The sequence below is a fragment of the Coffea arabica genome, chromosome 9e, assembly GCF_036785885.1.
Source record: "Coffea arabica cultivar ET-39 chromosome 9e, Coffea Arabica ET-39 HiFi, whole genome shotgun sequence".
In the NCBI taxonomy this organism is placed as follows: Eukaryota; Viridiplantae; Streptophyta; class Magnoliopsida; order Gentianales; family Rubiaceae; genus Coffea; species Coffea arabica.
This window is the reverse complement of record NC_092327.1, coordinates 41,076,623-41,216,501: the sequence shown is the minus strand read 5'-3', so window position 1 is coordinate 41,216,501 and position 139,879 is coordinate 41,076,623. Positions and strand designations below refer to the sequence as shown.

The following is a 139,879-nucleotide window of genomic DNA, read 5'->3' as shown; positions in this document are numbered from 1 at the left end:
ATACTGTTTATTGTTTTATATATCGAAGATGTTTGTAATGTATGTAATTCCTTTTGTTTTATTGGAGTTAAGAATTTAAAGATAACAATTTTTCCCATTATATTTACTGAAATTCCTTCATTACTTACTAAAAATGGATATATTTGAATTAAAAAGGGTGTTCCTAATATTACATCATGATGTATATTCTTTACAATTATGAAATTATGTCTAATACAATATTCATTGTTACATATTGATCCTTTTGTAAATTTATAAGTTACTTTTAAATTTTCGCCATTTGCTGCCATTAATTTTTCATTTGTTCTTTCACAATATTTAGTAGAAATTATTCCTTCTTTAATACAACTAGTATCAGCTCCACTATCTATTAGAGCTACAAATGTTTCTTTGAAATCTTCTACTGTAATTGTTACTAAAGCGAACCATTTTTGAAATGTTATTCTTTCAATAGTATTTAAATATTGAGATTCTTCTACTAATTTTTCTGATATTAATATTTCTTCTGTTTTAGAATTAGAAGTTGAGGGCTGATTATTTATTAATTCTAATTTTGATTCTATTTCTAAATCTTTTAATTTTAATTCTATAATTTCTTGTTGTAATTGTTTTACTTGTATTTTGAGACTATTAATTTCTGATTGAAGATCTTTAGTAGTTTCTTTTTTCATTATATTAATATTTGGATATTTATCTATTAATTTTGATATACTAAAAGGTTCTATTATTTTTGGCATTTTATCTTCTTGAATAATTAAACTTTTTAGTCTTTCTAAATATTCTTTTTTGGCTATTGGATCATCAATTTTTTCTATTATATCTAATAAAAATTCTTTATCTTCTTTTTTAGTTATTACATTTATATATTTTGGAGTGCAATTGCAATTTTCTTCACTTTCTGAACTAGAAATATCATTGTAATAATCATCTTCTGTACTTTGTTCTTTTTCATTTATTAATAAGTTTAATAGTTTATTTTTAATTTCTTCTTCATTAGAGCAAATTTCTGTAATTTTTTCTTTTAATCTACATTTGTTTGCTTTATGTCCTATTTTTCCACATTTATAACAAACTATTTTCTTTTTAATAAATCTTCTCTTTTTAGTTGGTTCATTTTCCTTAGGTTTTATATACCTTGGTTTCTTAGAATATTTTTTAATTTTTTTTTTGTATGCTGATGGTGATTTGATTCTTTTAATTCCAAATGCATCACAGAATGGTCCTACTTCTTTTGTTTTAGATCCATATTTTATTTGTAATCTTAATTCTGAACATAATATTAATCCTTCTTTTTTCACAAAAGCAAATAATTGTCCAAAAGTAATATTTTCAAATGAAATTACATCTGTTCCCATTTCTTTTTGTAAATTATCCATTATTCTTTGTGAAAATAAACTTGGTAATCCAGTTATGAATCTTTCTTTCCAAAATGAAGTATTACAGTCTGGTCTTCTTAATACATTTGTTAAAAACATATCTTTGTACCATCTAAAATCTGATAATGTTGGACATCTTAAATTTGTTAAAAATGTTTTATTAGAATTTAATTCTTCTTTTGGATTTCCTATGAAATACATAACTATTGTTACAATTAGAAATTCTGCAGCATCTGATTGTATTTGAATATTTCCTTGATCATCTTCTAATTCTTGTGTATGATCTAATATTGATAATTTATCTTGTAATGTTAAAGCATTATCCCACCAATTCTTTAATTGTCCAGTAAATCCTGAAACTAATAATGTTGCAATATTTCTTTCTTGAATATTTTTTATTTTATAAGCTAATCTTGCCATTCCCATTTCTTGCAAATTATTTAATACTTCATATTCGGCTTTGCCATCTATATTCCATTCATATATTGAATCTCCATCATATTTAGTTGTTCTAAATTTTGATCTTTCTTCATATTGAATGTCAGGAGGACTTGGTCTTGGATAATAATTTTTTGAACTTATCATTTTCCAATTATTTTTATTATTATAGTTTTTTCTTTTTATTCTTTTTATTCTATTTATTTGATTATTTTCTTCTTCAAATTGATTTTCTATTGGTAATAGTATATTTTCTTCTATATCTGAATTTATTGATTCGTTACTTGAATTTTCTAATTCTTCAATTGAATTTTCTTCTATAATCTGATCTAGAGTATTTATTTTAGGTGTTGATGGTTTTGAATCTGTAGTTAGATTTTGTAATGCATTAGATATTTTATTTAATAAATTATCTGTATTACTTATCTTTTGATTACTAACACTTTGTACTAAATCTTGTTCTTTTTCTCTTGTCAAACTTCTAGGTTGAAAATGAGGTGCTGATATATCATTGGGAAATTTTAAATCTGATTTCTTTAATGTATCAATTTTTGTATTTAATACTTCCATATGTTGAGATATTGTATGAAGAATCTGATTTGTATAATTATTTTGTTGATAAACTTTTTTGAGATCTTCTAGATTTATTGAATTATTTGTACTTGATTCAGCTTCCCTACCCTTCTTAAAAGGTGAGGCAATTACTTCTCCATGTCCTATATTGATTTTAACTTCTTGTAATGGAGGGTGTATTGATGTTAAGATTTGATCGTCTTTTAATTTCCATTTTTTATATAAATTAGTTTGAACATTTATTTGTGGAAAATATGGATCTAAAACAAAAGAAGTAGGATCATTCTGTGATGCATTTGGAATTAAAAGAATCAAATCACCATCAGCATACAAAAAGAAAATTAAAAAATATTCTAAGAAACCAAGGTATATAAAACCTAAGGAAAATGAACCAACTAAAAAGAGAAGATTTATTAAAAAGAAAATAGTTTGTTATAAATGTGGAAAAATAGGACATAAAGCAAACAAATGTAGATTAAAAGAAAAAATTACAGAAATTTGCTCTAATGAAGAAGAAATTAAAAATAAACTATTAAACTTATTAATAAATGAAAAAGAACAAAGTACAGAAGATGATTATTACAATGATATTTCTAGTTCAGAAAGTGAAGAAAATTGCAATTGCACTCCAAAATATATACGTTAACCATTCCTGGTTTGTTAACATTCAAAGACAGTTGCAGTAAAGAATTCCCAATTTGGTTTAATCACTGGTGGAAATGGTTTGGACCCCAACCAGAAATTCTACCTCCAAATGTTCTCATGGGATTTCAAACATATCTAAAAAGAGCAAAGGGGGAAGAGTATACAAGACCAATTTTATTCCACATGGAATTCAAAGTGCCATGGATATTTTGTTGGAGTTTCAAAATTCATCAAGAACTAGAAAAACCTCTGCCAATGTCATTGGTAAGAGAATTCAAAATAAAATGGTGGACTGGATTCAATCAAGAATTTGGCGATCAAACTAATGTGATCAGATTCCTGACCACTGGAGACAAATTAAAGTGGACAGCTACTACCACTTCTCAAAAGGAGACAAGACAGTCAACAATCATTCCAACCACTACACCAACTCCACTCACTCCAAAAAGAGGCAAAGAAAAAGTGACGGAAATGGCATCCGAAGAAACAGCCAGTAACTTTTTAATAAAGCAAATCATGCAGAATCCCGAGATGCTGAAAGAATATCTGAATTATTTACAAAAGCCAAAAGAAGAAGACAAAATAGAGGAGCCAGCAGGATCATCTGAATCTACTTTTGATCCTTTTGATGATCCCATCGGTGGACAAAATCCAAACGACTTTTGAAAAAGAATGTCGGCCACAACAAATGAAAGCAAAATTGAAATTCAAATGAAGATGAAATGCAGAACCGAGCCTCTATAAATAGATTCAAGATTCAGAAGACAGGCATCGGCGAAAAAACCATCAGAGCAAAGTTAGAAAAACTCATTGTAATAACCACTCCCACATATTTCCATACATAGTCAAAGCCTTGTATTAAATATTCAAACCTCTTGTATCATTTTGTCAAACAAGTTTGGCAAGTTTCCATTGTTGAATTCAAGCTTCCGATTGTGCACTCTCAAAAGTCAAGTAAGTTTCATTAATTACATTCTAAGTCCCTACAATATTTGCTTTTAGTTAACGTACATGATTAATTGCAAAGTCCTGGGTAGAAGTGGTATCAGAGCCACACCGTTGTTTATATTTCATACGCATATTTAAACTTTGCATTTACATTTACTTTATTTGAATTACGTTTCTATTTTGACTTGGCTATTTCATGCATTTATGTTACATATTTTATTAAACTTTACTGAAAACGTTGGTAAGACTTGATGCTTTGTTAGACCGTTGGTAAGTCCAGGATAGGATGTTCCAGGCATAGGCTCGGTTGTTCCCGTCTAAGTAAGATTTAATTAAATATTAAACATGGCTGCATTTCTTAGACAATTAAAAATAGGATCTAATTCAAAACAAGATAATGTAGTACAAAGTCATGAATATCATATGCCTATAAACAATTCAGATTGGACAATCCCAGAAGAAAAAATTGAACACATTTACAGAATTGGCCCTTTAGATTTCAAAACAGCTTTATCAGTTAAAACTCATGAAGAAACAATATCTATTCAAGAAGAATATCAAACCATACAACTATTAAATCATAGTACAATTCAAAAATATTTAAGTAAAGGATATCGTTATATTCATATTGGATTAATACAAATTGCTGTGAAGCCCTTATTCCATCTAGGAGTAGATGCTCCAATATACTTAGCATTAAGAGATACTAGACTCAAAAGATATAAAACTTCTTTACTTTCTATGATTCAAACAAATGTATGTAATGGACCAATATATTTTAACTGTGCTCCAAATTTTTCAATAGATTTAACAGACCCACATATACTAAATTCAGTTATTTTAGATATTCATCTACAAGGAAATGAATTTGAAAAACATACAAAAAATTTTGCAATAATATACAGAATATATTACAGACCTTTGTCTTCACATTTAAATCCAAAATTTATAATGACTCCAACTCTTAAAGATGAAACAACTTTATTACAAGTAGATGCAGATAGACCTACCACATATATTCCAAAAAGATTAAAATGGAACGAAATAACAATACCAAGTGAATTTGAAATTAAAAATCCACAAGTAGCAAGAAACATAGAACAGACGACTGCAAAAGATATTATAGAAAAAGAAGCTGGAAGTACTTTAATAAGATTTACATCATTAAGAGAAAGACCAGAATCATCTTATTCATGGTTACCAGCTAGACGTTCAAATTACGAGTCAACTGAAATTAATTTCCCTATAGAAAATACATCAAATTTCAAATATAAAACTCCTATTCCAGAAGTTGTAAATCAAAATTCCCCAACACATTCTCAAATGCAAGGTGAAATAAATGTTATAAATAGACCATATAAAATAAATCATAAATAGTTACAAGAAGATTTTGATGATGAGGAAAATATAGAAAAAAGAATTTGGTTTTTTCAACTAGAATCAATATATAAAGAAAAACTAATTTTAGAATGGAAAAATGAATTAGAGAAACAAAAGTTTGATTTTCCTTTCTTTACGTGGTTATCATTTTATATTTCAAAAATAGGAATAAATGATGTTTATAATACTCCACATTGATTAGGTTATAAAAAACACTTTACTAAAGTTGTATATTTAAAAGTTTCCATTATGGATGTATTTTTGGGATATTTAATGTTGTATTGCAAACATCATCCTCATTGTACTTTTCCAGTCACTCACCACCACCTATCGTCAGCCCCCATTCCTACACCTCATTTTTTCCTACTACTTCATCTTTCTTCTACCTTTTGCTATCTCTTTTCTCCCTTTCTCTTCTCTCTTCTTCCTTGCTACCATCCTCTTCTTTTCTCTCTCTCTCTCTCACACCACTTTTTTTCTCTCTCATTTCTTCTCTTCTCTTCTCTATTTTCTCTCTCCCTCCCTATATCTCCGTCCCTCAAATGCTATTGAGCTACTCGTAAGCTATTTGTGAATAGCTTAATCAATTACTAGATTTGGCCGATCATTGATCGAGTTCGAATTGAGGTCGAGCATACTCAATTACTTAAATGAGAAGACAAGTTTGAATATTAGAATGCTATGCTCGAATACTCGATGAGCTTATTCTACCATATAAATTTTGTGTCTCTTTTGTATTTATTTTTTACTTTGTTATTTGTCTATTGGGGTTATCAAGAACCCCTTCATCAATTTCCTGAAATCAAACCTAACAAACTAATATTAGAGATTCAGACTCTAGCATCTGTGGCAACAATTATGATAACAAACTATCAATATCTAGTCTAAGATGTCGATTTAGCACTATAGAAAATGGAGAAAGAGCCCATTGGAGGTCAGTTCGAGTTTTGGGAAGAAGGGCAATTTATCCCATTAGAACTCGTTAAGGGTTTTTATGCAAAAGATGGTATAAGATTATTATATTCGTGTTGTTTAACCCGTTGGAATCTGTTGAATCGTTTATGAGTTTTGACCTATTGAAACCCGTTGAACTTTTTGCATCTTTGTTCATTGGTGGTTCATTGGGCTCCATTTAGACTTTTGTGATTTGTTGAAATTTGTTGGGACTTTTATGGAGAAAGTGAAACATATTTGTCATTTATCGATGTTGGATACACGTCAAGATGGAGATTTGTTGGATTTGCCTTAGTATCATGAGTTTTTTTGCCAAAATAACACTTTTGCTAAAAAATATTTTCAATATGATTCACTTTCAAAATTTATTCCCATAATGGTATTATTGTTGCCATCTAGTTATCCTGATTATCATGTAGGATAACAAGAAAGGAAAATTCTAATCTAGTTTATAGTTTTTAACATGAACTAAAAATTTAATTTTTTTTATTATAGAGGCACAAGAAGATTGCATAACTTTTATAATTTTCTTATAAGTATTTAAAATAAATTCTACCACAAGAAGCTCGGTCAATGACTTGGCTTGTACTCGATTTGACCGAATTCGAACCAAGTCTCGAGTAAATCGATTATACATTCAAGTCGAGTTTGAGTCAGGATTACGCAACTTGTGACTCGACGAGCTACTCGTCGAGTAGTATAATTAAATAATATATATGTATTATAATTATAAAATGACCATTATGGGTATAATTTATACTGAATTTACAAGATACTCTTCTTTACAATAAAATTTCATAATAGCAGAAAAGTAATAACATAATTGTAAAAGTACTAAAAAGAAAAAATGTCGGGAAAAAACGAAGAAAAGATGGAAAATTCATCAAAAATTTGTGAAATGCTTTAGTCTCTTCTTCTTTGTTCGAACCACCGAAACTAAACTTCTAAACCCCATCTCCGTCACTCTCAATCTCTCACTCGCCGCCGTTGCTCGCCACATCTGTAAGCCTCTATTGCCATTGTTGCAGAGCTAGTTGACCGCTAGGGCTGTTCAGCTAAAATCTAAAGAGCAAAGCAAGAAGAGTAAGGTGCCATCAGAGCTACTTTTGGGCCGATCGCAGACTAGCCACCAGAGCTGATTTGAGTTAAAGGTAAGCTTTTATTTGCCAACATAACTTCTGAAATTAATTGTTACTTAGAAAATATTTGTCAATTAAAGGAAAATTGGGAATTTGAAACAATATTATTGAAGGGTCAAAACCCTAATGCGCGAATTTCTGTGAAATTTGCTAAATGCTACTGTAAATGGTTGATTGATCATTGGTTTTGTGGAAGTTTTCTTGAGTTAATTTTACTTTTGTCAATGGCCGAAACCCCAATGAGATTGGTCACTAGTGCATATGAATTTATCTTGATTAATGAGTTAATTTTATCCACAGGAATTTTTTTTTTTTTTTTTGTCTTTCATGGATCATTTTAGTTTTTAATGTTAGGGAATTTAGGTAAATTGGCAATTGGCAAGAGGTAGATATACTGCAAATTCACAAGCTAATGGATCTTAAATTGTCCAAGTGATGAAATGTTTCTACTTAGTACTTTCGGATGGCTTATGTTGTGGGTGTATGTATACATTCCACAGATTATATATTGCTTGTTAGGGAATAGTTTTAAAGTTGTATGAGTAATTGATAAAAAAATATTGTATTCTTGTATGGCTGACCATTATCAACTTGGGATGTTTTGTTAAAGTTGTAATGGTAATTGCAGCATAAAAATTGCAATCTGGTTGACACTTAAAATTTGTCCAATTGGACACTTAAAGAACCTTTGACAATTCTTTAGAAGAACCTTTGACTCACTCCCTAGAAAACTTTCAAGAAAATGCAAAGCAACACTAGACATTCAATGAGTTGCTCAAGACTAGAAGCAATGCCAAAGGAGTTGTTAAGCTAAATGTACTTGATTTTAGGCAGTTTTTGGTGGTGATATGCTAGTACTAATGAATGTTTATAATGGTTGTATGGCTGACACAAGTATATATATATAAATATTTACTTTTTTGGATAAATTGTAGGTATGGTAATTAGTCCTCCCGAGGTATCTTCTATCCCACGATTATCCGCTATAGATTCATCTATTCCATTCATGCTGGATACCACTATTTTTATAAGTAATGATACAACACTAACAGTTGGAGATCAAGCAATTGCTCCTATCTCAACAACAGGGTCTGTACCACCCGAAGAAGAAAAAGAACCAGCTATCCAAATAGGAGGAGACACACGGGAGGTGATTGAAGTTGAAGATGAATTCTGCATCCCTAAAAGAAGTAAAACATTTGAGGCTTGGGATGATTTTGATGAAATTGAGTAAAATGGATTGTACTATGTCATTTGCAAGCATTGCAAGAAAAAAATGTCAAGAGGCAAGACAAAACAAACAAGTAGCCTGTAGAGGCATCGGAATAGATGTTCAGCTCGAAAAACAAGCATTCGAAAGGGGAGTAGCAAACGAAACTAAATTTTCAACCAGCTGATGAATCTTTTTCAATTTTGCCATCCCTGAATGGAAAGTTTGACATAGAAAATGTTGGAGAGGCAACTGCATAGTGGATGCTAATGCACGAGTATCCGTTCACCATATTAGAAGAAGAGGATTTCAATCTTATGATGAAACTAGCGGTGCCAGAGTGGAAGAGAATCTCTCAAGCAATAGCAAAAAATGATTGTATACAAGTATATGAGGTTGAAAAAATTAAGCTGAGGAGCAAGTTGAAAAATGTGAAAATAGTGAGCATTACAACCAATTTTTGGAAGTCAAAAAACCAAAAGATCTAACACATGGTCATCACCGGACATTGGATTGACTTTGATTGGAAACTACAAAAACCAGTCTTGAGTTTTGTGCGCATACCACCACCTCATCTCGGAGTTTAGATAGCATATTCAATTTTCAAAAGTACAAAAGAATGGGGCATTGAGCACAAGATTTACTCCATATCAGTTAATAATGCCTCGAACAATGATGTTGCTATTAGAATATTACAGGATGACATCTCTAGGTCCAAAAAGCTTTCTTGTAATGAAAAATTGTTCCATGTTCGATGTTGTGCACATATTTTGAACCTTGTGGTTCAAGATAACATTTCTGAGATTATGGACATCAACAAAGCCATTAGGGATTCTGGAATTTGTGAATCAATCAGAGGGTCAAGCCTTAATATTTGCTGAGATCGCTTAACAACTCTAGATACCAAGAAAAAGTTGCTTTACGATTGTAAGACAGGATGGAATGACACCTTCGAGATGTTGAATTGTGCCATCAAATTTAAGGATATTTTTCCCCGTTTCTAAGATAGATAGCAAAGTTACGATTTTTGCTGATCTGCTGAGGATTGGGAAAAAGCAGAAAGGGTTTGTTCGGTCTTGGAAAAATTTTGGGAGTGCACGCATATAATTTTTGGCTCAGATTATCCTACCAGCAATCTTTTCCTTCAAGAGTTGGTGAAGATAAAAAAAAGTGCTAGATGCTCAAGTCAATAATGAAGATCCTTTTATTCGGGTCATGGTTCGAAGGATGAAAGCTAAGTTTGACAAGTATTGGAGTGAATGTAATTTGATGTTGGTTGTGGCTGCCATTTTAGATCTAAGATAGAAAATGAGGGTTGTAGACTTCACCTGCCCTCAATTGTATCCACCTTCAGAGGCTTCTCATAACATTTCCACCATTCGCCAAGTGATCTTTGAGTTATACGATGAGTATGTTGCTTTAGCGTTGAATCCAATTGGAGGGTCAATGGCTTCTAGCTCTTCACAAAGGCAAGGAACAAATGTGACCAAAAGGACTGGATGGGATGACTTTGATCAATATTGTGACGAAATCGAGACCAGCGAACCCATAAAGTCAGAATTGGTTGATTATTTAGACAAGTCTCACCAAAAGATTGGAGAAGACCTCGATGAATTTGATTGTTTGGAGTGGTGAAAAATAAATCAAATCTCATACCCAGTATTTTCTGGAATAGCCTGCGATATCTTGGCCATTCCGATAACTATAGTTGCATTGGAGGTCACATTTAGTCTTGGGACTTGAGTAATTGACATGTATTGAGCAGCACTTCACCTATATAAGTGTTGATGTGTGTAGGAGATTGGTGTAGGAATCTTCATGGGGGCAAAAAGAAGATGAAGGTCAGCTTTATTGTTTTACTACCAAACTTCCATATTTGAGTTATTGAGTATAAGTTACTTTATTCTTTTGGGAAGTTATGTAACTTTTTTGTGTTTTGTCCTCTTTTCTTTTGGTAGGAAACTAAGATAATCAAAGAATTTGACTTGCCAAAGTTTTGAAGATTTATGCTACTGTTCATTTCTTCTACTTATATTAGCTCATAATTTGGAACTTGTTAGTTTATGAGACATGTAACTTATTATGTATTGTGGAGTATGTTTATATTTTGGAGCCTTTTTCTTTTATTTGCAATTTGAATGACTATTAACGGGGATGTGTGAACAGGTTGTTATCTTTCTATTTTCCTCCAGTTTGCCGAGTCAAGAAGCTCGATTGATCAGATTACTTGATTTGATAAGGCTTGATCTTCATTCGAGCTTTATTGAGTCGAGTCTCAAGCTTTTTAAGCATTTCTCGAGTCAAGCTCAAGTTCAAATTCTCCGACTCGATCGAGCTCGAGCTCGAGTCGAGTATAGTAATATTATAGTCAGAGCTCGATTTGATTCGAGTACATCTCTATTTAGGACTGTTGATGGAGGTTGGTCCAACCCGAATTTGGCTCGTCTGGCCCAAAAAAAAGGCCGATGAGTTTGCAGTCATTTGTACTTATATGCTGTCCAACCCGATGAGCCTAACCTTTTCAACAGCTAATGTAGTAATGTATAATGTACTTACATGCAGTCATTTGTCTTTGGCTATCTTATCTCAAAAACTCACATTTTAAGTCTTGCGATTGCATTTAACATTGCTTATTCTATTCCTCAATTTCAGATTTTGCCTTCTAAGTTTGCACTGTTGCTTAGTCGACACCAATATAGTACAATTATTCTCAGATACGAAACCTACCGATGGCCTATCACAGTCACTAATCATTCATTTGCAAATGGATGGGATGAATATTGCCATGAAAATATCATGAAAAAACATGACATGTTGTTCCTTTGACACAGTAGCAATCTCATCTTTGATGTAATCTTTTTTTGTGAGCTTCAGAAATAAGTTTACTTACGTTTTACAATTCTATTGCCAGATCTATTGTAGGATGGTATTGAGCAGATGCAAGGCAGGTATGTGCTTCATTTTACTCTATATATCCATTTTTGCTCTTCTTATTCTTAATACAATATCTACTGAATGAGTGCAGCTTGTGTGCGGTCAGTAGTATCCAACAACTCATAGGTTTATCAATGAAACTAGATTTAATCCAAAATCTAACTAATTCGGTTTGCTTTTATCAAATTTTTTCTTCGACTACTCCTAACACATTGGGAAGCTAACTTTACACTATCTTTTTTTGCTGCTATTGTTCCATTTCTTTTGATTGAATCTATGTTTTTCACTTCTACGATCTAACTTTCATTAATCATTATCAAAAAATTCCAAGGTTTGTCGATCACTACGTCAATGGTGATGTGACTCCAACTCTTCTCATCAAGACAGGAAACAAAGCCATCGAAATTGGTGTCAAAGGGAAAAAGTTCAAAAAAATTGGAGAAGTTCGAGCATGGACTACAACATAATGAAATCATTGTATTTATTCCCAAATCAAATACAACCTTTACTATTTTAATCTTCGAAGATAACGGAGTCGAAAAAAATATTTCTGTGGTATTACACCTTTCATGTTTATTTTGATGGTTAGAGTTCTGATCAACACATTCAGCCTGCATTCCTGATGCATCAGTATGGTATTTTATGATGCTAGATCAAGGTCCTATGCACCAAAATATGCTCCATTTGCAAATTACCATAGGAAACTAGGGATATTCAGCTTGCTTCCTATCTTTTCATTTCTTCTATTTTCCTAACAAATGTACTAGCCATGTTTCCCTTTTTTTTGTGTATCTTGCTTTTGATACCTATAAAGATGAAATGCTTTGATTATCTTCATTATCTTTTATCCTGAACCATTTCTTATCTAATTTTTTCCTATTTTATGTTATACTCTTTTAACTATACACCTTTCCTTGCTACTTTGATTATTTTCGTTGCTTGGCAAAATTCTATATACATTACCATGTATACAACTTATTATCTTTCTATAATATAAGCAAAGGTCCAATGTTATCTTGCTGACACGTGACATTTATGGGTGAATTTTGAGCTTTCTCTATAGACTTGACATTGCCTTGTGGATTTAGCATTACTCTATAAGGTTGAGTAGGGGAGTAAGTCCTTTGTCTACGGTTATAAGGCTGAAATATTTTGAATAGATTTTTTAAACTCTAGATTTTGGAGAGATATAATTCAATTGAAGTATCATTTACATGATTATTTCAACTTATATTTGACAAATTAACTTAAGTTTTAATCGAATTGCAACGTTATTATCATTATTATTTGAATTTATATTTATATTTATTTCAATATGAATTATCATTTAAAGTTATATTTGACAAATTAAGTTGTATTTGTTAAAATTCGTCGAATTGCATGGATTTCTTCAATTTTTTTATATTTTTTGACATTTTGTTATTTTGTTAATGCAACAAAAAAGATTATTTAAAACTAATTTCATCTTATTAGAAAAAAAAAAGATTATTACCGCTACTTAATGTAATGTGCATTTTTCTATTTCAAATTTATTTTAATTTGTTCATATTTAAATATTTGGTAGCATTTGACTTTATGTTCATATATTTTTGTTATCAATTTTATTTTAATTCATTTATACCTTAATATGTGTTTTTGTATTACAATTAATTTTTTCCTTTCTTAATCAAACGAATGCATTAACGTCTTAATGACAAAAATATGTGTATCTCTATTATATTTCATTAAAATGCTCTTTGTTGTTGTTTTCATGGTAATCATTAGGTTTGCATTTTTTTCTTATTTTCTATGTTGTTAGATTATTAAATTATTCAATAAAGCTTATTTATTATAAGTTTTAATTTGGAGAGAAAAACATTTTTCCAACCTTATTGCATTATTACATTATTCAATGAGCCAGCTTACAGATTTCTTGGTTCTCTTATTTTTCCTCTGCTTTGCTTGTAATAAGTCAAAAGTCAAATAATGCAATTATTGTTCAACTATTCAATTTTTTCTCAATTACCTAACCAGATTAGGTACTTATATTTTTTTTCAAAGTTAGGTTGTCCTTCACAAGAAAATCAACCTTTTGATGAATTATCAATTGTATTTCATCGTTTATAACCATTATATTGAAGACAAAGTACTAGCTTAATTTAACTTTCATAGACTAGCTTTTTAGATGAAATTATTATCAACAAACTAACCTTGAATAGTATACTACACACCCTTACATACACTACCAACCTTTATTGTGTTTCATTTTTTTCCTTTTTTATTTCCTTCTCGTTCTCACATAGCAGAGAGAAAGCTTCCTTCACTTTCTTGTTTTTTCACGTTTGGTAATACAATTTTTCTTACTTTTTACTTCAACAAATCTATGCATTTATATATTACTGTAGTAAGTAGTAACATATACTTTCTTTTACTAGTTTTGTGTTTTCCTTTTGCCGCATTACTTTTGGTACTCAAGATTTTTGCTTTGCCTGTCACTTTACTTTAGATTAGTCACTTCACTTATTTTATTTAGCACCAGTAAAACTTGTATAAATCAACTGGAATTGCTACCAAACATAATATACACTTTTCCTATCAATTTTATTTTATTTATGCTTTAATACTTACTTTTTATTACAACGAATTTTTTCCCTTTGTTAACCAGTAATATATTAAGATACTCTTTATAAAATATATTTGCGACACTCAATTCATAAACAATCATTCAAATTTTGTTACCCTTAAACACTTTAGGGTGGGCAGTAGCCAGGCCTTACTGGTATTCAACTAGTTAATCCTCTGAGCCAGCCCCGTTGCACTGTAAATTTGCAAGTGTCGACTCTCCTAAAAAATTACAGCTGCGTACATCGTTATTAATCCTTATCCATGTAGCTGACTGCAGAACAGCAGGAAGCCTTTGGCCCTTGCCGGCGACAAAAGCATTAGGGTTCTTCCACTTCAACAAAACAAATGAATAAATAATTCATACTACCATTACAGTCTCAGGAAGTAAAAGGAAATGGCAAGTTTGGCGGGGACAGGGACGCCGTTGTTGAGAGCGAGGGTGATTCCGCTACAAGAGATAGCAGTACTTCCTATTCCTATGCTCCGGTCATCATTCTACTTGCTTTATAATTACAACAAAGATATTTCTTCTGGTAAGAAGAACTGTGGTTATCCTGGAAACGGAAGATTAACAAGAAGGTGTTTGTCAATCTCGGCTGCCCACGCAGGGTCACCACCCGGGGATTCCCAAGTCCGTGTGCGTTTCGCACCGTCGCCCACTGGAAATCTTCACGTTGGAGGGGCCAGAACAGCTCTCTTCAACTATTTGTTCGCTAGGTCTAAAGGCGGCAAGTTTATCATTCGGATTGAGGATACTGACTTGGATCGATCCACAAAAGAATCTGAAGAAGCTGTTCTTCGAGATCTTTCTTGGCTTGGCCTTGGATGGGATGAAGGTTTATTTTCCTTTTCCTCTTCGTCTTCTTAATTGTCATCTGCCCTCTGGTCACCAACTTTAGTCGTTTGCTGTGTATTTTCTTCGTTGGTACTGTAAAATGCATAGGTTAATCTGCTAAAATTCTGATTCCAAGTTTTATTCATGGTTGCAAATACCACTTAACACTGATAGCATATGGGGGTGGGCAATGCAGGCCCTGGTGTTGGAGGGAACTATGGTCCCTATCGCCAGTCTGAAAGAAATTCTCTCTACAAGCACTACGCTGAGAAGCTTTTACAGTCTGGTCATGTTTATCGCTGCTTTTGTTCTAATGAGGTACTTTTTTATCGTCACAAAATTGGTTTTGTACTTTTTTCTTATTTGAACTGTCACGGGCTGGAGTTTTACCCACGTCACCCTAAGCTATTCCATTATCTTCTGACATAAACCCTCCACTATTAACCCATTGAAGATTATCTTGCAAGTTACAATCCTTTGACGAGATGCTCCATATCACGGGTCCTTAATAGGTGTCTAAGGGAAATGTACGCCATATCAGGAATGATTGATGTTGAATTTCATTACCACTAATGCTAGATGCAGTTATAAATCCCATTGAGGTCCTGGTTTGATAAGCCTGAACATGGAGGTTGATATTGCGCTCATAAGTTTTCTACAGTCCCTTTGTTTAGAGACGGGATAAAGCTTTGATGCTAAATGATGCTAAAAGAGCATTTTAGATTTTTATGGTATAGATGCTCGTCATATTTGCTTCAAATGGGTGGGGGTTTTTTTTTTTTTTTGGCAAGGTCTTGTTGACACAGGTTAGCTATATGTGTGAGACTAAACCTGCTATAGACTTCTTCCTGAAAATAGATCTCTGTCATGGTTTATAAACCACAAGCAGCTTTCTTCTCCCATGACCAAACTGATTTAGTGGAGCATCAATTTCAATGTCATTTTGTACAAGTATTTTTTGTATAACAAACTGTAGGTATTTTCTTAGATTCTTTTTTCTTTTCTTTTTGCTACAGACTTTATAATGGTAAAGCATCAGTACATAAGTTTAACAAGATGGCAACTTTGGCTTTGAAAGTTTAGTACATTAATGAAACTTTTAAGAAGGAATTGTAAATTGCTTATGAAGCATGAAACATAATACTGGCATCTAAGGATGCAAGTATTAAAGAAAGTGAACTCATCTATTGAAGGAAAGACGTTAACAGAAGGACTGAGATTTGCTTAGTGAAGTATCAGCTTCATAAAAATTGAGAAACTTTAAATTTAGGCAAGTTTAAGTAGTTAACTAAAATATATTTCTAGTGTTTTAGATTTGAGAGAATTGGATCATTTGTTAGATGAAGTAAATTTTCAAAAGGCTGCTTCATGAAAATAAATTATCGAAGTGAATGCGGAATTAAGGCGGAGTCTGGACATGCGGACATGTCCCTAACCTATTCGACAGTCCTTTCAATGATGATTTGAGCATCAAACACCTAATACCTATTCAGTTATTCCCCAGTTGAATAAGCAAGGCTCTGAAGGGGACAATGGCCTCTCACTTAAAATTTGTCCTTAGTTGTTAAGATTATGAAAAACTTAGCTGAAAACTGACCAGTTGAGTATAAGCAAATAGGATACAAATACTCTATCAATTTCAACTATCAGTTAGTTGAAAGGGATTATAACTCTTTGAGCTTGACTTTTTTCCAAGAAGAAGCAGGAATAGGAATTGTTATTCATGTCTCTCTTTGTTTGACTTATTAGGAACTAGAAAAGATGAAGGAGATTGCGAAGCTAAAGCAATTGCCACCAGTTTACACTGGGAAGTGGGCCAATGCCACTGATGAGGAAGTGCAAGAGGAGTTGTCGAAGGGGACACCCTATACATGTAGGTTTCGAGTGCCGAAAGAAGGAAAGTTGAAAATAAATGACCTTATCCGTGGTGAGGTAAGTGATGAATAAAACTTACTTTTGCATGTCAACGGCTTTATTTTGAGTTCCTTTGGAGTTGTTGCTGAAGCACTTGATAGTGCATTTTATTTTTTCCCCCAATTGGGCCATTTGGGCATGTTGCAGTTTTGGTCCTCTATTTCATGGTCTAGTCCTAGCCGAACACTGATATTTCAACATGTTATCTCTTAAGCTATAAATCAAACTTGTGGTTGACATGTTACAGCGAATAGAAGTGCAAAATTTCATGAACATGAGGACCACATAGATTAAAATAAAAGATGTGGGGAAACTTGCTAAAATTCATTATGTATATATAAACCCATTCATTAGAACTGAAACATGGAGTGAGATGAAACTAGTTCAGTACTAAATGCACACAAATTGTAATTTTTAACCTTTTGATTTAGACTATATTGGTTTTAAGTGTCTAAGGATTCAGCATTAATGATAAATCTATACTTGACCAATGACCATAATCCTTTTCTTCTCCTTCTACATTTTTGTTTTGGTTCTCTTTTCCTATGATGGTCTATTTGTTTTGCATCATCATTCTTCATTTCTAATCTTGTTTGATAGTGTAATGAAGGTTAGTTGGAACTTGGACACATTGGGAGATTTTGTCATTATGAGAAGTAATGGACAACCTGTGTACAATTTTTGTGTCACAGTTGATGATGCATCTATGGCTATCTCTCATGTTATTAGGTGAGACATTGCTTATTCTAGTGGAGATTTTCTACAATCAAAGCTGTTCTTATTTCTCTTCTTCAGTTGCTTGCTTGTTTATTTGCTTATTCTGGGAAGATTTCTTATTAAAACTTTCAATACAGAGCAGAAGAACATTTACCCAATACTTTAAGACAAGCACTAATTTACAAGGTACATTCACCTTCCATTGGTCCGCTTGATGTTTCGAACTCATTTACTCTATCAAAGTAAGTTCTTTTGCAAATGGTGACATCTGATGGGGGATGCTGTGTTTGCCGTTGTAGGCTCTGGGTTTTTCAATGCCTTATTTTGCACATGTTTCTTTAATTCTTGCTCCTGATAGGAGCAAACTCTCCAAGCGTCATGGTGCAACTTCAGTGGGTCAGGTTGGCCATTTTGGCTTCTTTCTCTGGTTTTTGAATGCCTTGTAATTCTTCAACCAGGCCTTGAGTGTTTGTGTAGTATTCCCCTGTCACAATTGTACTTTTATCTGGCAGTTCAGGGAGATGGGATACTTACCTCAGGCAATGGTCAATTACCTTGCGCTGTTGGGCTGGGGTGATGGCTCTGAGAATGAATTTTTCACCCTTGAACAACTTGGTGAGTCATATCTCCTTGACTATAGTTGGTCATTTCCATACATCTGGCAGCTTCATTTTGTGCTGATGTATGGCAGGATTTTGTACTTCTTCTTGTGCTTCCTTGATCAATCTCATTTACTTCCTGAAAGTCATACACTTATATGTTGCAAATTGAATGTTCCTCCAGCTGTCCTTAACTCTATTAGCTAGACATGTCTGATGAGTTGGACCTTCTCATGCTGTTTACAGTTCAAAAATTTACAATTGAGCGTGTTAACAAAAGTGGGGCGATATTTGATGTGACCAAGCTCAGGTAATATTTGCTTTTGGATTACTGATGCAAATAGCAACTTGTGCTATTATAGTTCAGGGGATGTCTTATTTATAATAATCTGGTTAAACACCATTTTATAGCTTTGCAAATTGTTTTGATTATTGTTTTATGGTTTTCCATTCAATATTTGTGGAATCTAAAGGTGGATGAATGGTCTGCATTTGAGATCTCTTCCAACTGGGGAAGTAATCAAACTGATTGGTGAACGTTGGAAGAGTAATGGTATCCTCACTGAATCAGAGGGGCTCATTGTGGAAGTAAGGGCTTCCTATCTTTCTGGTGCATTTTTTGATGATTCAGATCAAGTGTTTGTCATGTGCAATTTCTATGGAGTGGTATGATCAACGTTATATCTTGTGAATCATATTGTGTAACTTTGTTATTTATCCTAAAATTTTGTTCCTGTGTGCAAATTTAAAAGCAACTCTGTGGTCAACCTGGTAGCTTTCTAAGACAGCAATGTGTTGCTACCAATTTTGCATTATGGAGTAGTCAAACAAATGAATTTATTCTGATTATCATTGTAAGCTATGGTTAGTGAAAAGTAAGTGTGCATTACTATCAACTGCATGTTTAGTAGTACAAGTAGCTTCTCTATATCTATTGTGTTTTTCTAGGGATTGCATCATAATGGTTGCAATGTGTATTTGTATAAGCAGGAAGCTTTTCACCTCCTGAAGGATGGAATTGACCTGATAACAGATTCAGACAAGGTTCTTTCAAGCTTGCTGTCATATCCTCTATATGCAACATTAACAAGGTAAGTTGAATTCTTGCATGTATGTAATGAAGCTTTCTAGACATTGTAGTAGTATATGAATTCTGAATTTCTTACCTTTTGCTCTTATTTTCTTCCCAGTCTTTGTGTTTACTATCCTGAGGATTGTTTATACGTTTCCTGTACTAAGTTGGCAAACTCTATTCGTTATTAAAATGTTTTTTAGTTGCAAATTCAATTCGCCAACTCAGTAAAAATAAAATTGAATAGCCAGTTACTGAAGGTTAGGTATTGCTATCATGAAGTGTTGTGTGACTCAGATATTTGATGGATGCTATGACACTCATCCGGGCGATTGTGAGTGGGTCCTAAGCAAATTAGTTTGTAGCATGTGAAAGCAAATATTCTGTTTTGAACATATCAACTTGGATGGTGCTAATATATGGATTCAAAAAAGAATAATCTTTAGGTAAAAGGGAAACAGTATGTGAACTGCAGAGATGTGTTGATGTTAAGGTTATAGTTATATATTGGAGAGCCTTTAATAATTTTACGTTTAGTAGTAACAGGTCAGGAGCAGTGTTATTGATAGTCTTCTTTTCCATTGGAAACAAAAAATTGATTTCCTCTTTGCCATCTGCAGTGCTGAGTGTAAATCTGTTATCGATGATGGGCTCCCCGATGTTGCTGCTAGTTTGTTGGCAGCCTTTGATGGCGGTGAGCTGCTTGGTGCCTTGGAAGAAGGCCAATCAGGGTGGCAGAAGTGGGTAAAGAGCTTTGGTAAATCACTGAAACGCAAGGTTTGTTTTTACTATTGCATTCTTGATAAGAATTTACTGGTTACTGGTATCTTTGGTTGCCCAAAAAGTTTAATTTCAATATTTATGCGCCATGCCAGGGAAAATCTCTTTTTATGCCCCTCCGGGTGTTGCTAACTGGGAAGCTCCATGGACCTGAAATGGGATCTACAGTCCTTTTACTCTACAAGGCGGGGAAGTCTGGTGCTGTAGCATCACAAGTTGAGTTTTTGACATTAGATCAAAGGTTTAATTTGCTGAGAGAGATTGAATGGACGTCCTTTCAAAGGGATCAGCCTGTGTTGCAGTCGGCTACCGGTGTTCCTTAAAGTCTACTGATCGATTAGTTTTGCCATCCATCTCTTGCCTCTGTTGCCTGTTCTGAAAGCCTGTGCTGTCTGCTCGGCTATCGTACTCTCTGCACGTCTGAAGCATTATAGCCTAGTTTCGGTCAAACTGTGCTTCATTTGCTGATAGGAGACATTCATCTCTCTTGAGCGCGTTATGTGGCTTGTTTTCTGGATTCCTCAACTTTTTCTTTCGTTACGTTCTGAAGAGGATGACGGTATTAGCACATGAATGAGATTCTTAAAGGCCTATCCATCTGTATGACGTGCACATCTGTCTGGCAAGTATAATAACAGGATTGTATTCCGTGCGCGCTCTACCTTTCTTCATTACTGCATAACCTTGATGTGCAGTATACGACGACCGCTTATGCCCACCTATAAAATTCTGGCTAAAATTCATTATACCATAATTTGCTTTCAAATAAAGAGCAATTATAATTGCCAAAAAATGAGCCTAAAAAATAAAGTTTGCTTTTACTGTAATGTTCCAAAAGTTTGCTCCAACTTGCTTATTTTGACATAGTAGAGGTATATCTTGTTGTATTGTACGGACAAATAATAGCAAAAAAATGAAAAATCAAGCACGTGAGAAATACAAAATCAATTCAATATTAACATAAATGATGTATGCTTCATAAAGCTCAAATATCATGCTATTATAATTACGAATGCATAGAATTTATCACCATTATTTCTTTTTCAAACAAGACATCATCATGTAAAAACTTTCATCTTACCAATTCACAATAAAACTTGCAAGAAATTTGAAATAGAAGGCTTTTCAATGCATAAAAAAAGCACAAAAATTCAGTACCAATGAATTACTAAATGAAGTGCAAGATTTAGTTATGCATTGAAAGTGAACTAAAACATCAGAATTGCAAAATACAAATTTTGCATTTAAATTTAAGACAAACCTCACAAAAGGAGAATTGACTTGCTGAGCCAAAATAATGGAAGGCTTAATGAATATCAAGGAGATCAAATCAAAATAAATAAATACACCTAGTAACAGAATGAAGAGGCAAAAAAAAAAATGATAAAGGCTAAATTAAATACAATTAATGAAAAAATTTTAAGTCCATAATTGGCAGTGTGAAACAGGGGAAAAATAGGAATGAAAAAATGGAACATACTAGATAGCAAGGTTAGGGAGATAAAAGATCTATTGTTTATATTTCTCTTAAAAAAAGAGATGATCATGAATCATGATTTTTGAACAAAGGAAGAAAAGAAATATCTATTCTTAGGCAAGAAAAACATACATTCAGTTGATACAGAGGAAAAAGGAAAAGATGTATTTGATTGAGTGGAAAGAGGAAAGGCTGAGAAAAATTAGGATGGAGGAAAAGAAGAAGGGAAAAAGCAAAATACTGAATTAAAGAGTTAAAATTGATGGAGCTGGAAGTGGCATTATAAATCAGTTGATTGTTACGATATCTCTCCATGATTAATAATAATCACCTAAAAAATAGTAAGAAAATAATTTTAGGATAATTAATTATAAAGAAAAAATTGGAAGGGAAAAAAGAAAGATGAAAAAAAAGGGAGATGAGGGTTGAAGGTAGAGGTAAAAAGAAAAAGAAGAGGAGAAATTGGGAGGGGAAAAGTTTATGACTTTTTCCTAACCAAAGAAAATAGTGGAGTAAAAATTCAAATTGTCACTTGTCAAAAGAGGAGTCTATATATATGGCAAGAGTCATCTACAACTACTTCTACTCCCTACTCTAACTTATTCCAATTAATTATGGGGGAGGTGACCCAACAGAGTAACGGGTAACTGACGGAAACTAAATCGCCATCACATAGGGGTCCATTATGCATCTTTTCCACTTTGTCCCTTACCGTCATTTTTTAATTTTCATTTTATCATCTAAACCATTAATCAACTATAACATTGTTAACATTGTGGGATGGTAATGTCGAAAAAGGCATTATACACTTAAGAGTTGACTGTACCAAATTCCTATAAAATAGTTTGTTTTGTTCTTTATCCCATAACATTATTTTTTATTAATTTGTTTGTTTGTTACTAAAATTATTAGTAAACTCTTATAGTATTTGATAATACAGGACAATTAATATCTGAAAAATTAATATTCCTAACATAATAAAAAAAATATTTTTATATATATGGGACATGTTTGGCAAGCAAATTTTTTTTTATCAAATTTGTCTGTTACAAGTTTTTTAACAATTTGAACTACAATAATCTCAAAAAACTTTTCAAAATTTTTAAACTATATACTTCAAAATATCCAAAAATTTACAAACTTAAAAAATTTTCCCTGCAACTTTTAGTGTAAGTTATAGTACAATTTTAGGTTAAATGTAAAAAACTCCCACAAACTATATACCCAGTTGCAGTTTACCCCATAAACTATAATAATAGGCAATTTACCCCCTTGAATGATATGTTTGGACAACACTACCCCTACTATCTTAAATCCTTTCTTCTTCTTTTTTTCTCTATTAGATTTTTCAGTTTTTCCTTTTATTTATTTTCTCCTTCTCTCGTGGAACTAGCCAACGTCTCTCTCCGATGTGAAAAGACTTACATCAAAAATTTTAATATTTTTTAAATTGTTTTTAAATTTGTTTATTTGTTAAATTCATTCTTAATAATTTGTCATAAACTCTTTATTATTACAAAATATATGAAGCTTATATTGTAAAGTGTATTAATCTAGTAATTCAACAATTTAAGCACCTATAAACTAATTAGGAGTTCACAGTTACTCAACTACGTATAATAAAAGTAACATATTATATATCACATAAAAAAGAAAAAGTTAGCAATTGTTATTTGTAGTGAAATAAAAAATAAGAATAAACAACAATAGTAGTTAATTTTTTTTTGTTATTGATACTAGTAATAATTGATTAATCAATTTCTCTATTTTGTTGTTATATATTTGAAAAGTTCAATTTCTTAAATGACATTGGGTTTGTTTGGATTGAGCATTATTTACCCAATTTTATTTGCTGACATCATCATTACAATTTCCAATTTTCTTATTGACTTCAACATTTGGACAAAAAATCTTGTATAATCCATAGATTTTTTTTAATAAAATATTGACATACAAAATTAAGAAATAAACAAATTTTGACTAATCTAGTCTACTTATTTAAACAATGATTAAAGAAAAAAAAGGAAGAATTTAAAAAGAAAATGATAGGGAAAAAAGAAAAATAACAATGCTTAAAATAAAATGGGTAGATTTGTCCCAACATATCATTCAAGGGGGCATAATGCCTATTATTATAGTTTAGAGGGTAAACTGCAATTGGGTATTTAGTTTGTGGGGTTTGGATTCCTGTTTTTACCTCTGTCTTTGAAAAATGGTTTTTCACGTTCCAAATGCTAAAGTAAATGTGTATTTCAAAAACAATTCCAAAAACACCCATATCCAAACATTATATCAAAAACAACTCAAAATATACATAATATGTATATTTTGTATATTTCCATTATGTATATTATATATATATTATATTAATATAAATTGAAATATACAAATTGAAAATTATATATTTATATATTATATATTATATAAATATTTATATACATTAATATTATACATAATATTGTATATTATACATAATATAATATAATATACATAATATAATATACATAATATGTAATATTGTATACATAAATGTATAAATATTTATACATTATATATTATGTACATTATATTATAATATATACATTATTAATGTACTTTCATTATTATGTACATTATTGTGTATAATAATGTATAATAATGTTATGTATAATATATAATATACAAAATATGTATTAAGGTATAAATGTATATTATGTATATTCTATTATATATATACAATATTATGTATATTATACAAATTGAAAATTTTATATTATATATTTATATATGATATATTATATAAATATTTATATAATGAAATATACAATAAATATTACAAATTGAAATATTATATAAACACCATATTTATAATATTATAATTAATATTAATGTATATTATATATATTAAATATTTATTTATTTATTTATTTATTTATTCATATTACAAATATTTTATTTTATTTAAAATAAATTTTTATATATTTAAAATATATTTATATAAATATTATATATTATATATTATACATTTATATAAATGTACATTTAAACATAATATATATATTTATGTATATTTATAATATACATTTATATTATGTATTATATATAATATAATACATTTATAATACATTTATACATTTATATTAATATACATAATATTAATTTTACATTTATACATAATATTAATTTTACATTTATACATAATATTAATTTTACATTTATACATAATATTAATATATATTTATAATATTTTAATTTATACATTTATATAATATTCATTTATAATTTATACATTTATAATAATATACACTTATACATTTCTAAATATATTTATATTAAGTATTATATATAATATAATACATTTATATATTTTTATATAAATATATAAATATATTTATTTATAAATATTTGTAAATGTATTAGAAATGCATAAATATATATTTATATAAAAATATATAAATTATTTATTATAATTTATAATAATATACATTTATGCATTTATAAATATATTTATATTATGTATTATATATAATATAATACATTTATAATATATTTTTATATAAATATATAAATATATTTATTTATATATATATAAATATATTTATTTATAAATATTTATAAATGTATTATAAATGCATAAATGTATATAAATATAAAATTATAAAAATTATAAATTATAAAAATATTCAAAAATATGTTTTAAAAATACCTCTAAAAATAATTCAAAAAACATCTACAGTAAAAATTTTTCATATAATTTTTAAAAAATAATACGAAAAATAACTAATCCAAATGAACTAGTATTTTAAAAATAAAATATTACAGTATTATTTTTAATGGACTCTCTAAAATTTTAAACAAACACGTAAAAAGCTCAATTGCCAGACCGCAGACGGACCTTCATCGCAGAATTGCACTTATTTTTTCTTGCAACAATCAGCTGTACAGTAAAAAGAGAATCAGAGACGGAGGAGGCGGTCTTTTCCCACCCTTCTCCTCCTTGTGGGCTGTGGCTCGGCTGGTGGCTGCGTTGTGGGACAACAATGAATTCAGGTATGACCCAGATATCGCACTCGCCCACTGCCAGCAGGCTTAATTCCGCTTGGATTGGGAATGGGAATTTAATTACGCATGGGCTAGGGCTAGGACTAGGGGGAGAAGCAGCAAACAATAGCAATAGTAGAAAGAATAGAAACAATGCACTTGTAACCATCATGAGAGACAGAAGCAATAACAGGAAGCCGCTGCAGAAAGGCCGGAATCTCAGCATCGAAGCCATTCAAACGGTTCAGGCACTCAAGCGGGCCAGAGCCACTAGTAGTTGTCCGCTGGAGCCTGCCCTTGAGACCACTTTTAGGCGTTTGCTCAAGCTCGATATGATAGCCGTTCTACGCGAACTCATTCGCCAGAACCAGTGTTATTTGGCTCTTAAGGTTTGCTTCTTACTGCCTATCCCTTTTTCCCCTTCCCCCTTCTTTTTTTATTTTGTTTTGGATTTTTTTTGTTGTTGTTGTTGGAGGGGGGGGGGGAGGGGGGGAGGGGGGAGGAGGGGGTTTATGCCCCTTACTAAAACGTGCCTATCTACTTTTTTCTAAGTGGATAAACAAGGCTATACTTGATAGAGGATGCACCATACAGATGATCAGATAGCATAATCTGGGGCCGAAACCAGAATAACTGTATTTATTATGTTGTGGTTGGAGGTATCCTTTATCCCATGGCGTGAGATAAAAATTTAGGGATCAACTTGTCTTATATTTCCAATTCACTCAAGTTTTGGGTAGCCGAGTTGGATCAGATCCCAAAAGTACTTGCATTTTATGCATGGAACCTCTTAATTATTGCTTGCCCGAGATAATATAAAATTTTACTGCCCAAGTGCAAAACAGCAACCTACAATTTTGGAAAAGGCTCATCGATTGAATATGATTTCACAATTTTTAATTACTCTTTAAGCTGCTTGTTTGGTTCAACCATAATATATTGTTTTTCAGCCAAAACAAGATCAAGCAAGAAGAAAGAATGTACTGACTCATCTCTCTGTTTTATCAGCCGAAAAAAAGGGGCCTAACTTGAGGCTCAAATTTGAGTGAAAACTGGTTTACCTTCTTGCTCATTTGCGCAAAGAAGAAAAATTACGAAGACCAGTAATTTTTCCCCCCTTTCTTGGTGTGAGATTCTGGGGTTTTTTTTTTTTTGGGGGTGGGGGTGGGGGTGGGGGGCTTAGACTAGTATTGGGTGCCTTTGTTTCTGAAAAATGGTACATTTAGCCTACAGTGATATTGTCTGATCTATTAGTGTCCTTCGTTTCCTGAATTAGGTTTTCGAAGAAATTCAGGAGGAGTATTGGTATAGGCCTCAAATATCACTGTATGCTGAATTGGTCTCACTTTTGGGAAGCAATGGATTGCTTGAAGAGGTTGAACTGCTTTTCATTAAATTGAAGAAGGAACCTTGTTTAGAGCCTGATATTAACGGTTTTAATGCATTGCTGGAGATTTTAGCAAATTTCAACCTCACTGGACTTGCAGTTGAGTGCTTTTACCTGATGAAATCTATAGGTTGTGACCTGGATAAGTTGTCATTCAAGATATTAATCAATGTTTTAGAGTCAAATGAGGAAGCAAGTCTTTCAACTTGTTTTCGACTGGAAGCCCAGAAATATTTTGGTCAATCTCTAAATTTTCAAGAGAAAGGAGAGGGAGAAGGATATTCTTTGAGCTCAAACTGACTTGGTTACTCTTGCAGGAGCTGCTAGATGCAATCTGATAGCACCTCCCATTGCAAGTGTTTAGCATTTTCTACCCTGTCAGGAAAGTTCTTGCACTTTTTTTTTGTTTAGCGGCTAGGAGCTATTTAAATATTTGTAGCCAAATTTACTGGTGACTTTAAACTCTTTACTTATGGAGACAAGTGCAATGGTTATGCTTTGCGGCTAATGCTTTTCAAACCATGAAATTTAATTTGTTATTGGTTGCAAGTGCACGAAATGATGCATGGCATCTATATCTTGAACAATAAGTGCCTGAAAATACTTAAATTTCAGGATGCAAACAGATCAAAATGATTGTAGAAAGAAGAAATGGGAAAATAATAGAAAATAGCTAACCCATGGTTATGTGAGCAATATATGCCATCTCCCCCACAATGGTCACATGATGGACAGTCATGAGGTTGATATGCATATGCCCTTCCTGCCATAAAATACACTGCATTTTTTGGTCTTTCTTTGCTGTATCTCTACATTGATCTTGACGTACACTTTAGAGTGGGTGGGATACGACTTCTGAACATAGCTTACCTCCGTTTGATAATGTCAAACTCAAGACCATTTGTCTGACCAAATCTCTGTTTTATCAGGGAAAAATTGTAATAAGGGCTGCCCATGAGTCTGATGCTGCATCGCTGATTCTATACCCAGTTTCTACACATAGTTATCCATCCTGTTTTTGATCCTTTCATTTTTCCTGCAGAGACTTCACCATTCACCCCATCATTGGTGATTAGGACTTGCACAAAGTATGAACTTCCTGTCAACTCCACATTTTTCCCTGGATTAAGATCCACCTACAATGGGCATTGCATCTGAGACATATGGTGTAGACTAATTCAGTCCAAGAATTTGTTAATTGAATTGGTTAGTAATAAAACCAAATAATTGATACCATTAATAGAATTGGAACCACGTTTTCTGCTATTGCTGCAATTTTTGTACCAGGTGACATCCCGCATTGTGATCAAGGAACTTCCACCAATGCCCATCGTAATTTGGGGCAGAAATCAGTGGCAGTTATAGTGATAGGTGGGCCACGTGGCAAACACCACAAGACATGGTTCAAAACATCTCACCTGAATACAGCCTCCACAGGTATTTCCTCTATTCAGCATGCTGCTTGGCCCAGCAATACACTCTCCCATAGCTGGTTTTCTGGAAATCTTTGTAGCTGCAAAGCTGCTGGTATTACATGGAGTATACAATGTAAAGGGAGTGATGAGTATACAACCCTTGCGATGTTCTATGGCAGAGAACCAAAGACCTTATCCATGGACTATGTTCCATTCTTAAGTTGATCGTTTGAAAAAAGAGGAAGAAGGATTAGATATTCGACATCTCTCTCAACTAAACCAGGCAACTCTGGCTAAGGTTGGTTGGAAGTTATTGATTGAGGATGGGTTGTATGGAAAGAAACTTCATTTTAGAAAATATTGCAAGGAGGATGGGGACTCTTTGAGTATGTTGATGTCATATACCTGGAGAAGCATAGAAGGTAACGCTGAAGTAGTAACACGGCAAGGAATGAGGTGGAGACTTGGTAATGGAGAGACAATAGGATTTTGGATTGATTAGTGGTTGTTCAATGTACCAATCAGTGAGTGGATGTTTCAATCCCAGAAGAACAGTGCAATAAAAGGGCGGTGGAATAAATGATTGGAATTGGATAATGCTGCAGGGACTACTCCCTTCATGTATCAAAGATGAAGCTCAGATCCATTATTCTCATCCAGAATCCTGATATTTTGGATTTTCTTCGATGTTGCCTGTCTGAATCAGGAGCATGTACCGTCGAATCAGCTTATGATCAGCTTAATGGATCTAATAGGAATCTAAATGAAACTTAGCGTTGGAAAAGAGTGTGGGAAGGAAGGGGATCAGAAAGGTGCAATGTGTACTGCTCTGGCTCTAGTTGCACAATCGATTGATGACCCGTAACCTTAAATTTCATATGCATTTGATTGATACTGATATTTGTCCTAATTGTGCAGGTTTGGAAAGCAGGTCTCCGTGGGAATTGTAGATGGGCAGCCAGTGTGCGGCAAATGCTGGTCAAGAAGAAGGATCGGCAACAATTCTTTGAATTTTTAATTACTAACCTTTTGTATAGTGCTCGAGTGGAAGTGGAATCTAGATTTTCGTCATGTCATTCACCATATTCGGCGGTGGAAGTATATTCATGAAAACTAAATATGCCGTCTACAGGTCATCCGGAGTTGAGATTTTCGTCATTCTTTTTGGGGGTTCTGCCGTCCGCGCCCACACGATGCATTTTCCAGAAAGCGTGAGTCATGCTTAGCCCATGAAATATCAACAACAGATTCAAAAAAGCTGCTATTAGTTGATATCTCATATTGATATTCCAAGGGTTTTCGGCCATATATAAAAGTTGTTAGATCACTTCACTCATTGTCAATTGATTTTGAAATGGCAGTTCATGTTCTCTAAAATGGTATTAGAGCTGGGCTTTGAGTTTATTTGTTACCTTGTGAGTTGTAGTTTCACTCGTGATTCAGTTATCTTGTTTATAGTTTCTCTCGTGACTTGGTTTTAAGCCCATTTGTCAAGTCACGATTGTAAGGGGGTGTTAGTAGAATTTTTCACATTGATATTCTAAAGATTTTCAATCATATATAAAAGTTGTTGTTAGACCATTTCACTTGTTATCAATTGGTTTTGAGATGGAATTCTAAGTTTTTCAACAATTAAAAACCTACTCCACTTAGATGAAAATTTTCAAGCATGGGAAGGAAGGAATCAAGTTAAAAGTGTTAGTAGAATATTACACATTGATATTCTAAAGATTTTTAATCATATATAAAAGTTGTTGTTAGGCCATTTCACTTGTTATCAATTGGTTTTGAGATGGAATTCTAAGTTTTTCAACAGTTAAAAACCTACACTACTCAGATGAAAATTTTCAAGCATGGGAAGGAAGGAGTCAAGTTAAAATATGGATGGCTCGGCAGTAGGAAATATTGTTGTGGCGGAGTATTTTGTATTGATTAAAGGTAGATGGATATTTTACTTTTGCAATGCGTATTTGAGAGACACAGATAACCTACTTTGGGAAATCAAACGGTGTGTTAGCTTGGGATCTTATTGGCATTAGACAATCAAAGTATTTTGTATTGATTTAAAGGTAGATGGATATTTTACTTTTGCAATGCGTATTCGAGAGACACAGATCACCTACTTTGGGAAATCAAACGGTGTGTTAGCTTGGGATCTTATTGGCATTAAACAATCAAACTTTAGAATGCCATATTAGTCGCTTCTTTAGCGAAGCAGACTAGGTGTTGATGCTCTTGCAAAAACATAATAAATGTTGGGAAAATTGTTCAAAACCATTCTCATATTTCGTTGAATGAAATTTTTCATCATTCACTTTTAAAATATTAACTTTGTGTTCCTTAGAAATTTAATATCGCAAAATTTGATTTCAACTTAAGTTTTTGATCATTTTTTAGTATAAAATTACCATGTAATCGATATGCAATCATTTTTTATGTACAAAAAGGTTAGATTTCACTTTTTTTAATGGCAAAAATTGACTCAAATCTCACTTTTTTAAGAGAAAAATGAATATGATTTAGGCCAAATCCTACTCGTTTAAGGGTAGAAATGAATATAAATTAGGTCATTTGTTTAACCATAAATGAGGTCTAACCTTTTGTCCCTAAAAAATTGATTATATGCGAGTCACGTGATTAATTCAGGGTAAAAAGTGGTAAAAAAAAATTAAGTTGGGACCAAATTTTATTGATATAATTTTGCAAAGAATATAAATTTATCATTTTAAAAGTAAAGGATGAAAAAATTCATTTAACGAAATATGAGATGTTTTGAAAGATTTTTCCATAATTGTTTTGAGTCCCTGAATTAGATTGCATCTTTTTTTTGATCCAGTGGATTTATTTAGTCCCCGTTGTTACTAGAAGACCTAATGGGGTGTTACATTTAGAATTAATTAACATGATGGTTGATGATGCGGAAACTAATACATCACTCGGTCTATGAGTGAGTCACAGATTGGGTCCATCCAAGTTCTTGCCTAACTATTTTATTTTACATTTGTTTAACAGAAGAACTCCTACAAAAATAGCTTTTCTATAATGGATCTGAGGAAGAAGAGGATAACACCATGCTTGAAAAGGGAGAAATAGATGAAGCCAGATTTGCAGAGAAGATTAAATTGAAGTTCCCAAAACCAACGGTACCCATGGGGGACATACTTGAGATGTGGAAACCGTGGAGGAAGGCACTCATACTCAGAGTACTGGGTAGAAACGTTGCTTTAGAACTTTGGAGCAAAAACTTTAGGAGATGTGGTTGCTAGACCAAGAGTTTGAAAGCACAGATCTGGAAAAAGGATTCTACATTGTTAGAGTCAGGTTAAAGGAGGACTACCACAGAATCCTAGATGGAGGGCCATGGATGATACAGAGGCTCTACGTTACTGTGAGAAAATGGAGACCATATTTTCTAGCAAAACAAAAAAGAGATAACTTTGACAATGGTCCATATTAGACTATTAGGTTTGCCGGTTGAGATTATACCGAGAAATTCCTTAAGACAGTAGGCAACAACATAGGAAAGATGGTCAAAGTGGATGAGAATACTCTAATAGCTGAGAGAGGGAAATTTAACAAAATATGCATAGAGGCTGATCTAACCAAACCCTAGATTCCATATGTCTGGATAAATTAGGATCTTCAAGTTGTAGAGTACGAAGGGCTATACCAAATCTATTTTGGATGTTGGCAATATGGCCACATTACAGAGCTCTGAGGCTAAAGGCTGGAAATGAAAGAGCAGAAGGAATAGAGAACCAGAGTCCGAAATCAGAGAGGAAGGTGGATGGAGATGAAGGATCCAAAAGCCTGCCATTTGGGCCGTGGATGGTTGCGAATGGAAGAAGAACAAGAAAGGAAGTAAAAGGTCCAGCAAACCACGCCGAAAGATCTAGGCTCAAAGTAAAGGCCCAAAAACAAAGAGAAAGTAAGCCTAGCCCGTCTGGAATGAAGAAACATACCCAAATGCTAGATTGGATGAAGGCAACTAGTGGGAAAGAGAGGAGAAGAGATAACAGAAAAAAGGATCAGGGAATGGAAACTGCTGAGCAGATACTGGGGCAGGGGTCATGTTTTAAAGCTCTATAAGCAGAAGAAATAGAAAAGGAGCAACAAGAAGAGAGTGACCCCCAGGGAAATTTTATGAACTAAAGTAATTAATATACCGGGATCACTACAGAATTTCTCCTTCAATAAGGGGAAAAAGAGGAAGAATACAGTGCAAGGAAATAGCTCAAGAAAAGGGAAAGAAACAAGGAAAAGTGGAGAACAGGGGAGTCAAGGCTTTTGGATGGGTAAAAAAACACTAAGCCCAGTCAAGATAAGTGGGCTAATGAATGTAAATGGAGGGATTATAGCACCCAAAAAGCTTTTCAAAGCTCGGGAAGGAAAGAAGTGTGAATTAGAAAGAACAAAAACACCAATAACGAGGAGATTAATGGGGAAAACAGTAAAACCTAGATGTGCTAGTAAAAAAAAGATTAGTGGAATATTCCCAATGGAAATGGCCTATGGCATAGAAGAATTAGAACTAGGAGGAAATATGGCAGTTAGCCTGGAGCAATAAACAAATGATAGAACATTAGCATAATAGTTATAGCGGAAACTCCTTTGGAGGAACAGGTCCATCCGTCGGGAATGGAAGAAGAACAAAGCTATGAGACTATTGAGTAGGACACTACAGAGACGGTGGAGTTGGGCTGCTGACCTTAATAAAGTAAAGCAATTAAAATGAAGCTGCTGAGTTGGAATTGTAAAGGAGCAACAAAATAGGATTTTAGGAAGAATTTGAGAGAAATCCTGCAAGTGTATGATCTAGGGATTTTAATTCTTGTGAGGATCCGAAAATTCGTTTCTTATGTTTTTATTAGTTTAACTTACTTGCCTTGTATTTGTGATTGATTTGATGGTTGAATCATGATTTTTATTCTATTGCCTTATTTAACTTGGTGCATGTTGAGTTTCATAATGCATTAAGCTATGTGAACAATTAGTGAGATGTGCGCAATAAATTGGGTAAACAAGAGAAAGTTTTGTGTAAAAGGGTTATGGTGTTATAAGGTGTCAAGAGATAATTAGATATGGGTTTGATATTTTAGTGATTTAAAAACAATAAATAAGGATTTCATCTTGTGTTGCCACATGTCAAGCATCCATAAAATCTTGACCAAGACCAAGTTTGATTTTTATTCAACCCAAACTTCCATTTCATTCACATTTCTTCTTCTTTTGGGTAGCCTTGGATGAAATTTTGAGGAGAAAAAGAGGGAGAACAACATTAAATTTCTAGTCTTGATTTCTTGTCTAATTAGTAAGAAAATAAGAGAGGAAACCCTAATCCACTTCGTAAATCTTTGAGACAAGTTTGGGAGGAAGTTTTTGGAGGAGTTCTTGAAGGAAAGAAAACTTTCCAACTTTCCAACTTTCTTGATTTCCTTTCCATTCTAGATTTTGGAGGTAAAGAGGTGAAATTAGTTAGGTACCTAATTTTTCTTTCCTTATCTTTAAGTTTAATTGATGTATGATGTTATAGAAGATAAAAGAAGGATCTTTATGAAAAATTTCATATTTTTGTCAAATTATGTTGTAATTTTTAGTTTTGGTGTGTAATCTATTTAGTTTAGTTTAAAACTTTATATAGGATTTCATGTTTTTTAAGTTATACTCTAAATTTTCAACTTTGATGCATAAAACATATAGTTTAATTTAGAGTTTTTATCAGTGAATTTTTGATGAATTTTTTTACTAAGAACATGAGCCAAATGCTTCTTGACATGTTAGTTATGATTTATTGAATTTTTGCCATGAATCTAAATAAGAAAAGTTAGAATTTTGGAGAAAAGATTGTCAAGTCCTTGTTGAAAATTTTGTTAGGGTTAACCGAGAGAGCAAGAGAGAATTTCAACTTTATTGCTAAAATTTGTGTCGTAATTTTGACATATTTTGTCTCAAGGCACTTGACAAGATTTTGATTTTCACATATATGTTGGATTATTGAAACAACGAAATTTACAAGGAAGAAACTGATTTGCTCCAAAATGTTTTATTTCTCAAAATTTTTAATTTTGAATCTCAAGAGTCTTGCCACGTTTTTTTTTAAATTTCGTGACTAGAATTGACCTACTTTTACTCTATATTTTGCATGAGGCATTGATCTATCATGTACGTAATTTTTCACTGAATTTGAACAAGAAAATCTTGTGAATTTTGAAGAAAAATATGAGATATGTTTGTTGAAAATTTGACAGCTTGAGTAGTGATTTAAAAACTCAGGTTTAGTCACTTTTGATCTTAGATCTTGATGTAATTTAGAGGCCTTATTACTTTTAGCATGCTCTACTATATATGATCGCAGGATTCAAGAGTGGCCAAGGAGGCAAACTTGTGATTGAAGTGTAAAGATTGCGATAAGTCGGTGAGTGTTCCAACTGCATGTTAGGACCATGTGATTTACTTGATTGATGTTTCATGTGGCTTGTTGTTTGAAATTGTTAGATATCTTGACTTGTTATTGAAAAGTCGAGTGTATACTTTATCGCACTCGACTTACTATGTTTGCTTGACTTGATATTGAATAGGTCAGTGTGTACTTTATTGTACTCGACCTAATTTGACTGAACTCTTGTTATCCTGTTTACAGTGAACTGATATACATGTGCATGATTTGAAAGTCGGTTGAAAATGTTATCTCATCGACTATACTCGTGATTAAGATCCCAAACCTTATCGGCTAGTTAGTCAAATCGAGCCAACAATAGTTTGATCGAGACAATTGACAAACCATGGATCCTATTTCTTGTTTAATCCACTGAATGTGTCCTCTGAAATCAATATACTCAATTATTACCACTCATTTGACTTGAGGTGTTTGGGCCCAATAAAGGGGGATGATCGATGGATGAAAATTGGCATCAAGCAGTGATCTACCGGCATTATTTATTGTTGCATTTCAAACGTTGATGGAGTGTCAACGGACTCGAAAAACGCTACTGCTGAACTAGCTTGCAAGAGCCAACTGTATCCTTTTAAATTACAAGTGAAATACTGAACGAGACTAAGCGTTATGCCTGAAATCTGGTAGGAGCCACCGTATCGATTGAATCTGCACTTGAATCCTGAATGGGACTAAGTACTCTATCTAGAATCTGGCGGGAACCACCGTATCAGTAGTTGTATCCTTTTCTTACTGTGTTAAATTATTTATTTGAATATGTAAATTGTTAATGACTTCGCTTGTAATTATTTGTTTTCTTTGTTTTAAGATTTTGATATATGTGATTGTTATCTTGTCAATCTGATTGCATGTTTTTCTTGAAATTTCACTTGATTTTACTCATTCTTTTAGTTTGTTTTCCTTAACAGGAGTTGGAATTATGGATCCAAAAAATAGTAAGTTCAAGAGTTACAGTTTTTGATTTAAGTAATTACCACTGTAGTTGTACTTAGTGAATTGATTGAACAATTTGTATGTCGATCCATTTAGTTATGCACATAAGTTTGAATGTTTTGAAAAGTTGGATGATTTGTAATGTTTGATTGAGAAGTTTCATGTTTACTTTGGGATTAATATTATTTTTTAAGATAATGTTAGTGAGTAAGTTCTGACGAGAGTTGGATAAGCGGTTCGCTAAACTTTAGGTTACGCTCTAGGGGGTGATTAGGTGGTCACAATCCTTGTAGAGACTAGAACACCTAGTTTCAAAGCAGGGAGGATAATCCATATGTCTAGACTGAGTAGAAGATCCTCTGTAGAGGCACAAGATTTCTCAGGTGGAATTTGGCTATTTTGGGATCTTGAGAAGGTAACAGTTGAAATTCTAACAAAAAATAAGCAAATCACTAATGCAGTTATTAAGGAGAATAAGAAAAATGGCTATTGTCTGCTATATATGCGTTCCCAGATGATGCTATTAGAAGGAAAATAGGGAATTTCTTAGTTGCAGTGAGGAGTGTGATTAATTTTCCATGGCTAATTATTGGAGATCTAAATGAAATAGTGAAGGCCTTGAAGAAAGAGGAAGGAAAACCCTTTCAATAGTCGAGTCAGATAACACTAAGAGAGTGTCTGCACTGTTGTGGATTGATAGATCCAGCGTTTACTTGGAATAATGGAAGAAAAGAGCAGCAAATGTAAGGAAAAGGCTAGATAGGAGCCTGTGTAACTCTGACTAGCATATGAATTTTTCTAATGTTGAAGTTAAGCACTTGATGTGCACACATTCAGACCACCATCCACTCCTGCTGGAAATGGAGAGAGAACCAAGAAGGTTGAAAGAAAAAAAAACAGGAAAGTTTAAGCTAGCCTAGTTCAGTCATCCAAAACTAGCAAAATAAGTTAGAGAGAGCTGGAAACAAACAGAAAGAGATTTGAGCATGAAGAATGAAAATCTTATGAAGAATCTACTGACATAGAATAGGAGTTGTTTGGGAATATATTCCATAGAAAAAGAGATGTCTGACTAGACTAGAGGAGGGCAAAGGAAACTCGATGGGGGCCCAGATACGAAACTGGAGAAATTGGAGAGGAAGATATTGCAAGAGTATAACTCCACCCTAGACCAGGAGGAAACATTTTGGTATCAAAAGGAAAAGGTCAATTGGCTGAAATATGAGGAAAGAAATACGAAAGATTTTCATACTATAGCAATCATTAAAAGAAGAAAAAGGAGAATAGCATGCCTGAAAGATGATAAAGGAAATTGGCAGCACAATAGAGGAGTATTGCAACAGATGGTCAGGAACTATTTCTAAAAACTATATGAGATGGAGAATGCTACAAGCAGAAGACAACATATTAATAATAGGTTCCCATAGATAGAGAGAAGAAGATTGTGAGTTTTGAGTAGAAGGGTGGTGCCAAAGGAAATCAGAACAGCCATATTTAATATCAAAGCAGACAAGTTGCTGGGACCAGATAGAATATTCCAGGATTCTACCAAAAGTTCTAGAGCACGGTCAGTGGATCTATACTAGACTTTGTAGACTCCATATTCAAAAATAGATACAAGCCTAAGGAAATGAATGGTGCACTAATTGGTTTAATTCCTAAAATCCCCAGCCTAGAGCATATAAAACAATTTCGGCCCATATCTTTATGCATTGTTGCTTATAAGGTAGTGACAAAAATCCTTATGGATAGAGTGAGACCATTGATAAAGGATTTAATAGCCCTAAATCAGTGTAGTGTTATCCTGGGGAGACAAATTGAGGATGACGTGATAATAGCACAGGAGATTATACATTTTATGAGAAGAAAGAAAGGAAAGAAAGGATATGTTGCAGTAAAGGTAGATTTGCAGAAGGTGTACGATGAACTAAGTTGGGGTTTCCTAAAAGAAACATGGAGATGATGCAAATTCCTATAGATATATTTGACTTGATCATGAGTTGTGTCTAGGCATTATCAATGGAGGAACTGTGGAATGGAGAAAGAACTCCAACTTTCATTCCTAACAAGTGACTAAGGCAAGGTGACCCCATTTCAGCTTACCTTTTTGTGCTTTGCATAGAGAGATTGGTGCACCTAATTTGAGACAAAGTAGAATAAGGAAGCTAGACACCAATTAAGATTTGAAGAAGGGGGCTAGAAATATCACATCTTTTCTTTACAGATGATCTCAAATTTGATACGGGCAATGCTAGCAAAGCTCTGTGAAGCTTTAGGAAAGAGTATGAGTTTGAAGAAGTTTAAACTGTACTGCTCTGAGAATGTTATTGGGAATGTTATTGCTACACTAAAGAGTTACTAAGAGATTGTATTTAGAAATTATAGAAAAAGTGAATATGAAGCTGCAAGGGTGGAAAAGCAAATGCATGTCTTATGCTACTAGAACTATGGTTGTAAAAATAGTAGTATCCACAATCCCAACACATGCAATGCAAACAACGTTGTTACTAGCTATGATTACCAACAAAATAGAAAAAAGTAGAGAATTTATTTGGGGAAAAGGAATTGAAAGAAGAAAAATGCATATGGTAAACTAGGACATTCTCACACAAACTAGGAGTAGAGGAGGATTGGGGGTCAGAAGGTTGAAAAGTATAAACAGGGCATTGTTGGCCAAAACCAGTTGGAGTATTTGAAATAGAAAGATGCGCTATGGGCCAAAGTAATTAAAAAAAGATATGGGGGAGATAACAGATTCCCAATGGAGAAGAAAGTTAGGAAGTTGCACATATGGAGGAATATGGTAGAAGAGGGGAAACTCATGCTTAAAAGGTTGATAAAGAGGGCTGGAAATGGGAGAACTATCAATTTTTGGACTAATCCATGGGTCTTACAGAAGCCAATAATAAATAGTACAATTAAGGAGGTGCCACAAGAGGAGTATATGAAAAAGGTGAGTGACTATTGTATTAATGAAAACTAGGATTGGACTTTATTAGCACAATACTTGAGTCATCAACAAATGGAGGAAGTTAGGGCCATTAGAGTAAATGAAAACCCAACAAACAAAGACAAACTAACATGGAGACTTGAACCAAGTGGGAACTTTTGCAGCAGCATATGAGATGGATAGGCAAATGGAAGAACTATAACAAGTTGACCCCAATTAGGAGAAGATATGGAAACTCAAAGGCCCAAACAGATGGTAATTTCTTCTGTGGCTAGCAAGACATGGTCAACTATTAACTGATGCAGAGAAATACAAAAGACATCTTCATATAGATGGGAATTGTTAGATGTGTGGAAAAAGGAGAGAAAATGCAATTCAGGCCCTGAGGGACTGTGATTGGGTTAGCAGGATATGGTATACCAATTAAATTGGAGACAGTTTAAATCGAAGGAGCTAATACACTGGATTGATTGGAATGTTAACCAAAAAATGGTAAGGAAGCAGAAAAAGGTATACTAGCCAATGTTGTTTCAACAAGTGACCCATTTAATATGGACAGCAAGAAACGAGAAAGTGCACCAAGAAATAGTAAGAAAGATGAAGGTACACCGATAACATCTAGTACAGCAGGCCCTAGTGGCATAGAAGTTGAACTAAAAAAAAAGAGTTCCAAGTGGCTAAAGAGATGAAATATATCTATTGGGAGAAGCCGTCACAAGGATGGGTAAAAATGAATGTTGATGGAGTTTCGAAGCATAATTTAGGAAGTGCCAGTGCAGGAGGCTTACGAAGAAATGAGCTAGGTTAATGGATAGTAGGATTCAATGCAAATATTGGAAAAACAAGTAATGTAGCAGCAGAACTATGGGCTATGCTATTGGGAATCCAATTGGTAGTGAATGAGGGGTACAAGAAGGGAATCCTAGAAACGGACTTAGAAGTAGCCATAATACTAATCAGGAAAGCAACAAGGGATAGCCAACACTAGAATCTAATTGAGAAGACAAGTATGCTAACAAAAGAGTCAAATTATCAAATAGTTCATGCATGGCGTGAAGGGAATATATGTACAGATTACTTAGCAAATATGGGAAGAAGTTTGGCTCCAACAACGACTAATTTTAGGGACCCTCCGCACCAGCTCAAAAAACTATTGGGACAAGATATTTATGGTGTTGTTTTACCTAGATTAGTCGCTATGTAACGGGCTCGACCCTCCATTGTAAGGAAAAAAATAGAAGACCTCCTACTTAACCCAAAAATAAAAGAAAAAATGTACTCCAGGGAAAAAGAATGAGGAGAAAAATCTGGGGGAAATGAAAGTGGACCACAAATGGAGATGGGCCTTCAGAAAAGCGAGCGAGAAGAACTATGAAAGTACTAGTACAACTACAAGAAAAAAGAACAAGAACGCGTTACTTTTTTTTAACTCCATAGAGACTATAGTTTGTCATCGTCCACTGGATATGGGTTAGGGTTAGGGTTAAGGTCATTCTTTAATCAAATCGATCCTCAGATGGGTAATCATCTCTTTTGATTTATAAATAGTGAAACAGGTGCTGCGGCTAGCATATTTCTTTTGCTGGTTTGGGTTTTATTCCCCTCCCCCCAAACACCCAAAAAAAAGGTAATTAAGCAGTAGTATTTATGAAATGGAGCTCTTTGTGGTGGTAATTGTGATCGCAAACAAGAAGAATAAGTCAAAAAAACAACTATTTGGGATTCATAATTTGATAGTTTGGGGCCTTGAAATTAAGAAAAGTCTGTTCGTCATCGTCGTCATCGTCATCATCAGAGAAAACACTAAGCAGCAGAGCAGCTTGGGGTTATTTGAATTAGAATTGATAAAAATGTCTCTGAAAATAAAGACGATGGTGGACAAGTTTGTGCAGGAGCTAAATGAGGCTCTGGACGCGAACATATAGGACTGACTCATGAAAGAGATGGAGGTGCAGAGTTACATTGAGGAATGGGAACGCAAGGTCGCCGAGCGTGAAGTCGCTTGGAAAGCCGAACTCTCTCGTCGTAAGGTACTTTACCCCAACCTCTTACCACCCATAATACCCCCACCGGCCCAACCCTTCACTGTAAACTTGTACATCACCTTTTCTTTAGCATAGCATTCCCTACCCCAAGTTCATCGTCATTTGTTGATTGCTTTCTTTATCTCCAATTCATCATGTTTTGATTATTCTTAATTCATTTCCCACTAATTGGTAATTAGCTATATGCTTTTCATTTTATTCTTTTCTTTTTAACTCAATCCCATTCTCCTGCTTTATAAATGTAGTAACAATTTATTGATATGGTCTAGTAGGTATTAGATTGATTGCATAATCAGTTTCTTTGTCTGTCCTTCCCCCTACTAAAAAAAATTGCTTTTGTGTTTGGGTTGATAGCATCAGTTGTATCAGGTGGTAGGTTTATTGTCCTTTTTTATTTAATTGGGTTTCAAATGACAATAAGGATATATTTAGGATGCTTATTTTTGGACAATTTTTTGGCTGATTGTTGATTGACAACTGGATTGGAGTGGGTTTAGGAAGCTCATTATAGTATTGAATTTGTTAAATGGGATGTTGTAGAAAGATCCAGACTTGGAGAGGGATATAGAGTAATAAGAGGACCGTTTATATGGTGATATTTTGGTGGTTGGAATGGAGATGAGTATGCTATGTTGGCACCATCACCTATAATAGTCGACTTTTGCCCTCTTTTTGGTTGGTTTTTGGCTGGTGTTGACGTTATATTTGAACAATTTGAACTGTAGAGCTGATTGATACTTTTGTTGGGTACAACTCACCAAGTCACCTTAATCTAGTCAAGGCTGCTGATGAGATTTTGGCAAATGCTGCAACTCAGAAAAAGAAAAAGAAGTGAGAGAGAACAAAGCAATAGAAAAATGAAAGAATAACATGTATTTCATTCTGATGTGAATCAAGCTTTGAAAGTGAATTTTATTGAAATCCTATTTGATCCTCTAATACATGATCTTTATTGCAACATTGATTGCCAAACATGAACAAATGGCCTATTATGTGAGCCTTGTTTCACCAACATTTCTTTCTTTTCTGTTCTTTGCTTCTAAAACTTCTAAAGATATGCAGTTGTTTTGCTTGGAAATCTTTTATGTCCTGTTTCCCTGTCTCTTTTCCTCCTACAACATTAATCAATTGCTGAACCATTCAATAAGAGATTATATTTTGATCTTCTAGCTAGACTTGGTTCTTGATGCTAGTAATTTGAGGCTCAATTTCTTCTTCTATTACCCATTCTTTATTTAATTCTACTAAGAAGCCTGGAATGAGGTTATATGGAATCTCCATAGACAAAGCTTTGAACCTGGGTAACACTCTATGAATCTAGAGTCTACATGATTTTTGGGTTGAGGCCTCGAGCAGACAATAGTTGCTTGATTATTTCGCAGACTATGCACAGGCTGAAGTTTACACATGAACTCACAGGAGCTTTATGAATTTCTTCTACATAGGATCTACCCGAAAACTTGGATTTTTCAAGAAGCATATTCCTTAATTAACTATTGGATTAGTCTAGTGGATTGTAACTAAATGAGCTTGTTTTCATAATAAACCTACTACCGATAGTTCTGTGTCAACTAATATTATGAAACAGTTTGTGAAGTGGGGGTTGCTAGAGGTTCAAAATTGTTGATAATAGGAATTTAGATTGAAGCCACTCATACATGTTTTTCCTTCCATGAAGAGTTGGACTGGTTGAGATCTTGGGAGATTCCAAGTCAAGAAAGAGTCAAATCAAGCCTTTATGTTGACCGCTACAAAGGCAGAAACATTTTTGTCCAATTATAGTAGTATTCTTTCCAGAGTCTTTCATGTCATGTAATAATTTTATACTCTTGGATTGCCTAGCGCCGAGCAATTTGGATTATGATGGGTTGTATGAGAGCCCATCTGTTCTTTCATTTGTCTTTCTATACTACTAGTCCATTACTTCATATCCATGTTACTTTGTCATATCGAAGTCAATTTCATACCTTGTAGCTCAATATTTATTTCCACCACACTATGGAATTTACTGTGAGAGTAGTTTTTAAGGTTTAGCATTTCTTTAAACTTCTTGCTTAATGATGTTTCTATTTCAGGTGGAGATTGCCCGACAAGAAGCTAGATTAAAGCTAGAAAGAGAAATCCTTGAGAAAGAGAAAAGTGTACTGATGGGAACTGCATCAAATCAAGATAATCAAGATGGAGCTCTTGAAATCACAGTTAGTGGAGAGAAATGTCGCTACCTTAGGTTTGCTAAAGCAAAGAAGTAGTATGCTAGGGGTCTAGGTTCTGCGCATTTATGAAATACATTATATCTTGTACATCTACGGTTTTTAAATGTTCAATCAAGGATAGGAAAATGCTTGATAAAGGCCAAGTTTAGTGTGTTTGGTTTGCACTTTATTTACACATACTGACTTGTTTGTATTATCAACATATTTTTTAGCCACATTTTTATCTCACATACATCATATTAAAAAAGTATTGTAGTGTTTTTTTCAATAAATTATCCCAAATAATCTTTTTTCCAAATTTTTTCATCCAACAGTTGATCTCATTGATAAGAATAACACCACTTGGAATTACTTTTGTTGTTAAGTTGTTTCTTCTGCTATGGAGAACATTGACGATTGTTATCCTGGACAAAGTAAATGTTTGTTTGGATAGAGTATTATTTGAAATATTATTTGGAATAATTACTGTAGCACTTTTTGTGATATGATGTATGTGAGATAAAAAGGTGGGTTGAAAAATATGTTAATGATGTAAGCGAAATATTAATTGAAAATTTTTTTTAGATGGCGTGCAATGGCTTCGTGGTTGCTGGACTTCCTGATTATGGGACAGAGTCGAAGAAAAGATCTTGCCCCCAAAGAAGTACCTTCCAGCTCCACTAACGCATTCACCTCCACTGTTATTTCTTACTTTTCATGCTTTGAGCATGCTAAGTGGCTAAGACTCATTTGGCAAACGTTTCACGATACAAAGTTTATAACTAGTTTTCCATCGAGGTCTCATGGTCTTGTAATAGTTTAAAATAAGTTTTCCTTTGGAATGTCTGTAAGATGGAGTACCATATGAATTTTTCAAAAGCTTAACAGTACCCTGAGTTATAGCACCTCTATTGAAATACTACTGCTACATATGTTGTATAACAATTTTGAATGGGAAGCAGAAAAATTGAATAGGCAATTGTTTACTAAAACTTGAGATAACTGAGATATGCCGATAGAGATGATCAAATAACAAAAGGAAAGGGATGGCCAAGATAAGGCGATGAAGATGATCTAATACCAAAGTAAAGGTGCTACTAAGGATCTATAGAGGATCGATAGAGTCGGGTAAGATAGGTCAATGAAGTATCCAATTTCACAAGAATTGGCTAAGATTATTGCAATAAAAATGACCTAATACCAAAAGAAAAGCTTAAGATCCAATAGAATGGGATTCGGAGGTAGTGATAGGTCAATAGAATTACTTGCTAAAGAAAATGAGCCCACATGATTGGTTTATGTGTATGTGAATTAATGATAGGATACATCCAAATGGGAAAGGTATAGGGTGCCTTGGTGAGTCCCGTTCCACCAGGTTTCAACAAACAAGGCTCAAAGGTGTTTTGAGAGAGAAATGCAAATTTAGATTTTTGCGGCAGCTTTTGAGAGAAGATTAAGCCATTGGAGTGGCCTAATTTGAGAGATTTGAGTATTTAACATGAGATTCTCGAATGGATGCAGCAGCACAATTGAAATGAGAGAGAGGTTTTGATGAAATGAAAACACGAGATCATGAAAAGAAAGGATGACTCGGCCTTATCCATTATATTGCAAATTCTTTTATTTAGCTCTAAGTGGGAGGGAAAAAGTTGGGATTTGTTTGGATTGAGGCTTATTTGTAAAATATTTTTGTTTGTTTACATGATAAATACGTTTCTTTTAATTTTTTATCATTTTAACTCACATACATCATCATATTATAAAAAAAAAGTTACAATAAATTTTTTTAAAAATTTTATATAATTTTTAAAAATGTTACCATTTCTCGGCAGAGAGGGCATTTTATGGAGAAATTTACCAAAGGGTGAAAGGGTCCTTTACAAGCCATGTTAATTTCCTTGAATAAATCTTATATACCCTGACAGTGTATGCACTATCACCGTTTGATTCATGACATGTGTACAAAAGTTGAATTTCAAATTCAAATTTTACATAGTTGTCTTTCATCCAACGCTAATAGTGTATACACTGTAAGCATAGAAAAGATTAATCCAATTTCCTAATTGTCAGAAATTGGCTAATTGGACTACATTGAACTATATGGTTTAGGGGTATAAAATGGAATTAACCCTTTTTATTTGTTATTTTTAACTTCAAATTGAAAAGCCTGCGAAGTACTCCCTCCCTTTTTTTATAACTGACGTTTAAGGTTTTGCACACCAATTAAGAAAAGTTTTTCATTGTTTAAATCTGTACACTACTTTCCTTTTATACCCTCATTAATTGTCCAATTCACCCATGTTTTCTCTCACTAGAGTACTAAATGGTGCTGTTTTACCAGGCCAAAAGCAATGCAAACTAACTCCCACCAAACTAGGAGCAGGGGTGAAATCGAGCCGAGTCGAGCTCGAGTAGTGGGGTACTCGAGCTCGAGCTCGACCCAGATCAGTAGAGCTCGAGAAGCAAAGATCGAGATCGACTCGATAAAAGCATATGCAGACTCGAACTCGACTTGATCGAGCTCGACATGTCATTCGAGCTCGATATCAAGTCGAGTACTCGAGCTCGAATGAGCTCGAATGAGCTCGAATTGATTCTGGTTCCTACGCAAATCTAAAGAATCTAGTCTTTGTATCTTAAATGCAACACTACTAATTTGTACTAAACAATACACTAAGTTGCACTAATCATTCGAATGAAAGTACATTAATATCAATTGAACAAGATTAATTGCAATTCAAAGAAACAAAACTTAGAAGCTAATTAAAGTCTTGGAGCCACATGGACAAAACTTAGAAGCATGCCATTGCATACAGAGTACAGACAACCTTCGGCAGAGGTTTCAAACCTTCAACAAGCTTGGGGAATCAGATGCAACCTTCCACTGCACTCTGCCCAGCAACACGCACGACAGGGGAGACAGCAACCATAGCAACCATAGCAACTGTGATGAATTGATCCAAACCAACCATAGCAACTGTGTTACCCCATGGCACATCCTCAACTATTTCCTGCTTCTTACCCATCCAAATAACTATTCTTTAGACATTCTTAAGTCTTAACATTATAACATACAAGTCCTTTTTCTCTCTCGGAACATAGTTGGGACCCATGATTCTAACCTTCATGCCAGTGGCACTTTTTCCAGAAAACACACAGCCAAAAGTAAAGAAAACACACAGACACACACATCCTCAATACAATCAACCACCACCAAATGTACCATCAGTAATACGAAGGGCAGCAGTCACCTCAGATGAGAAATCAACATGCCCAGGGGAATCTTCATGCCAGTGGCAATTTTTCCAGAAAACACACGGCCAAAAGCAAAGAAAACACACGAACACATACCCTCAATACAATCAATCAGCACCAATGCACCATCAGTAATACGAAGGGCAGCAGTCACCTCAGATGAGAAATCAACATGCCCAGGGAAATCAATAAGATTAATAAGGATTCAAGATTCAAGAATTCTAGTTTCCAAAATTCAGAAATTCCTCAAACGAGAAACCAATGACAAACAAAAGGACAAACACAATGGCTAAAGAAACACCATACGCATGCAGAAACTAAGTGGCCATGATCCACATTAACATTTCAGCATTAAACATAAGCAACAACCTGTTCTCAACCTCATCAGAATTTCACGAAAATACAAAAAGGAGTGCTGCAGCCAATTGAAAGGAAAAACTTAGGGAAATTTTCTGGAGTCTAATGAGCATTTAGAAGCTCTTGTTTGTAATCTGGTAAATGAAACAGCTTGTTTGCTCCTTATGCATCTTCAAACTTCGGTGTACAATCTACAACACCTAGCCATACACAAATGACAAATCAACCAACTTATGTACAATTTAAATTTAAAATTTGAACACAACTTATGGCAAATTAAGAATAAGAAAATGAGAATTCACAAAAAGATGGACCTGATTTTCAGCAAAGTAGTTGCTCCTTACACAACTTCAAGCATTGGGCAGCTCATATTCTTTGGGAGCTTTCTGTGGCTGCATTTAGGTAGTGGAAATGCAAATAATGAAATACTTTAAAATCAATAAACAAACTAATAACTACTAATTTATCTCTGCAATAACAAATTCATATAGATATAACTTACTTTCAATTTCTTTTTGACCCCGTGTAAATTTCTACACCAATCGCCTGCACACATTAACGTCTGGACTGTCTCCGGAGCAAGTGAAGCACGGTATGAATCAATCACCCTAGTTCCAGCACTAAAGGTGGCCTCAGATGCGACGGTAGTGATAGGAATGGCCAATACATCAGCCGCTAACTGAGAGAGTACCGGGTATGCTGATCGGTTGATTTTCCACCAATCTAAACAGTTGAAATCCTTCGGATTTTGTCCAGGAAGTTGGCGAGGCTTGTCTAGGTAATCCACCAACTCGCTCTTATGGGGTTCATCGGATTCGAGTTCACCACAATACTCATCCAAATCATCCCAATAGTCAGCACTTGCTCGAGGTGGACACACTATTTCGGATGCAGGATTTAATGAACAACCTGTCCCTGCACTTCCACTTGTAGCCATAGCAACATACTCGTCATAAAGCTCAAAGATGGCTTTTCGAACATATGTGATATTCTGTTGAGCTTCATATGTGGAATACATCTTAGGGAAGGCAAACTCTATTGCTCGCATTTTCTGTCTGGGATCCAAGATAGCTGCAATGGACATCAATAAATTACACTCTTTCCAGTATTTGTCAAACTTGAGCTTCATTCTTGTAATCATACCCCGGACAAAATCATCTTCATCATTCACTCGTGCATCCAAGAGTTTCTTCACCTTTAGAATCTCAGGGAGGAATAGATTGCTAGTTGGATACTCACTCCTCGAAATTATGTGTGTGGCTGTGTAGAACTTCTCTAAAATGGTGCAAACTTTCTCAACCTTCTCCCAATCCTCTGAAGATGGACAAGACTCATAAAGGGGCTCTCGCACTTGAAAACGAGGAAAGACCTCTTTATATTTTATAGCACAATTCAACATTTCATATGTTGAATTCCATCTCGTCCTACAATCATGGAGTAATTTTTTTCCAGGAATTTGTAGGTGTTGAGCAATTTCTGCAAATAGCAATGACCTACCATCAGACTTGTTCACAAAATCCACACTATCTCGAATATTTTCACAAATATCTACTATATCCTTCAAGCCATCTTGAACCATAAGGTTCAAGATATGGGCGCAACAACGAACATGAAACAGTTTTCCTCCACCCAAAAGCTTCTTGCATCTCCCGAAATCATCTTTCAACAATCTCACGGCCACATCATTGTTCGAGGCATTGTCCACAGAAATAGTGTGAATTTTTCCCTCAATTCCCCATTCCTTTGCACACTTGAAAACTGCATCCGAAATCTCAACTCCTCGACGTGGTGGTCGAATATGAACAAAATTTAACACTCTCTTCTGAAGCTTCCAATTTCCATCAATCCAATGTCCGGTCACCACCATGTATTCAATTTTTTGATTCTTTGATTTCCACATATCGGTGGTCAAGCTAACTTTTTGTACATGCCTCAACAAGTTCTTCAACTTCTTTTTCTCTATCTCGTACACCTGTGTACAATCTTTTTTAGCTGTCATTCGTGAAATCTTTTGCCACTCCGGCCAGCCGCGTTTCATCATTATGTTGAAACCCTATTCCTCCAAAATTGTGAAAGGATGCTCGTGCATCAAGATCCAATGTGCAGCAGCCTCTCTCATTGCTTCCATATCGAATTTGCCAGTGTGCAATGATGGTACAGTTGGAAAACGCTCATTCGCTTGCTGAAAGTTTATCTTTGTTTGCTGCTCGGCCTTTCTCAGCTTGGCTTTTCTAACGGAACAGTTTTCTCGATGCCTCCACATGCTGCTGGTTTGTTTAGTTTTTCCCCGATTCAGTTTCTTACTACAATGTTTACAAATGGCATAATATATGCCATTTTCTTCCAAATCATCAAAGTCTTCCCATGCCTCAGAAGTTTTATTCCTTTTAGGCACTCGAAATTTACCATCATCTTCAGCTTCATCTCCTTGCTGCCTATTGGTGTCTTCGGTTCCCTCTTGTTGTGTTTCACCACCCTCTTGTGTGGGATCACAGGCATCACGGCTTACAAATATTGGGCTGTCAATCATGACTGGTGTGGATGAATCGGTCCCAGACACATGTGGTATTGAAGAAACCTCGGGAGGACTAATAGACATGCCTTTAATAGAAAAACAAACATTTACATTAAAATGAGTTCCACTTCAAATATTTTGACACGGAACATTAAATTCAAATCAAACAAACATTAGAAAAAATAGAAAATGACACACAAGCACCCAAATCTGGAAAACAACTCCCAAAAAAATTGAAAATGACACACAAGCACCCAAATCTGGAAAACAGCTTCCAAAAAATATTCATATCAGGGCTAAAGTTCATAGCAAATTCAGATCTTATATAATATTTCAATGCTATGAAAGTATGAAGTATAAAACAATTCATAATAAAGGGAAAGAGAACATCAATCAAATCTGTATCAGTCTCGAAGCAATTACTCACAACAGAAAATAAAATTTAATTTGATGTGAGTGTTAACACTCAAAAGCGGAATAGATTGAATTCTAAAAGCACATTACCCATAATTCTACAAATAAAAAAGAAGTCAGATTGAAAGAACTCAAATGTTAAATTTGACTGAGAGCTGCCAAATTTTATTTTTTTTTTAAAACTAACCTAGAGACTCAGAACAGTTTGAATAAAGAAAGACTGCTGAGCCTGAAAAAATTGAGTATGCATATCTAAATTCATCAATACTTGAGAAAAATGACATATAGAGGTAATTATGCTTCCCAATTTCATCATTCAGTTTTTAATGTACACCTTAAGTATGAATTGTAATGGTCAATGCACCCAAAATACATGTGAAGTTAGTTCAAAAACAGAACTTGAAGAACCAAGCTCTTTGGGAAAGGCAACAAAAATTAGTTGCATATTGCTGGAAATTGGATTTAACATACGCATTATACTCTGTCAAAATGGCTATATTATCAGTCCTTGTACAGCACTTTTAGGCATATTTCAAATGAACAACCTTCGTGGCAAACAAGAAAGAAAAAGGGTGACAAAAAAGAACTACCAACAGTATTGAAGATTGTCTTTAAATTTTCTGATTCCTAGAATAATTTGTTGCGTTAAATAAAACTGCATAAGCTAGCATCAAAATTATTCTCCAGAGAACATAACTGAATATTCTCATTAATCTCATTAATATACTAGCTAATTAACACTTAATAATCCAACTTAAAGCAAATTTCTGAAATCAGTGCATTTTCACATCAAAGAAAAACCCATAAACATGTTAGAGCCAACGTCAAGAAACTTACCAATTCTTAGAGCTGTCGCGCCAACCACCGAATCACTTGTTGAAGGAATCGAGCTGCCCTCCATTTCCTCAAAATTCCAGTACAGCAATGGAGAAGGAATGGGATACGGAAATTGAATATATTGAATCGCAGGCTGCAGCCCCCAATTTTTTTGGTTAGGGTTTGGAGATTAAAAATTAATATTACATTTATAAAATTTAACCTCATAATGCACATATTTACTACACAAATGCACAATAAGTACCTTAATTTGTCAAATACAGCTGTTGAAATTGATGGGTTTTGATTTGATTTGAAACCCCCACTCAAAGGTCGGCTGCTCAGTGCTCACGCTGTTACCTACTCCATGTTGAGCTAAATTGCTTAGTGTTTAAAGCTTTAGGTGATCGACTGCCTTGTGAGTTGTGAGTTGTGACAGTTGAGGAGATGAGCCAAAGAATAAGAGATTGAGATTTGAGAGTCAAGGCTGAAGAGGAAGGAACGGCCGAACGAAGAAGAAGAAAGAACTGTGAAGGATGAATTCGACGGAAGCTTTTTCATTTTTCGTTTTTAGTTTTCCTCATTTTATCAGAATTCTCGAGCCAAAATTACTTATTCACCCTTGTTTACTAATTGGCAGGGAACTGCTTAAGCCCGTAAATATTCTAGCTAACAAACCTAAAAGAGTAAATTGATATATAAACTAAAATACAATATATATGTGCTACCGAGCTCGAGCTACTCGACGAGCTCGAATTTCTTACTACTAAATACTCGAGATCGGCTCGTTTACTGTAGCAAGTAGATCGAGATTGACTCGAACTCGAATTTGCTCGAGATCGAGTCGAGTAGCTAATCAAGCTACTCGCGAGCTCGATTCAAGCTACTCGAATTCTCTGCACCCCTAACTAGGCAGACGAGATCCTCTGTCCAATTTTCTGTGTCTAATTTCCTGTCCAACACAAAACTACGTAGTTCCACTTATTCTTGTGGCTGACGTGGCACATAAAAATAAATGCCTGTTTGGCTCAAGCACCAAGCAACAGCCCTGTCAAATTGTAACCATTCACCGTGAATTCCTCCAAAGCAAACCACTAGCCTAACGGAAAGACATAGCAAAATTTGAGACATACAGAGAGACAATCAAATCCTTGGAAGTACAAAGCAAAATTTGCAGCTGGGCCTAACGGAAAGAATAATCTAAAAAATTGGTGAAGGAAAACAAATTGTCCTTCTCGCTTTCTTTGAAGGAAAACAAATTGTGTTTTAACATTTTCAGATAGAAAAAGTGTTTCTTGTACCTTTTGCAATCTATTTTTTATTCTGGTAAATTGATTCCTCTTTTTGTTTTTTAAGTAGAATTATGTCTTCATTGATACAGTGTTCATTTAATTTATAATCCATCTCTTGGGGAAATATGGTTAAAAACTGACATATTTCATTGGCTTGGTTGACAAAGTTGCTAATTGAATGAAAAACCATGTGATGGATAAAAATTGAAAACCTTTAAACATCATGGAGACCTCTGCTATTTTAAGATGTAATAGCTGTTTTCTTTTCTTACCACCCCCCCTTTCCCAGAGAAAAAAAACACCACCTCACCCACATACACACAATTTATAAGGCATACGGATTGCGGTGGTAAACAAATATATGTGCTGCAATTTGGTTCACGATGATTGTTGTTTCAGATATCAATGCCTAGAAGATTATATGCTTAGCCAGTTTTTTTATTTTTTTATTTTTTGGTTTTATGGAATTATATATTTCCTTCATGGGTCCCTACTACATAGACGAAAGCCGGCATAAAAAACTTATAAATTGATGCCAAGCAAAGGAACATCCACAACTGATACATTGTAAGTCAGCCAGAAACAATTGTGCAGATGAATATTATTTTTTTCTTACCATCGGCAAAGAAGTCCCAAATCTTCTTGACGCTCACGGCAACAGGTCTTGGGAATTGTTATGGTAGTAATAGGATTTTGGGAATTGTAATAAAGATATGTAAATAAAGGAAATCCAAAAAAGAAGAGAGATTCAAAAGTATAATGGAGCCAAACAGACATTTATTTTTATGTGCCACGTCAGCCACAAGAATAAGTGGAACTATGTAGTTTTGTGTTGGACAGGAAATTAGACACAGAAAATTGGACAGAGGATCCCGTCTGCTAGCCAGGAGTAGTAATTAAGAATCATGTATTGGAAAAGAGAGATAAAAGGGTAAAATTGTGAAAAAATAATTAATACTGTATGGGGATAATAAAACGATAGATAAAAGTACACTAGAGCAAATTTCTTAAACGTCAGTTATAAAAAAAGGGAGGGAGTAATATACTACATTTAATATATATAGACACGCACACATGCACGCACTACATTGCATTTAATTTTAGAATTAATCTTTTTTACATTATCATAGGAATTGGATGAATGCCATATGATCTGAATTTAAATTAAATATCAAATTATATAGATATATATGTATATATATGTGTCATGCATCATTCATTTGAATTTAAATATCAAATTTTATATATGCCCACTAATTTATACACTACCAGTGTATAAAAATAAAAGATTTACCCTTAATTTTAATGTTTGGGGAATCCTCCAAGAAGCTGGTCACTGGTAATTCGCAGCAGTATTGGAGTGGTGTGAGTGTGGTGCATCGGCTCTCAAGATTACCGACGAGAAAGTGAGGTGTCGTGGTTTGCTGCAGCTGTAGGATAGATCCAAGGAAGTAATCAACCATTTACATTTAGCCCAGTTACCTACCTCATTGTTTGACAGGTGGAAAGAAAGGGAGGGAGGATTAAGTGTTGGCGGCGACATGGAGAGCGCCGGAGAATTAGTGGCATTTCCATTGCTGACGATGCCGATCGAGTCCAATTACAGGGCTTGCACCATACCTTACAGATTCCCCTCCGACAATCCCAAGAAGCCCACCCCGACTGAGCTCTCCTGGATCGACCTTTTCCTCAACTCCATTTCTTCTTTCCGGTACTGGGTTTCTTTAGTTACTCTTATAATCTTTTACCTTTTCACTAGAGATTTTATCAGCAATTCAGCAGCACCTACACCTCTCCTAACCCTCATCTCACCGCATTATTTGACAGTACTTCTTTGTTAGGAGTGAAGTACCCCTAGTTGCCCATTCAATTATCATCACCACCACCACCACCACCATCACCATCACCATCACCATCACCATCATATTTGGATTCCGGTGTCCATTTTTCCTTTTCTTTTTTTTTGGGGGGGGGGGGGGGTTTATTGGTTGATGGGGAGGGGGATTTGGTTGAAAAATCATCCATGCATTTTTTTCTGAATAATACTGATATACTAAATATAGGAGACGGGCAGAGAGCGATGATACAGTATTAGATGCTCCTGCAAGGGCTGAGAAGTTTGCTCAAAGGTACCCCTTATAATCATCATCATTATTTTCATTAAATTTGTCTTCTTCTCCACCTGCGTTCTCTGTGATTTACTTTTCCCTTTTCAAGAGTGTTGCACATTTGTTTGCTGTATTAATAGCCATGGTCTAATTGCTTGAAAAGTGCTGTTTCAAGTTCTTATTTTGCACACCAATTTTACTGACGGCTCATTTCCCCTCCCCCACACATCACTTCAAAATCTGCTTTTCCTTCAACCCCGCCCCCTCTTCTCACCCTCAAGGTATGCGGAGATACTGGAGGATTTGAAGAAAGATCCTGAAAGTCATGGGGGACCACCTGATTGCGTAGTAATGTCAACCCGTCTTGACTATTTCTTCACATTTAACCTACATATGCACTTCTGATGCAACACAGAATGTTTAACTGATACAAAAAGCTGTGAATTTCTCACGTTTCCTTTTGATTCTTTTGTAGCTTCTTTGTCAGCTTCGCGAGCAGGTCCTCCGAGAACTGGGGTTCAGAGATATCTTTAAGAAGGTTAAGGTGAGAACGAGGTTTTCCATTCATTGAAGGCCTCTCCTTGCGTCATTCATGGGAGTTATCGCACTCCCCTGTGTCTGCTTATTATCCTGTTCAAAAAGTTGGGTTATCTTCTAAACCAACATAGTGCACTCTGCTAAGCATTCATTTCCATTTTAGGATGAAGAAAATGCCAAGGCAATATCCTTGTTTGAAGATGTTGTTCATCTTAGTGATGCCATCGAGGATGAATGCAAGCGAATGGAAAATTTGGTTAGAGGAATATTTGCAGGAAATATCTTTGATCTTGGCTCTGCACAGGTAGATTGTGCTTTTAGGCAATAAATTCATATAAACTTTGAGGTTTTTGTGAGACTTTCTTCTCGTATGAACAATATCTGAAGGAGTGAGCATATGTACGATAATTGTTGATGTTGACTGTCAGTCTCCATGCTTTCATAAGTAATAAGACCCCTTGGATGTACATCCGAATTAAGTGCTTCTTGAGTTTGTAACTTGAAAACCATAGACTTATGCATGTGTAAGTTCAACTTAAGAGGAACATGAAAAAAAAAAAGGGAAATAGATTTTAGTTTCAAAATTCAGCAACCGTTGATTGACAATTTTTACTCTTGAAGCTTGCAGAGTTGTTCTCAAAGGATGGTATGTCTTTTCTGGCTAGTTGTCAAAACCTGGTCCCCCGACCTTGGGTTATTGATGATTTGGATGCTTTCATTGCAAAGTGGAGCAAGAAACCTTGGAAAAAAGTGAGCACTTTGAAATGGTGGAGATTCCTTCTTCCCCACTGATGGGTTTTCTTTTGTCTTGCTAATTATGGTGTGCCTGCACTAATCTTTTGTCCGTAGTGCAGGCTGTGATCTTTGTGGACAATTCTGGTGCAGATATAGTTTTAGGGATATTGCCATTTGCAAGGGAGTTACTGCGTTGTGGGACACAGGTTTCTTTTAAGATCCTATCGCCTCAATTTCTTGAAGTTTCTTATGTTTGCCGGAGATTCTATTACTTAGGTGAATGAGACACTAATTGGCTTTTAATTTGAATAAAGTTGCTACTCAGTGATGATTATGTTACTTTGTACAAAGCTGTTTTTTTCCAGTTCTGAAATTTGACTCTGGATATCGTATATGAACTTATAAACATTTTGAAGAGAAAATTGAAGAGTTCTCCTAAATTAGCAACTTGCCACTGTGAAGATCAGGCCCTTTGGATCCAGATTTAGGGGTTTTGTGTCTGCCTTTGCACTGAATATTAAATAAGTTAGAAAATCTAGACCATTTTTCCAATGAGAATCTGCATTATGGAACTGTTCATGCTGTCTAAGGATTGAGATCAACAATAAATTGGTCTTCTGGGAGTTATTTTTCGGTCTCCATATGTCTCTTGGGCTCTGTTTTAACTGAATTATAAGAATCTTCTTGGAGTTCTGTGCAAGTACTAGTTTGTGACTTTCCATATTCTTCATGAGTAATGAAAATTTTTAAAAAATTTATACAGTTGATTGTTTCATCAGAGTTTCAGAACGTTTGACCTTTATAGTCTTATAGTCTTATATATGCTGCCGTGGATAAATCACATATCATTTGTCGCTTGTCAACATTTAAAAAGTGTACTTAAGGAGCCCTTACCTCATGCTTGGTGTTTCCTGAATTCTATTGGACTTTGCTCTATCACAGTCCTTGTCGCCTATTAAGCCAGATGCTCTTCCTAGATACTTCGTTCAATTTTATTTGTTGTTTTAGGTGTGTTTAACAAATTTTTATTGGATTTCTTTTGGTTTTTCTTTTGCTACCTTTGTTACCCTATTTTAATATGTAAGCAATACAATGATCTTTTATATACTCTTTTCTACTTTTATCACATACACTATTTAGTTATTTGTGGTTTGTCACCTATTAGCCCAACAATACTTATAACCTTGGTGTTTTTTCCCCCTATTAAATCGTCTTTCCAGCTATGTGGTTAGAGGCATGTGATAAGAGCGTGACCTTTTCCAACTTCAATCCTACTAATATAGTCACATGCAGTTTCCCACTTCTTTATAGCTGTAGACCATAAATGTCTTAGTTGTTGCCTCTTTGATATTTGTGACCTTTAGTCACAATTGTTAAGCAATGGTGTCTTTGGCTAAAATCACAGTCATCATTGTGTTTCAGATTCGGCTGGAAGTACCTTCAGAGCAATTTTATTCCAGCCAAAGCAGTTTTTCGAATGCACAAATTACCCTGAAAAAAAGTTTACACCTTTATTTTTAGATCCACCATAATTCTCGCTCTGCTTTCTGCCTCTCTTTCTTACTTCACTGCCACTTTCTCTCATGTCTCTCAGCCACTGAATATTGATACTGAAACCACCAACATAAGATTTCCAACAGGGTTAATATTGAAGCTATGATGAATGTTGATAACCAAAACTACAGCACCATCGCAAGACATCATACAGGGAAATAGTAAATGAAAACATTTTGTTATTGTAAACTAATTATAATAAGATTTCTTTAACAAAATTATTGACTTGTAAACAATAGAATGAAGATGAAGCCCATAAGCAGCTGAGGACATGAAAGCAGTTAAATTCCAATGGACCTTAATAGACAATTTCAAACATCAAGAATCCTCCATGATAATTTGGGGGAAAGCTATGTTGGGGGTTTGTTTTGAAGTGCATGGTGGTGAGGTTAATGCATCTGTGAAAAGGGGACCATGGGGGATAGGTAGTAGCAATGGTAAAGGGGGTGAGGGGGGAGTGAAGCTATTGGAGAAAGGAGCAACTTTAGCAGAAGGGGCCAAGGTGGAGGGGTTAGGGAAAAGAGATGAAGTTGGGAGGGGAAGGTAAGCGTAGAGACTTGGGGGATTGGAGGCGAGACAGCAAAAAGAGAGAGATGGAGAGTGGCGAAAAAAAAAGGGAAGGGAACAGTGGAAGTCCCAGAGAGTGGTGGGTTTGGGGAGGGGGGGAGGAGTAGGGGAGAGAGAGAGAGGTAGTGGGGCCATAACTATTTAATTTTTTGTAAGGCAGTCTAGGCTGTTTGTGCAAAATGGCTCTGGCAGGAAGATAATTGCTCTAGACCTTCTGGTAGTATCTCATCGCCAGCCCTGAGTTTCACATTAACTTTCCGTTTGACATGTCCTCTGCTGCAATCCTCTTCTATTGGGCTTCAAACAGGTTTGCAAAATAGTAGTGTTAATCATGTCCCGTCAGTGGTGGAAGTCCTGGCAACTGGTGGGTTTGTGGAGGGGAGGAGGAATAGGAGAGAGAGTGTAGTGGGGCCATAACTATTTAATTTTTTGTAAGGCAGTTTGTGCAAAATGGCTCTGGCAGGAAGATAATTGCTCTGGACCCTCTGGTAGTATTGCATTGCCAGCCTTGAGTTTCACATGAAGTTTTGGTTTAACATGTCCTTTGCTGCAATCCTCTTTTATTGGGCATCTAACAGGTTTGCAAAATAGTAGTGTTGAATGTCAATCATGTTCCTCCAGTGGCTACAGACTTCGTCTCTGCTAAACAAAAGACTGTAAAAGAATTTAAACGTGTGAAATTTGCACGACACCCTAAGACATTGAATATGTGATACTTCCTAGCCTCCTTGATTCCAAGGAATTTAATTATCTGAGAATCACAAAAAAAGCATGGGACATTCAAGGATATTGGAGCTTAAAAACATATATATCTAACTATTGACACCTTTGACTGGTAATTTAGGGGCTAAATTATGGTTATTTTATGACATTGTACGTACTGTATTAGAATGAGTTTGGAAATAATATGATCCAATTGTGGACTCCGAATATGTTGATAGCTATAAAACATTCTAAAATAATGTAAGTCTACTTCCATCTAGTGTAAGTTGATCCTGTATTGTCATTCAAATACAAAACTTCCGCTGATGATGATAAGAAAACTGACCAACCTTGACTCCTCTATTCGTGAAGCAATATTTATCACTTAATCTCCATCGTTTAGTTGTTAGGAGGCTGCATGCAGTCACCTCTTAAACTTCTATAAGGAGGTCCCGCATGGCACTATTATTATGTTCTACGGTGGTACATATTGTGGTTTGTTAGTTATAGATATTTTACTTGTTTGTGTGAGAGGAGCTATAAATCTCTCAATTTGAAGCATTATTATCCGTCCTTGCAGGTTGTTTTGGCAGCTAATGACTTACCTTCTATAAACGATGTGACATACCCTGAGCTAATTGACATTGTATCAAAGGTGGTTAAATATTTCATGTTTCTAACATTATGCTCCTACCAATCTTCAATCTGATGCTGACAAATTGAATTGTTCTTTAACAGTTGAAGGATAATCAAGGGAAGCTTGCAGGAGTAGATACCTCAAATCTTTTTATTGCTAATTCTGGTAATGATTTACCGGTAAGAAGCGAATGTTTTAATGTTTGATACACTTCATAATTTTTAGTGACATTTGTTTGCTTGACATGTTGCTCGAATCAGATTCCTCTTTATTGTTGAACTAGGATTTCATATCATGGCAGGTAATTGATCTCACAAGAATATCACAAGAGCTTGCATATTTGGCGAGTGATGCCGAACTAGTTATTTTGGAAGGAATGGTATGTGCTGGCTGTTACAGTAACGTCCTTTAAACAAAAATTATATGAAAAACATGATGAGTCCAATATCTGTTGATTTCCTTCCGTGGTTAATTCCTTTGAAAGATACTCTTAAGTTGGAATGTTTGCTCAGATTGTTCTGGGTAAGCTTTTATTGCAGTTCCGTTCTCTTCTACATTTTGGTGAACTTTGATGTTGCTTGACTATGTGCATATTTGTCTACATGTATATAAATATGAGAAGAAGACTGGATTAATCAGATATTTAACAAATCTGACAGAAATGCTCATGTTCAGTGTAAGCTTATTTAAGAAAATTGGTTGCTTTTACAATAGCTGCATACATTTTTATGACTAATATTTGCAAATTCAAGAGACATGATTGTTTGTTTTAATAGCTTACCTTTGCACAAAATGTGTTATATTAAAAAGTTCACTTTCCTAAACTTGAGTGTGTTTTCAAGTTATGTATTGCGAGTAAATTGGTGTACGAAATTATTAATATGTGATGATAAAAGAAAAAAAAAGTAGTTACAAGAATTTAACTAGTAATAAGGTGATCTCTGTGTTTTATATTCAAAAAGATATTGATGAGAGCAAGTCAACATGGGAGTTATGAAAGTTGGTACACTTGGATGTATGCGACTTTTTGGTTTTAGGAAAATGAATAATACCCACTGAGTCTGTAAGTCATGCTCCATTAGAAGAAGAAAAGCGTCAAAATTAAGTTTACTTATGCTTGGAATGTGGTTTTCCATGTTTGGGGTCAGGAAAAATGCTGAATACTTTTAGCTCCAATCAAGTTTGTACCCTAGATGTCCATTGCAAAGTGCAAATGTTACGTCAGCTATTAGTTCGATTATTTATGTCTTTAGGATGGCAAAAATGATTAAGAAAGGAATATCATGGGAAGCTGCTATTTAAATTCTAAGATTCCCTTTGTCACTGTGTTGCATAACCTTCTTTGATTCTGCTTGAGTTTGGCAGTTTGTCATGATCTCAACACACCTAAAAACAAATAATTTTGCTTCAAGTTGACTTGTTTTCTTTAGCAGCTGTGGGTGTTGGCTTGTGTTTGGTTTCTGGTTTTCTTGCTCTTTTGATATTTTATTTTTCTTTCAGGGCCGTGGAATTGAGACCAACCTTTATGCTCAGTTTAAATGTGACTCCCTCAAGATTGGAATGGTAAATAACTCCATTCATGAGCACCTAGGTGAAAGAAAAAGGAGTGTGAGCATTTTTTTTTTTTTTCTTTGTATGATATAGACGCTAATATTGTTTACAATTTCACTTTTCAGGTGAAGCACCCTGAAGTTGCTCAGTTCCTTGGGGGAAGGCTGTATGACTGTGTTTTCAAGTACAATGAAGTTTTAGGTTAATAACATATTCTTGTCCGTGTACTTCCATTTTATTTTGGTTCACAAACATGCGCAGATGATGATATTACTTCCCCCTTCTCTCCCTGATATGGTAGGACGAGATTTCGTACTTTAGATGCAAGTAGTTTCGTGCCTGCAAATGTGGCCATGGTCGTGCAAGCATGATATAACAGAATGGGTTGTTTTTATATTTTGTAAATTGCGCCAGGATATAAATACGGCCTTCGTGAATTGCGGGATGCTTGCGCTCAAGGATATAAAAACATTCACAGGTTTTCCTGTTGGAATATATTTTTCAACTGCCATCTAATTTGGCTCCTGAGTTCCGCGCACCCAATTCTTACAGGACAAAGAAAAACACGATCAAATGCTTGCAACTCGTACCAATCAAGCACAAAGTAGCGGATGGAGGCCTCTCCAAAACGATTTCAGTAGATGATAAAAACATCAAAATACAAATCTAAACAAAAATGCAAAACCAAAATTGAAGTTCGATGGATGCTATCTGATTATCTGATCGGTAACTAAATAACTAAAAAAAAAAAAATATGCGTTAGCTCCTAAACAAGAGCTCAAAATAATAGACCGAGAAGGTGAAAAATCATTGCTGCCGCTGGACCTTCCCAACAGAATGCAAATATACTGAGACAGAAACAACACTGCAAGCACAGGAAATTCATTAGTAATGCTCGCAATGCAAGTGAATTGCATAAGTTGAATCAGAATCCAGAGAAAAAATGCAAGTGAATTGCATAGGTGGAATCAGGATCTTACATGGAACCAAGAAAGAATGCAAGGGAGAGATGAAATCCAAATAAAAATACAGACACAATTGCTGTTAGCAGCATTGCAACTGAAGTAGCATAAACCTGCCAAAGATATGTCAGAAATCATAAAACGGAAATCAAATATATTCAATGTAGATACAGAGGCTAGGTATGATTTGAAATATGTTTAAACAGTCCGCTTGTAAACTTTCAAGACTTGGCCAGCAGCAGCATCAAACAGACTAATGATCCTGATGCCAAGCAGTATGGGAAATGCCCTTCCTAGAAGAACTCGAGACTTTCCAGTGTAAAGCTTCCATGATTGATCGGATAGACACATTACTATTAACACACAGGCATACTAAGCAATACAAATGGCCTTGTTACGTTAACATTTTCCTCTATAGGTTGTAGTTTTTCCATCAATTAAAAGACTGGGTATGCTTTTAAATGACAGAACGAAACAAGATTTCTGCAGGTCATGCATAAATACTCATCCTGATCTCAGACAACTGACTCAATTGAGATGAAATTTATTCTCAAAATCTCCATTCCAAATGTTTATTGTCAAGCACCAGAAAGAACTTGACTTCGCAGGAAAACAAAGCATATTCTGGTAAACACCCATCACAAATTTATGTTTCCCCTAATGCAGACATAACTGTGTTTCATTCTTCAACCAAGATTTTCGTCCCAGCAAATTACCTCCAACATAATTCATATAAAAGCACATCCTTGGCAAACATACTCATATGCAATTTCCAAGAAAAATATATTGTGCAATTCAGTTATCTACCTTCACGATGTTGTCCGCATATTTCATGACCATTGACACAGCAATTCCACTACATGGTAAATAGTCAATTAGTGAATGGTACACATACGTAATCAAACAATTAAATATAGCAGAAGTTAATTATAAATAAAAACAGAAGAAGATGAACTTCTGAACATTGAAAATGACCTGCTTCAAAATTCATGAACTGTATCAGGTCATATAAAAACTTGGTGAATTTAAAAAGCAGCCATCATTGTCCACAACAAACAATTTTCAATCTTACACTCCGTGCCCCCAACTTGTCCATTAAATGCTCAAGAACAACAGGCTTAAGCACTATTCTCAGTTTGACTTGTAGAAGAAGAGGATTACAAAACATTATTATACATTGACGAAGAAAACAAATCCTAGGTAACAAATATAGAAGGCCAAGACAAAGTAAATCATTGCTTCTGATCAAAAACTAAAAACAGAAACAGAATGCCAAAAGTTTATGGTTATGTTAAGTCTACGATGACATTAGTTTCCTTTTCCAGAATCAGATGCCCACCTATTCAAGCCTATGCAGACATATCTAAGCAAGCAATTACTTTTAGCTGGCAAGCGATTCGGTTACCAAAACAAACATAACCCATTAAAATGCAGAAAAAGTTCAGCCAACAAAAACCTCTATTTTCTAAACTACTATTTCATCCTACACTCCCTAATTGTTTACATCATACACAACAACAACATACATCAATAAAGTCCAGAGAAAGTTTAGAGCAATGTGAGATACCTGAGTGCATGGTTGAGAATCATGAGAACTGTAATTAATGAATATCCATGAAAGAATCCCCTGTAAAAGAGGCACAAGGAGAAACACGAATTATTAATGTAATTATAAAAGACATTTATGTACAATGTCCTCAAAAGTCAAATATCCAGTGATTATTACATATTAAAACCACTTCTTACTTTTACATTATAAAAAACAAAAGCCCTTACTTTTTGAGATGCACCATTTCCACTAAACAAAAGATGCACAATTTTTTTCTTCTGAAGGAAAACTTATGAATTCCAAATATCCAAACAAGAGAAGAGCCATCTATTTTCAATGATGAGGATGCTCTTTTTCAATATGATTATGCTTCCAAGTTACATAAATAATACCATATCTACTCATCAGGCATTCACTAAGTGAACATCAAGGTAAAAGATGAGAAATGCAGAACAACGGACAATACTTGTTAGCCACTGCATCAAAATCTTGAACCAGTATTGCAATAGCATTGAAGACCATTCCAAAGACATACAACCAGAAGTTCTGCACATTGATGTTCCTTGAAGGTCGTTTTTTAATGATAGCCTGCAAGAAATTCAAACTTATAAGGTAAACTCCACTCCCTTGTTTTGGTTTTGATTATTCTTGCCAGGCACTTAGAAATCTTCAGAAATTGATCATTTACTAGAATCAATCCCCTCATGCAAATGATAAACTGTTTCAAATAAGCAAAAGTACAGTTTGAAAGAACCATTTAGCACCCCCCCAAAAAAAATGCCAGCAACACTACCTCTGTGTACACTCCAGCAAAACCACTAAGAAGAGCCATAACCTGAAAAGAGCCATTCATGGTCATATTACAAAGCATGAAAATTTTAGTAAGCTTTTCATCCTTTAGTTGAATCCTGGTGTTCAATAACAGCAACTTACAATGGCCATGAGCCAACCTTGAAAGGGAGTTTGAAGAACATGGTCAGAGCTGCACAAACAAGGTCATACTCTAAGGAGACTGCAAATAAATAAGAACAATTCGATTTACTCCAAAACAGAAAAAGGAGAACAGTAGTAGAGCAAAATGAGAAAGCAAAAGACATTTATCTCTTCCTACTGGCTATTGGCACTTACCTAGGATTAAGTTGTGCAGTTGTGCACCCAGCACACAATAAGACAAAAGCAGCCCACTGAATCTCACTTAGCCTGAATAAATCAATGAAGATTACTGATCAAAGAAATCCCAGAATCCGGTCAAATTACATAACTTATGTGACAAAAGGAAAAAGGAAAAAAGAAGAACTCTGGTTCAACTACTCCCTAATAAAAAGAAGTTAAATCACCAGAGACATGCATAGAAGACATCATTAAGAGGTCAACAAAATATCTTGTGAACTTTGTTCCAGAACTCATTTGCTAAGGTTTTTCCATTTCCCCCATCAATATTCACAAGGTCCCCAGATATGTCAATAGAAGGGGGAAAAAACAAATAAAAAAATAATGCATTTTCATGTTCTCAGCAACAGCCTGTACAAATTTAGGTTTAGGATAATCTTAACTTGTTCCAGAACACGTTTGCTGAGTTTCTTCATTGCAACACAGATATTCATAAGTCCAGCTAATATGTCCATGGTAAAAAAACAATCACATGGACAAACCAAAAGATGACGCTTTTCAGTCTCCTGAGGTATTGCTATCCATACTTTCCCCATGAAAACTTTCAACACTTTCTATCTCCAAAGTGATGGAAGGACTTACTTTTTCTTCAGAATAATTCGATACAATACACCGGTGCTGATAATGTTAAAATTCTTCAATATCTGATATCCCGGAGCATCAACATATGCAAAGATGTAATACTGCAAGACAGATTCATGTTTAAGCAAAAGAACATCCAAGAGCCACAAAGCCAAACCTATAAGAAAAAATTATTGAAAAAAAAACCTGCCTGTAATAAATTCTTGATGAGGTAAAGAGCAGCAGGAATAGGGTAAACACTAACTTCATCCAGCGTTGTACTCAACCTAATCGCGGAAGAGTAAACACGATGATGACAGACAAACAATGTATTCATTAAATTACAAATGTAAATCAGAACAAACAGCATAAGATTAACAAAGTTCAAACACAACAACAAGATGTCGTATATTTAATTTAGAACAAATGAAAAAAAAAACAAAGGAATTCACTTACATAAGACTCATACAGAAGGAAGCCAGTAAACCCGTGCACTTGATAGGAATTTCTAAACTATTTATAAAAATAAAAGTCAAAAAGTTTTGATTACTGAATTTTTCTCTAGATGGAAAGTCACGAGACTTGCATTCAGAAGATCATTTAACAGTGCAGAAACAGAAATTTTAAGAGATTTAACCCTTCCATAATTGCTATTCCCCGAAAGCCAAGTTTAGGGTATCAAAAACTTATAAACTTGCACATTCACTTATGTGGTTGTTATTTGATCCCTCCAAGCCAAGCTGCTCAGTTTTGCATGGGGCAATTACAAATTCTAGAAGGAAAAGGAACATGCTGATGTATATCGACCACACATGGTACATCAAAAGGAAGTCAGGGAAAAAGAAACCTGTTATCATCAGTAACACCTTCATTTCTCCAGATTCTTGCCAAGGCTGCAAGTGAAAATGCACACTTTAAGGCCTCTACCTAATTGGAAAAGAAAAAAGGAAGAAATTTAGGTAGAATTCTGAAATTCTTTCCCAGCACATAAGGTAAAAGAAATGAATACCAAAAAAAAAAAGAAAAGGCAAGCACGAAAAAGGCTGAATTATTTTCATGGGTTAGTGACAGGATAGTAGATGCCTTATAGTTTCCTCACCAGAAAATTGGCAGTGGTAACACTGTACTCATACTTTCCAGCTCTTTTGGACCAGACAATGAGTATAGCTTGTGAACTCGTAAGGACAGTCAACGCAAGTGTTACAATTGACCTAATATAATCATCAGTGAGAAAATGGGAAGACTTCAAATTGCGGGTACAACAAGAAAAGAAAAAAAGAAGATCAGGCGAGCTACTGACTTGCGTTTCCACTTTGATAGTTCGCCGGAGCCTGTTTAAATCAATAGAGGAATTATTGATTGAATTATTAGAAAAGAAAACAATAGAGGCCGAAACAAAAGAGAGTGCGAGGCATTGAAACTTGTGGACAAAGGGAGGGAGGAAGTGGGGAAGAAATTTGACCAGTAGAGATAGAATCGGATTTGGAACCACGCAAGCTCTCTTCATCATTGTTGTGAGAATGAACTTCCTCTCCAGCTTTGTCCTGATGGTAAAATTATAGTAATCGGTTACTACGCGAGCGGAAGGAAGGAATAATCAATCAGGAAGTAAAAATGATAAGAAGAAGCATATTTGGGAGAGAAGAGAGGTAAAATCCGAAAGTTGAAGAAGCTGAATCACGAGTAAAACGAAGACAGACTAATGATAATGCTGGATGATCGAAGAACTAATCGACTAGAAAATAAAAATAAATCAAGAAAGGAATCGACAAACAAAAATTGGGGAAACCGAAAGCAACGAAAGAAATGTCAATCGAGTGAATGGCGATGGAAATTAGGGTTTTGTTTCTATAGTTAATTCTTTTGGTTGGGGATGCCCAAACCTGCAGATCCTTGATTCTTCTGTATTCCATTTGCTAAATATCCAGCAGCATAACGGGTCCGGGCATCAGAGACGTGAATGTATGGAATCGACGATTGTCTGCCGTCGTCCACCAATTTATTTCTCAAGACAGAGTAGTAATTTTCACTCAAATCAAATCCCCTAGTGGCCACAGCAGCAGCGGCAGATCCTTAATCCTTTCTTTTCTTTCCGAAATTACCACCTTCACTCTCCTCTTTCTTTTTTTTTTTCTTCTTTTTTTAAGTATAATAATAGCAGAAGATGACCCAGCAGCAATTGTGTAACACTAACGCCAATGCTACTACTTTCTTTTGTGTTTGGATCGTAAATTATTTGAGATATTTTTACTGGAGCACTTTTTGTGATGTGATATATGTGAGATAAAAAGATAATTGAAAAGATAAAAAGATTTATTAAAAATTATAATGGTAATGTAAGTAAATATATTTGAGCAAATAATCTCCTGTCCAAACACACTTACATGTTAACCTTTTTTCAAAAAATAAATAAATAAATAAATTCTCTAAATTTTAACTAGTAGCAGTATAATTTTACTGAATTTTAAACTAGCATATGAATATTTACTCATTTCTAGCTGTAGAGTGTTTGGGCATTTCGTTACTTGAAAACATTTTTTTACCATTATTTAAATATATTTTTTAGATTAATTTTTTATACACTGATAGCATATATATTTTTATCATTAGATATATGACACATAATTCAAATTTGAATTTAAAACTTAAATATTGCATATATGTCGTATATCCAATTATAATAATACATCGTCAGTATATATAAGATTTACTCATAATTTTTAACTATTTTTTAATTTTACATGCACTAAACTAACATACTATAATAAATAATTTTTTTCAAATAATAATTAGTTACTTTTTAAAATGGAGGGCATCCATCTTGTTTGGCGTAATAAAAAGTTGTTAGAATGAAGGTTTAATTCCAATAAGCTCCCTTAAATTCATCTCTTTTTTCACCTTGGCCCTTCAAGGTTCACATAATTAGGGGGGATAAACTGTATAATATAATTATGGTAATTTAAAGTGAAAAATGAAGCAAACTTTTTTTTCAGCCCCCATGAGGTTGGTCCAACGGTAATAGCGATCCTTAGAGACATAGAGGTCCCGAGTTCGAAACTGCTCCCTGCCACCTTGTGACTCGCTTAGACTAACGTTGATGAGGTTGAGACGTTGTCCCCGATTTAATGTGCCGGCTCGGATCCATAGGACTCGGATCAGATCAGGGCATGGTCTGGATTATCAAAAAAAATGCTTTTTTTTTTGGAGTGGGAAGTGGCGGTGTTAACGTGTTTTTAAAAATAAAAAAACAAAAATAAGAACGAAAAGTTAAAGTCAGGGGTGACCCACGCCAGCATCTAACATCCTAAAAACCGCGAATAAAAACAGGCTGGATGACCGCTGTGACTGCTACAGCTCACCGCCCTTTTTGTTTATCGATCGATCGATCGATCCTCTTGTTTTTGAGTCGTGTTGTGTTGTGTACTTGTGCTCTCTCTCTCTGTGTTGTATTATTTGTTGTGTTTCAAGAATAGACTCGATTTTGCTGTGGCGTAGCTATAGTTGTCCAGGTTTTTTCCGGGCCGAAACCCAGATCTTAGTTTTGGTCGGTGGCAACAGCAGCAGCTAAAGCTTAAGGTTTGGAGTAGCTAAGGAGGGAATCAAGATGGGATCTCTATTTCAAAGCTTTCAACAGAACAAGCAGCGGCAGCAGGGCCTTCCTCTGTCACACCGCCCCGCAGACTCCAACGTCGTTAAATATACCAAGCACAACCGCAATAGTAGCAGCAGTAATAATGAAGTACAAAGTGAAAGTGGGCCATTGAGTGGCGGAGGCGGCATTCGCAAGAGACTCTCCTCCCTGTCCCTCAAGATGCAGATGCAGCTACAACCGTCGTCGTCCGCCATGATGATGATGATCTCCTCCTCCTCCTCCTCCTCTCATCGCTGGTCGTCATCATGGGCCGGGGCATTTCGCCGATCCAAATCTACGTCCTCCATGGGCACAGCAGATCATCATCAGTATGGAGGAGGAGGAGGGGATTCCATAATAAGGAAATGGTGGGAGTGGGGATGGGGGTGGATCTTGTCCAGGAAGCCCACCTTCGCAAAAGATCTGGAGATGAACGAGGCAGAAAGTGCTGCCCTGGGTCGGCAGAGCAAGGGCAGCTGGAGGCACATCTTCTACAAGGTCAAGTCTGAACTGGGAAAGCTCGTAGGTTCTTCCGACAACGCGGGGCTTCCTCAAACCATCCGTTACGGTTCCTCCTCCAAGAATTTCGACCGGGTCCCACTTACAACCACCCAGTACTAGTAAGTAGTACGAGTTCAGTATATGGAAACTAAACTAAGCTGCTGCATTTTGCATTTGCCTATTGTATTGCTCCATTCCTCCCCAAAATCAAGAAAGCCATCCATCCGCCGCCGTCACCCCACCTCCTCCACTCCAAGCTGAATGAAAGATATTTTTCTCTGGTTTGCCATCGGAAGTTTTCGATTCATTTGCTGCTGCAACTACTACTGTCTGCCTGCTATAAAGTATGTAAGTACAATTTGTTGGTAATTGATGGTTTTGGAATGGGGTGCTGATCAGGGATATATGGATGAGGGCAACACTACTACATACGTTGTGATTATTCATTCCATTTTGTTATTTGTAACTTTCGTCACTGGTGGCGATGATCATTTGTTTATTTCATCCAAGATTTTCTTTACTTGATGTTCCACCTCCATCTCCATCTCTCTGTCTGTGGTGATTCTCTCAGTTTTTTGGTGGTTAACCGCCAGTTTCATTACTACTACTAGTATTTACCGATCAATGTTGCTGCTCGCTTTACGTTTCTTTTCTGGCTGGCGCTCTCTCTCTCTCTGCCTCTGGCTGCCACGTTATTTTACTTATGAGATGGACATGGACTGGATGATTCCTTGCGCGCCAGACGTGGGAGTGGAATGTGGAGAGGGAGCGTAAAATATACATACATAGTAACTACGAGTTTATTGCCAAAATAACTCTTCTGTTTTTTTGAAGAAACATATATCGAAGAAACATATATCGAGTAATCTAATTTTAAAATTTATTATCTTTATAATTCTTTTTTTCCGTATAGTTTCCATGTGTGAGAGGATAGAGACAGAGGCACATTCTATCTCTCTTTTCTAACTAATATCTTTCCTAATTCTCTCTCCGAACTTTCCCTTTTTTTTTCTTTATTATTTTGTGTCCTTTTGTTATTTTTTCTTGTTAAATGTAATTGTTAAAAACCAATATTTATATTAACAACATCTAAAATTTCATTATCATTCTTGATATTGTATCTGTAGATGAAAATATTCTTTTCAAATTGATAATTTCAAGGTAAATGAAGATTATTCTCTTGTCTTTTCTATTGTGCAGTTTTTAGAACATTCCTATGGCCTTCAAAAAATTTTGAATACTAATTGCTTTGACAAATGATTTCTCACACCGTGTGTTTTATAAAATGTCTAAGAGGAAAACTACGTAGCAACATAAATTCATACTCAATATAAGCATGTTCATTTGTAGTGCCTCTCTATCACATAATCAAATAATCTCGTATATTTAAAGTATTTTTGCACATTTATTCAACATCAATTAATGGCTTGTGTTACTTATGAGAAACTTTAGCATTATCTTAATTGCAATAGTTTGATTACTTTTTGTAAAAGTTCTTTTTAAGGAGTAGGAAGCATAACATAAACAAATATGATAGCCTTGAAGTTTTGTAACTTTTTCTTGTTATTGCTTATAATGTTCATTGCAATTTTTGTGTTTTGCAAGTTTATTTTTGAAAAAATATATGCAATAAGTTGGATACATTTAAAAAAAAAATTGCAGAGAGCAATAATAGCAAGGTCAATAATGGTAAATTTTATTTTAAATAATTATAAGGAAATTATCAAAGTTATGCAAATTTCTTGTGCCTCTATAATGAAATAGTTTAAATTTTTAGTTTTTATTGGAAACTATAAACTAGATTAAAGCTTTCCTTTCTTGTTATTTTACATGGCAATCAGGGTAATTAGGTGGCAACAATAACATCGATTTGGGAATAAAATTTGAAAGTGAATCACATTGGAAATATTTTAAAAAAAAAGTGTTATTTTGGCAAAAAAAACTCTAGTAACTAGTATTACTATGAGGCGACTTAAGACTTGGGGGTGGCCGCGAGACGGTTGTGTCGGTGCCCCCCACAAATGCTCGTGACGGTGATGCAAATCTCTTGTATCCTCCAAACTTCTGTTGAATTAGCTAAAACCAAATAGGCGAAGGCGGGGTGCCCGACAAATAACATATAGTATTATAACTAACCTATGAGGAGAAGGCGGGCCGCCCAACAAATAATTTAGTACTATTGTGGTGACAAAAGCACATGGCTCTATTACCCAATTATTCAGCATTCCCGCCCTTCCCCTCTCCGTCCGGAGCACTGGGGTGGTTATTATATCTTGGCGGCGAGGTGCCACCGACCACGACCACGACCAACGCTTCCTAAAGTGAAAAAAGAACACCCCATATACAGCTGCTTTTTGCTTCCCACCGTTAGGGGCGGTCCCGTCACGATTGGGTTGACCCAATTCGCATAGAATAGTCATTTTGTGACCGTATTTGCTTCACCTATCATTGGGTACCCGTTAAATAAAGTCACGCCAACGAATGCTCATCTCACCTGCTTATCACTTATTTTTTTTTAAAAATTATTTATATTAATTTAATTTTATATTTTATATATGTGATTAAAACTTAATAAAGATTTTTTCTCAAAAAAGAGTCTCAGAAACAAATATACTAAGAGAATACAAGAAATGGAATAAAATTAAAATATAACTGCATCTTAACCCATCAACAGTTTAGAGGGGCAAAGTGTAATTGTAAGAGGTAAGTACGCATATTTGGAGTTCAGGTGGGCAAAGTACTTGCCACTAGCCCTTCACTTTCAACCTACTTCAAGCAACAACTTGAGAACAACGCAAGGCTAAAAACGTAAGATGTGAGCTAACAGCAACAATAGAGAGTTCCGCGCAAACAAAATTAAGGTAAATTAAGTGAAGAAAAATAGGAAAGCATTATTGTAAATATTGGATAGGAATTTTTTCTTTTAAATATTATTTAACTTGCATTGTAAATTTATTAATTTTATTATATTTTTAATTATCACTTATTATCTCATATTCACCACCGTATATATTATATATAAAGAAAAAGAGTGGTACACTATTATTATTTTTTAAAATTAAAAACGGGAACAGAAGAAAGTAGTGACGGATTCTCCTTTTATCTTCTTGCGTCTGGTTACTGTTAGTGGTCGGAAATGGTTGGACGGTGATGGAGAGTGCTTCCGAGATTGGAGTGGAGATACCGGACTTGGTGTGACTTAGCTGCTCTGGGCTGCGGCCGGTGTACATAGTACTACTAGAACTACCACTTCCTTTGTTATGGTATGGCTTTAAGCGCTAACACAGCTGTCTTCGGGCACCTCCGCATAGCATTCAATGCTTCTCTCAAAAATTGTCCCTCTTCTTCCCCAAATCCTCGTCAGACCCTTTTTATCCACCGCAGGCATCACTCCTCCAACGCCACCTGTAGATTTCCACGCGTCAAATTCTTCGCTGTGCCTGCAAATGCCAAGACCGCCATCACGGAGGAAACACCCCAGTCTCACTATGTTCACCCCTCAACATCCACCAGTGAGTGCTTCCCTTTTCTTTTAATACACACACACGCGCACACTTTTGAACTTTTTGAAGGATCTGTTTCCAGGCCATCTCAATTAATAATACTACTGGCAGTAGTAGCATCTGATGCGAAAAACAAAACTTGTACTGCTATTTGGGACCAAATTCTTCAGGTTGGGCAGAATTTGCGGAGAAGGTTTCCGGCGAATGGGATGGATATGGAGCAGACTTTAGCAAGGATGGGGAACCCATGGAATTGCCCGAATCAGTAGTCCCCCAAGCCTACAGGGACTGGGAGGTGAAGGTTTTCGACTGGCAAACTCAGTGCCCCACTCTGGCTCACCCAACTCATTTTCAACTCACGTACAAGTTGATCAGGCTACTTCCCACCGTTGGTTGCGAAGCTGATGCTGCCACCACATATAGCCTTCTTCAGAGGAACATTAATCTTCTTCTTGCTAATGCTGCTGCTGCCAGTCCGGCAGCCGCCACCGCCTTTGCTTATCAATCCAATGGATGTTACGTTGCTGTTTGGCCCAAGGAGAATGGCGGATCACTCGTGCAGCTGGAGTTGGAGCATTGCCTGATTCACCCTCGAGACGGGGAATCCCGGGTGCGAATAATTCAGGCTGTCCGGATAAAACAGCAACCACCGGCAGAAGATGGTGACGACCAAGGAGAGCCGATGAACATGATGCAATTGGAGGGAATCCAGGTATTCTGCGAGCAGTGGTATGGTCCCTTCAGAAATGGGGAGCAGCTGGGTGGTTGTGCCATACGAGACTCTGCATTTGCTTCTACTCCTGCCTTGACCAGTTGTCAAGTCACAGGCGTATGGCAAGGCCTCCCGGCAACTGCCACCTTCCAACCGGAGGAGGAGGTTAGATTAATTTTGCTACTGACTCTTGCTGGCTGGTATCTGTGTATGTGTCTGTAGCTTTCGTTTCAGTTTTCAAGCAGATGACATTCTTATTAGCATCTGTTATGCTGTGTCAGAGGGTGAATTTCCGAGAACTTGTGGTGGATGATGATGACAGTGTGCCTTTGTCGGTGTCGAGAGACGGCAGTAGCCTCATTCTGCTACCAAAGCAACTCTGGTGTTCATCAAATCAAGAAGAGGAGCAAGGAGAGACTTGGTTCCAAGTTGGATGGCTGTTGGACCGGGGACTCGCAATCACCTCCAAATGCTCCTTTTCGGCTGATGCAAGGTTGAAGGCAAGTCCCAGTAATCTCATTTCCTCTTTTATCCTATCCTTACTAGTACTTGTCCGATTACTTATTAGCACCGCCCCTCCCTGCAAGTTATACTCTTTACTTTCTTTCTTGTGTAGGAAGTTGTAATAGCATGCGAAACTGCCAAGGAGTTGATGACAAACTGACATCAGGACCTGCAACCTCTAATTGGCACAGCGTCAAAGAAAAAAAGAAAAGCCCTCCGAATTGAAGCATCCGTCTTCAATTAGACATAATAGGAAAAATACTTTACAGTTCACTTGCGCCTTTGTTATTCTTACCATGCGCGCAGGGCAGAACTGGTTCAGCTTCTGGTACGGTCATACTACAACATCATCCAGTGTCAACCATCAGGTCTCCGTGTCGCGTAAACGGCATTCCTTCTTGCCCGTCGCAGTATATTATTCTTCTCCGTGTAAACAGCTTCTGGTACTTCTTCACTGTCTATATTATTCTTGCACCCTAAATATATTTTTCAATTTATTATTTTATATTTTTAATTAATTTTTTATCTCACATACATTACATCATAAAAAATATTATAATAACTATTTCAAATAATACTTTATCCAAACACTCCCACTAATTTTTCTTCATCAATTAACACGTGAATAGAACTTGTTACGCATATATAGATTCCACGCTTATTTTATTCGATTCTGAGAGTGGAAAAAGCTCCCCGTTCTATTGCTGTCCATGTGAAGCACAAAAACATCTACGAAAACAACACACCTCAAAATTGGAATTGAGAAAACTAGAAGAAAAATTTTCAGAGTTTGGAGCCATTTCTGTCGATTACAAAACCAAGCCAAGTACATAATCTAAAAAATGGGAAAAAACAAATCTAGATGAGATGCCTGCACATCAACCTCCTCCAAGAAGAATAAGCACAAAGTTTTTATTTTTCCCCCTTCAGTACACCGGCATAAATTAGCAGCGGAAAGCAGCTGAACTAGCCCAATAACCAAAGTATCTCCCATGCTTACAACATTCTCCCCAGATCAACAGTTGCATCATGGCGGGGCAACAAGGATCAAGCTCCAGACTTCATCTTTGACAATCCAAATCTCACGCTGCGCGATCAAGCAGTGGATCAAGACTTTACACATTGAGCTCAACATCTTTACCTCCTTGGCTCGCATAAGGAGAATATTAGAACAAACAACAGGTGTAATTGCTCAAAAACAGAATTGCGGGCAAGTGTCCTATGATCTACCTGTATAATTACATTGACTACCAAGGATGCCCTTACAGCTTCCTGATCTTTCGTTCTTCCATAACAGTAGAGAATAGGACACTGCAAAGACACAAGTTTGACTAGAAGTAATGAATGAGGTGTCTGATTATAGTAACTAATGATCAAGGAGCTCCTGCAGCATCTCTCATGCTAATATTGAGACTGTTTCGCATTGTTCGTCTTCCAATGCCTGCATTGCCTTTTTGCATCATAGCAACAAATTCCCCATAATCAATCCTTCCATCCTGAAATTGTATACAAGCTTAAGCACAGTAATTGTACATATTACAACAAAATAAAAAGGAAGAATAAGGACAAAAACAGATTATTTAAACCACAATTAGACTGACAGGAGAGATTACGTTGGTAATTCTTACAAAATGGGGAAGGAAGGGGCCCAGCTAATCAAACTAAATACCCCAAATTTCTGGGATTTATCTCACTGGGGGAAGAAGATGGAAGGAAGGCAGGCTCAAATGCTTATTCACTTTTGACCTCGATTATCTTGCCATGTACATACTAAATACTTATATACCCTAGGAACAACAAAATAATTTCCATACGAATAAGTTAAGGGAAAGTAATGGTGCTACCAGCAACATAAATTCATCCTTTTTTTCATCTGTCAAATTTTCTTCCTTCTCTACCAAACATAGCATGAATGTCTCTCGCTTAACTAATCATATTGCTCTTGCCAGTAAGGAAGAGAATGGAGACAAGAGGGAAAGATTTTGTTGAACAAAAGGCTTCATAATTCCACCAGTCATTCCCCACATGACACTAGAGATGCCAGGAGTGCCAAACTTTTGTGTCCAAGATGTAAACTTGTTACAAGTTAGTCAAAGATTAGCATAGCCAACTGTGGAAGGTAACTTTAAATGAATAACTAACACTGTTAGCACCCTTAGTTCTAAACTACAAGCAATTTATAAACTGAACAATGAGATCCACATTCTCTCCCCAAGTATCAAACTTACATTATCTTGATCAACTTCTCTGATAATATCTTCAAGGAAAACATCTGTCATATTATGTTCGGCACAAGCTTGCTGGAGTTCATCAACTGTAATATAACCACTTCCATCCTTATCAAAATATTGAAAGGCTGCCATGAGATGTTCCTCGCGTTCTAATTTGTTAAGGTGAATTGTTGCTGCAATAAATTCTCCATAGTCGATGGTCCCACTGTTATCCACATCAGCCTGCAAAGTAGAGATTTCTTTTTTAATATTCAATGTGAGCATATACTAGCATGACTATAATCCAAATAATAGATATTAGTTCACTAGTGATAGATGAGGAATACACTATTACTAGTTAACTTTCCTAAGAACTTTCCTAGGAATACACTAAGAATTTTAAAATGCTAAAAATATGAATCCCGGCCACAAGAAGCATGAATTTCCCAAATAAAATGGTCTAAAAGTTACACCAGGGGATAGAAAAAGTTACATTATTTGCTATACGTTTCAGCAGTTGTGTTGCTGACTGCACTTGCACAAATACATAAAGCACAAGAAGAATTTATAAACCTACATTCAAAATCCATATTTCATGACTCACATCATGGATTCTTACAAGGATAAATATTACCATTCAACAAAACATATGGATTCCAAGCTTCATAATTCATTAGACCACAGATTAGAAACTTCCTATGATCATTAAGTATGGTTAAATCTTTTTCTTCATCTCAGCAGGTTCCTAGCAAAGATCCCAGATAAAAAAAGGAACAATGAAATGAAATAATTTGTCCACTCCACAAATCGAGCACAGGTATAGAACATAATACACGCTGGGGAACAGCTTCTCACCGCATCCATGAGGTCACGTATTTCTATATCTTTCAAGGTAGATCCATATTTTCTCAGTCCAGCTTTAAGTTCATCAAATGTGATCGCACCACTGTTATCAGTATCCATTGCCCTGAACATCTCTCTTAAGCCAGCAATCTCCTCTTCAGACAGGCTTTCTGCTATCACCTGGGAATAAATAAAGCAGATGTAGATTAAATTAACCAGAATGCCTCTACAGTTGCCCACCATGGCTGGGGAACAGAGACAGAGAGAGAGAGCACGCTATTGCAAGCTGTTTTTAACAGTTGGCTGGTCATACAAATATAACTTGTTTTTATGTGGACATTATGATGTTTCTTGCAAAGATATGGTTCTGTACTGCTCTGAGATAACAAATCAATGATTTTCCAAGTACGAATAAATGCATTTGACATTGCAAGATTACTGGGTCAACATCTATATCATGAAACAACTTTAATGCACATGAATTATTTTAAAAATTCATGCAAAGATTGTAACACGAAAGAAATAAAAAATTGCTATTGTTTCTGAGGTAGGCCCTTTCGCACAGAGAAAGCAAAAATTGCACTGTAGGCAAGAAAACATTTACAAGGCCACAGTCCAAGAGATGCTGTTTATATACTACATACCCGCAAAGCCATCTTCTTCAATTTATTCATTGCAGAAAAATTCTTAAGACGAGAAAGTACAGCAGGATCTAGAGCTCTATCAGGAGCAACGCCGTTTTCACATATCCAAGGATGACCTATCAACATTAAGGTAAAGGCATAAGAATCACATAAACATTTCAGTAACTTGTATTATCACCAGACACCCAAAGGTTAGTTACGCGAAGTAGAATAGGTACAACAAAAAATACTACTAGCACTATCATTTGTATGAATACACATATATGTAGATGAAACATATAGAAAAAGGCACAGCAATGCTTTTTGCCAAAGGCACCACACATGCTTCAAAAGAATGTTAACCGCTAAAAACTTTAACCACGACAAAATTAATCTAATGCCTGAAGCCACATTTTAGTATCTAGAGTGCACACATCAAGCGCATACTTCAATCTCTTCAATCAAGCATATTTAGTACAGAAGGCAACCAATTACATCAACTGAACTATACAGGGAGTTAAGCCAACTGCAGACAATATTGATACCTAATGCAATCCAATGGAATATGCGTATTCATCATGTCAAACAAGTAGTCTTGGTTACAAAGTAATTGCATTGACCAAAATGCTGGACTAAGTAAAAGAACTGTGAACAGAATCATTCACATAGGACAATAAAAATAACATAAAATTGGCTGCTAACACTTCATGAATACAGACTTACATAAAACTTCATGAGCAGTTAAGCGCTCTGAAGGTCGCATGCATAACATCCTCCGGATGAGATCTTGTGCACTGTCAGATATTAATGGCCAGGGGTCCGATTCAAAATCAATGTGTCCCTTCAAAACCGCATCAAATATCCCTTGTTGTGTTTCTGCAAAATAGTAGCATGAGTTTTTACCATATAGTACAGAAATGAACACAACTGTCTAGTATGGAGCAGGAAATGATACCAGCCCAAAAGGGTGGAACACCACTAAGCAAAATGTATAGAATGACCCCTGCTGTCCAGACATCTGCTTCGGGACCATAATGCTTTAGAAGCACCTCAGGGGCAACATAATATGGGCTTCCAACCACATCAGTGAATACCTGGCCTGAAACAATTAGAGATAGACAAAAGTCAAAAGACCATATGCCTTAAAACATCCTGCAAGGTTGGTCACTTTTAATGTTATCATACAATAATCGACTCTGAAAGGAGATAGCAGGACAAAATTGGAAGAATGTCTCATAAAATTTTGTATCTTCTACTTTTGTTTTGGATGATTTAGAAATCAAGATTTCATTTACCTGGCTTGAAGAAAACTGAGAGTCCAAAATCAATGGCTTTGAGAGAGAAATCATCATCCTTGTTAATCAACAAGAAATTCTCTGGCTTTAGATCTCTATGCATCACCCCAAGTGAATGGCACGCTTCAACAACCCCTACAATAATTTTAGTTAATTGTGCTGCCTTTCTCTCACTGTAGTGTCCCCTTTGGATAATACGGTCAAACAGTTCACCTCCAGCACATAGCTCCATGACAATATGAACATACAAAGGGTCCTCATAAGCTCCCTTAATGGTAACAATATGCTTCTGGCCTGCCAAGTGGTGCATGATCTGAATCTCCCTCCTAACATCCTCAACATCTTCTTTGGAAATTAGCTTCCTCTTGGAGATTGATTTACAGGCATATTCAACACCAGCGGAAACGTCGGTGCACAAATAAGTGGTACCAAACTGGCCTTGTCCTAGTTTACGTCCTAACATGTAAAGGTCACGGATATTAGCAGTCCTGTGACCTAATACATAGTAAGCTTGATTGTTGTTGGCACGACTCATGATGGTCTCCTTCTTGGGACTAACAAGGGCGAAATTATGATTGTGGTTTTCGTTTTGGGGTTTTGGGTGGTGAGGATCCTTGGACAAATCTTGAGCAACAAGGTGTTGAGACGCTAAGGTGGTGGGAGAGAAGTTGTCAGAAGAAGAATGGTCAGAGTGAGCAGCGGTGGAGGTGGAGGAAGGGTTACGCTTGGGGTTAGAATGGTCTTCGGGAGTTGCGTAGCCCTGAAAATGCTTGCCTCCAAAAGATCCACGGCATGTATTGCCCATGAAACAATCAGAATACCCTCACCCCCACCCAAACTTGTGCCTCAGAAAAGGTATTATTACTTCTTAACTGCTGCTGTAACAGATTAGCTGTCTCCTCCTCATCCAAATGTTTGTTGTTCACTTCAAACTACAGAGACTGTAATACACGAGTAAATCACAAAAAATGAGGACGAATTCGTGACGGGAAAAATGTTGAACAATTCATTCCGTTACTCTGTGTGTGTGTGTGTGTGTGTGTTTTTTTTTTTTTTTGGGGGTTCTGTTCACAATATACAACACAAACGAAGAAAAAAGAAAATTTTAGAAAGAAGAAGTAAGGAAACAGAAAAAATATAAAAAGATACAATAAGTAGGGAGAAAAAAAATAGAGATAGAGAGAGAAGGAACAGAAGCAGACACAAGACAAGAAGAATTAAGCGAGAAATGGGAGATCGGATGAATATGCAAAAGCAAATGCGTAAAGCAAAAGAAGAGGAGGAGAACATTTCAGATTCCAAATCGACAAAAAGGACCAGCTTCAACGTTCATAATATACAAAAAAAGAGAAGCAGAAGATGGCGCGTACTTTTAACTTCTGCGCGAAAGATATCACCTGAGCTGATTGCGGAATCCCAATTCCAACGCCAGCACAGGAGAAGAGAGCTAAGAGATCTAAAAGGTCTAATATCTAATTTTCCCAATCTTATTAAAAAAAAAAAATCGGAAGGAGAAAAGAGAAGAAATAATTAAAGCAAGTACCAGCTGTGCCGGAGCAAACGTCAGACAAATCAGCTATCAGAAGTCAAGGAGAAGGATGCGAGACATAGAAGATATGCAGATTAGAGAAAGAGAGAGATTAGGAGTCAAACAAACAGACCTTTGAGGAAAGTTTAGGTCGATCGACGTATCATGTGCCGGCGGGATCACGAATGAGAGCGGAAACTACGACGACGATCGTATGAATCTGAATCACGATCATCATCAGAACCAGAAAAAATCAGGAGGACGACGACGATGATGATGGTTAATATCCTTCAGTCCCTATCATTTTCTCCATATCTTCTTTTTTTTAAAATAATAAATAAACAAGCAGAGAAATCTCACTCTACAAATAATAAAAATCTACTCGACTGCTCCATTATACATTAAGGTGCACCTGTTATTGCCTGTTTTATTTTTTCGCTTTCAGTCAGTCAAAATATATATATATGCATAAAAATATATATATATAGTTGAAATAAATAACGGGACTTACTTGCAAGCAAAGAGAACATGATGATACTGCTAGTCTACACACAACCCCTCCGTCAATATTAAACTTGTTGCTTTTCCATTGATGGCTTCTTTTATACCACTACTCCTAATCTTTTTCTGTAAAGGCACCCAATAAAAAGGTGGGACTAGGATAATTGTTAATGTCATGATAATGAATTTGGTGCTCAGTTGTTTCCAAAAGTTTGAATTCATTACATTAGGCCTTAACTTTATTCAATTGTTGACAAAAGTTTGAATTCATTAGGCCTGAGTTTATTCAATTCAAAAATGAATGATGATTTTTGAACTGTAAAGTCACTCCCCCTTCCGGTCCTTCATGTCACTGAGCTCTCCTGAGATTTTAAAAATTACATCTAACTCCCTTAATTTGATAGTTTTAGTAACAAAATCTTAAAATAATATTGACCCGATCAAATTTTTAAATGATTACTCAAAAGTACCCTTGTGTAATGAGTTTTAATTTACTTTCACATACAATTATAAGATTATCTAGTATTATTATAAGAAAAAAGGTGCCAAATTTTTTATGTTCTTGTCTACTATTTGATAAACAAATATAATAATAATTTTATTACTATAATGGGATAATTTTAATGGTATTTTATTATGAATTTAAATTTATAATATAGAAAAGAAAATGTTGAAATAATTCATTTTAGAGTTTATGAATTTTTCAAATAGTAGGATTATCATAATTTAGCAATGATTTTGGACCATTTCTTTTTAATTTATTATTAATTTTAATACCAAAAAATAAGAAACAAAGATTAGCAAAAACATTGGATTACGTATAAAGTTAACTCATCAAAAAAATCACTAGTTCTGCATTCGGTTACAAATGAAACTAGAGGTAACAGTAGTAATTCTACAACTTTATTGGCAAAAAATTTAAACAAAAGAAGAATAAGAAGGAAAAAGAATGAAAACAATATAATTTTAAAAATCAGTCTAAATATGAACACACCAATAAGGGAGTCATTTCATTAAAATATTTAAGGGTAATATTGTCATTTTAAATGACTAGAGAGGTATGCGTAATTTCTAAAATCTCGAGGGAGCTAAGTGAAATTGTCAAAAACTTCAAGGTAGGTTTCCGAAATTATCCCTACTTTTAATTCAGGCACATGATTTAGAGAAAAAAAAAAATCTTGTAACAGGTGAGAGACAAGCTTTTTATCCAGAGAGAGAGAGAGAGAGAGAGAGAGAGAGAAACAAGTTCAGAGGTAGCGTTGTCCCAGCCTCTTTCCTGCCACAATAAAATGTGTCACTTGCCCAGAAACATCCATGTCCACATTTAGATTTCATTTATGTTCGAGCGCTCACCAGCCTTGCTTTGCTAGCAGCCTTTTGTTGTTAATTATGACTCCATCGACGACAATTTTACAATCTACCCTTGAGGTTTTGGCGGTGCTCCTAACTGTTAGTATTATATCTTTGATTCGTTCAACATTATTGTTTGTACATTCAAGCCGCCTAAATCAATGTGCTGAAAGTGGAGCCAAGCAAAAAAGAGTAGGAATTCTGTCCGAGAGAGTAAAAAAAGAGTAGAACCACTAAGCAAGCTGAGTGTCCACTGAGAAAAAGAAGGGACTTAAGTCTCTCTTTAGATTGTAAGTGAGGGGTTCAAATTTCACTTGCAATAAAAAAAAAAAATCTAAGGGTGATATCAAAACGTTCTTTTGATTTAGCTACTAAAATAGAATAGGTTATATAATTAGTAACAAAAGAATAGTGACTCTATTTGTTTGGATAGAGGATTATTTGTCAAAATTTATTTGCTTACATCGAGTGTGTTTGGACAGCCAATTATTTGGCCAAATATATTTGCTGACATCACCATTACAATTTCCAATACACCTTTTTATCTTTCCAATTACTTTTTTATCTCACATACATCACATCACAAAAAGTGCTACAGTAAAAATATTTCAAATAACTTACAATCCAAACACACTCATCATCATTACAATTTTCAACACACCTATTTATCTTTCCAATTACCTTTTTATCTCACATGCATCACATCACAAAAAATGCTACAGTAAAAATATCTCAAATAATTTATAACCCAAACAGAGACACATGTGTTATAGCATATAACATCTAAATAAATAAGGGTATGAAATAGTATATTAATTTGAGTCAAGATTGAGTTTTTGACTTGCATAAATTAAAGTTAATGGATAAATGCTCCCGAGTTTTTGACCCATAGTGTGCTATGATATTTTGCTTTTTTACGAGGATCAATAATAATACTACTCTTAATAACTTTCTATTGAAAACTAAACAATACTCGAGGTCTACATAAGAAGGGTTTAGAGTTCTATAAAATTACTGATGCCCATGAAAACTCGTATTTGATGCTTTAGAGGTCTGACTATAAACAACATTTTCTAAATCAGGTGCAAACCCTGCCTGCTCAGGGAAAGAAAGAGTTGAGTTTTTTTTTATATTTTTTATCGCGCCACCCATGCGTAATCAGCAATTCTAGTTCCCTTAATCTTGTACTGGTACAACATTGTCCGTTTCAATAGAAACATGGCCCACCAACGGATGTTGGTGCAAGTGGAAGAGGTTTGCATCCCTTAACCATGGTCTCGAGTTTGAAACCCATCGGAATGAAAAAAATAACTTTGGAAGAGTTTTCTCTGCAAGGGATCCGATCCGACTCGAACAGGATTAGTCGCAGATCATAAAACGGATGCGAACATCTGGGGATTGTACCAATAAAAAAAAAAAAATCGAAGCATGGCCCCATTCAGGGCAGTCTACGGTCATTAATTCGGTCAAGGTTGGCAACCAAAATCGGACATGTCCAATTTTCACATTTCGTCGCGTCATCCAAATCTAACCCAACCAGTAATACGTTGGACTTAGTTAAAAGTTAAAACCACGTGTGTTTTGCCCAAGACAAAAGTACGGGGCTAAATCTCGTATGACATCTCAAAGACTATTAGTACAAGATTATCCACCTTTGTTTCACTTCTCCTGCAAGTTTCGTCCCATAGATATACTACTAATATAGAGCCTTAAACTTTATCCTCAAGGATTTAGCAGAGCAGGGTGCGTAATGCACTGATATGGTTCCATAGTGGTTCAATTCTCGTCGATTTTTCGTAATTTCACTTTTCTACAAAATCATGATATATAGTAGCATTTTCTCAAGACTCAAAAGTCTCAACCAACACTCCGGCCCGTTTCTTTCGCATCAAGAGACTAGATTATGCATCAACTGATTATGCACAGCACAACCTTCTCAAGGAGAAACACACTAACTTATTTTCAGAGTTAACTTCCTAGTCTTTCAAACTCTATCTAAACAATAATGTGGCATTCAAAGCTTTACGTTGATTCATATACTTTTGATTGAACAATGAGAACCTGATAATTAAAAGAAACTTATTGACATAACATATCAGCTATAACTTGAGAAGCCACCACCATGCACGGTTTCATTACCTCTGTTTGCCATTTGACTCTTTGTTCACATCCTAGCAGCTTAACGTTGTGGTATCTTTAACATGCTTGCTAAGCCCTCCTCCGCTAGTAGGCCTACATTTTTTCAGGACACAAAGCTAAAAATGAATTTGTAAAACAAAATCACAATCATTAAATGAGGCAACAAATTAGCAAAGCAGGAGACTTTCACCACACATAAAATGGACACTGCAATTATCTCTTTCCACCCAAGGAAGCAGGCACACAATTGCATGTAACCTCATCATTGTCTTGCATTGGTAGTTTCATGGTAAAGAGAGATCATTAACATTTACTCTCTTTTTTTTCCCCCTTTTTTTGTGGACGGGGGAGGGCGGGAGGAAGGGCGAGGGACATGTATTTGATTTCTTGATCCTTCCTACTCTTCAATAAAACAAGCCTCCATAAGGAAAATCAACAGCCCTTTTTTTTTTGTTTTGTGGGGTTGTTGGGGGATGAGAAATCTGAGGAACAACATTGCCATTTAACTAACAGTTGAACATATTCTCCAGGAGTTAGATGTACAACAATCGATTGAGGCACAGATGATCAAATTTCCAGCTAGATGCTAGATTTGGCAGTAGCATTTTCAATTTCTATACCCCAAGCACAGATAATCCAAGAAAGAGCACAAAAGCACTGAGAATGGAAGGTAAACAAAAACCAATACTTACAGCCCGCTTAACACCTTGATGCTGACATAGAAAAACCACTGCAGACTCACAACTGGCCCCACAATAGTCATTCGAACAGGAAGACTTCTAGTAAACAAATTGACAAACCCTGTATAGTTCTTTGCAGCCTTAAAATTTACAGCATGTGAAATCCAACCCAACTAATTCCATTTACAAAAAAAGTTCATTTAAAAACAGGTTTCAATTGTCTACTTTTTTTTTTTTTGGGCAACAACAATTGTATAATATATTCCATCATAATTTACAGAGAAGGGGAAGTCTAAAGATACATGTGTTAGGGATTAGCAGGTATACAAATCTTACTAGATCAAAGGAGTGCTTTGATACCACCCTTGAATTTTTTTCGCTACAGGTTGGATTTGAATCCTCACCTACAGTTTTAGAAGGGACTTAAGTCCCTCCATGGTGGCCACTCAAGCTTAGTAGTTTTTACCTGCAATACAGGCCCCATTTTGCAAGTGAGTTTTTTGGATGTTTGTTTAAAACTTTACTGTAGTTTATGTAGAAGTTTTTTAAAAAAATTTCGAAGCGTGTGTTTTTTTTTGAATATTTTGAAGTGTATAATTTAAAAACTTTGAAAAGTTTTTAATGTTACTGTAATTAAAGTTTTTAAAAAACTTGTAAAAAACAAACTTGACAAAAAACTTGGCTGCCAAATAGTTTCAGCCTTTCTGTTGTAAAGGGATGACACAATAAAGAGATCAACAGGATTAGAGATCACGGTACGAACAGCTCCAGCTGCATTAGCTAGCTAAACATGTCACACTAAGTTGTCGAACTGTTCTTCGTTTCTCTTTTGGACAATGTTCTGATATATAAAATCCACCGAATGTTCAAATGTTGAAAACATAATCATAGAAACTGCCCAAAGATTAACCAACTCAAAAGTTTAGTGTCGCAACAGTAGTGTTTAATGCTTATCACTTCATATTAGCTGTGCTCTGAGGCGCTATTAAAATTTCTGACACTTGAACTGAAAGCCTAAACTTGGGTGAGCTCAACAATGTGACTATGAGTAAGGTTTGTATACCTGCTAGTCTTCAATACAAGCCTCTTTAGGCTCCCTCTCCCTTCTAACGTAGGATAGAATAGATTATACAACAGTTATCGTCTCGATAAAAATAAAAATAAAAAACAATGGACAAGGGATAATGTGACTATGAGCTCCATGCACAATTCCTCACAAAAAACTCAAATTTGAGTTTCATATTCATGAACAAGGGATGCCCACATGCTCATGACTTTGCATTCACATGACAAATCCAAAATTACAAGCCAAGATGTAGTTGAACCTTATTCAATGTGTAGCATGCGACTCTGTGGGCAGGAAAACTTCTTTTGCTTCCTAAGTTAAATAAGCAGGCCACATTTACACAACGCCAAATTGAGTACCAAAAACAGCACCCAGAAAGGGCAGGTCCAACTCCAGACTTATTCTTACCTAAATGAAAAATGTGTCTATGAGCTGTATTACAATCCATTACTTTTTAATCCAAAATTACTTGGGCTGAGCGTAGGTTAAGAGATCGAATTTCTTGGCCTACATTCTAAAAATTCAGACTACCGGATTTGATTGACCATAGGCCCGTATCTTCGAGTGTAATCAGTTTGCCCCAAACTTCAGCTACCCAGCCCATGTTTTCCATCCTTTTCCATTTCGCAATTCCTTATAGGGATAATTTCAGAAATCTTCATTGAGGTTTTTGACAATTTCACACTCCTCTAAAATTTAAAAAATTTCGTTTACCTTCCTTGATTTGATAGTTTTAATAACAAAACTTTAAAATAATATTGACTTGGACAATTTTTAAAATAAATATCCAAAAATGGCCTTGTATAATGAATTTTAATTTATTTTTCTATACAATTATATGATTATTTAGTATAATTATAAAGAAAAAGTGCCAAATTTTTTATGTCCATATCTACTATTTGATAAACAATTATTTTAATACTATGATATGATATTTTTTATGGTATTTTATTATGAATTTAGATTTATAAGATAGAAAAGAACATGTTGAAATAATTTATTTAGAGTTTATAAATTTTTGAAATAGTGGGATTATCATAATTTAGTAATACTTTTGGGCCATTTCCTTTTGATTTATTGTTATTTTTAATACCAAAAAATAGAAAACAAAGATCAACAAAACATTGAACTACATCTAAATTAACTGGTAAAAAGAAAAATCACTAGTTCGACATTTGGTTATAATAGAAACCTAGAGGTAATAGTGATAGTTCTACAATTTTATTGATAAAAAAATTAAGAAAAACAATAAGAAGAAAAAAGAATAAAAGAATAATTTTAAAACTCATTCTAATTATAAGCATATCAAATAAGAGAATTTTATTAAAATATTTAAGAGTAAAATTATCATTTTAAATATAATTTTGCTTTCAAATCTCAGGGGAGCCGAGTGAAGAGAAGGTTTCTGAAATTATCCCATCCTAATATTAAAATAAAGAAGAAAAAGACAAAAAGAGCAGAATAAATTATATTTTTCGTTTGGTGGCAGGCAGGCACCGAGCCAGCGAATAGGTGATTGATTGATAATGACACCAAAAGATAATTGACGTGGAGCGGAGGGAGTTGAGTTGTGTTGTGGCTCATTCCAGGGAGCTTGCTTGTACTGTAGTCTAATATAGTACTCCGATAATTACAGGTAATTTAGCTACGTGGTGGACTAGTAGTACTAGGTGTGTATGTGTATATATAATAATTTAGTAGAGCGAGAGCGAGCGACTGATTGATTTTCAAATTTTTGAAGGATGAGCCAAAGCTTTGCTGCTTGTTCTGTTCGGTTTCTTTCTTCTTGACAGCTGGTAGGTACTCATCATCGTCGTCATCATCATCCTCCTCCTGCTCCTGACCTCCTTCCTGCTTTGTGTTAATTTATTAATTTATTATTAGGCTCTTTATTTATTTTTTCTTCTTTTGGGGCCGAGAGAGAGAGAGAGACCCACTTGAATCAGGCGACAAAGTTTTGATTGGGAGGATGTGTTTTCCGTTGGTTGGGCAGCAGCAATACAAAGGAGGAAAGGAGTTGCGTTTCTGCTTCCCCCAGTCAGACTCTTAACAAAGCACTTCTGCTGCTTTGCTTAACTTAGCACTACTACTACTACTACGTTGTACGTACTATTTTATCCTCTCTGTCTCTCGCTCTCTTTCTCTGTTTTTGTTTTTCTGTTTGCTTAATACGAGTAGTAGTTAAATAACAAAATCATCCCCCTACAGGCAGGCGTACAGTCACGTATAGGTAACAAAACAACATACTTTGCACTACTACTGCTGCTGCTGCCGTTACTATATATAAACTTTGAAAGTTGGGTGGTGAGGGCCAGTGATCAATCAAAATTCTACTGCTCACAATCATGTCAAAGTAGGGATTAGCTTTTTTTTTTTTTCATTTCATATAAATATACAATAGAAAACAAAACAAAAGCAGCACTAGTCAGTAGTCACAATCATTGTTACAGGGTGAAAAGTGGGGAGGAGCAGTACTGGAATTAATATACTAGATAGTAGTAGTATTATAGAGTACATGCCGGATGGCCTAGACTCGGATTAAGGCGTTTTTTTTTTTTTTTTTGGCTTTTTGATTTTGGATTTTGGTGTTTGTTGGATCTCATCCTGGTTCTGTTCCACCTTCAGTTGGCCCTATCGAATCTTTTCATCCCCCTCCCTCTTTCTCTCTTTTGTTTTTTCGATCATTATTCGCCGCCCAGTTCTCACAATCAATCCTTTCCAGCAGCATCCCACTAGTTCAGTTTCAGGACAAACGAGGAGCGGAGAGATTCAAGACCCCAGGTAAATTTTTTTTTTTTTTTTATATTTCTAATATTTGCTTGCTGTTTCTTCTCTTCTCTTCTTTTTTTTTTTTGTTTTTACAGGAAAAGAAAAAAAAAATCTGTCCTTCCTCTATCTTCTTTCTGTATACTGCTAGTTTTCTGTAATCTTTTTCACGTTTGTTTTACGAGGCTTTACTATTTATGATTGTGCGTTGGTTTAGAAATGATACTAAGCACTACTATGATGCTTCAATCCCCTCGTCATGCTTTATCTGCAACCTTTTGTTTCAAAATCTTCTCTCATGTTTTATCTGATTATGAATTTGAGGCTCTACTGAAGATTTTGAAACTACGGCTTACGGATTCTGTATTGTAACCTGTTATGATAGTATATGCATATTGCTTGGTGCTTACCTGTGACGCCCTCCAGTGGTTTCCCTGTTCTTCTTCATTCCTTGAACCCTAATATAGACAGTTCAAAATCAGGTTCAAAGTCCACTGGCTTACTTGCAGCAGCCACAGCCCTCTTTATCTTCAAATTTGAAAATTTTCTATTCATTACTCTTTAACTTGGCTGCCACATTTTGTGTGCGGCATTTCAGCAAGGAGAGATTTATTTGCATATTCTTCGCTCCATAGCTTAAAATGCTAGTCTTTCTGTGACATTTTGAATCTCTGACATATTGACGAATGTTATTTTTGGGTGTTGTTCGTTGTTTGCTTCGTTTATTGTGTGTCTACACATCACATTCTGTTGTCAAAAGGATGAATGCCGATCATATATCGTGGATTCATGGGTTTGTCTAGTTTCAAAGCTCTGTAGTTTCAGGCTTGTAATTCAGTGTCACATATGGGGTGTGAATTATAATGGGCATCTTTCTGGAGTCAGTCATTATGCTTTTGCTGGTGAATTAGGATAGTTATCTGGACTACCGGTGCTGAGAAACTGCATTCCAAGTTTTCACTTAGTTTGCTTCTTTTGCAGCTAAAAATTATGTCTTGGTTCTTATTTCTCTAGTGTCAATTCTTGAGTTCAGCAGCAGTTTTCCTTTCCTCTCGTTATCAAGTTTCATGAACTCTAGTCCTGTAGAAATGACAAAACTCCCGTTCCCATGAAAGGGTTTGGGTGGTTCAATTGATACCTCTCTTAAAAGTTACAATATTAAACCTCTCAATCACTTTTGGCTGTCTTGCTGTTGAAGGAAGATGAGTGGAGCAGTCCTTGTGGCTATTGGCGCTACAATCGGTAACCTATTGCAAGGATGGGACAATGCCACAATTGCTGGTAAATCTTTCTCATCATCTAGTTATGTCTTCGCTATGCATGTGTGAACGTGAATGTATATTCTTACTAGACGCCTATTATTTAGGATTAGTCACATTTTGCGAGGATTGGATTGGTTTGTAGTCCACACTTTTATAAGCACTGCACAATTTATTTTATTCAAATTTTATATTTCCAAATATGCAAGCACCTTTTTCCAAATCTTATATAGTTTTATAACTGCATGTTTTTCCCCGTATTTTGTTGTTGAAACATAAAATGTGTACTTGTCGCTTTATTCTTGTAAAAAAAATGCAGGGGCTGTACTATACATAAAGAGGGAGTTCAAATTGGAGTCAGATCCTACTGTAGAAGGTTTAATCGTGGCCATGTCGCTTATTGGTGCCGTATTGGTTACTACGTTCGCTGGCGGTGTTGCTGATTGGCTTGGTCGTCGTCCTATGCTTATAGTCTCGTCTGTCCTTTATTTTGTGAGTGGTCTTGTGATGTTCTGGTCCCCTAATGTGTATGTCCTGCTTTTGGGAAGGCTGCTTGATGGGTTTGGAGTTGGCTTGGCTGTTACTTTAGTTCCTATCTACATATCTGAGACATCGCCTCCAGAAATTAGAGGTTTACTGAACACTTTGCCTCAGTTTTGTGGTTCTCTTGGAATGTTTTTGTCATACTGCATGGTGTTTGGAATGTCATTGATGAGCTCGCCAAGCTGGAGATTAATGCTTGTTGTTCTTTCGATTCCTTCGATTGCTTATTTTGCTGTAGCAGTGCTTTATTTGCCTGAGTCTCCTAGATGGCTTGTTAGTAAAGGGCGGATGATTGAGGCCAAGCAGGTTTTGCAGAGGCTCCGTGGCAGGGAAGATGTAGCTGGTGAGTTGGTTCTTGGTGTCCATTATCTGTACAAATATTTGTTGAAGGTTGAGATAATGCAATTCTTGACAGAATAAACATGCCTTTATCTTTATATAAGATATCATTTTTTCAGTAGTTGATATGCCCAAAACTTTGGTCTACACTATGTTTGTTTCATTTTCTGAAAATTGCTATCTCGGATGATTGGTCGTCAATTTATCCCCTTCCTTTCTTGTTCTTTAAGTTTGGATTCAGTGAATTTGTTTTTCCGATGTGGGTATTTGAATTAAGTAACAAACAGGTGATGTACTTAACATCCTGAAGGAATGATCAATTTTCCAGTGAAGAAGAAGAAGAGTGCATTTCTTTTGTTAACAGTATTATAAATTGAGAATTGAGTGAATATAGTGTCTGTCCTCCATGGAAAATGGCTTGATAAGTGACAAAATTTGGAGAAGGCAGAAATGTTTAATAATGCCTTGCAATTAAGATGGTTTGCTGGAGAGAAGAATTTGAATCTACATAGCCGATGAATTCATGGTTTTGAGTTGGAGTCCTTGTTGATGGGAAAGGAGGATTGAGTTTATGTTCAACATTTTTCCTTTTTAATTGATGTACCATACTATTGAAGCATAGAAAATCAGAATCACGTGAGAGATAAATCCCCTTACCTCTCCCAAGCACTGAGGCTGTGCCCCTGCTTTTCAACTTTTGACTTGAACAATTTTCTCTGCTCGTTCCTCCTTTCTATACAAATTTATAGGCATGGCTTCTCCCCTCCATAACAAAACGTTATGCTTTATGGTTGAATAGCTGCAAAATATTTGTTGTATAATAGCTGCAAAAATTTTTTCTTTTATCAACTGAATTGGTTTTGAGAGCGTTTCGGCCTTTGCACGGACTTGACAAAAATAACTCACCGTTGTACATAGGAAAATTTGTTGAATTTTTATTCTTACTTGTCTGTGACTTCTATATTCTTTTCAAACAGGTGAGATGGCATTGTTAGTTGAAGGCCTTGGCATCAGCAGTGAAACACATATTGAGGAGTACATAATTGCCCCTGCTGATGAACTTGCTGAAGATCAGGAGCCGAGTGCAGACAAAGAGCGGATAAGGTTGTATGGTCCTGAAGAAGGAAAGTCCTGGGTTGCTCAACCTGTTACTGGGCAAAGTGTACTTACTCCGATATCTCGACAAGGAAGCTTAATAAACCAGAATGTTCCCCTTATGGATCCTCTAGTTAGCCTCTTTGGAAGCATTCATGAAAAGCTTCCAGATACTGGGAGCAAAGGAAGCATGTTTTTTCCACACTTAGGCAGCATGTTTAGTGTAGCAGGAAATCAACCTAGAAATGAAGAATGGGATGTAGAGAGTCTTGGCAGAGAGGGAGAGGATTATGCATCTGATGCTGCTGGAGTTGAATCTGATGACAATTTACAAAGCCCACTAATATCACGTCAGACAACCAGCCTAGAAAAAGACATGGCTGGACCTCCTTTACATGGAAGTATTTTGAGCATGAGGCAGGGTACTGCTATTCGAGGGGCCAATGGGGAAACATCTGGTAGTACAGGCATCGGTGGCGGGTGGCAGCTTGCATGGAAGTGGATAGAGGGGGAAGGTCAAGATGGAAAGAAAGAAGGAGGGTTTAAGAGAATTTATTTGCATGAGGGTGGTGTTTCTGCATCCCGCAGAGGTTCTGTGGTCTCAGTTCATGGTGATGATGTGCCTGCAGGTGGCGAATTCATACAAGCTGCTGCTTTGGTGAGTCATCCAGCTCTATATTCAAAGGAGTTATTGGATCAGCATCCTGTTGGACCAGCAATGATTCATCCATCTGAAGCTGCTGCAAAAGGGCCAAGTTGGAAGGACCTACTTGAGCCTGGAGTTAAGCATGCATTGGTCGTTGGAATTGGAATTGAATTGCTTCAGCAGGTAACTATTTCCTGCAAAAAATTCAGACATTTTGGTTTCTTCTATGTATCGTTTAGTTGGGGGATTTTCATTCTCATATCTGTTCTAAGTAGATATTCAATTCGTAGCAACATTTGATGACTAGGGTCTTAACACTTAGTGATATATGACTTTTTCAGTTTATCAGCATTGTGCTTTACGTTGTTTAGAAATTTTATGAAGTAACTATTGTCTGTCATTCTTCCTTTTGTCATACAACATGTTTGTTTTGGATTTGTTCCGGAAAATTTTCCATTTGTGTTGTCAGTAAAATCAACATATAGCACTGTTTATCAATCCCCTAAAACCATTTCCAGGTAAGATCTTCTTCAATAGAAATATACAGGGAGGCTTTTGGAGCACAGTCATTTGTTACAGTTTATTAGTGTTGGTTTTTGTGTCATTTTCAGGGTTTAACTTGCTTCATCATGTGCAGCTCTCAGGTATAAATGGTGTGCTGTACTACACTCCCCAGATTCTTGAGGAGGCAGGCGTAGGAGTTCTTCTGTCAAATATGGGCATCAGTTCAGCGTCTGCATCTTTTCTTATCAGTGCTATTACTACTTTGTTGATGTTGCCGTCCATAGCTATTGCCATGAGGCTTGTGGATATAGCTGGCAGAAGGTAGGTTCTTGAAACTTTTGTCAGGCATTTCATTTCTTAATCATATACTAAGTCGTTTTACTTGTAGATGTGAGATTGATCTTCAGAGCATATTGATTTAAAGACATAATGTCGGTCTTTGTTCTAAAATTAAAGTATCATCTCATGTCAGTGTCACATTCAATTCAAAAGCACTCTCTTTATCTTTTTTTTTTTTGTTATGACCAATAAATTTTAGAACAAGATAAATGGATTTCCATGACTCCAAAAGTTGATATGTTCTTGCCAAATAAGGAAGCTTACTTGCATCTGACTCTGTGTAAATTGACTGTCAGCAAGGAAGCATTTCCTAGAGGACAGTATGAGCAGTCATATAACTGAATGACGAAGTTAGTCAAAGGAATTCTCATCTCTTGCCTATAAGAACATAAAAGATGCATTCTATTTCTTCTCTTTGCTTGGTCTTTCATCCCTTTTTTTGGCTTGGTGCGCACGAATGGATCGTTATGAGTATTTATGATAGCAATACATCCTGCTTAACTTGCACTTCATCTTTTTGATATTTTAGTTTTTTGCCCACTGTAAGTTCAAAGTTATGAGAAACTTTTGGAATTCAAAATGAAATTTGATAGTGAAACCTTATGCCCTGTATCATTCTCGTTTGTTTAATTTGTCCAAACGGTGGTCTTTATGCTTCTGTCATCAGAAGTTCATAAAAGTTGATTTTCTTCATCTTCTTGTGTACTATGTACTTTTATCAGGCCATCTTGCCGTCTTGGTTCTTTCAGTTTTCTTCGCATTTGTTTTTTTTTGTGTGTGTGTGTGTTTTTTTGGGGGTTCATTATGTGAATTTAATTAACTTATTTTTAGCACTTCTCACCTATAATAAAAGGTGCAACGAGTCGTCGTGATTGATCCATGTGCATATTAGTGGCTTGAAACTTTGAGAAGACATGGATAATAGTAGTAATTTGCATTTGTGACTACGAGTAGCATCTCTCAAAGCTTTTCCAAATTTCCAATGTTGTTTCAGGAGTTTATTGCTCTGGACCATCCCTGTGCTTCTCATAACACTGGTGATTTTAGTGATCGGAAGTGTAGTTAACATGGGCAAGGTTGGAAATGCAGCCGTTTCGACAGTTTGTGTGGTGCTCTACTTCTGCTTTTTTGTCATGGGATTCGGTCCAGTTCCGAATATACTTTGTTCAGAGATATTTCCGACGCGGGTACGCGGGGTCTGCATTGCTCTATGTTGCCTCACATATTGGATCGGAGACATCATCGTAACGTATACGCTGCCTGTGATGCTGTCTTCAATGGGACTGGGTGGTGTTTTTGGGACATATGCAGTGGTGTGCATCATTTCCTGGTTCTTTGCGTTCTTGAAGGTTCCAGAAACTAAGGGCATGCCTCTGGAGGTGATCAGTGAGTTCTTTTCTGTGGGTGCAAGGCAGGCCGTTGCTATTGCCAAAAACAACTGATGATTAAGGGGAGTGGGAAATGCTACCGTTTCGAGTCTTTTGATTCAAATAGTGAATTTCAGTTTTCCAGTTTTGGTTGGTTCTGTCTTTGTAAAATAGAAGATGAGACTCTACTATCAAAGTTACAGTAGGGCTTTAAAGAAAAAAAAAATTTTTTTTTTGGGGGTAAAGTTTTACAAGAGCTGATAGGTTATCCCATACTTGTAAAGCTAGGTGTGCTAAATGGTGAATACGTCGAGATTATGAATGCCCCATATTATCAACGTTAAAAAGCCCAATCGAGTCTTAGGGATCAATGATTTATGCAGCTTCAGGATTGTTGGTTCTTCACTTTCAGAGTACTTTCAATTTGGAAGCGAAGAATGGGACGGCTCTGCTTCTCCGCGCTGGTCTGGTCATTTTAAACGCAAAAATTTAATTTGGTTTTTTTTTCTTTTTTCTGGGTGACTAGTTATGTTTTGTGTAGTTTGTGAAATTTAGAGTGCAGTAGGGAAGAATTTAGGGTGGAATTTGAGAGGTTGAGGACCATAAAAGTTGGAATAAACTAATATACACCGACAGTCAGTGTATTCACTGTTATCGTTAAATTTACTGTTAAATTTATGACAAATATGTAAAATTGAATTTTAAATTTAAATTTTGTGTAGTTGTCATTCATTCAATATTGACACTTTATATACTATCAGTGTAGGAAAGATTAATTCATAAATTAATATATATTTTAATTAGGACAGTTTTTTTATACCCTGTCACTATGTATAAATATATATATGTATATATTTTTTTACACTAATAAGTTTAAATTATGTCACATAGCACGAATTTAAAATTAAAATTCAGATTGTGTGTATGCGATATATATTCAAAGTGGTTAATATATAAAAAATCAATACTCTCAATTACTAGTGAACAAGAAAAATAACCAAATGTAGAAAAAGCATGCAGAACAATTATATTGCCCTCTAGGCGTCTGAATAGAAAATGAGATGTTAGACTTGCATGCTTCAAGTTCCATTTCCTGAAGAAAAACAAAGAAGAAAATAAGACTTTTGGAAGGCAAAGTTTAGATTTAGCTTTGTGTTAGCTTCACATGATACAAATCTAGAGTCACTGAAGTTATGAGTATCCAAATTCAAATCTATAGTTGTTGGATTTATGAGTATCCAGATCCAAACTCAAACCCTCATCGGTTTGGAAAGTGAAATTCAAATATGGACTTTCATAAGTTTCAATATTCGATGAGTATCTATAGGTATTCCTTAATGCACAATTAAACATCAAAGTCATAAACAATAAAAACACATAAAATCAATAAATTAATATGTATTTTAATTAGGACATTTTTTTTTACACATTATCACTGTATAATTTTTTTTTACACTAACAAGTTTAAATTATGTTACACAGCATGAATTTAAATTTAAAATTCAAATTGTGAAATTAAAAAGATACTGATGTATTCCACGTCAGAAGCGAAAAAAGGAAAAGAATGGTTTATAAGATTGGGTCCTTTGGCTACTGAGTAAGTTGAGTTAACCATTTTGAACTAGTAAATTTCGACTCAAAAGTTACTTAGACCAACCATTAGATCCAAGTCGCAATATATATATATATATATAGACATGTATTATCATTAATAGTGATTGAGACCATATAAATTAATTACAAGAAAAAGAAACCTAGGGATCCTAGTGTCTCATTAAAATACCTAGGGAAAGAAACCTATTTTTTGTATTTCATTAGGACACCTAGGCAAAAAAACCTAGGGATAAAACAAACCTAGGGATCGCATTTGTATCTCATTAAGTCACCCAGGAATCTTATTTGCCACTAATTTTTAAGACACCTAATTTTTACAGTCTTTCTTACTAATATTTGTTATTGATTGGATGTAAATAGGGCAAACTTGAAAATTTAGAGCGTAAAATGTCTAAAATTAAGAATTTAGAGCGTAGAGCGTTTAAAACTGAAGTTTAGGGTGCAAGTGAGAAAATGATATAAGTTTGGGGGTGCAAAGTGAAATTAATCCAAATATATATATACTCATAAATACTCGTTCCCTGCAGGCTTCTGGCCCTGTAACATGGTAGACGAAGAGGGAGGGTTTTGAAGGGGGTTTAGCTTTGGAGGCGGACATATAAAACTCTTTAGATAGCCATTGGAACAATTTACACACAAACACACAGAGAGAATATATATATATATATATATCCAACACCGAACCAATCATTTTTTGTGGATGGCTTCTTCCAATGCCATGACGATGATGAAATCTTCGCAGCAGCAGGTGATGATGATGAAGAAGAGGAAGAGGAAGAAAGAGCAGCAGCTGAGCCTGGGGGAGCTCAAAACCCTAGGGGAGCAGCTGCTGTCGTCCAGGTCCCACATCAACAACCTCCCTCGCCTCCTCAATTTTATCAAACACCCCCGAGAGGACTTCCACCCTGCCTACGCTCTCGAGTCCCTCCTTTCTCTCCAATCCTTCTTCACTCCCCTTCTACTGGATCTCTCTGCCTCCCGCTCCCGCTCCTCCATCTCTTCCTCCGACGCCTCCACCACCACCGCCGCCCATCTCATTTACTCCACTTGGCTCCGCTCCAAGTTCGACGACTTCCTTCAATCTTTATTCTCCATCTCTACCTCTGCCCTTTCCGACCCAACCCTCCGGGTAATAATTTACTACACCATTTTCACTACTACTGCTGCTCCTACTCTAATTTTGTTATTTATTAATTTTGCTTTCCTCCTTTTTTTTTAAAAAAAAAATTCTGAATTTTGTTTTGGTTCTGATATTAGGAAGTTGTGTTGGAGACAATCATGGAGTTTGTCAAGGTAGCCAATGCCGGCAACTTCCACTCTTCTATCTTCCACCGGTTCCTTCATGCCATTGTAAGTAATCCCTAATCATATATTGCTATCCATTCTCTACTTCTACACTTCATTCGCATTTGAGTTTCGCTCCCTCTCCCCCTGCTACTTTCTTTTTTCCCATATATTTCTTGATCTCTATTGGCCTTTTCATCTTGGAATGCTGATCATTTCTTGTGACGTTACCTTTTGTGTTTTTGCTTTGATTAATCAGTACCATTAATCTATTTCCCTTTGTTTTAAAAAAATTTTTTTGTGGCACTTGTAGGTTCACTCTACTTTGGGAGTTGGTGATATACTGTTAGAGTTGCTGGCGTCCAAGTACTTCAAGTATATTGATGTCCGGTATGATGATGTCTATTCTTCTTGATGACTTGACATCTCCCCTATGGTTACTCTGTCTATGTATTGCTGTAAAGGCATTCATTCAAACTCTGTTGTTAATGGTGAAACACTATTCACTCTTTTAGCCCAACCTTTCAGCAACTAAAACAATGTATTTGATTCCTACGCATTTCTATGCATTTTTTTTTTGGGGATATCTGTCATCTAGCATGATGCCAAACATACCAATGCTTACTTAATAACGTTCACGCATTCTTACTTCAGAACATTGTCTTGCATTCCAAGCCATGTTTCTGACTTGTTATTCTCTTCTGACAGTTATTTCACGTACATAAGCTTGGAAAAGATAGCACGAACTCTGGAGCCTGAAGATTCAGCTGGTACTTATTAATTTTTGACAGTTATTCTCTTCAATGGCCCTTTTTTTCACTAGCATAGCATTCAGTGCTACATTTACTCTGTCTCACTTCCAAAAGGAATGCAAAACTGGTACAACTTTTTTTTTCTTTAATAAACTTCCTTGACCTGTTTGTCCTTCAGATGATAAAGGTGCAACTTCAGAGTCTGCTGCTGGAAATCGGTCAAGGGCAAGGTATCTGTAGATTATTCATGTTCCTAGCCGTCTTAATCAAGGCAAATCAATTTGATTCTTGCTGTATTGCTAAGATCATCCTGCACAATAAATTGAGCTATGGCATTGTATAAGCTAAATGGGAGCTATTTTCATTTCTATATGCTAATGCTACTCATACAAGGTCACTTTCATTTTCTTGTACTGTTGACCTTGCTCTTTAGTTGGAATATGGTGCAAGCCAGATTCCTTGGCTTCATACAAGAGATAAGGATCAAGAATGCAGGGTCCAAACTTGCTTGCTTCACTATGAACAGTTGTTGCAATGACATCTCTTTGATGTTTTAGAGTCTAGGCTTTGCTGCCCTTTCTGTGTGTTTTGTATGTATGTGAATCTGTGGGTCTCTGTGTTGGTTTTTTATGTTTCTGGTTTACTTTTAGAGGGTTTTGGATTACAACAATTTACGTTGGGTCCCCCCCCCCCCCCCCCCCAAAAAAAAAAGCTTGTCTGTGTTCCTTTTTATTTGTTTGTCGTTGATGTTGCAAGTTTGCATTTGCGTCAAAGCCAATACTGGCACAACTTAACAAATGTGTAATCTCTGTGAACCATGTAAGCGTGCTTTTTTTAATTAGTTTCGACTTGGGCTTACTTATGTTCTGAACTCACATAATTGGAAATCACATGATTATAGGATTTGCACTATTACTAAATCTTTGACCATGTATATTTGGTTGTAGCATGGAGGTCTGTATTCGGATCATATATCATTTGCTATCGCGCATCCCACCATTAGAAGTTTCAGTTGTGGAGTCTAATTATGAAATGTGGAGTTGTGTTGGTAAGTTCATTCTTTAATTTTTGACCTTGACTATTAGTTCAAAAATTTCTTTCCCTACTCACATTATTTTGGTTAACAGTTTTTTGTGTCTGATGTTAAAAATATTTGTCATGTATGATGTATTTCTAACACTAATCTACAACATTGAAGATCTTTTCTATTTTGTAATGAATTCAAGATGCTTCATAGTCACATCCCTTGCAGATCCTAATACTTTATTTTAAATTTGAGTTGCATTTGATTTGATCAAATCAAGGTGTATCGATTTTCTGAAAAACTGGATATGTTGTCCTCACCTAAGCTTTACAGTTTTTTGCATTAAATCTGTATTCTTTGAATGAAGTAATTCAATTGATGTTATATTGGTATTGACCTGTATCCAAATTGATAGATATTTTTACTAGAAAATTCGACAAGAAAAACCATGATCACCTTTCAGATGCAGAGGATAAACAGCAGAAATTAAGATTACATGATCGCAAGGTTTGTACTGCGATGAACCTTTAGAATTTTTCTCACTCATGTAGCTTCCATTTTTAATACTTAGATGATCTCCTTTCACATCAAACCTGTGTCACTTTATATTGTCTTTGACCTGAGTTTCCACTCTTTTGGCTCTATCAGGACTTTTCTGCAGCCAGTGTTACTAAAAAGATGAAATTAAAGTTTAGTAAAGCATGGATATCATTCCTTAGATTGCCGCTTCCACTTGATGTATACAAGGAAGTAAGCAGATCATTAGCAATTTGATGTGTATTTTGCATCTTAAGAGTGTTTCTTCTGGATGTTGAGCTCCTATATGTTCTGTTTCAGTTTCTCTGTTGTGTAGAAGTATGGAGTTTACTGTCACCAGATGTATATAATCTGATACATATTGATCTCATGAAGCAAATGCTGTATGGACAAAAAGAGTAATAATTGATGGAAGTTCCTCATTTGTTATATTGTTGCCATCTTGAATGATAATTCTAGTTATCCCCGGTGTTCATACTATTCACCTTTCCTGATTATAAGGGGCTATGGACAAAAAGAGTAATAATTGATGGAAGTTCCTCATTTGTTATATTGTTGCCATGTTGAATGATAATTCTAGTTATCCCCGGTGTTCATACTATTCACCTTTCCTGATTATAAGGGGCTGCTACTGTTATCTGAAACTGGCTTTGAAGGCTCTCACACATGTCATTGGTTTGATATCTTTTTGGTTGCTTTTCTTGTATCATTATATTGTTTGTTTGAATGATTTGATTTGCATTAAAATTCATGCTCTCTTGCTCTTGCTTTGTGGCTTAGGTTCTTGCTACTCTTCATCAAGCTGTTATTCCTCACCTGTCTAACCCAATCATGCTGTGGTAATTTGTTAAGAGCTTTTTATTTACATTTATGTTCTGTTACTCTTTTACCGTCAATATGTCCATGATAAGTTTTCCTCATAAATTGCAGTGATTTCTTAACAAGATCATATGATATAGGAGGTGTTGTGAGTGTAATGGCTCTCAGCAGTCTCTATATCCTTATGACACAACATGGCCTTGAGTATCCAAATTTCTATGGGAAGCTTTATGCACTGTTGGAACCTTCTATCTTTATGGCTAAATATCGAGCAAAATTTTTTGAGGTACTCTTGTATGTTTCAGGTTTCAGTTTTGTTTGACAAGTGAGTTTATATGAATTAGGCTTAGAAGGATTAGTAAATAACTGCTTGTGTTTTTACGAGTATGTTTCATATGATGGTGAAATGGATGTGCGCTGGTAATATAATTATGTAAGGGCTGAAAGATTAAATGAATTAGGTTAAATTTTTTCAGGTACTCTTGTATGTTTCAGGTTTCAGTTTTCTTTGACAAGTGAGGTTAAATGAATTAGGCTTAGAAAGATTAGTCAATAACTGCTTGTGTTTTTTACAAGTATGTTTCATATGATGGTGAAATGGATGTGCGCTGGTACTATAATTATGTAAGGGCTGAGTGCTACATTTTGCATATTGTGCATCCAACTGATAATTTTCTCACTTTTTCGGCCTTGCTTGGTGGACATAGGTGTTGTTCCTGGAGATGGTTGTGCAAATTTGTTACAAACACTTATTTTCCTTGGTCCTCTTGACTTCACCATGCTTAGTGTCTATTGTGATGATTTTGTTCAGCTTTCCCTGTTTTAATGTGTAAATTTTTGCAACCACCTGTCTGTGTCTTAGATGTTACTAATGCTTTGCAGAGGTGACCTGCAGAATCTGCTTTTGAGAATTACTCAGAGGGAAGGAGCTAGGCAGTCTGTGTTTTATTTTTAGATTTATTTGGAAGTTTTAGCATCATCAAATAACTGATGAGAAGGGAATCCAACAACTTTCTCTTCTTGGATTTTGGGAGTTTTTCTACATTTTAACGTAGCCATGTTATAAACTTGTTCAGAATTTAATTATGATTAGTAAACATGCAGCATGCAGTTCCTCAGACTTAACTATTTCACTAATTTAGATGATCACAGTCCTATTTGTTGCTCTGTATTCTTCTCTTTTGTTAGTATGGTGATTTATATATTACAATCAATATTAAAAAGAGGCGAACTGGAGAGATGGAGTCATGAGCAGTGTTATAGTGGGATATGTATGTTAAGGGAGGAATCTTGGAATGATGGTACATTAATGAAACTAGAGTTAGTGACAGAAGGATGCAGGGAAAGGAAAGGTGCTTGGTTATAAGAGGGAGAGGAGAAGGTTAGATGTGGGTTTGAGAAGAACGAGTTTTGTGGCAAAGGAAGATGACAAATGTTGAGAGAGTAATGTTAGTCATGTGCCTCCATTCAACTCTATGTGGTATGAGTCACTCATTGGAGGTGTGTGTCATGGTTGATCTCAATGGGAAAGAGTAATAGAGACATGTCATCGTGACGCTAGATTTTAATGACTAGAATAGTGTTTTGCTTGGATCACTGTTTAGATTTGTTTCTTTTATTATGTAACCCTCTTACTGATTTTGAATTCTGTTTGCAGCTTATTGATTCTTGCTTGAAATCACCGCTTCTTCCAGCATATTTGGCTGCTGCTTTCTGTAAGAAACTGAGTAGACTTGCACTTTCTGTCCCACCTTCAGGAGCATTAATCATTATTGCTTTAGTCCACAATCTTCTTAGGAGACATCCTTCAATCAACTTCTTGGTGCACCAGGTAAGTATACAATTTCGCATCACAAGTCACTTGCATTCAATTGCCACACTGATTATTCTTATGAATCATGCAAAACTTGGTGGCCGGAAAGGTTTCTAATGTGGCAATTCTTTCATTCAATGGTATCTGCATAAATACTTCCTTATGAACTGACACCTATATGCTGCAGGGGTATGTCAATGAGGCTGGTAAAGAGACTTCCGCAACAGACAAGAGTGGTGTTGACAGAACAGATGACACGGATTCTGCGAGCAAGCAAGGCATTGATCAATTTGATTATGAGCAAAGTGATCCCATGAAAACTAATGCTATGAGTAAGATTTGAATTTATTAGGTCTATTCTATAGAAAAGCAAGCTAATTTTGGTTTTTCTTTTTTTTTTTTTTTGGGGGGTGGGTTGGGGGACTGGTTGCTTAAGAGTTTTTGTTGCAGATTATATGTAGACCACTATTTTCCTATCTAAGCTTAGCATTCCTTGACTTTCTACCCTTGATCCATTGTGTGCATTCTATAGAAAGTCATCTGAATTTACAAACAAAATAGTGGATAATACCCTTTTTTCCCCCTTCAATTATGCTAACAACAATCATTGGCCAGGAAGCTCTTTATGGGAAATTGATACACTCCGGCATCACTATTGCCCACCAGTGTCAAGGTACATGTTTCCAATCAAGAATGCAATGACCTCGTCTTTGATTTTTAATAAGGGAATCGTTAATGGCAGTCCCACTATCTTTTTTCTTGCACTAATGGCAAAATTTAACAAGAACACCTCATTTGTCTCACCATTTTGCCCATGTTTACTAGAAATAATACAACCTGCATCTATGGCAGCAACACTTATTTGCAATTTAAATGACTGGTTTACAAAATTCAAGAAAACATTTTGCTAGAGAATGCTAAAATTTAGTTTTTGACTGTGTAAATTAGATTTAACGAGTTTAAGACTTGCATATAGCACTTTGAATGATGTCCAAAATTAAATTTCAGTACAATGTCTCACACAAAATGTTAGTTGAACCACGAGGACATGTAACAAAGAGAACCACTACAATGGAAGTAATGTTTCAGGTGAGTTGCTACAAAAATGATTTGTTTTTAAGTTTAGATGCTGATTAAAATACTTCTGTCACCTAAGAGAAGTATTTGAAATTAATAATTGATAGGAATCAAGAAAAATTTTAAAAATATGATAATTAAAAGATTAACTCACTTCCTTTCTCTACCTAATACACATTTTATAGATTTTCATAAAGAGCTGTAACTTTAAGTTAGTGAAAAAGAAGAGTTACCTTTATCATAATAGGTGAGGGTATTTCTGTCGGTGTAAAAGTAAACTAATGGGGAGTGCTGATACAAGTTTGGGAGCTCAATGCCATTTAATATTCTCTTAACTGGTCACTGTTCTTGTGTACTAGATTTGTGTTGTCCCTCGAGAGTGACTTAACAATTAGAGCCAAAACATCTGAAGTTGCTGTGCAAGATTTCAGTTCTGGATCATATGCAACTATTTTTGGCGAGGAGGTAATATGGTCAATCTTTATACTTGAAAATCATGCCATGGATCCTTTAGGTGGCCTCAGAAATAAGGCATCTTCTGTTCTCCTCGTTTTTGTTGCTTTCTTAATATTTTAACAAACATTTGTAGCATCTGTTTCTATGTGCTTATCAAGTCCTTGCACAAGCACTACTCAGAATTGCTAAATCTGGCGGTGATTGTCTTCTATGCGATAGCAATCAGATCATTGCTGTTAGAGCAAGCTTTGGTGTCTATATAATAAAGTGTCCCGAATCACTATCCTTGCTTGCAGATTAGACGCAGGGTCAAACAGGTGCCTCTGGCATTCTATAAATCTACTCCAACCTCTTTGTTCTCAGAATCCGATTTTCCTGGTTGGACTTTTGATCTCAATGATGGGGAGCCTGTTGCTGTCAATGATGAGAATGGAACTGTGGATACACCCAAAGAACATGACCACATTTCTGTGAAACGTCAGTGTCTAGTACCTGTGTAAAGAAAGTACTCTTTCGCCAAAAGAAAAGTTTTGCTCATTGCCGTTGCCTCCCTTAATTTTTTAGTGCGACTTGTTGCTGCGGGGGGTATAGGGTTGCATCATTGAGCAGTTATTCAACTTACTAATCTGTTTCACATCAAAAAATGACGACTTGCCAATCATGCTTGGTGACTATAGGTTGTAGGTAAGTAATTTGGCAGTTGGTACCATGGTTTGACAAGCTAAAGTATATTAGGACAATCAATTGCTGGTTGTATACAAGTGTGTGTGTGTGTGTGTGGGGTACAGTGGAGGCTGATAGGATTGGATTTGCAATTTTTACTACACTGTTAGTTGAATTGTGCTGGGTTCGCCAGTATGTTGTATCCATGCATATTGTTATTTGATGGTCTGCATTTTTACAATTGGGGCAGTCCTTCAAATTGTATTGGAGAACACAGTTCAACGTTTACATTGCAGTTGCATTGTGTTTAAATTGTATTGGAGAACAAAGTTCGAACTTTTTTCCCTTGTAATGCTAATTAAAATAGCATTTGTTACGAGTTGCCATGGTGGCTGCGTTATGTCTTGGGGTGAATAGGTACGAGGGCAAGAGACGCATGGTTGGCTTAAAAGGTTCAATAGATATTTAAAGCTGTCATACTTTCGTTGCCGACTCTCGACTGAAGGCCTTGGATAGATTTTATTTATTTCTGTTTTATGCAGTTAGTTGTCAAGTGGATGCTTCACAAACCTGCGATGACTTGCCTCATCTGTAAAACCTCCGATGCTTCACAAATGTTGGATGAATATATACACTATTTAAGTATATGAATTAATAAAGACGCTGAAGGTGGTGTTACCTTAAATGTAATAGCTTTGAACTATTATAAAAGGGGTGAGCCAAAAAATGAAAGAGGAAAGAAACTCCAAAAAAACAAGAGAGAACGAGCGATGGAGGAAAACGTGGAACTCAGGGGCAAAGTATGCGTTACCGGTGCATCTGGCTTTCTGGCTTCTTGGCTGATCAAGCGACTGCTGCTGTCTGGCTATCAAGTAACCGGGACGGTCAGAGATCCAGGTAGCTCTTTCTTTCTTTTTATTTTTTGTTAATTCCTTTTTTTTTCTTTTCATTGTTTTGGTGTTGGTGCCTGGGCTGGGAATGGTATGAATACATTCCAGGGAACTGAGCATGCCAAGATGTAATTGAATGGCGGCGAGTCATGTATGCCTTGGTATCTGTTGTGAGTTTGTGACATGAACAGAAAATGCCAAGAAGGTAGCGCATCTCTGGAGGCTGGAGGGAGCAAAAGAGAGACTGGTGCTGGTGAAGGGCGACTTAATGGAGGAAGGCAGCTTCGATGATGCAATAATGGGCTCTGAAGGTGTCTTTCACACTGCTTCCCCTGTTCTAGGGCGACCAGCATCCGATCCCAAGGCATGTAAAGTTTGATTGTGGATGCCACTTTGACAGCATTTATTAACTCAATAATTCTCATAACAAAATCCTCAGCAGTGCTGGCGGCACTAAACTAACATTGTGGACTGCAATGAACTAGCAAAGCAATTTCAGTGTAACTGTTACTTGAGAGAAACAAGAAATGGGGAAGAAGGGTTTTTTTTTTTTTTTTTTTTTTTTTTTCGTTATTGCGTTCCAAGTTCTTTTCAAGTGGGCGTTGCTTTCTTATTGACCTCCTCTCAAGACTCCTAATCTAATCCTATTATGGCATAGGCTGAAATTTTGAAACCTGCTATTGAGGGTACGCTAAATGTGCTGCGTTCGTGCAAGAAAAATCCATTTCTGAAGCGTGTTGTTCTGACCTCGTCTTCCTCAACTGTGAGGGCAAGAGAGGATTTTGATCCCAACGTACCACTGGACGAATCATCTTGGAGCTCTGAGATACTCTGCGAGAGACTTAAGGTACGTACCCTCATCAGCAACTCTGCATAAATCAGTTTGTGAATTTGCAACAGCACTAAGAAACACAGATTTTTGGATAAAAAAAAAACATGCCGTGATATAATGCTTAATTTTGCATGCTCTGGCAAATGCAAGAAGATCTGGTATGTTTTATCAAAAACTCTGGCGGAGAAGGCTGCCTGGAAATTCTGCGAGGAGAACAAGATTGACCTGGTCACCGTTCTCCCCTCATTCGTGGTTGGACGTAGCTTGCCTCCGGAGTTATGTTCCACAGCGGCCGACGTCCTTGGCTTGCTCAAAGGTAGAGTACTAGCTGCTCTCTCTCTCATTCTCGTGTGCTATTTGCTGTTAATCGTAGCATATCCCTAAAGCATAATGGGTAGCATACACTATAATAATACAGGGGAGACGCAGAAATTCGAATGGCATGGAAGAATGGGATATGTGCATATTGACGATGTTGCGCTGTGTCACATCCTGGTGTATGAACGCAGGAATGCTCAAGGACGATACCTCTGTTCTTCCACTGTCCTTGACAATGATGAGCTCGCCTCCATTCTATCCGCTTCCTACCCTGCCCTGCCTATACCCAAAAGGTTTGCTTGCTATTTAGTATTCTACTTAGTTACTACTAGCTTACCTTTGTATCGAAATGATTCCCATGCCATACCTCCGCCCGTTTCAGGTTTCACAAGCTTGATAACAGACCATCTTATGACCTGAATACATCGAAGCTGGAGGGCTTAGGATTCAAGAACTTCAGGTCCATCCGGGAAATGTTCGATGACTGCATCGCATCCCTGGTGGAACAAGGCCACCTTTCTTCTTCTTGATCAACGTCTACTCTTGGCCATGACTACAGTCACTGCAACAAGTCAAAAGACCATTTTTTGACTATGTCTACTCTTGGTTCAGAATCCTTTTTTTTCCTTTTTTCCATAGGGCTTTCCAGGGTTTATTGTGTCTTTATTTGCGTTGTTATAGTGCAAAAGTCCTGTGTCTACCATCCCAGTTGCAACTCTGTCCTGTTTGAGGCTCTTAATTTCTAAAGATTCAGATAAACGCTACAACTTTTCTAGTCCAAGAAAGGGTAAAAAATAGAAAATGTTGGAGCCTAAAATTGCCATTTGGGAATTTAAAAATGTCTTTGCAGGAACTCTGGCGTATCCTCTCCTCTCGCAACAATTGGGACCAGACATCTTATTAAACTAATCTCTCTGTTACAATTGAGGTGCACAGTATCCAAATAGAGCCCTCTTTGCAAGCAGCTACCATCTGCAGCTGAGAGGACCACATTTTGCACTGCTTAAAAGTTAGAACACAACGTAATTTTTACCAAAAGAAAAAGGAGGGAAAAAAAAAAAGAACTACTAATTGATGAAATATAGAATCACAATCCAAGTGAAATTTTATGCAGCTTAGGCAAAAAAATGTTTCAGGATTCGTTATGGGTACTGAACTGTCTTTAACTATTAACAGTATGTGTCCATTTAATTACTCAGTACTATAATCTACAAAAGAGTAACGACCACCCGTCTACACTACTAAGGAGGGAGGAAGGGGCTCATATAGGGGGATGGTCGCAATTCATCTTCCTCTCCACTCGAAAATGCATCTGTTGGTAGCAAACTGGTACTTTTGACTCTCCTGTGTGATAATTTTAGGGAAAAAAAAAAAACTTAACTTTGTAAGCTCCAGTCACATACTCCTTACAGTGAATTGGACGATAAACTGCCCATAATGCCTCTGCATGCTTTTATAGGAATCTTTTTCACATCACTAAACCCACTTTATCCGAAAATCGTGTCCTCTTCTACAAAACTGCTCAGAGACAAATAGAGGTATCTGTCAGTCAATTAACTTCAAGACGTGATCTTAAAGTAAAAAAGAAGATCAACCATCTTTATTCTTTCTTTGTTCAACAATTGTGGGCCATCAGGCATAAACTAATAGCGGAAGGTCCATACTCAGCTTCTATGTTTCTTTGTGGCTTCCATCAGTTATCTGGTGATGGATGCAACATACAGGAAGACACTTAAAAACAGTGTTTGAACGTGTGAAGTAACATACAAAAATAGAGATCCCTTCAGTAACCTTTAAGGTATTAGCCCTTTAAGCTTGCTTTTGTTGAAAAGAAATTGGGATAAGAGCAGATGCTTGTTACCTCTAGGTGCGTCCAATCCCAAGCAGCTGGAGGGAATCAGGACCGACAAGGAATACACGTCTTGGGGTTTGATACCGGAAAACTACTACTCCTTTATACGAAGCCCGTGGTATCCCATCCTACAAAAGGAAAGAGAACAGAATAATGGGGGCAAAACTGTAGGTGGTTGAATACAGAAGAATATGTAGACAACTAAAGAACATATGTTTCAACATAACAGATAGGCTGATTCATTTCTGTTTTTCAATGATACTTCACTTCTGTTGGGAAAAGCAGAAGAATTGATGTCGTAAACTCACAGGAATCAAAATTGTGTACCATTAACACAGCGGAAATAGGAGAGACTAAACTAATACAAGTTTATGAATGAGAACTCAAGAAAAAAACTGCATGTGTTTTCAATCTTAGAAATGTGTACGAGGTGTATTTTCTGAGTCTTTAAACTAATTTGACCACATACCCTCCAGACATTCAAGTTCTGATATAGCTCTACTTCAAAGTTCGATCAAATAGATATATGGACACCATGGAATTAAAAAGGAAACTTAAATCCAAACTTCAAAGTTAGGTAACACCATGGAAATAGAAAAGAAAACCAAATCCATATTATTACCTTCCATTCTTCAAAAATACCAAATTGGCGGGCAATGAATTCAAAATCCATTTGGTCTCTGTACTGAATGCGCACATCACCATCTATGTTATATGCTTTTAGAACAGCATCAGCTCCATACACAGGTTTAGCATTTTTAACCAGTTCAGCAAAATGCTTGACATACTTGTCCTGAAAATTTTGATTTACAATCAATAACTGAGTACGGAAGACACTAAATTTCTCTATGTAATTTTGTCCTGTATTTTTGCCTTATGAAACAGATTTCAGTTTAAGCTGTAATTAATACCTCCGTTAGATAGCTCAAGTCCATAGACTTCCAATCAACCTATGGCCAACAATAGAATAATAAATATACTATCAGAGAAACTGAGTCTGGTAGCAGCCGCTAAAGAAAGTGAAAACGAAGAACAAAGCGATGACAACAGATACATACCTGTACATCATTCAGCTTAATAGGTTTAAGATATTGCTTGAAGAATTGCCCCAAACTAGACCCCTGTAAGTAAATCAACAAGACTTCAGAAAAAAGATCATATGCCAAAAGGAATGGAAGAGTGGGAAATTTTATAAAAATGAACGTAAAGAGGAAAGTTGCAACATCAAATGAGAGAGATAGAGGAAGGCCATGATTACTAAACATCTAGTAGTGTCAACTCTACCAGTAAGGCAACAAAAGAATCAAATTAGCTGACACTATAGAGGTAGGTAGCTCCAGCAACTTCTTCAGAAGCAAATAAGATGACAATTTACAGCATTCAGAATCAAAACCAAGTATCTTCGTTATGACCACATCTGTCCTTAAAACAGAAGATAGACTTGATCATAGATGACAATATATCCAGAGAAAAACTCAGCCATGGCTGACAGGACATCACCATCCAATGCATTCTCTTTATCACCAGAGACAACCTGAACTGTGTTAAACAGAAGAAATCTGTAAAGTTCTCAGATATACTTACATGCTCACCGAAGTTGTATGTTCTACACACTTCTGGTCGAACAAATTGTCGACCTTTGTGATTCTCCTTTTGTCTCAACCAATCATCCCAGTAAGTGAATGTTTGGTCAAGAAAATGCTCAAAAGATTGCACCCTAATTTTTTATTGTGATATAACTAAGGAGGAGAAGTTAAAAATGAAATAATGCAAGTCCCTTTCTGTAAGTGTCATGTTCAAACATAAATATGTAGAAGGATATGCCTTTGGCCACTTTGGAGATAATTCATCCCATGTAGATATAGAAAGCATCCATCCAAGACCCGGGAAAAAGTCTGAGCGGTAGAGCGCGTCTGCAAATAACATAATGGGTTACAAGCAGAAACGGAAAGCTCTGTTTACAATAGAAGTTGATGATAATTCATGTCTGAAATGCATTAATCAAGTTAATCAGAGAACAGGAGCTCCACTCAACGATAAAAGCACTCAAACAGCCCTTGAAATTATGGTTTCCAATAACAGCATTATGCAGTTTAATCCAGCTAAACTTCTTATTCAAGCTATGTCTGTTGAACAGTCAACAAAAAAAAAAAAAAAAGATAAGAATCTTACAAGGATCTTGCACAAACTGCTTTTGCCCATTGTCATTCCACGAAGATATAGCCATAATTGACCTAGTGTCAAGAGTTTAAAGTGCGTGTAAATTACAGAAATTATTACACTCAAAAAGAATTTGATCTTCAAAAGAAACTAACTTGTCACTGTCAAGAAGCATTGCTCCAGCCTCAAAATAGGCAAAAAAATCTGGGGCAATCTCCATATCATCTGCAGTTCGCAAGAATTGACTCTTAGTGAAAGCAAGACAAGAGAGTAGAAGTATTCAAAAGGAGATGTCAGCACCCTCAAGTATGATGACTCGGCTGAAATTGTGCTTGTAAAACAATTGATCCAATGCCCACTTGTAATGACCTATAACATCATCAAAAGTAAGAGATACACTTATATGTCATTTAAAGAAGACATAAAAGCAGCCATACGTGCAATCTTGTAGTAGGCAATTAACTCCCCAGGCCTATCTGGGTGGACAGGTTCATAATCCAAGTGCTACAAAACAGGAATCATCAAAACAGTTAGAAAGCAGACTCATTGAAAGAGTATTCTCAGAGTTTATTAAGATAATAGGATCAGGCCAATGATGCAAATTAAAAGGACAATCTTTCCTTCATAATCTTGACAAATAAACTGTGTCTCAGTTTCTATTGGATCACTATTCAGATGCATTAATATCAGAAAAAGGTGCTAAACTTTAAGGGGAATGCCTACAAAATCACAGGCCCCTAGTATCAATTCACTTGAGAGCTGTATATATGCAACTTATAGCCAAAGCCGCCACAAACAACAAATAACAAGAAATACCTGCATGTATGTCAGCTGATCATAACTCAAAGCCCTATTTTTAACATTTGGATCTGAACCATCCTGCTCATAGAAAAGAAAAAAAAATGAAAATTGCAGCCTATCTCCACAAGTATCATCAAACACAAAATATCAAATAGAAGAGACAATCTCCACCTCATCAATGTACCTGTGATATGAAGAGAGGAAATTTTGATGCGACAGACTTTTGATATCTGGTTGACATGAAGAACATACCAATAATGGTCAGGTAAAATCCCGTACGACTCTTTTACTTAGCAGAAGAATAATGCTTGGGCACCCTTAGGATTGAAAGGAAATGAGAGGAAAAGATAATGGTGGAAAAAAAAGTAAAGGGTGGTAGTATTACTTTATTTTTTGATTCGATAGATGTGAAAGGCAAATAGAGGACATGTTTAAAAAACTGTGAGATAGAAAGGCAAGGAATCAAATAGCAAAGTTTCTGTCTAGAAAGTATATATTTTAAAACTATTAATCAAAATGTTCCTTTCCCTCGCAGCACACATACTTTAGGACAAAAATGAACTTAACATTTAAAACTTATCTTCTCCATCCCTTTCCCTCCTCAAAAAATCAATCCAAAATAAAATACATAATCCCTCCTTTTCCTTGCCTTTCCTTTTCAATTCCATCAATCCAAACAGTAGCTATAAACACAAACATACTTGAGGATAGATTTGATGGTCCTTTCAAGGTAATCAGCACGATTGCAAGCCATTACTACAACGGCTGCTACTGGCACCTGATTTATACAAAGAACAAAATAGTTGGAATACAGTAAGCTATGATCTCTAATCAAGTAGGCTATAACAAAATTTTCTTATTTCACAGTGAACCTGCACATTGCTAATTAACTTCTTCAGGTCCTTCCCTACAACAAGAGAACATCAGTGTCACCCATCATGCACAAGCCAATAAACTTATTCACATAAATAGGTGTGAGGTCGGGTGCTTATTGCTTTGAAATGATATATGAGATGATGTAATGTCTTGACCAAATATGGACCTAATTTAGGAAATCAGAAACAAAAGAACAGAAGTAGCTCCATGTATGTACTGTTTTTGACATGATATTCTAAGAGACAAGGGTTCATTTAAAAGCTATAGCAGAAGTGTGAAAACCTTTTTTTTTTGGTGGGTGGTGGGGGGGGGGGGGGTTGGATAAGTAGAACAATTTACATTGTCATCCCATTTAGTTATGTACTTGTGGATCAGACATATACAGGATTTCAACTGCCCTAAAAAATATTTCATATTAGTCCAAGGCACTCCCCTACAGATTCATGAAAGAAAAAAACACGGGGATGAAAGAAAAATGTCAGGATCACATAGCTCTAATGGGTGTTGTGAGTTCTCCCGAGAACATCATATAGCTCTTTATTAGCTGATCTATCATTAGCCAAAAGAAAATTTACTGTATAATGGCACCGTCGCCAAGACACAGAAACATCAATAAGTAGTGTGAACATACTCTCAAGATCTTGAACAAGTGCCCTCAATTGTCTGCATTCCTGGTCCTGACGCATCTTTTCTTCTGAAATGATAAGCAAAAACTCAGGTCAGGCAGGCCAAATAAAAATCCCACATCTCTCTGATAATTGAAGGAAGCAAATATCATAATAATGCACTATCCCTGAAACAGTTGAAGTAAGTCAGACTTCAAACCATATACAAGCAATTAAGTGCTATTAGGATATGGTTTCTGCAAAAGGATGAAGAGGAAACACATAACGTGAAACCCGGCTTCCTGTTCTTTCCTTCATCACAAATTATAGCACCAAAAAATTGAACTTTCCATGCATGATGCAGAATATTTATTTGTCTAATTCCCAGTGCTGCTCATACTACAATAGTGTTCCTTTTGCAAATGTTGGTCGATAGGAGCATACAACTTCCAACAACATAGAATGGTTAGAAACAAAATAACAAAATATTAGGATTGAAGAACATGTATGCCTGTATGTCAGTGTGTGTGAATGTGTCTGTATAGCATACCTTCAAGGGCCACAATCCTTCCTTGTTGCATGCTAATCTGATCAATCAGTAATCGTGTCTGGCTAGTGCAATGGTTTTCTGCTTCTACCTAATGTAATCAACAAGCTACCATGTCTCAGGTACATATGTTCTCCCCAGTTTTAAGCAAGGGTAACTATTACGCATTAACTGACAGTAATGTGGGAAAAATGCGAATTTACTCAACAAACAGTCCATGTGCAAAATTAGAGGTTTAGCAATTTGAGTCATTGAAATATTGTCAAAGTCAAACAGAAGACCCCAAAGTAATTAGTTTCCAACGTTAAACTTAGTGATAAAATCAGCAAAAGACACCATGTGAATAAGCTGGAATTTTGCAATTTGGCACCCCCTTCCTAAAGGATTCTTCTCCACACATTTCAGTTAGTTTCTTCTTCCCTGAAGGAGATTCAAGTTTCAATCCTTTAGACCTTGAAGCCTTTATTGACAGCATTACGCTGTATCCACATGAAATTAGCAGAGTTTTAATACCTAGAAGCATCCATGAGTTCACCTCCAAGTAAAAAGTAGTATAGACCCCATTTGCCATAGTAAAAACGGAAATATGGGATGCATGAGCTTACACGTACGGGCATGATTTAATAGCCAAATAGTTAAAATGAAATGGAAAATCCCTAAAGAAACAGGATATGTTCAAGAGGTATGGAAGAATATGGAAGTGAATTAAGAGAAAGGGCATACATACAGCAGCAGCAAGACGATCAGCATAGTCAGTCTGGGTGCCAAAGAGCCGCATCTGAGACCCAAAAAAGGGATAGATTCCAATCACATAACCACGGTGAGCATGTTCAATAAAAAGCTGAAATCGTCATTAAGGAAATAGGAGGAGTAATGAAAGGAGAAAAATTAGGGTTTATCGATAACAGAAATGGAAGCAATGTGGGCAGAGAGAGATAGAGAGAGGGACCTGGACGTAGATGAAAGGGATCACAGCAAGCAGGAGAAGATAGCGGATATCGCACCGCCACCACTTCCCCATTTCTACACCTAAAATCGAAAGAAGCCCCGATTAGGTAGGTTTGGGGCGCCGGGTCTACCGAGCAAGGCGGCAGCAGCTGGAAGCAAAAGCAGCCAAGTCTTTGCGGCTTTTGCCACCTGACCTTCTTAATAAACCACCCCACTTACTTAATGATACTACCATTACATGACTGACAAAAAAACTATATATGGATAATCTCTTTTTTTTTTAATTTCTTTTTGTAATTTACTCTTAGTGGAGTTTTCCGGTGGCTTCTCGGCTTGACTTTTGATCTTTTTTGGGGACGTCCTCCTCCTATTCTGCGTTTCTGGTCGCCACCGCTGCCCCGTCCTAGTCAACTCTCCGGCCTACTGCTAGCTAGCGTGTTCTGTGGGTGCGGGGAGTCAACAAGAGACTGATCAACACTTTATTTATCCCCACTCCACTTTTGCAGCAACGTATCCGATGGCGTTTTCCTTAATGGAGTCATAACTCACAAGTCACGAGACAAGCGCGTTTGGATAGGAAATTATTTGAAATAATTTTTATAAAAGAATAATATTATTGTAAGTTTTTTTTATTAATATATGTAATATAAAAAAGTAATTGAAAAATACGCTGATAATGCAAGTAAATTTGTGTGTAAATAAGGTGAAAAAATTATCAAAAATTTAGGCCAAGACCACTAATTTAATTTTAATTTTATAAGGAACGCACAATTAATATTTTAAAAATAAATGAGAAAAAATTTAACGTTTTGAATGCATTTACGTGCAGCTATTTTTCTATGTACAAAAAAATTAGATAAAAAAAATTTGGAATAGCTAGGATTTATCTAGGAATCACATAGCACCCATTAAAAAAAATTGACATAATTACTATAATACTTTTCTTTGGCAATATAATTACTACCTCAATAACAAGAGATTAACTTGATTTAACATAAGTCGTTATTTGGAAATACATTACTGCTTGTACGAACAAAACACTAAAAAAAAAAAAAAAAAAAAAAAAGGGTTTCATGAATATGTGGGGCGGTGCTAGCCTAAGTCGGGCATAGCTCAAATTAATCCCGTCCCTAATAATCCCACAACAAATGTTTAGGATAGGATTGGTTGGGTTTAAAGTTTAAACCCATACTGTATATTAGAGGATAGGATCTTATGTCCATTTTTCCAGTTGAATGTAAAACTACGTAGTTCCACTTATTAATACTGCTGATGTGACACAACATTGAATGCATATTTAGGGAGTGTTTGGTAAATGGATATCAAATTCACATGACTGCACGTAACTGTAACTCTGACAAACTCAAGAATCCCATCCTCAAATGATTGCCTAATCTCATATGAATCATGCGGCGTGAAATTCCAAAGTAGAAGATTATTGGTACAATTAAACATAAACAATCATTATTTACGGATATTACTGAATTTGAAACCCATTTATCAAACATCTCTTAAATATACATTCAATATTATGTGTCACATCAGTAATATTAATACGTGAAACTACGTAATTTTACATTAGATAGAAAAATAAGGAATATTCTCTCTTTTGATTACAAGTCTCGTGCCTGATACATTGCGGTCCAATTAAAATTCCGCTCATTTTGCCACCATGTCCGTGTCCATGGTCATTCCCGTCCGGTCCTGCGAGCTAATGCTACATGTACATTGCGGTCCAATTAAAAGTAAGGAGACAGACAGAGAGGCAGGAAAAGGAAACGAAAGGACACATTTTTGATACATGTGGTATACCAGTGCAGCCAGTCCGAGTTCTGTCAGTCCAGCCCGAAAAAAGCTCACCAAACCTATGCTTTGATGGGGATGGAGGGAGTGTGGAACTAAATATTAGGACCAAATTAAATGTAAGTTGGGTTTGGGTTATTCTAGACTCGAGCACAATTAAACTCTAACCCATATATGAGTATAATTATATATATAAAAAATATATAATAATATCTATAATTTATAATTATACATATTAGGATATAAAATATTAATAATTTATATAAATTTGTATTAATTCATAATTATAAAATATATCTTATATATAAGGTTTAAATGTATAAAACTCTAACGAACTATTACACTAGTTACACTTTACACCCTATAGCATACTAATAGGCACTTTACACATTTGGTCGACTAAAAAATAATTCAAAAATTAATTTCATCAAAGCAATTGATGAAATGACCAATTTATTCTCCATTAAAAACTTAAGTAACAAAATTGTTATTTTGGCGGGAAAGATTACTACTTTAAATAGACTAATTTTCACTTTATATCAAAAAGTCTATTTATTAACACATAAAAAAATACTGCTTTGTTTTGAATGAGAATTAAGACTAGTGAAGTCAAAATGAGGGCAAGGCATGGAAATATTAAACGACTATTGTTGCAATTTTAGAATCTCATAATTTTCTTTAGTGCATCATAATGCCATAACTTCATATAATGAGCAAATTTTCACTTGAAATCTTTACAAGAATAAAATTAGAGTAGCATCCAAAATTTTTCATATGAATTTAGCACAATAACTACAATAAAGTTGCAATACCGAACCAAAATTAAAAATCACATATTAGTATTGGACTCCAAATTAAACTCCAAAATTATTTAAATTTGCTCGATAACAAATTTTTTTTTCCCTAGGCTAACTTCAAATATGTAAAAAAAAAAAGGGGTTACTAAGATTCTTGAATTGAATTTATTCCCTTTCTTATTTTTTTTCCTGCTTCTTTTGTTTGAGTTGGAGTTCAAAGTGATCATATATTTTATTGTTATATGTTTTCAGTCAGAATTTTATTATGAAGTGAAAATTAATCCATTTAAGGTGACAATTTTCCCTACCAAAAAATTATTTTTGTCATTTTACAAGCTTTTAGTGGATGATAAATGGGTCATTTCATCAATTATTTGGATAGAGTTAATTTTCTTACTGTTTTCTAATTGACTAAGGATGTAAAGTGCCTATTAAATAATTTAGGATGCAAAATGCAACTAGTGCAATAAATTCGTGAGGCTTTTTTGCATTTAATTCTATATATAATTATGTATTTAATCATGACTTTGGATCAATGTCAATTTGAGCTCCAAACTCTTATAATATAGCAATGTGAATTAAGTTTAATCCTTTTAATGTGAGCTTAAAGTCCAAAAGCTCAATATCCAATCATTCATATAATATATGAATTTGTGAGTCGAGTTTAAATTTGTTAAAATAACTCAAAAAGCGCAATTGACACTGGTCGGTACTCGACTGCTGTGCCCGTGCCCACATAAAATGAATTGAAATCCAAATCCCTGATAATAGCTGTCACCAGCCCATTTCCCTCCCAAACCACAGCGCAGAGAGATCCCCACACACACACCCACACTTTTGTGTGTGCGACACTACTGTCCTAATACACACTTTTTTTTTTTAAAAAAAAAAAAGAACTTCTTGGAGAGTTTCAGAAATCGGAGTAGGGACTTCCTTCTCCCTTTCCTATAAATTCACAGATCAGAGAAACCCTCTCCTCACTCGCGGCAAACGCAAACTTCCCCCTTGCTTCCCTACCGCTGTTCCCTCCTCTTCCCAGTCCCCTTCCCCCGCCTCAACCATTTCCATTTCTGGCGCTATACTTTTATTCCCCTCCCGGAGGAGGAAAGTGACTTTATTTTATAAAAAAAATTTACACGCAAAAATGTTGATTAAAACAGCAGTAAGAGGAGGAGGAGGAGCACAGACACTATTGCCGCTGCTTCTTCTCCTCCTCCTCCTCATCGTCCCCTTCAACAATGCTGCTGCCGCCTCCAATTCCTCGGCTAAGCAGCAGACTCTCCAAACACAATCGGACTCCTACTTCAACCCAAAGCTTCCCCCCAAGTCCCTCTCCGCCTCCAAGAAATTTGAGGGCTCCTCCGACTTGGTCGACCTTCGCTACCACATGGGCCCCGTCCTCTCCTCCCCGATCAACATCTACCTCATCTGGTACGGCCGCTGGGCCGCCTCCCACCAGCTCCTCATCAAGGACTTCCTCCTCTCCATCTCCACCTCCGATCGCCGCGCCGCTCCCTCCCCCTCCGTCTCCCAGTGGTGGCGCACCGTCTCCCTCTACACCGACCAGACCGGCGCCAACATCTCCAGCTCCGTCCTCGTCGCAGGCGAGTACTCCGACACCCGCTGCTCCCAAGGCACCCACCTCACCCGCCTCTCCATGCAGCAGGTCATCGCTGCAGCGGTCCGATCCAAGCCCTTCCCCGTCGACCACAAGAACGGCATCTATCTCATCCTCACCTCCGGGGACGTCACCGTCCAGGACTTCTGCCGGGCCGTATGCGGCTTCCACTACTTCACCTTCCCGTCCGTGGTGGGCTACACGCTGCCGTACGCCTGGGTGGGCAACTCCGGGAAGCAGTGCCCGGAGGTGTGCGCGTACCCGTTCGCCGTGCCCGGGTACATGGGGGGAGGCGGGCCGGGAGCGCTGGCCCCTCCGAATGCGGACGTGGGGGTGGACGGGATGATAAGCGTGATCGGGCACGAGCTGGCGGAGCTGGCATCGAACCCGCTGGTGAACGCGTGGTACGCGGGGGAGGACCCCACGGCGCCGACGGAGATCGGGGACCTGTGCGAGGGGCTGTACGGGACGGGGGGCGGGGGAGGGTACATCGGGCAGGTGATGAGGGACAGAGAGGGAAGGACGTACAACGTGAAGGGGAGGAGGGGCAGGAAGTTTTTGGTGCAGTGGATCTGGAGTCCTGTTTTGAAGGCCTGTGCGGGTCCGAATGCGTTGGACTAGGAGTCCCGGAGAGGCGAGTCCCGTCTTCTCCTCTCCTCTCCTCTGCAATTGTACTCACTCCTATGTAGAGTTGTAGTAGACATTACTGCTACAACTACAGTAGCACTTTGCTACAGTATGAGTACTATTCTTTTTAAGTCAGTCAGTCAGTCTGGTAGTCTACATTCATATTCTTTCTTGATTTGCCCGCCGCCTTCCTGCCTGCCGGGGAGTTCCATTATCATTCAACACTGGCGACTATCATGAATTGTGAAATGAGGGTGGGTTACTAAGATGAAGATGGGATTATTGATTTTTTTTTTTTTTTGGTGGTTTAGCTGCTGGGTTTCTTTCTGGGGATCCTTTTTCTGTTATTAATCACAGGCAGATGTATGTATAAAGAGGCAAAATATATGGTACTAGTAGAATACGATTTCATGATATTTTCTGTGATGCTCCACCGCACCAAGCAGTAGCAGCAGTAACTGTGAGGAGAGTTGCAAGGCATGCCGGAGAATTTTATTGGCTTTCTCACCACCCGAAACTGTGGATCAGATTAAGGACTTTGGATAGTAAATTATCTCAAATAATAATGGGAGTGTTTGGATATCAGAATTATTTCAAATAATACTTTGCTTGCATCACAAACACATTTTCCAATCTACCTTTTTATATTCCCAATCACCTTTTTATCTCACATACATTAAATCACAAAAAGTGCTACAGTATTTATTCCAAATAATATTTCAAATAATACACTATCCAAACAAATATTAATATTAATATTGGGTTTGTTTGGATTGGACTTTATTTTTTCAAATATATTTGTTTATATCATCATTATAATTTTCAATACATTTTTTACCTTCTCAATTATCTTTTCATCTCACATACATCACATCATAAAAAATGTTACAATAAAAATATTTCAAATAACTTACCATCCAAACAAAATATTTCGTTAGCATAAACATATTTTTTAATTATTTTTTTATTTCACATATATGATATTATAAAAAATAGTATAATAATTATTTTAAATAATATTAGTGTGTTTGGATAGTAAATTATTTGAAATAATTCTATAAAAAAATAATAATGTTACACTTTTTTTTTATGTAATATATATGAAATAAAAAGGTGATTAAGAAATATGTTAATGATACAAGTAAGTCAGTAGTGTGTACATAAGGTAAAAATAATGTGTAATTCAAACACACTTTATTTGAATAAATCCATTTCAAATAATAATCTATTCAAATAATATTTCAAATAATATTTTATTTGGATATTATGACTGTTTTTTTGTTTTTTTAGTATTATAAATATAAATATGAAGTCAGCAATGGTTATTGGGGAGGGTTTTCTGGGTTGGTTGCCGACCCATGGCGCAATAAAGGGCAATGGGTCCTCCTGGAGGAGAGGGATAATTCACTTTGGACAAATGTTACAGACTGGTTGCAGCGAGTGGGGGGCAGCTGTGATGGAAGAAATGTTTTTTTCGGTGAAAGAAAGGAAGGGAGTACTACCCGCTTAAGTTGTCAGTACTAATAAGTAGGAGAAGTGCATCAAGTGCCAGACGGCTGCAACGCTTGTCTAACCTCCCTTTGTTGTGTGTGTCCAAGCAGCTGCTTTTTTTTTTTTTTAATGATAATAATAATAATATTTTTTATAATTTAATATATTCTAATTTACTAAGAGAAATTTAAAGAAATCGTATCTGAGGAGGAATTACTAGGAATAAGAATCTAATTATATCAAAGACTGTGCTCTGTCGAGCTATTACTCTTTGAAACAAATGGAGGGAGGAGAATTTGTTGAGCTATTACTCTTCGGAATGCTGGTCATACAAGGACGGTGAGGAGACTGTAGGAGCTGCTTCTCGCCATCGTTCAGACCATCATATGATTCAACATGGGCCACCGGACTTTTATGAGAAACAGCTAATAAGAGGGTCCACCAGTCAATCTGCTGCAGCACAATATAGAGACGAGTGCCATCATATCCAGCAGAGCTACTACTGTATCTGTATCAGTATGTCGTAACAACCAAACCAGTCTAGCATAGCATATAATCAAATTTCAGCATTCACAGCCGCCTCTTACTCGATTGTGCCATACTACTCCCTTAATTTAGTTACGTGTCTGTATACCTATTAGCTCCTTATCACAGTCTCCTTAAACTCTCCCTCCCCCTAAATTAGAATTAGAATAGAGTAGGTTATACAAATATATCATTACTGACCAAAAAAAAAAAAAAAAAAGAGAGCCGCCTCTTACTCTTTTCTTTGATGATGAGACGCTACATGACAAATTTCACACGCTTGAAAATCCAATTCATTTCTGTTAATATCTATGTCCTACGGTAGTTAGGGTTGGCCCGCTCTAGGATCCAAAGTGAGCCAATTTACTCGTAAGGGAGTCAGTAGTTCCATACTTGGCTCTTGGACTGCGAACGAATCGCGTTGCTCGCCAGTCTATCGTGAAACTTAAGTCGACTCAAGTTCAAACTGGAGCTCAAGTACCCTCTTGATTACTATATGTTGGTGCCAATTGCATATAATCTCATCAGAGACTTTTGGTATTGATACAGCATTCTACGCAATCTTAAATTAATAAGAGAAATCTCCACTTCCACAAAAAATTTATTTATTTTTTTTGCTTAGTTTCTGCTCAAACAGGAACGCGTTTACTCAAAAGTAAGCAACTAAAGATGTTTGGCAGAAAATGGCTGGAAAGGACGAATTCGACGCTCTCAAGTAGGTATCCGTATCGAACGGACTGACAAACTAAAAGTCGAAATACGCGTATGAAACTAACATGATGATAACAAGCGAGACTAATCAGGCTTCCTTGCAAACAATTGGAATTTCTTCCAAGTCATGTATAAATCTTTTCAGTTTTTAGGCAGCTTAACCTAAGGGATCGTTGGTAACTATTTCTTCATAATAACATCAGGTCTCAATTAATTACAAATTCCCCATACCCGAGCATGTAACCTTCTTATATATTCTTTCAATCCATTAGGACTGAATAAAGTACATGAATGACGTATCAAGTAATGTCCACAAGACTGGAGCAGTAAAATCATCCTACAATAATATGTTCTAACATCGTACGTCCCCTCGCCCATTGAAAGGCCATGTCCTTTCCATCTTTTCCAAACAACAGTAGTATCACCCACCATCGCTTAGGACTTTTCCAGGCACAACAACAACAACTACTACAACTACAACTACTACACACGGTAATTTTTAATCTTTCAAAAGAGAGGAAGCCAAAAAAACCTTTTCAAGAAGTGAAAGTTGCTCATCAAAATCGTGATAGCTCAAATCTGATCCTAAATCAGGAAGTGGCAAGTTGGGTATGGCCTTCAAAGGAATTAGCAACTCCTAAACAAAGCGAGAGAAAACATGATATTATTGAACATTCAGCATAGCATAGGCCAGTAGAATCACAACCAAGGAGATCCAGCAAATCCTATGGCAGAATGAAGTGCCCAACTCAAAACAGGAAAATCAGAAAGGAGCAAAGAATAATAGTAATATAATAGACAGCCTGGTCCTATCTTCCAAGTGCTTCTTTCTAAAGGCTTCTTTTTAACTTTCAGAAAGTCAAAGTTATCATAGTCAAAAAAGCAAAAAGAAAACTAATAAATATGTTACTTGTGAGCAATTAGTTCAACAGAGAAGACATTAGCAGTTAAATGTATATGAAACGACGTCTCTTAGTCATGTCATATAGCACCAATAACGTCCGTCTGTTTCTGAATTATTTGAGAAAAACAAAAAGTTTCTGACACACTGTGTCTCAGCACCACCGATCTTGGTCATAATTCAAAAATTTAATAGTTCCCGAAATTGTTGGATTTCATTGCAGCTTCTAGACCTTTCAAGTCAGGTAACTTATCAACAATTGCAGAATAAAATAGGTTGCAGAGTAAAATAGGCTATCTAAACTTTTGACGTGAATAAGCCACCATACTGTATTTAACTGCAAAACAACTTCGTCAGAGCCATGAATTTAATGGTCTAGAATTCACCAAACATATTATTGTTATGGTAGTGCCTAGAAACTGTAAACAATTAAAATCTTGGTAAATCCGAACTCTACGCTTTTTTTTTTTTTTGCCTTCTCCTCTGCGATTTGATCAGGGTTATATGTGTCCGTACCTGTTAATCTATCAGATAGTAATCATTAACAACAACATTTTTCCCAAAATATTATGACAAACTCAGACAGAACTTAATGTCAAAACATTCTCTGACAGGCACTGCTCTAATAAATATTATATATGAGACCGTTCAATAAAATTGGGAGACAAATGCGAGCACATTGAAGCATTTTGTCGCACCGAATCTGTTTTGCAAAGGAAAAGAAAGTTGGGAATGCTAGAAATTATGAACACAAAGACGGTAATAAACTCTCAATTTTTAAACTCTCAAAATCAGCTAAAAGACCAATAAACCAAAACACGTAAGACAAAGGTCCAGATTTTCAGCAACAAAAGCTCAAAATAAGAAATTAAGAACACATTGAATTTAATTACTAATATGCTGAAGTAAGATATTACTGAGGCCCATATTAAATTGAACGTCAAGGAACACGAGAGAGGAAAAAAATAAGAGGTTGGATCCATGCAAATTACCTTTAAAAAAGGTGCCTCCTTTTTCGTCTCTCCCTTTCTCCCTTACCCTAACAAAATAAGCCAAAAGTAAAATAAAAGAAATATAGCACAGAGCGGATATATATAAAACAACCAAAAAAAAGAAAGAAGAAGAAAAGGTTAACGAATCAACTCTTTTTATTTTCCTGAATAAAACAAAGCCTGAAACTCTTTGCCTTCATAAAAGAAAGTAACAGATTCTTCATACTTGGTTGCAGATTTTAGTTTCGCATCCTGCAACAAAAAGTTAGATACAGAACTTAAAAAGAGAAGACAGACAGTTTTCTCTAAAGCCAAAAAAAAAAAATAGTAAGAGCATGGATGGAGAAACCAGTGACTTTGAGAAATAGAACAATCTCTCAGTGATTTTTAGTGAAAAAATAGGTATGTGTTTAAATGGGTTGCTTCTGCATTTTTAGCACTTGACCCTTGGTCAACCCGCCCGAAAGGCCTTCTATTCTGTTGTGGCGATTGCACCCACATCAAATGTGCGATACTAGCCTTGAGAAACATCCACCTATTAACTAATTTCAGGAATCAAAACAACCAATAGCAGCAGGAGTTCCTCCTCCATGTTTTGTTTATCTATACTGTTTTCCATTGCAATTGAATTAATCTTTTACTTGCTATACTGAGAGGAAGTAGTGAAAGTTTTTCTCTGTTCACATGCTTCTTTCTTTTAGGAACAGAGGTCCTTCTGTTCATGGAATGTGCACTCAAGAAAAGAAAATAGAGCAAATAGAGCATTAGAACACAAGTTACACTGGAGTTAAGTTATGCATCTCAGCCAGCTTGCTTCTTGAAAATTTGCAGCCAGTGGGGCACCAGCTATGGATGTTACTAGTTCTTCTGAAACTCTAGGAGCGGCAACTGACTGGTTTTAACATTTTTGAATTATGTAAGCCAGCCTAGAAGCCTCTTTAAAATCAACTAGCTAAACTAGGAAAAAAGAGCACGTTGGTGCCATAGGGTGACAAAGTTCTGAAACCTGAGAGACTTAATATGCTTCAAGTTAGTTCATCCCTAAACAATCTTCAAACAGGGCATATTAACTGAGAGGTTTATTCACATGTTCAGAATATGGACGGAGTAATGAAAAAGGAACAACAAAAACAGGATGAACACAACTATTTTGCTGTAGATACAAGTATTGTAAAGTAGATTTACCTATATGTGTTACAGGTTTGTTTAGTTTTAACATTCTTGAAAGACACAATGTCATCTTTTCTTGCCTAATCTGGAAGCTGATGGTCTGCGTCTTCAACAAGTCTGCATCAAGATACTTTTCAAAAAATGGCATGTTCCCACTTGTATTCATAGTCAATGCAGACGTACTTCTAGTACCATAACGTCCCTGTGCATTAAACATAAATTAAAGAATCTTTGAGCGCATTGAGATATTCTTCAGCATACGCAAAAAGACATGTTTCAATGGTCATTCACATGAACACTAGCATGCACGTACACAACTTGTGAGCCCGAGGGCATGAGAGAGAGAGAGCGAGATTAACATAGGCAAATCAGCATCAACAAATATGGAACTCAAATGATAGTCCCAGTCCAGAAAACATTTAGTGGTGCCATGCATTAACTTTTTAGACCTCTCTTTTAAGGGAACCTCTCCTTCGCCATATTATCCATTGGATCCTTGAAACTTTGCTCCAATCTTTCAGCCTGCAGTGATATAAACTTATGGTCTAATAAACATGCAAAGTAGAATGTTGCTTTGATTGCGGGACTATAAAAATGACAATATGCGTGAAAATTGAAAATAACTTCAACGAAGAGACTAAAATTTAGAACACAAACATGCCCCAAGGAAATCTCCTAATTCAACTGCCTTTTTGCCTGAAATGTCCACAACTGTTCAAAGCTTCGTCCGTTCCTGATCAAACTGTTTTGCAAATCTCTTTCAAGATAACATGTATATATAGTTATAGCAAAAATTCTGTTCACATGATATTTCACAAGCGTTACTATCTACTTTCCTTCGACAGGAATACATGTCAATACTTTGTTCCAGCATCAAGCTTATTCTAAGTATTAGATAATGCCCTTAAACATATTGCTGCTTCTGTTTCACTACTTAAAATCATGGCATGATACTGCCCAAGGAAAATATTATACTTCAAACTTTTGCTGTAAAAATTCAGCAGTGAATTTTTTTTTTTAAAGACCAGCTGAAGAAATCAGGGAATAATCCAAACTGAAAAGATATATAGCCTTGTACTATTAGCTTGAGAGGGAGAAGATTCTGCTTCAGATAAGTTAATAATTTGGTGAAGATGTATCCCCTCGACTTTGGGTACGAGAAAATGAAATACGAGTAACAAGCAAGTATCAGAGAATATTCAAACTAACCTTAGGGCATGGGCTGGCCTGTCAGAGTTTTGCATTAGACAAGACATGAATAGCAGGAGAAACTGTGTAGCAATAATGCCGCTGTCTTTTGGCAGTTGGTGATGTAGAGCATGGACATTGATCAAAGATGATCAACAATCAAGTTAAAACCATTATAGAGGGCCGCTTCTGCATCTGGTTCATTAGCAAATTCTTCAGGACTTTTCTTACACTACAATGGAGAAAGACAAAGAATGTGAAGCAAGCAGCAGCTCTGGCCTGGAAAGCACCAAACTCTTCTTAAATCAACCCAAAAAAAAAATCATCGGAAGGGCTTTAATTCTACCTCACTTCCTCTTAAAATAGTGGCAGCCCACCACACACGTATAAATAGCAGGCGAAATTGGAGGGAATAAATGAGCAACCTTTACCATGCCCATGGTGTCGCCGTTATTATTCTTAAGAGTGAATGAATGCTAGTTTACTGGCAAACGGAAGTCCAAAATGTTTCATCTATTTTTCTTTTATAGAACGTAGAAAGCAAAGTGCATTGTGTAAATAAATTATAATACAAAGAAATACAGGGAAAAATTCCAGTTGAGGCAATAGAGCAAACGGGTGGAAGTGAAAAAGGCAAAGGTGAAGTATTTACTTTCATTAGCTGCGTGACCATACCGCTAGCTAGTACTTGAAAACTTTTATTTGTATATGCCCTGGAATTGATGAAGATGCAGGCTCATGAGATTGTAGCAATTAAAGTCCTGTTTCACCGGGAGGAAACAAAGACGTCGAAATGCATGCTTGGGGCATCCCAATCTAGTAAAGCTGAGGGGAGGAAATAGTAAAGTATTTGTGGGGAAGGACAGGAGAAGGTTTTGGTATACGAACTGATGCCGATAAGAAGTCCGGCGAATCATCTTATGATTGGGATGATGGGGAAAGAGAGCCTCTAGATTGGATTGGAAAACCACATTGCCAGGGAAGGGAAGTTGCGAGAGGTCTCTACTCTCTAGTCTAGCATCTCCATTGCGCTCACTCTACCGCAGCTGCGGGTACACGCCCAGGCTAATTCCTTAAATTATCGATGGAAAAAAAAAAAAAAAGGAGGAAAATCGGTCAATTGTTGGTCTGGGCTTTCTTTTTTTTTTTTTCTTTTTTAAAGAAAGTTGCCTCTTGCTGAGCTGAGCCAGCACGACAGGGTGTTTATTCTAAATCCGCTAATCAAAGCTAGAAAATTAGAACTCACTTACCTATCTTTTTCTTCAATTCCCTAATTCTGGAAATTAATATAGATTAATTGTAAAAGTTAGGTTCTACGATTTACAATGGGAGAAAAAAAAAGGGACTTAGTATTAATTGGATATTCCACAATTACAATTCTAATTTGATAGCAATATGATGTTTATGAAGGAAAAATAACAATATAATAAAAAATGGAACAAAAAGTGGCACCAGAGATTTTAGGCCTTCTCACTAGCATAACCTTGTTTAATGGGTGTATTTAAATCTAGTCGAGCACAAATAGCACTATACTCGAGGTCGAATTCAATGTAATTCAACATTACTCGAATGAGCATGTCTCTTCAAACTTAGTGGTGTAAAATAATACTGAAAAAAAGCCAAAAATAGATATTAAATCGATATCATCCACGTCGTTTTGATTTGAACAAGTCAATCTTCTTTTGGTTCTATCTTGGGTTAATTACAAAAACTCCTCCTAAAATATATTTATTTTTGCATGTTGTCCTTTAATTTTTTTCACTTTATTTTCTAAACCATTAGTTGACTCTAACATTATATGATGGTAATGTCAAAATGACATTATACTCTTAATAGTTGCATGTTGTAATTCCCCCAACTTATTTTGTACTTTATTCCCTAACATCATTTTTTTCTCAATTTGTCTATTTTTTCATTAAAATCGTTAATCAAGTATAATATTTTATAACACCTACACTCAATACAAATAGTGTCTAAAAAATCAATATCCCTAACACGGTAATGAAAAAATAATTTATTTATAGATATGGTCCAAAAATTATTATAGTAACATGTGAAATTATAGTAATGAAAAAACAACATAGTAACATGTGAAATTATTACTGAAAGTCCAAAAATGCTAAAATATTGTCAATTTCTTTGTATGAATGTACTGTGCATATCTTGCGCCCCTACTTTGTTTGGATCCACTGTTTTTTGAGTGTTTTTCAAAAACTAATTTTTCAAATACAATAAAATTTTTTTAAAAAGTACTCTAAAAGATAATCTAAAAATTAGTTTAAATTTTTTTAAAATTTTAAAAAATATTTCAAAATATATTCGAGAAACTCTTCTACTCTTAAATATCTCAAAATATTTTCTAAAAATATTCCAAAATATACTCTAAAAACTTTGTTACAGCAAAATTTTTTAAAACACCCCAAAAACAGCTAATCCAATTATATCCGTTTATTATATATATTTTATTGATAATATTTAAAAAAGAGAGAAATATTATTGCTTTGGACTTAAAAGTTTCTAAGGTCATTTTTTAAAATAGCATGATTAGATGCTATTAAAAATTGTTTGGATTGCTAAATTTTCTAATTTTTTTTCCTACGTCCTAAGCACATTTCTCAATTATTTTTTAGGAATAATTTCATAAACCTCCCCCTGATATTTTTGACTATTTCACTGGCTTCTCTCCAAGTACGGAAAATTATGCTAACCTTTTTTGAAGTTAATTATTTGTAACATTTAGACTTAATCGATAATTAAAAAGTAATATAATGTGAAAGCGGATTATATGATTTCATTACTGCTCCCTCATCTATTGCATTATTTACACATTAAAGAAAAATACTAAAATTTGCTATTTATCATTAGGGATCAAATCACATATAGCATCAAAAACTAGTATATCATTTTATATTTTTCACTTAACATAAGATTCATATTACTTTTTTCAATCACATATCCATTGTCAAACATGATCAACAATAAATAATTCAAAAATTTGCAACCAAAATATTACAGAGAACAAACTTTAACATCATAAACATTCATGTTAACATAATAAGGTTAGTTGTTGAGATTTTTATGGCATTAAAATCTGGTCTTTATAATAGTTTTGTTACAGATTTTTAATTATTTGTTGTTGGTCATGTTTGATAATGGATTTGTAACAGAAGAGAGCAATTTAGATCTTACATTAAGTAAAATATAAAGAATGATATAGCATTTTTGATGCCACATGTAATTTAATCCCTGATGATAAACAGCAAATTACAGTATTTGCTTTAATATTTGGATGGGTATTAGATTAATTAAATATTTAGCAGATAAGGGGTAATGGTGGAATCATATTATCTGGTCTCTCTTAATATCATTTTTTAATCATTAGTTGGATCTAAATATTACAAGATAATAAATCTCAATGAAAGTTAGTGTAATATTTTAAAATCGGGAGGGAGGTCAATGAAATAGTCAAAAACCTCAGGGGAGGTTTTTGAAATTCCTAACTTTTATTTTTTTCCAACTACCTTTTTATTTCACAAATATCAAATTGTTAAAAGTATTACAATATTATTTTTAATTTTTTTGTGAAATAATCTTAAATCCAAACAAACACAATCTATAGACATTTAATAATATTTTTATACTTTATTATTTCACTAATAATTTTTATTTCTTCTCCTTATCATGCAAAATGAGTGGGATATTTTCCTTTATCTCAATAATTGTAATTATAGAGATATAATTTAACACACCTATATCCATAAATATACAATAATTTTCATTATTATGTTAGAGACATTATTGATATTTTTAAATATCATCTGCCTTAAGTTTTTTTTTTTTGGAAAAAAACAGACAAATTAAGAGAAAAGTGACATTAGAAGGTAAAGTGCAAAATGCGCAGTACCTTAAGGGAATTTATTGGAATTAACCCCTAGGGGTATAAATGCCTTTTTGACATTTTCGTTATACAAAGTTAATGTTGACTAACGATTTAGGGGATAAAGTGACAAAAAATCATGCTGAGGGGTAAAGTGCGAAATTGATTAAACCTTACGGGGTGCTTTTGTTATTAACCGTTTTACCTTCAATAACTGTCAATTTGAAGAAGATATTTGGTGTATGCGGACACACCCAAAATTTTAAGGGAGGAAAAAAAAAAAAGAGAGTAGTCACTAGTCATTGAAAGTTAAAATCATTTTTTGATATGATCCTTAATGCTTTTTTTTTTTCCTTGTCAAATAAGAAACTTCTAAAATTTGACCTTTGAATGAATGGACGTATCATATAACTTAATAGTTTGGTGCAAATGGCGCCAACATGTTTTTAGTAGAAAGTGAAGCTTTATAGTTTTACGCATATACCCAGCACGAACTGTCACTATTACATATTGTGAGCAGCCAGTGAACAAGTCTTTCCTTCTGCAGAATAGACATATTCTAACTTTTTTTTTTTTTCAGATCACTACATGGCGATGGCAGTGCTACTACAGTTATCTTTCCGTTTGGATCCTTTTTTTTTTGGGGGGGGGGGGGGGGGGGGGGCAATTTTTGAGAAAAATTAATGTAAAACTTTGTTAGGGTGTAATGTATGTAAAGTAATAAGTTGATTGGAAAATTATATGGATTAATGTCTCCTACACTATCACCGTGTAGAATGATGGGGTTGGATGAATGTTACGTCATCTGAATTTGAATTTAAACGTCAAATTTTGTATGTGTGACATGTAACTAAACCTGCTAGTATATATATTGTCAGTGTATAAAAGATTTATCCAGATTATATAGGACTAATATTCACAAAAATATATATATATAACTGAAAAATTACAATCCAAACAAGTTAACAATAATAATACAATAATGTGTTTGAAGTTTGGGGAAAGTATCCAAACAATTTCTAGGCCAGGTCAATTTGACTCTCTCTCTCTATTTATCTGTGTATGTGTGTACGTAAGTGTGTATGGATGCAACTGATCTCACCTTCACGTCTACATTAATAATAATAAAGAAGCCAATTCAACTTCAACCAAGTAAGGTGTTTGACGGATATAAATTATAATAAAGAAAGAGCACGCAGAATTGCTTGCAAAAACTGGAACCGTACGTCATCCCAGTCAAAAGTACTAAGTAGGTCTTTCTTTCTTTTTTGCCGGCTTTTGGGTTGACTTCTGAATTAGGTTTAATTAGTCAAATGTCGTTTCTCGAAAGAAGGGCTTTCTTTCTTTTTTATTTCATTTCGTTTTACAAAATGATATATTAGCACTCCTAGAAAAAAAAAAGTCTGTGTCCCTCCGTCCTCTCTTTAAAAGTATAAAAAGAAAGAATGGAGAACTTCTTAAAAATGCCAATAACATCTGCATTTCTTTCTTTCTTTCTTTTTTTTGGCTGTTTTTCAAAAGAAGAATTAATTGCTGAGAGAATGAAAGCATGACATGGTCAAAAAACACTTGTGCATAACAATAAAAACGATTTAGACAGGAGGAGGATTGCTGAAAAGTCAATGGAGACGAGCGGGTGGAAGTTGATTTCTACCAAATGAAATAAATGAATAATAATTAAAAAAAAATAAAAAAACTGGAAGAGCGTAAATTGGGCGATGTTTTTTGGTGGGCACGACGTAATGAGCATACAGTATCATAGGATCGAAAGAAGAGTGATGGGTTGAGAAATTTTGATAGGGAGGCACGAGTCTATTAAATGATAGGAATGGGTGCACAATACGTAATTCAGGCGTTAAATTTTTTTAAAAAAAATTAGAAATTAATTAAAAAATATATATATATAAATGTAAGAGAAAAGAATACTAATTATGAACGTTGAAATTTGTCGATAGGTACGTTGTGGACTGGAGATGGATGCGTAAGTGGATGAATGTTTGAGCGGTGAGGACATGAAATAAATTATGGGATAATTTCAGAAATCTCAAGTCAATTTCACTGAACTCTGAGATTTAAAAAATTGCACATACCTCCCTTATCAGTGAAAATGATAATTTTATCCTTAAATATTTTAACTAAATTCCCTTATTTGGTATGCTTTTAATTATAATGAGTTTCAAAAGTATTTTTTCATTATTTTTGCTTCTTATTCCTTTTTTTTTTTTCTAATTTTCTCCAATAAAATTGTAAAACTACCACTATTGTTTCTAGTTTCTATTGTAACCAAATGTTGAACTAATAATTTTTTTGACAAGTTAATTTTATATGTAATCTAATATTTTTTCCAATCTTTTGGTACTAAAATTAACAAAAAATAAAAAAGAAATGGCCAAAAACCACTACTAAATTATGATAATCCCATTACTCGAAAAATTCATAAACTCTAAATGAATTATTTTAATATTTTTTTCTATATTATAAATCTAAATCCATAATAAAGTACCATCAAAAGTATCGTATCATAGTAATAAAATTATTATTATAGTTGTTTATCAAATAGTAGGTATGAACATGAAAAATTTGGAACCTTTTCCTTATAATTATACTAGATAATTTTATAATTTTATAGAAAATAAATTAAAACTCAATATATAAGAACATTTTTGGATATTCATTTAAAAAATTGACCAAGACAATTATATTATTTTAAGGTGTTGTTACCAAAATTATCAAATTAAATGAGGTAAGTGTAATTTTTTAAACCTTCGAGGAGTTCAGTGAAATTATCAAAAACTTCATGGGAGGTTTCTGAAATTGTGAAGTTTCTGAAATTATCCCATAAATTATTTAGGGATGTGAGGTTGAGTTTTTCAGCTCTTCTTCTTCTTGACGATTTCAGAGTTTAAAGAAAAACAGAAGAGCATATTCCCGCACCGCATGAATGCCAATTGTAGCGAAGACGACTTTGTAAAACTAGTGCATGTTGGCATTAGTTTATTAGTAAATGATGACAGTCCATAAATGTGAAAAAGCAGACAAGAAATGAGGAATTTGGAATGGTAGAAGCCGGTAGTCAATCAGCAAACAGCCATCGTGCGCCGTTCTACTGAATTCTAGCGTGTACGATAAACTCCACAATTTTTTTTCTTCTGGAATTAGAAAAAAAAAAAAAAAGTATGCATGACCCTAATGACTGCAGGCAGCTGGGGAGAATTAGAATTGTGACCAGACCTTTAATTAATTAATTCTGACCATTGAGTCAGAAACTTGATCTCGATCACTTTCCCACCCTCATATTTCGTGCCGTTGTGGGTGTAAGCATATATTATTATTAATTAATCATGGGGATGTGTATTGTGCCTAGGGCTGCAAACGAGTCGAGTCGAGTCGAGCTTTGAGCTAATCGAGCCGAGCCTCGACTAAATTTTACCAAACTCGAGCTCGAGCTCGAGCTCGACGAGCCGGCAAATTTCGAGCTCGAGCTCGAAAAAAAATAAAAAATAATTATTTTATTTTTTAAAAAATAAATAAAATAATATTTTTTTCTTAATAAATAATAAAATATTAAGGATATATACGTAATTTTACTATAAAAATAAAAAATAAAAAAATATATATATATACCCAAACTCGCGAGCCGGCTCGCGAGCTAACGAGCTTAATATTCTGAGCTTGAGCTCGAGCTCGAGTTTGACTCGAGCCGGCTCGAGCTCGATTAATAACGAGCTCGACTCGAGCTTGACTCGAGCGGCTCGCGAGCGGCTCGCGAGCAGCTCGATTCGTTTGCAGCCCTTGTGCCCCCAAACAAAAACAAAAACCCAAAAAGAATTTAAAAGAAGATGCTACTTACTATTCACGGAAGGAATGAAGATGGATGCATATATGTGAGGGATAATTTGAGAAACCTTCCTTGAAATTTTTAACTATTTCATTTAGTTCTCTTGAAGTTTTAAAAATTATATTTGCCTTTCTTGATCTGACACTTTGGTAATCAAACCTTAAAATAGGGTCAAACATTTAATGAATGCCCTAAAATACCCTTATCTTATAAAGTTTCTAAACAATTAATTGTAAAGCAATTTGACACAATTATATATTAAAAAAAAGAGTGTCAAGTTTTTCATACTAATATTTGTTAATTGATGATCAACTATAACAATAAATCTTTTGATATAACAGGCTATTATTTATAGTGCTTTATTAGCGATATAGATTCTTTTTAAGATAGAGAAAAAGCGCTATCTTTTTTTTTTAAAAAAAAAGTTGATAGACTATTTTTTAATAAAAGTTTATGGACTAGTTTAGTAATGGAACTACCATAGTTTAGTAGTGATTTTGGGCCATTTATTTTTAATTATTCTTCATTTTGATACAAAAAAAGAGCTACTAAAAATTAGATGATATTAAAAGTTATCAAAAGAATTACTTGTTTAACGTTTGATCTAAATAAATATTAGGGATTACATTGATAGTTCTTCTATAATTATAATGAAATATTAGAGAAATGAATAAGAAGAAAAAAGGGAAAAAATTATAAAATCCATCTTTTATATAAACATGGCAGCAAGAGAGATTTATTAAAATATTAAGGTTAGTATTATTAATTGGGTTTGTATTATTAAAATTCATTAATGGGTTTGTTTAGATAGAGTATTATTTGAAATAATTACTGTAGCACTTTTTGTGATATGATATATGTGAGATAAAAAGATAGTTGGAAATATAAAAATGTGGGTTGAGAAATGTGTTTATGATGTAAGCGAAATATTATTTGGAATAATTTTACTATCCAAACAAACCGAAGTCATTTTAAATAGGTAAGGGTGTTCGGTGTAATCTTTGAAACTTTAAGAGAGCCAAGTGAAATTATTAAAAATCTCATGTGATGTTTCTGAAATTATCCCTATACGTAAATGTAGGTTGATAAGTTGTGTTCCCTGCGGGAAACTTTGCGGAAATGAATTACTCGCTGCTGGTGACCGGTGAGATGGAAAATCAAAAGGCTCCGATTGAAGGGAGAGGGGGGACAACAAATGAAGCGGAGAAGAGAGAGCTAACAACGACGACGCTGGGGATTGGGGCCGGGGTTGAAATGAAATGAATGGGGGCCCCCAATGCCTTTTGTAGTTGAAGATTGATGTTGAATACGAGGAAGGACCCAAGAAAGTGTGACAGGAAGGAAAGAGCGGACAACTGGCAAGGTGGAAAGAAAACATCCATTTGACTGGGCTGCTGCCGCTGCCCTCCCGGGGGCTTCTTCTGAATTTTAGTGCTAGTTAACGACTGATACACGGTGGTTTGACTTTGACTCCTTGGCCCCCTGCCGTGACTGAGTTTCTGCTCTGCTTTTCCTTTTTTTCCTGTAAGTCTAAAACTCTAGACAGCCAAACCCAAATGGAGATGACTTGGTCATTCATTTATTTACCCCAACACACATAGAAAGAGAGATTAAAATGGTAAAGAAGTGAGGATGGATGATCCGATGATGCTTTTGCCCCCTTTCTTTTTTTTTTTTTTTTTATAAAAAAATTCATGCGGCCAATTCTCATATCCTTCTTCCATTCGTTTCATCTCTTCTCTTCTCATTTTGGACTTTTTGACTGCAGTTATCCCCCGCAATGGCCGCTGGTAAATACTACTAGCATCATATCATAGTCTCCGGTAATGGGAAACGTCAATCAAATGCCTCTGAATTGTCAATTCCAATGTCACCATTCAGACTACTAACAATATAATAAACCTTATTCAGAAGAGTCACAGAAATTATACTAGTACTGGTTTAAAATAGTCCAACTTACTATTAGTTCTGTCAACACAAACAAATAAAACAAAAATTAGGGAGGCAGGGAGACAAAAGAGAGAGAGAGAGAGAAGAGCAGTGGGGTCCGTTGCATTGCGAAGTTCTTTAACAACGATGCAAATGTTGTGGGCTTTGTTTGTTTGTTTCAAAGGAGAATAGCCGATTTAAGACTTTAGCTTAGGTGGAAGGGATCAGATTCAGAGGGAAAAAAAACAGCCAGAAGAAGAAGAACCACCACCGCACGAACAGCGCCAACAACACTAATCTTGATTGCGTTCCAAACTAGTAAGAAGAACTGAGAAGAAGCATTATTCATTTGGTTTGATGATTGATCAGGGAAGCATGCATGTGAACAAGTTTTGATCACCTATCGTCGTCATCTCACCAGAAATTTTCTTATCTGCACAAAGACGACAGAACCGGAGGGGAAGTGTACCAGTAGGTAGCTGAGGACTGGTGGAGCTGGAGGACTTGAGATTTTGGATTACTTTTGGTAACAGCACAAGTTAATTTGGTATTATGGGGATTTGCTGGAGTTCTTCTCCCCCTACAGATAACCACAGCTTGACCACTTCCGCCAATATGAGTTCCGGTACAGCCCCCGCCTTCTTCTTTTTCCCATTCTTCTTTTAAGTCATAGCATACACGATACTCTCCTATTCTCAGTTCAGTGGATGTTCAATTACCTCGTGCCTGGTTCCTTTTCTTTCTCACCTTTTAATAAGTCTAAAGCCGTCGTCCATTTCTAGCTGAATATTCTGCAGCCCTTGATCGATCTCAAATACCTTTTTAGCCCAGCCCTTTTCTTGCATATTCTAATATGTTCATCAAAGTGCTATTGTCCTGCTTTTTTTTTTTTCTTTCAAGACTGCTGATAATTTCCTGCTTTTTATTTTCTTCTCTTATATACTAGTCCTAGAAGCTACCCATCCCACAAACCCCGCCCAGAAGGGGAGAGGTTAACTGAAATTTGCAGTATTAGTATTGGAGAATATGACATAAGAAGATGAACATGATTCCTTTTTGCCCCGAGTCTTTCATCTTTCTTTGGTAGAAATCTGCTGGAATCATGTGATCAATTCCTGGGAAATTAGTTTATTCGGAAATATAAATGCTGATATTTTCTTTTATCTTGCAGCGGGGCTATCACAGTTAACCACAACCAACACGTCATCTTCAGGCAACAGCAGCAACGTCTCGGGGAACAGCAGATTCTCCGTTGCTACTGGGTCTGAGGAGGCTTATCCATATGGCCAAATCTTGCCTCATCCCAATCTAAGGATTTTCTCTTTTTCGGAGCTCAAGGCCGCAACCCGGAATTTCAGAGGTGACACGGTGCTGGGAGAGGGTGGATTTGGGAAAGTTTACAAAGGTTGGCTTGACGAGAAATCCACGTCCAAGAACAGTGGTAGTACAGTAATTGCTGTTAAGAAGTTGAACTCTGAAAGTATGCAAGGATTTGAAGAGTGGCAGGTAAATTCAAAAAAATCCCAACCCTTTTATCTGGGACAGTCTTTTCCAAATTCATCAGTTTCTAACTCTCTCTTTTTACCTCACGTCCGTGTGTGGCTCCATGTACTTTGAATTTTGATTATTGCTGGCTCATAGAGGACTCGAATATTGTTGAACTCTGTGTTGGTGTATTTTTCTCTCTCCTGAACCAATTTATTTCTCATCTCCCAAAGGAAAAACTTGTCGTGTCTTATTTTCAAGTAACCTTTCCTCCTGGTATGTTATGCTTCACATTCTTATTTCTGTTAATGTGGCCACTTTCACTTTGGTTAAGTGTGTCAAAAATTGAATCCGCTGCTTACTTTGCCTTCCTGTTCTGTAAATTTTGTCAAAAGCTCCACCCAGATGTACCACCCTGTTTTTTCAACCAGATAGGCCTAGTTTTTACCAGATGAAGTTTCTAAATTGAAATGAGTACATTTTTCTTTCTTCAATTCTAAATAAACTACCCAGGATGTGAATGACATATAAATTCTGTATAGAGTTTCAGCTGAAGAATAGCTAAAGTTTCCAAGCTTCTGCTTGTCCGATGCTTGCTTACTTATGATTTGAGAATGAATGGGCTATGGTTGGTTTTCTAGGTTTTGTAATTGCATCTACTGCTGAGTTAAGATCCATGTGCAAAAAGACTTGCTTTGTGCTGAAAATTTTCCGAGTTGTCTAAAATGATCGTTTCATCTTAATCTATGCAGTCTGAGGTAAACTTCCTCGGAAGGCTTTCTCATCCAAACCTTGTTAAACTCCTTGGATATTGCTGGGAGGAGAAAGAGCTACTCCTTGTGTATGAATTTATGCAGAAGGGCAGCTTGGAAAACCACCTCTTTGGAAGTAAGCAAGTGCTGGTGAATACAATTTTAAGTGGTCTAGCCCTTAAATCAGTTCCAAATAATTTACTACTTCTTTATGAATTTAATGTCTTCAGGGGGCTCTGCTGTTCAGTCACTTCCGTGGGACATAAGACTTAAGATCTCAATCGGAGCGGCTCGTGGTCTGGCATTCTTGCATGCATCAGACAGACAAGTTATCTACCGAGATTTCAAGGCCTCGAATATATTGCTTGATGGTGTAAGTTAGATTACATCTAACTAGTCAATACTAATTGACAATTCTTACCAAACAAGTTTATTTGCGTGGAATGCTTAAAGTTTTAATCATCACTTGTCCATTTCATGGAACCGATAAACTATAACTAGTTAGTTAACTATCAAATTGACTGATGTGAAGATGTTACTACAGGAAGCATCATTCTCTAACATTGGCTGGACTTTTCCTCCTTTTTTTTTTTTTTTTTCCCCCTCTTTTCAGTCATACAATTCCAAAATATCAGATTTTGGCTTGGCAAAGATGGGTCCTACAGCAAGTCAATCACATGTGACGACTCGTGTTATGGGTACATATGGCTATGCTGCTCCTGAGTACGTTGCAACAGGTAATATTAGTAGATCTCTAGAGCTCTCAATGTGTGAAGGTTCAGTACTACTGGCCAAACTCAAAACTTTTGAGTAGATTGCTTAAAGAAACTTCAAGGAAGATGCCAACAGATATACAAGTTCATGGTATGTTTTTTGATTCATGTTTGACAGGGCATTTGTACGTGAAGAGCGATGTGTATGGTTTTGGTGTTGTATTGGTCGAAATGTTGACAGGTTTACGGGCACTAGACACCAATCGTCCAACTGGGCAACGTAATTTGACTGATTGGATCAAGCCTCATTTGTCAGACAGAAGGAAGTTAAAGAACACGATGGATACGAGGTTAGAGGGCAAATATCCTTCAAAAGCAGCTGTACAAATAGCTCAACTTGCTCTAACATGTCTTGCGCCTGAACCTAAAACTAGACCATCAATGAAAGAAGTTCTGGATACGCTAGAACGCATTGAATCTGCAGATGAGAAACCAAAAGAACGTAGGGTGAAGCCCACGCGCCAAACAGCTCATCGACATGGTCAGCAACATTTGCACCATCGTTCTGCACTTCATCCGAGGAACGGAGGACATCCATCCTATCCACTCCCACAACGTGCATAATTGGTGTAATTTCTTCCCTAATACAAGTGTGTCTTAATCTCTTAGCTGTCCACACCCTTCGAAATTTTAAGGAGTTTGTTGTTAATGTAGCACAGTAAATCACAAAAGAGATGAGAAATTTTGGGCTGATCTCTTATCAGTTTGTTGCTAAAGTAGTGAATTGAGCTCAACTATATTAGTTAGGCAATATACTTTTGTACATTGAGAAGATTCCGTATGTATGGTTAACAATAATATAATGAGCCAAGGCTTTCCAATATTTGGGTTGGAAAAATTAAAAAACGAGCACATTTATCTTAGCTTGATCATTTGCTTCTGCAGTTCTGTTGTGTGTAATCCATTGGTGCTACCCTGTTGCTGATTTACTGCCACCTGTAGTGCTTCCTGGCCCATCGATATTTAGCTTATGAGAGTCAAAGGGAGGAAATAACCAAGGTATTGCTTGGTATAGAAAATGCGTGTGAAAGCTTTTGTTGGCAAACTTGTGTCTCAAGGAATATGGGCTAGAGTATAAGCCAATTACTAGGCAATTAAATGGCTTGGTGCAAACTGCAAATAGCTCTTCAACACTTGGTGCATAAGCAATAGCATGAGAAGACAACCCATTCATCCAAAAGATTTGTGAAGTGACTTCAACAGACTTCTGTGCCAAATTTGATCGACTCTGTAGGGATCTCTTTGTTGTAACGTATCTTGAAAGGCGCCCGTTCATGCTTGTTCATGTTTGGACCTTTGCCACAAAAAGGGGAATAG

The 139,879-nt window shown here is 35.7% G+C and overlaps 15 protein-coding genes and 2 long non-coding RNA genes across 43 annotated transcripts; 11 read left to right on the top strand and 6 right to left on the bottom strand.

The window, feature by feature from the left end:
- Window positions 1–14,455: 14,455 nt before the first annotated feature.
- LOC113710444 (glutamate--tRNA ligase, chloroplastic/mitochondrial-like) lies at window positions 14,456–20,770 on the top strand. Of its 2 annotated transcripts, none has more exons than XM_027233456.2 (12): window positions 14,456–15,037; window positions 15,233–15,354; window positions 16,786–16,968; window positions 17,561–17,679; window positions 17,805–17,853; window positions 17,967–18,068; window positions 18,180–18,282; window positions 18,513–18,576; window positions 18,740–18,854; window positions 19,257–19,357; window positions 19,959–20,115; window positions 20,214–20,770. In XM_027233456.2, the coding sequence occupies exons 1-12, from the start codon at window positions 14,596–14,598 to the stop codon at window positions 20,439–20,441; spliced, it is 1,785 nt and encodes a 594-aa protein (XP_027089257.1). In that variant the 5' UTR covers window positions 14,456–14,595; the 3' UTR covers window positions 20,442–20,770. The 2 variants fall into 2 exon arrangements, with proteins under 2 accessions (XP_027089257.1, XP_071922029.1); XM_072065928.1 differs by having other exon boundaries at window positions 18,740–18,932.
- A 4,674-nt stretch (window positions 20,771–25,444) lies between these two features.
- On the top strand, window positions 25,445–29,998 carry LOC113710264 (protein THYLAKOID ASSEMBLY 8, chloroplastic). The gene is made up of 3 exons (XM_027233175.2): window positions 25,445–26,004; window positions 26,892–27,101; window positions 27,320–29,998. Exons 1-3 carry the CDS (start codon window positions 25,615–25,617, stop codon window positions 27,338–27,340), a joined length of 621 nt encoding a protein of 206 aa, XP_027088976.1. The 5' UTR covers window positions 25,445–25,614; the 3' UTR covers window positions 27,341–29,998.
- Window positions 29,999–40,023: 10,025 nt separating this feature from the next.
- Window positions 40,024–43,130, top strand: LOC113710268 (uncharacterized). Its single transcript, XM_027233180.2, is given in 2 exon segments — window positions 40,024–40,784; window positions 42,875–43,130. Coding segments are annotated over 2 exon segments (552 nt in total). The 5' UTR covers window positions 40,024–40,406; the 3' UTR covers window positions 43,049–43,130.
- A 3,564-nt stretch (window positions 43,131–46,694) lies between these two features.
- LOC140014905 (uncharacterized) lies at window positions 46,695–47,003 on the bottom strand. The gene is made up of 2 exons (XR_011821652.1): window positions 46,918–47,003; window positions 46,695–46,803 (listed from the first exon to the last, which is right to left on the bottom strand). It is a non-coding gene; the product is annotated as an uncharacterized lncRNA (long non-coding RNA).
- A 63-nt stretch (window positions 47,004–47,066) lies between these two features.
- Window positions 47,067–48,602, bottom strand: LOC113710148 (zinc finger BED domain-containing protein RICESLEEPER 2-like). The gene has a single exon (XM_027232983.2). It carries the CDS (start codon window positions 48,600–48,602, stop codon window positions 47,067–47,069), a length of 1,536 nt encoding a protein of 511 aa, XP_027088784.2.
- Window positions 48,603–52,945: 4,343 nt separating this feature from the next.
- LOC113709772 (damage-control phosphatase At2g17340-like) lies at window positions 52,946–60,468 on the top strand. Its single transcript, XM_027232630.2, has 12 exons — window positions 52,946–53,351; window positions 53,704–53,769; window positions 54,030–54,096; window positions 54,224–54,292; window positions 54,449–54,589; window positions 54,907–55,035; window positions 55,140–55,226; window positions 58,424–58,498; window positions 58,582–58,659; window positions 58,782–58,859; window positions 59,981–60,043; window positions 60,157–60,468. The coding sequence occupies exons 1-12, from the start codon at window positions 53,182–53,184 to the stop codon at window positions 60,235–60,237; spliced, it is 1,104 nt and encodes a 367-aa protein (XP_027088431.1). The 5' UTR covers window positions 52,946–53,181; the 3' UTR covers window positions 60,238–60,468.
- A 137-nt stretch (window positions 60,469–60,605) lies between these two features.
- LOC113709773 (CMP-sialic acid transporter 2) lies at window positions 60,606–66,423 on the bottom strand. Its single transcript, XM_027232631.2, has 15 exons — window positions 66,157–66,423; window positions 65,736–65,817; window positions 65,574–65,604; window positions 65,373–65,484; window positions 65,121–65,200; window positions 64,485–64,560; window positions 64,295–64,395; window positions 63,671–63,742; window positions 63,476–63,524; window positions 63,336–63,377; window positions 63,009–63,130; window positions 62,561–62,620; window positions 61,801–61,849; window positions 61,012–61,106; window positions 60,606–60,896 (listed from the first exon to the last, which is right to left on the bottom strand). Exons 1-15 carry the CDS (start codon window positions 66,184–66,186, stop codon window positions 60,839–60,841), a joined length of 1,059 nt encoding a protein of 352 aa, XP_027088432.1. The 5' UTR covers window positions 66,187–66,423; the 3' UTR covers window positions 60,606–60,838.
- A 1,124-nt stretch (window positions 66,424–67,547) lies between these two features.
- Window positions 67,548–68,925, top strand: LOC113710499 (uncharacterized). The gene has a single exon (XM_027233545.2). It carries the CDS (start codon window positions 67,878–67,880, stop codon window positions 68,523–68,525), a length of 648 nt encoding a protein of 215 aa, XP_027089346.1. The 5' UTR covers window positions 67,548–67,877; the 3' UTR covers window positions 68,526–68,925.
- A 2,500-nt stretch (window positions 68,926–71,425) lies between these two features.
- On the top strand, window positions 71,426–73,624 carry LOC113710506 (uncharacterized). The gene is made up of 4 exons (XM_027233554.2): window positions 71,426–71,917; window positions 72,079–72,785; window positions 72,902–73,120; window positions 73,237–73,624. Exons 1-4 carry the CDS (start codon window positions 71,671–71,673, stop codon window positions 73,282–73,284), a joined length of 1,221 nt encoding a protein of 406 aa, XP_027089355.1. The 5' UTR covers window positions 71,426–71,670; the 3' UTR covers window positions 73,285–73,624.
- A 230-nt stretch (window positions 73,625–73,854) lies between these two features.
- On the bottom strand, window positions 73,855–80,155 carry LOC113709592 (calcium-dependent protein kinase 26). Of its 5 annotated transcripts, none has more exons than XR_003452749.2 (9): window positions 79,757–80,061; window positions 78,096–79,036; window positions 77,756–77,899; window positions 77,524–77,676; window positions 76,822–76,937; window positions 76,190–76,357; window positions 75,353–75,577; window positions 74,355–74,620; window positions 73,855–74,268 (listed from the first exon to the last, which is right to left on the bottom strand). XR_003452749.2 is itself a non-coding variant. In XM_072066125.1 (8 exons), the coding sequence occupies exons 2-8, from the start codon at window positions 78,898–78,900 to the stop codon at window positions 74,498–74,500; spliced, it is 1,734 nt and encodes a 577-aa protein (XP_071922226.1). In that variant the 5' UTR covers window positions 78,901–79,036; window positions 80,135–80,155; the 3' UTR covers window positions 73,855–74,497. The 5 variants fall into 5 exon arrangements, 3 of the variants coding, with proteins under 3 accessions (XP_071922226.1, XP_027088193.1, XP_071922225.1); XR_003452750.2 differs by having other exon boundaries at window positions 73,855–74,211; XM_072066125.1 differs by lacking the exon at window positions 79,757–80,061 and adding an exon at window positions 80,135–80,155 and having other exon boundaries at window positions 73,855–74,620.
- A 6,844-nt stretch (window positions 80,156–86,999) lies between these two features.
- LOC113709717 (monosaccharide-sensing protein 2-like) lies at window positions 87,000–94,622 on the top strand. 13 transcript variants are annotated; one of them, XM_072066123.1, is made up of 9 exons: window positions 87,000–87,155; window positions 87,281–87,461; window positions 88,085–88,140; window positions 89,324–89,406; window positions 89,704–90,015; window positions 90,169–90,270; window positions 91,244–92,190; window positions 92,645–92,832; window positions 93,845–94,622. In XM_072066123.1, the coding sequence occupies exons 4-9, from the start codon at window positions 89,328–89,330 to the stop codon at window positions 94,290–94,292; spliced, it is 2,076 nt and encodes a 691-aa protein (XP_071922224.1). In that variant the 5' UTR covers window positions 87,000–87,155; window positions 87,281–87,461; window positions 88,085–88,140; window positions 89,324–89,327; the 3' UTR covers window positions 94,293–94,622. The 13 variants fall into 13 exon arrangements, with proteins under 13 accessions (XP_071922224.1, XP_071922222.1, XP_071922215.1 ...); XM_072066121.1 differs by adding an exon at window positions 87,568–87,589 and having other exon boundaries at window positions 89,328–89,406; window positions 89,704–90,270; XM_072066114.1 differs by adding an exon at window positions 87,568–87,589 and having other exon boundaries at window positions 89,704–90,270.
- Window positions 94,623–96,356: 1,734 nt separating this feature from the next.
- LOC113710496 (protein NUCLEOLAR COMPLEX ASSOCIATED 4) lies at window positions 96,357–104,595 on the top strand. Of its 4 annotated transcripts, none has more exons than XM_027233537.2 (15): window positions 96,357–96,960; window positions 97,089–97,181; window positions 97,429–97,505; window positions 97,824–97,885; window positions 98,046–98,097; window positions 98,815–98,915; window positions 99,355–99,398; window positions 99,540–99,641; window positions 100,209–100,267; window positions 100,359–100,533; window positions 101,905–102,078; window positions 102,248–102,392; window positions 102,676–102,733; window positions 103,497–103,602; window positions 103,890–104,595. In XM_027233537.2, exons 1-15 carry the CDS (start codon window positions 96,532–96,534, stop codon window positions 104,091–104,093), a joined length of 1,881 nt encoding a protein of 626 aa, XP_027089338.1. In that variant the 5' UTR covers window positions 96,357–96,531; the 3' UTR covers window positions 104,094–104,595. The 4 variants fall into 4 exon arrangements, with proteins under 4 accessions (XP_027089338.1, XP_071922045.1, XP_027089337.1 ...); XM_072065944.1 differs by having other exon boundaries at window positions 99,307–99,398; window positions 103,957–104,595; XM_027233536.2 differs by having other exon boundaries at window positions 99,307–99,398.
- A 173-nt stretch (window positions 104,596–104,768) lies between these two features.
- LOC113709708 (tetraketide alpha-pyrone reductase 1-like) lies at window positions 104,769–107,149 on the top strand. Of its 2 annotated transcripts, none has more exons than XM_072065948.1 (6): window positions 104,769–105,153; window positions 105,338–105,510; window positions 105,805–105,993; window positions 106,132–106,294; window positions 106,397–106,589; window positions 106,679–107,149. In XM_072065948.1, the coding sequence occupies exons 1-6, from the start codon at window positions 105,027–105,029 to the stop codon at window positions 106,824–106,826; spliced, it is 993 nt and encodes a 330-aa protein (XP_071922049.1). In that variant the 5' UTR covers window positions 104,769–105,026; the 3' UTR covers window positions 106,827–107,149. The 2 variants fall into 2 exon arrangements, with proteins under 2 accessions (XP_071922049.1, XP_071922048.1); XM_072065947.1 differs by having other exon boundaries at window positions 106,129–106,294.
- A 227-nt stretch (window positions 107,150–107,376) lies between these two features.
- LOC113710497 (alpha-1,3-mannosyl-glycoprotein 2-beta-N-acetylglucosaminyltransferase-like) lies at window positions 107,377–114,631 on the bottom strand. The gene is made up of 19 exons (XM_072065946.1): window positions 114,087–114,631; window positions 113,865–113,915; window positions 113,141–113,228; window positions 112,617–112,679; window positions 111,982–112,016; window positions 111,811–111,887; window positions 111,294–111,339; window positions 111,125–111,187; window positions 110,746–110,812; window positions 110,609–110,677; window positions 110,464–110,533; window positions 110,321–110,382; window positions 109,972–110,061; window positions 109,733–109,827; window positions 109,207–109,269; window positions 109,060–109,098; window positions 108,771–108,941; window positions 108,158–108,276; window positions 107,377–107,814 (listed from the first exon to the last, which is right to left on the bottom strand). Exons 1-18 carry the CDS (start codon window positions 114,156–114,158, stop codon window positions 108,160–108,162), a joined length of 1,338 nt encoding a protein of 445 aa, XP_071922047.1. The 5' UTR covers window positions 114,159–114,631; the 3' UTR covers window positions 107,377–107,814; window positions 108,158–108,159.
- A 2,985-nt stretch (window positions 114,632–117,616) lies between these two features.
- LOC113710272 (protein EXORDIUM-like 5) lies at window positions 117,617–119,346 on the top strand. Its single transcript, XM_027233185.2, has one exon. It carries the CDS (start codon window positions 117,830–117,832, stop codon window positions 118,922–118,924), a length of 1,095 nt encoding a protein of 364 aa, XP_027088986.1. The 5' UTR covers window positions 117,617–117,829; the 3' UTR covers window positions 118,925–119,346.
- A 2,481-nt stretch (window positions 119,347–121,827) lies between these two features.
- Window positions 121,828–126,976, bottom strand: LOC113709582 (uncharacterized). Of its 6 annotated transcripts, none has more exons than XR_011821620.1 (7): window positions 126,561–126,976; window positions 125,930–126,140; window positions 125,378–125,462; window positions 125,034–125,242; window positions 124,736–124,922; window positions 123,551–123,802; window positions 121,828–122,294 (listed from the first exon to the last, which is right to left on the bottom strand). It is a non-coding gene; the product is annotated as an uncharacterized lncRNA (long non-coding RNA). The 6 variants fall into 6 exon arrangements; XR_011821622.1 differs by lacking the exon at window positions 125,378–125,462 and having other exon boundaries at window positions 123,551–123,597; window positions 123,702–123,802; XR_011821623.1 differs by lacking the exons at window positions 121,828–122,294; window positions 125,378–125,462 and adding an exon at window positions 122,468–123,082 and having other exon boundaries at window positions 123,551–123,597; window positions 123,702–123,802.
- An 8,756-nt stretch (window positions 126,977–135,732) lies between these two features.
- Window positions 135,733–139,434, top strand: LOC113707612 (probable serine/threonine-protein kinase PIX13). Its single transcript, XM_027229873.2, has 6 exons — window positions 135,733–136,177; window positions 136,724–137,058; window positions 137,790–137,925; window positions 138,020–138,162; window positions 138,403–138,526; window positions 138,681–139,434. The coding sequence occupies exons 1-6, from the start codon at window positions 136,105–136,107 to the stop codon at window positions 139,124–139,126; spliced, it is 1,257 nt and encodes a 418-aa protein (XP_027085674.2). The 5' UTR covers window positions 135,733–136,104; the 3' UTR covers window positions 139,127–139,434.
- The last annotated feature ends 445 nt before the right edge of the window (window positions 139,435–139,879 follow it).

Bases quoted from the DNA above. Each gene is read 5' to 3' on its own strand.
- LOC113710444 (XM_072065928.1), top strand. From the start codon at position 14,596: ATGGCAAGTTTGGCGGGGACAGGGACGCCGTTGTTGAGAGCGAGGGTG. The intron at 19,358-19,958 runs GTAAGTTGAATT...TGCCATCTGCAG, and splicing joins CTATATGCAACATTAACAAG to TGCTGAGTGTAAATCTGTTA. The intron at 20,116-20,213 runs GTTTGTTTTTAC...GCGCCATGCCAG, and splicing joins GTAAATCACTGAAACGCAAG to GGAAAATCTCTTTTTATGCC.
- LOC113710264 (XM_027233175.2), top strand. From the start codon at position 25,615: ATGAATTCAGGTATGACCCAGATATCGCACTCGCCCACTGCCAGCAGG. The intron at 26,005-26,891 runs GTTTGCTTCTTA...TTCCTGAATTAG, and splicing joins AGTGTTATTTGGCTCTTAAG to GTTTTCGAAGAAATTCAGGA. The intron at 27,102-27,319 runs GTTGAGTGCTTT...TTACTCTTGCAG, and splicing joins TCAACCTCACTGGACTTGCA to GAGCTGCTAGATGCAATCTG.
- LOC113710148 (XM_027232983.2), bottom strand. From the start codon at position 48,602: ATGACAGCTAAAAAAGATTGTACACAGGTGTACGAGATAGAGAAAAAG.
- LOC113709772 (XM_027232630.2), top strand. From the start codon at position 53,182: ATGGAGAGCGCCGGAGAATTAGTGGCATTTCCATTGCTGACGATGCCG. The intron at 55,036-55,139 runs GTGAGCACTTTG...TCCGTAGTGCAG, and splicing joins GCAAGAAACCTTGGAAAAAA to GCTGTGATCTTTGTGGACAA. The intron at 55,227-58,423 runs GTTTCTTTTAAG...CCGTCCTTGCAG, and splicing joins TACTGCGTTGTGGGACACAG to GTTGTTTTGGCAGCTAATGA.
- LOC113709773 (XM_027232631.2), bottom strand. From the start codon at position 66,186: ATGGAATACAGAAGAATCAAGGATCTGCAG. The intron at 63,525-63,670 runs GTAAGTGCCAAT...TTGTTTGTGCAG, and splicing joins ACTGCACAACTTAATCCTAG to CTCTGACCATGTTCTTCAAA. The intron at 61,107-61,800 runs GTAGATAACTGA...TATCTTTGGCAG, and splicing joins ATGCGGACAACATCGTGAAG to GTTTATGCTACTTCAGTTGC.
- LOC113710499 (XM_027233545.2), top strand. From the start codon at position 67,878: ATGGGATCTCTATTTCAAAGCTTTCAACAGAACAAGCAGCGGCAGCAG.
- LOC113710506 (XM_027233554.2), top strand. From the start codon at position 71,671: ATGGCTTTAAGCGCTAACACAGCTGTCTTCGGGCACCTCCGCATAGCA. The intron at 72,786-72,901 runs GTTAGATTAATT...ATGCTGTGTCAG, and splicing joins CCTTCCAACCGGAGGAGGAG to AGGGTGAATTTCCGAGAACT. The intron at 73,121-73,236 runs GCAAGTCCCAGT...TTTCTTGTGTAG, and splicing joins CGGCTGATGCAAGGTTGAAG to GAAGTTGTAATAGCATGCGA.
- LOC113709592 (XM_072066125.1), bottom strand. From the start codon at position 78,900: ATGGGCAATACATGCCGTGGATCTTTTGGAGGCAAGCATTTTCAGGGC. The intron at 77,900-78,095 runs GTAAATGAAATC...TAATTGTTTCAG, and splicing joins CTCAGTTTTCTTCAAGCCAG to GCCAGGTATTCACTGATGTG. The intron at 74,621-75,352 runs GTAAGTTTGATA...ATACAATTTCAG, and splicing joins GAGAAGTTGATCAAGATAAT to GATGGAAGGATTGATTATGG.
- LOC113709717 (XM_027232562.2), top strand. From the start codon at position 89,328: ATGAGTGGAGCAGTCCTTGTGGCTATTGGCGCTACAATCGGTAACCTA. The intron at 90,271-91,243 runs GTGAGTTGGTTC...CTTTTCAAACAG, and splicing joins TGGCAGGGAAGATGTAGCTG to GTGAGATGGCATTGTTAGTT. The intron at 92,191-92,644 runs GTAACTATTTCC...CATCATGTGCAG, and splicing joins GAATTGAATTGCTTCAGCAG to CTCTCAGGTATAAATGGTGT.
- LOC113710496 (XM_027233536.2), top strand. From the start codon at position 96,532: ATGGCTTCTTCCAATGCCATGACGATGATGAAATCTTCGCAGCAGCAG. The intron at 98,916-99,306 runs GTAAGTTCATTC...CCAAATTGATAG, and splicing joins TGAAATGTGGAGTTGTGTTG to ATATTTTTACTAGAAAATTC. The intron at 102,393-102,675 runs GTAAGATTTGAA...ATCATTGGCCAG, and splicing joins CATGAAAACTAATGCTATGA to GAAGCTCTTTATGGGAAATT.
- LOC113709708 (XM_072065947.1), top strand. From the start codon at position 105,027: ATGGAGGAAAACGTGGAACTCAGGGGCAAAGTATGCGTTACCGGTGCA. The intron at 105,994-106,128 runs GTACGTACCCTC...GGCAAATGCAAG, and splicing joins TACTCTGCGAGAGACTTAAG to AAGATCTGGTATGTTTTATC. The intron at 106,295-106,396 runs GTAGAGTACTAG...ATAATAATACAG, and splicing joins CGTCCTTGGCTTGCTCAAAG to GGGAGACGCAGAAATTCGAA.
- LOC113710497 (XM_072065946.1), bottom strand. From the start codon at position 114,158: ATGGGGAAGTGGTGGCGGTGCGATATCCGCTATCTTCTCCTGCTTGCT. The intron at 112,017-112,616 runs GTATGTTCACAC...CTCTTGTTGTAG, and splicing joins ACTTGTTCAAGATCTTGAGA to GGAAGGACCTGAAGAAGTTA. The intron at 110,062-110,320 runs GTAAGATTCTTA...TGTTATTTGCAG, and splicing joins GCAGTTTGTGCAAGATCCTT to ACGCGCTCTACCGCTCAGAC.
- LOC113710272 (XM_027233185.2), top strand. From the start codon at position 117,830: ATGTTGATTAAAACAGCAGTAAGAGGAGGAGGAGGAGCACAGACACTA.
- LOC113707612 (XM_027229873.2), top strand. From the start codon at position 136,105: ATGGGGATTTGCTGGAGTTCTTCTCCCCCTACAGATAACCACAGCTTG. The intron at 136,178-136,723 runs GTACAGCCCCCG...TTTATCTTGCAG, and splicing joins TTCCGCCAATATGAGTTCCG to CGGGGCTATCACAGTTAACC. The intron at 138,527-138,680 runs GTAATATTAGTA...CATGTTTGACAG, and splicing joins TCCTGAGTACGTTGCAACAG to GGCATTTGTACGTGAAGAGC.